Genomic DNA, 135,972 nt, shown 5'->3' with positions numbered 1-135,972 from the left:
GATGTTCAAATAGGTTTGGATCCTTATTTGTCTCCATTTTTCTAGAAATTAGCGATTTAATAGTGGTTGTTCCACCGATTTAGAGAGTATTATAAAGTTTTACAAAATTAATTGATTAAACAATTAAAACGATTCTCATATACCACAAAATAAAGTTTAATATACATTAATACAAATGTAGAATTTGGTTAGAAATTATAAAACAACACTAAAAAGTATAAGCTTCAGTATATAGAGCGTTTAACGTAAAACTCGATATTTTCGTAGGGATTAACACATAGATATTTAGAAAAGTTCAAAAAATATAAAAATATTGCTTTAATGCATAGTTGACTCATGTACTAATATATGATGATGGTCAAAGAGGTTTGGAACCTTTGTTGTCTTCATTTCTCTAGAGAATAGCGATTTTATAAGGGTTACTCCACTAATTTAGGGAGTATAAGAAGTTTTAGTAAATTATTTTCTAAAAAAATTGAACGATGCTCATGTACCATGAAATAGAGTTTAGCATACATTAATACAAATTAAGAATGTGATTAGAAATTTTAAAACAAGACTAAAGATTATTGGTTTCAGTATTGGTTTCTGTATATAAAGCATTTACTAAAAACTCAATATTTTTCGTAGGGGTTAACACATAATTTTTGAGAAAATTTCGAAAAATATGACTATATAGTTTTAATGCATAGTTGCATCCTGAACTAATATATGATGATGTTCAAATAGGTTTGGAGCCTTCTTTGTCTCCGTTTTTCAAGAAATTAGCGATTTAATAGTGGTTATTCCACCGATTTAGGGAGTATTATAAAGTTTTACTAAATTAATTGATTAAAAAATTAAAACGATTCCCATATACAACGAAAGAGAGTTTAACATACATTAATATAAATGTTGAATGTCGTTAGAAATTATAAAACAACACTAAAAATTATAAGCTTCAGTATATAAAGCGTTTATTGTAAAACTCAATATTTTCATAGGGGAGTTAACACATAGATTTTGAGAAAAATTCAAAAATATAACAATATTGCTTTAATGCATAGTTGCCTCTTGTACTAATATATTATGATGGTCAAAGAGGTTTGAAACCTTTGTTGTCTCAGTTTTTCTATATAATAGCGATTTTATAATGGTTAGTCCACTAATTTAGGGAGTATATGAAGCTTTACTAAATTTATTTATTAAAACAATTGGACGATGCTCATGTAACATGAAATAGAGTTTAGCATACATTAATACAAATGTAGAATGTGGTTAGAAATTTTTAAACAACACTAAACATTATTGGTTTCAGTATATAAAACATTTACCAAAAACTCAATATTTTTCGTAGGGGTTACACATAGATTTGGAGAAAATTTCGAAAAATATGACAATGTTGTTTTAATGCATAGTTGAATCCTGAACTAATATATGATGATGTTCAAATAGGTTTGGAACCTTCTTTGTCTCTGTTTTTCAAGAAATTAGCGATTTAATAGTGGTTATTCCATCGATTTAGGGAGTATTATAAAGTTTTACTAAATTAATTGATTAAGAAATTGAAACGATTCCCATATACAATGAAAGAGAGTTAAACATACATTAATACAAATGTAGAATGTCGTTAGAAATTATAAAACAACACTAAAAATTATAAGCTTCAGTATATAAAGCGTTTAACGTAAAACTCAATATTTTCGTAGGCATTAACACATAGATTTTGAGAAAAATTCAAAAAATATAACAATATTGTTTTAATGCATAGTTGCCACCTGTACTAATATATGATGATGGTCAAAGATGTTTGTAACCTTTGTTGTCTCCATTTCTCTAGAGAATAGCGATTTTATAATGGTTAGTCCACTAATTTAGGGAGTATAAGAAATTTTACTAAATTATTTTCTAAAAAAAATTGAACGATGCTCATGTACCGTGAAATAGAGTTTAGCATACATTAATACAAATGTAAAAAGTGGTTAGAAATTTTAAAACAACACTAAAAATTATTAGTTTCAGTATATAAAGTATTTACCAAAAACAACACTAAAGATTTTAGCATACATTAATACAAATGTAAAATAGGTTTGGAACCTCTTTGTCTCCATTTTTCAAGAAATTAGCGATTTAATAGTGGTTATTTCACTGATTTAGGGAGTATTATAAAGTTTTACTAAATCAATTGATAAAAAAAAATTATAACGATTCCCATATACCACGAAAGAGAGTTTATCATACATTAATACAAATGTAGAATGTGGTTAGAAATTATAAAACAACACTAAAAAGGTATAAGCTTCAGTGTATAGAGCGTTTAACGTAAAACTCAATATTTTCGTTGGGGTTAACACATAGATTTTGAGAAAAATTCTAAAAATATAACAATATTGCTTTAATGCATAGTTGCCCCATGTACTATTATATGATGATGGTCAAAGAGATTTGGAACCTTTGTTGTCTCTATTTCTCAAGAGAATAGCGATTTTATAATGGTTAGTCACCAATTTAGGGAGTATATGAAGTTTTACTAAATTAATTTCTAAAAAAGTTGAACGATGCTCATATACCATGAAATAGAGCTTAAGATACATTTACAAATGTAGAATGTGGGTAGAAATTTAAAAACAACACTAAAGATTATAGGTTTCAGTATATAAAGCATTTACCAAAAACTCAATATTTTTCGTAGGGGGTGGTAGTCGCATCTCTTCTTATCTGTTTTGAGAAAATTTCGAAAAATATGACAATATTTTTTTAATGTATAGTTGCTTCCTGCACTAACATATGATAATGTTCAAATAGGTTTGGAGCCTTCTTTGTCTCCGCTTTTCAAGAAATTAGCGATTTTATAGTGGTTATTCCACCTATTTAGAGAGTATTATAAAGTTTTACAAAATTAATTGATAAAAAAATTATAACTATTCCCATATACCACGAAATAGAGTTTAACATACATTAATACAAATTTAGAATGTGATTAAAAATTTTAAAATAACACTGAAAAGTATAAGCTTCAGTATATAGAGCGTTTAACGTAAAACTCAATATTTTCGTAGGGGCTAGTTGGCACATAGATTTTGAAAAAAAAAATATAACAATATTGCTTAAATGCATAGTTGCCTCATGTACTAAAATATTATGATGGTCAAAGATGTTTGGAACCTTTGTTGTCTCCATTTCTCTAGAGAATAGCGATTTTATAATGGTTAGTCCACTAATTTAAGGAATATTTGAAGTTTTACTAAATTAATTTCTCTAACAAATTGAACGATACTCATGTACCATGAAATAGAGTTTATCATACATTAATGCAAATGTGGAATGTGGTTAGAAATTTTAAAACAACACTAAAGATTATAGATTTCAGTATATAAAGCATTTACCAAAAACTCAATATTTTCCGTAGATTTTAGGAAAATTTCGAAAAATATGAAAATATTGTTTTACTGAATAGTTTCATCTTGTACTAACATATGATAATGTTCAAATAGGTTTGGAGCCTTCTTTGTCTCCGTTTTTCAAGAAATTAGTGATTTTATAGTGGTTATTATAAAGTTTTACTAAATTAATTGATAAAAAAATTATAACGATTCTCATATACCACGAAAGAGAGTTTAACATACATTAATACAAATTTAGAATTTGGTTTAAAATTATAAAACAATACGAAAAAGTATAAGCTTTAGTATATAGAGAGTTTAACGTAAAACTCAATATTTTTGTAGGGGTTAACACATAGATTTTGAGAAAATTTCGAAAAATATGATAATATTTTTTTAATGCATAGTTGCTTCATGTACTAACATATGATAATGTTTTAATAGGTTTGGAGCCTTCTTTGTCTCCGTTTTTCAAGAAATTAGCGATGTTTTATTGGTTATTCCACCGATTTAGGGAGTATTATAAAGCTTTACTAAATCAATTGATAAAACAAATTATAATGATTCCCATCTACCACGAAAGAGAGTTTAACATACATTAATACAAATGTAGAATGTGGTTAGAAATTATAAAACAACACTAAAAAGTATAAGTTTCCGTATATAGAGCGTTTAACGTAAAACTCAATATTTTCGTATTGTTTAACACATAGATTTTGAGAAAAATTCAAAAAATATAACAATATTGCTTTAATGCATAGTTTCCTCATGTACTATTATATGATGATGGTCAAAGAGGTTTGAAACCTTTGTTGTCTCCATTTCTCTAGAGAATAGCAATTTTATAAGGGTTAGTCCACTAATTTAGGGAGTATAAGAAGTTTTACTAAATTATTTTCTAAAAAAAATTGAACGATGCTCATGTAACATGAAATAGAGTTTAGCATACATTAATACAAATGTATAATGTGGTTAGAAATTTTTAAACAACACTAAAGATTATTGGTTTCAGTATATAAAACATTTACCAAAAACTCAATATTTTTCGTAGGGGTTACACATAGATTTGGAGAAAATTTCGAAAAATATGACAATGTTGTTTTAATGCATAGTTGAATCCTGAACTAATATATGATGATGTTCAAATAGGTTTGGAACCTTCTTTGTCTCTGTTTTTCAAGAAATTAGCGATTTAATAGTGGTTATTTCACCGATTTAGGGAGTATTATAAAGTTTTACTAAATTAATTGATAAAAAATTATAACGATTCCCATATACCACGAAAGAGAGTTTAACATACATTAATACAAATGTGGAATTGGTTAGAAATTTTAAAACAACACTAAAAAGTATAAGCTTCAGTATATAGAGCGTTTAACATAAAACTCAATATTTGTGTAGGGGTTAGTTAACACATAGATTTTGAAAAAAATTCAAAAAATATGACAATATTGTTTTCATGCATAGCTGCATCCTGCACTAACATATGATGATTTTCAAATAGGTTTGGAGCCTTCTTTGTCTCAGTTTTTCAAGAAAATTGCGATTTTATAGTGGTTATTCCACTGATTTAGGGAGTATTATAAAGTTTTCCTAAATTAATTGTTAAAAAAATTATAACGATTCCCATATATCACGAAATCGAGTTTAACATACATTAATACAAATATAGAATGTGGTTAGAAATTTTAAAACAACACTAAAAAGTATAAACATCAGTATATAGAGCGTTTAACGTAAAACTCAATATTTTCGTAGGGGTTAGTTAACACATAGATTTTGAGAAAAAAATATAATAATATTATTTTAATGCATAGTTGCCTCATGTACTAATATGTGATGATGGTCAAAGAGGTTTGAAACTTTTGTTGTCTCCATTTCTCTAGAGAATAGCGATTTTATAATGGTTAGTCCATTAATTTATGGAGTATTTGAAGTTTTTCTAAATTAATTTCTAAAAACAATTGAACGATGCTCATGTACCATGAAATAGAGTTTAGCATACATTAATACAAATGTAGAATGTGGTTAAAATTTTGAAAACAGCACTAAAAAGTATAGGCTTTATTATATAGTGCATTTAATGTAAAACTCAATATTTTCGTAGCAATTTATACATAGATTTGGAGAAAATTTCAAAAAATATGATAATATTTTTTAACGGATAGTTGCATCATGCACTAACATATGATGATGGTCAAAGATGCTTGGAACCTTTAATGTCTCTGTTTCTCAAGAGAATAGCGATTTTATAGTGGTTATTCCACTGATTTAGATATTATTATGAAGTTTTACTAAATAATTGATTAAAAAAATTAGAACGATTTCCATATACCATGAAAGAGAGTTTAAATAATACAAATTTAGAATGTCGTTAGAAAATTTAGAACAGCAATAAAAAGTATAAGGTTCAGTGTATAGAGCGTTTATTGTAAAACTCAATATTTTCATAGGGGAGTTAACACATAGATTTTGAGAAAAATTCAAAAATATAACAATATTGCTTTAATGCATAGTTGCCTCTTGTACTAATATATTATGATGGTCAAAGAGGTTTGAAACCTTTGTTGTCTCAGTTTTTCTATATAATAGCGATTTTATAATGGTTAGTCCACTAATTTAGGGAGTATATGAAGCTTTACTAAATTTATTTATTAAAACAATTGGACGATGCTCATGTACCATGAAAGAGAGTTTAGCATACATTAATACAAATGTAGAATATGGTTATAAATTTTAAAACAACACTAATGATTATAGGCTTCAATATATAAAGCATTTACCAAAAACTCAATATTTTCGTAGTTTTTTAGAAAATTTCGAAAAATATGAGAATATTGTCTTAATGCATAGTTGCATCCTGCACTAACAGATGATGATGTTCAAAGAGGTTTGGAGCCCTTGTTGTTTCTGTTTTTCAAGAAAATAGTGATTTTATAGTGGTTATTCCATCGATTTAGGGAGTATTATGAAGTTTTACTAAATTAATTGATAAAAAAATTATGATGATTCCCATATACCATGAAATAGAGTTTAACATACATTAATACAAATGTGGAATGTGGTTTGAAATTTGTAAAACAACACTAAAAAGTTTTGGCTTCAGTATATAGAGCGTTTAACGTAAAACTCAATATTTTCGTAGGGGTTAACACATAGATTTCAGAAAAATTCAAAAAATATAACAATATTTCTTTAATGCATAGTTTCATCCTAAACTAACATATGATGATGGTCAAAGATGCTTGTAACCTTTGTTGTCTACGTTTTTCTAGAAAATAGCGATTTTATAATGGTTAGTCCACTGATTTAGGGATTATATGAAGTTTTACTAAATTAATTGATAAAAAAAATTAGAAAAAATGCCTATGTACCATGAAAGGGAGTTTAAAATACATTGATACAAATGTAAATGTGGTTAAAAATTTTAAAACACCACTAAAGATTATAGGCTTGAATATATAGAGCATTTACCGAAAAACACATAGATATTTAGAAAATTAAAAAAAATGACAATATTGTTTTTATGCATAGTTGCATCTTGCACTAACATATTATGATGTTCAAGGAGGTTTAGAACCTTTGTTGTCTCCGTTTCTCTAGAAAAATAGCGATTTTATAGTGGTTAGTCCACCGCTTTAGGGAGTATTATGAAGTTTTATTAAATTAACAGATAAAAAATTAGAACGATTTCCATGCATCATGAAAGAGAGTTTAACATACATTAATACAAATGTAGAATGTGGTTAAAATTTTGAAAACAACACTAAAAAGTATAGGCTTTAGTATATAGTGCGTACGTAAAACTCAATATATTCGTAGCAATTTATACATAGATTTGGAGAAAAAATAAAAAAAATATGACAATATATTTTAATGGATATATTTTAATGGATAGTTGCATCCTCGCTAACATATAATGATGTTCAAAGAGGCTTGGAACTTTTGTTGTCTCTGTTTCTCAAGAGAATAGCGATTTTATAGTTGTTATTCCACTGATTTAGATAGTATTATGAAGTTTTACTAATTAATTGATAAAAACTAGAACGATTCACACATACCATGAAATAGAGTTTAACATACATTAATACAAATTTAGAATGTCGTTCGTAAATTTAGAACAAAAATAAAAAGTAGCCAGTATACAAAGCGTTTAACGTAAAAAGTTCAAAAATATTGAAAAAAGTTCAAAAAATATAACAATATTGCTTTAATGCCAACAAGCTAAGGGTTTCGGAATCCAGTCAAAGAACAAAAGAACACACATTTGTTTTCTTATTATTATATATTTTACAGAGAGAGATGGTTGTTGTTAGTAGAGCTTAATTCTTGTCTGGATGGGTGCACGACAAATAGGACACACCGTAAGGCCTGGTCCGCACTCACAACATGTCTGATGGCCGCAACCAAACGCCATGTTTTTGGGATTGCTCAGACATATCGGGCATAGCTGTTGTTGTTCACACAAAAACCAACTTTTTGAAAGTTTATATAAAGAAAACATTTCACACATTCGACGTTTCTACTATTTTACCTGATTATCGTCCACATCCTTGCCTTCCATCGGATAAGTAGGTACACTCGGTTCAAAACTAGGTGTTGGGGAAGCTTTTGATGGGTTGAAGAATGTTGATCCGCCCTGCACCGGAGGTGGAAGTGGGATTCTCTCTGGGATATTCCCATTTCTTCGCCTGGCAAAATGTGAAGAATAAAGTTGATAAAAACAACTTTCATAACAATACAGCCGTTTCAAAGCTTTTGTGGTTTTGGTTAATTAATTACCCTAAAAGGCCAAGCTCTATGGTGGCTTTGTACTGGGGAGGAATCTCCATGAGAGCAGAGAGTGCGAATTCTGTCTCCTTCCGAGACTGCTCTTTGTTCTTCGACATGATCTCCGTGAAGTTCACAAACTATAAACAGATAAAAGAGAGATGGGGCAAATGTAACAATCAATCTTTGATGTTACAAGATGTTACAAAAGAAGGAGGTTACTTGGAAGTTATCAAAAGCTCGGGAAGGTATGTTATCATCAAATTCCTGCATCATGTCCCATGGTCCATCCCCCACCCCAACTAACACTATTGACAAAGGAAGTGCACTGCAACACAAAATAAAATGAAGGAACTGATTACATAACACCTACAAACATAAATAAAATTGAAACATACTAGTAGTAGATATTCACACACCTTGCTTTCACAATTGCATCGACAGTCTTCTGTTCTTGGGGACTTAACTGTCCATGTTCCGTATCCACACTTCTTGTTACCTGAGATTGATTGATTCCAAATTGATATCCTTAGACACAGAGAGATCAGAGGGATCACACCACAACTTAGGCATCAAAAATATTAACCTGTCCATCGGCTATGATCACTAACACATGATATTGGCCACTACTCTGCTCAACCACTGTCATCGCCATTTCAATGATGGGTGCAAAAGATGTCGGTCCTGAAAAATACAATACACACCGCTCTAATTACTTAACGTTTGGGGATAGAGAAAGCTAGGGCAGGCGAGAAAAAAAAAAAAAAAAGAAACCTGCGAGCTTAAGGTGAGGTACAATATCTCTGTAGCGAGCCAAAACTTGTTCAAATCCATTACAGGATCTACCCTCTGGATAGAAACTAAACACGTCTTGATCATGAGTTGATGCTGCAAAAAGAGAGATCAGGAGGAGGGCAAAATGTTGATGATATATAAGCCATTAATTCTCTGAAATGAAATAACAAAGACCAAGTAAGCAGGTGGGTGATTTACCGTCACCAAAACCAAAACAAGGAATCAAGTTGTCCTCGTCAAAGGCGGCCAAGGTCCTTCCAATGATAGTGATAGCTTGCTCGTAAGGATTGAGAGTATTGCTGATATGATGCAAGCTTTTCTTACTGAAGGACTTGGCTCCTGCAGCACGCAAACCAAAATGATGATGATTAGCCTAGCTTAGCATGTCCTCTCCTTGACCTAGATGAAGAAAGAGAAACTCAAACCAAACCTGTCCACTCATTGCTTTTGGTGAAATCAATACCAAGGATTAGATTAGAAGATTCAAGACCTGCACGCCCTAGAGCCTCTGACACCTGGAATCAGACTCATAATTCACCAATTTTTTTAAGGCAAATCCAAAACTGTTTGTGTATCATTCATTCATTCATCACTTGTTAAAGAGAAAGAAGCTCTCACCTGATCTAAAGAAACGTAATTATCAGATATTTTGGAATACCTCCGATCAAACTTTTTTCTATCAGAAGGAGCAGCATGAGTCTGTGAAGGCTGTGGTTGTGGCTGTGGGGGAGGATAAGGATAAGCATAGCCCTGCTCTTCTTGACTATAAGAAGGCGGATGACCACCAAAGCTGGGAGCTGGAGAATAAGAGGGTGGAGGAGGATAGTTGTAGCTGCCTGGTCCAGACTGAGGATAACTTTGATGAGAAGCCCATGATGATGATGATGATGATGATGATGGCGGCTCTTGCCTCCAGTCTTCTTTAGAGTTCCCTCCTCCCATCAAAACTTTATTCAGATTCCAAACTTGAAGCTCAAGATCAGTACCTTGAATAAAAGAAAAAAGAAAGATTCAGAAATTTTGGAATCTTATCCTCTTTTCCAAAGAAAGAAAAAGAGAACTGATTCAACATGCAAATGTACCAATGGCTATCACAATAGAGAGAACTGCAAAAACTTTGTGGTATCAGAAGAGAATGATTATCAACATGCAGAAAATGTACGTATGTGGGCAACTATAGGTTGGCAGTAAGTTTCGTGAAGCGGTTTACAGGCAAAAGAGTAGGCGGCGCTGTTATCAATCATAACACGTTTAAGAAAGAAGATTAAGATTCAATCACGTTTCTTGCCATCCACCGACTCCTCCTGACTTACCGTACGTTACCAAAATTTATTATTATGCTCAAAGACAAACTCTTGACGGATCTACCCATCTTTCTATTATACTATTAGTTTTTCCCAGATTTAAATCTCCTTTTTTTCCAGCTATGAATTTCATTGATGAGACAGTAGATACAATAAGCACAAGAGACAAAGTTAAGCATAAAGAGATACAAAACACACATATATATACACTTTACTGTAAGATTGACCTTTTTTCATAAAAATCAAATAGATGGAGAACTACGATAGACAAATCCCACCTTTTATATTGTAACGACAAGGACTCCTGGAGATCTGTGGTTGTTCTTCTTCTTCTCAAGAGGTCAAGGGATCTTCTTTTAAATTTTAATCAATGGTGGATTGAATCCCAACCGGAATATAATTATTTATTTTGCTTTGTTCAAAAAGCAATCTAACCTTTTTTTTTTCTCTTCTTCTTTTTTGAAAAAAAAATGTCAATCATGAATCAACCCCATTAATGTTTGCTTCTAGTTTTGGATCAAATCATTATATTCATCCTTATCACCTTCCTTTCTAAACTATATACTACGTATCCTGGAGGAAATTTCTCAAAGAATCCATTGCTTATACAGTCTTCCAATCACTTGGCCCACCAACCTAACTTCATCAATTTAAATTATTTGCAAGTACAAAACAAATATCAAATATTTAAATAAAAATTATATAACAATGCTTGGTTTGTTAGTCGTTTTAATTAATGAGCAAATATATATTTTTAAATCATAGTAAGATAACTTGTTTTTTTTTTTTTTGAAACACAGCTTTCATTAATACTTAAACTTCCGGATTATACTTTGAAGAAGAGACAATCTTAGCACTAGAAGCAAAACAGTAAAACAATGCAACATAACTGATAGATGTTGAGAAACCTCTAGGATAAATCGACAGCGAATTCAGAGAACAGCTCGAATGCGTCAAGGTAAATTTCACGGCACCGCCGGAAAGTTGAAACATAGTCACATTAAATCGTGACGTTGATAACCAATCCACACCTCGGAATATCGTCGAAACGAAACCCGTTGCATCTTTAGGCCCCGTACAGACCGCTCCGCAAGATAACAAAACGGTTAGGGATTTTGGCAATTTCATCTGCTTTATTGCAGGAGAGGTGACACTTCTCATGAGAAAGGTCTTTGATGATGGTGCTGATGAACCCACCGGCAACTACGAGGATGAAAATCTCTTTAGAACAGACATATATGGCGTAATACGAACTCTAGATCGGACCAAAGCCTCGGTGAACCCACCAGAGATCATTGGTATAAATAAAACCAAGGCCGCAAAGCAATTTTTGGGTCTGGTCCTCTCAATAAAATTAATACTTTGAGAGATAGAAACTGGACTGATACCTCTTGAAAACAACATGGGCCTGGCCCATGTAGAAGAAAGGTTAGGGCTGACGTCTGCAGCCTCACTGGATTTGAGCTTGATGGAAAAGTTGTGTGCGGCGGAGCTTCTCCAGCTACGAAGCACTTCGTCGCCGGGATAACGGTCTGTGTCGCAGGGTGGAGGAGAGGAGATCGTGATGGTCTGGCGGATGGGGGTTGAGCAGCCGCCGAGCAAGGAAACTGCTCCGTTTACAAAGTGAAGATGATGGACTGCGGCGGCCTGAGACGCTCAACATGCCTGAGCTTTGAGCTTTCTTCAAAAGTAGTTCAGATCCGGAACATTCTATGGAGGTCCTCACAGATCTGGAGCTCAAGTGAAGTTCGAACTCAGAGAGGGGAAAGCGGTGAAACGATGCGCCACTTGCGCAAGTGGAGTTAGTTGCAAGGTGAAGCTCAGAGAGCCCTTCCTTCGGGTCGTGGCGTAGAGAGGTGGTTGTAGAGCTTTTCCGGGAACCCCCGGTATAGAATGCAGTTCTGGTGGTCTCAAGAACACGAGCATAGACCATGAAGGTATTTTTTTAATGTTGAGGACCACAGATCCAATAATGATTGAGAAAGCGAACAAGAAACATAATGGAAGCTTTGATTTGGAACGAGAAAAGACATGTGAAAGATGGAGTGGAGGCGACGCCGGTGAAATTTTGCTCCACCGGCGTCGGAAAACGTTTGTCTTGAAAGGCGCGTCAGAGCGAAAAGCTTTTTATGCTTTTTATACGTATAATTGGTTAGTAAGATAACTTGTTTATATTTCTATTTCTGTGAATATAAGTGTTACATTTATATAACTATTTTGAAGTTTTTTCTTAGATTTGACGGAAATTTAATAAAACAAGAAATATTTTTTTTATAAACAAATAAGCTATTTAGTTTGAATTCCAACGAATTATCAAATAATTATCAAATAATTATTAAGTAACTTTGAAGTAATTTACAAATAACAAATAATAAAATAAGATAAGTAATTGGCAAATTCACTAATTTTTAACAAATCAAGTATATATAAGTCCAAAATTTTAATACTCTTACAAATCAAATAAAATACCAAATATACCAAAAATGACAAGTATTCCACCCATACTTCAAAGTCCATTCCACTTCTCTAAAAGAAATTTCATCTAGTACTTGTTATTCAAATCAACACCCCCTCCCTATAATTAAATGGAAAATCTCTCTATTTGTAAACTAAATTAAATGTAAAATCTGTTGTCATTCTTTAGAAAAATAGAGCATTTTTACAACATACCATCAATCTAAAAGCAGTCTGATACTACACCGCTTTAATTTCGGTTTTGTGCTAACCGGTGGTAAACTGGTCTGGTTCTAATAAACAATATCAAGCTACATACTAATCCAACAACAGACAAACAACCCCAAAACAAGAACGTTGCAAAATAACACCTTCTTCCCACGCAAACAAGCGTGTCCGACACGACAGATGGCGTCGCGTGCTTGTCATAGACAGAACCAGCCATGTATCCGTAGAAGAGCGATCCAATGGGAATGTTTGTGATGAGTATGTTCTGGTTTACACCAACGCTATTTCGTCCAAAGAGGTCCGAAGTTACTGAAACCGCTGCCGCGAAAACAAACCCTGAACTTAACCCTATAAGTGCGGTGGCAACCTGTAGCAGCGCGGTCTTGGACGAATACGCGAGGATGAAGAAGGCCAAAGGTGTTGGAAGTAGCGAAATGGTGAACCAGCCTGTTCTTGTCATGTAGTCTAGTTTCTTGCGTGTGAAATCAGGTGCAGAGGAGAGCAACCTTCCCAAAAAGGAGAAGGCAGAGAAGAGTGTCACTAAAGATTTTGCGTTTGAGCTGCTCTGACCTAGAGACTGAGCGATCTGACCTAAGTTGTTGCTGTAGACAAGACCAATGGTCCCACCGCAGAAATAAGCTATGTAGTATAGCCAAAACTCCAGGCTACGAACCAGCATTCCAAGAGAATGTTCATCTCCTAAGCGTCCCACTTGATTACATTCATCATATGATTTAATCTCCTCATGATCCAAGCCACCCCCACTTTTCGGGGTCTTGGGCTCCTCTATGTTAACCACTGCATAGCCAGAGCTGTGACGGTGAAAACAGGAGTGGAGAGCACGGAGAATATAGTCGAGAAAGGGGACGCACAATGGGAAAAGGAGAAGGCAAATGGCGCCGAGGAAATGCCAAAGAGGTGATGAAGCCAAGTAGGTGTCTGAGGAAGGCAGGAGAAGGTAAAAGCATGTGATTAGGGCTAAGACATTGAAGATGATGAAGATTCGGGTCTCATCACGGGTCCGGTTACTAGCATGGGTTTCAGAGGAGTTAGGGTTTGTAAGGACAGGCCAGAGGGCTAAAAGAGAGACGAATAAAGGGATGAGAGAGTTAAGGAGAAGGTAAATGTCAGAGCTTGCTGATGATTTCCCACTGATGATTTCATGGCCAAGCGTGTACAAGGCAGCACTGATTCCATTGAAACTCACGACAAGAGACAAGGCGAGGGAATGGTTGGATTCAAAGTGCCGAACGCAGAGGACGAAGCAGACGGTGTTGAACCAGCAGATGCTTAATCCAGCTAACGAGCAGCATACCAGAACCAGAGAGTAGGGGAGATCGATGACGTCGGCGGCGATGGATAACCATTGGACGCCGTAGCCGACGAGACCCATAGCAGCGGCGGAGAATAGGACGGCTGAGACGGGGAAATAGGCAACTGCGAAACCAGAAGACCAGCCCAATGCTTTGCCTAAATCAGAAGCGACAGCCATGTAGTTAAGGCGCGACTGAGAAACGCCCATGGACGATTTCATGTCGGAGGAGTAAGCGGAGAAATCGAAGTTAGTGCCCGTGAAGGCTTGAATCCAGATGGCCGCCACCAACACCGTCCATCTACGCCACCATTGGAGCATAGAAGGTGGAGATTGCACATCCTCCTCCTTCGCCGTAGTTGTCCTCTTTGGTGGTTTCATTTGGCCCTAATGCTCACAATCTTTGCCTCCCTTTTTCAAAAAAAAAAAAAAAAGTAACGTCCGGTTTAAAATTCTTTTTACTATTTTTAAAATTCCAGAGATTACTCACAACAGCTAATTATCGATAGGTTAGTTTTTTTTTTTTTAAGAAAAAAGAAGATAATTACAGCTCCAAGCTAAAAAGCTCACCAAACGTCATTGTTTCTCTGGATCGATTTATAAGGAACATGATCATCTTCCTCCCACCAGATATCTCTCTCTCTCTTTTGGGTTGGATTCTTCTTCCTTTTCAACACAGAGAGATTTTGCTTTCTCTGACTGTAAGATAATAATCAATTATGTCTGATTGTAGTTCTAAGAAGAGAAATTATAATATCGCACAGGAGGGTTCTCGTGCAGGCAATGCCATGTCACGGCTTCTTGGAGGAGGACTTGATTTCAAAACATTTATATATCTATTCATTCTCCTCCCACTCTCCATCTTCTTTATCTATTTGCATGGTCAGAAGCTCACTTATTTCTTGAGACCTCTTTGGCAATCCCCTCCCAAACCATTTAACATCCTTCCCCATTACTACCACCCCAACGCTTCCATGGAGTTGCTCTGCACTCTTCACGGCTGGAATATCCGCCATTCTCCTAGAAGAGTCTTCGACGCTGTCTTGTTCAGCAACGAGGTCGATATGCTGACCATCCGTTGGAACGAGTTAAATCCTTACATTACGCAGTTTGTGCTTCTCGAATCCAACTCCACTTTCACCGGTCTCTCAAAACCCTTGGCTTTCGCAGAAAATCGCCACAAGATTTTCGAGTTCGTTGAGCCAACAAGGCTGTCTTATGGGCACGTAGGAGGAGGAGGAGGAAGATGGAAGAAAGGCGAGAACCCGTTTCTGGAAGAATCATTCCAAAGGCTCGCACTGGACCAGCTTATCAAACTTGCTGGTATAAAAGAAGATGATCTTTTGATCATGTCCGATGTTGACGAGATCCCGAGTGGCCACACCATCAATCTGCTTAGATGGTGCGACGGATACCCACCGGTTCTTCACCTTCAGCTCAGAAACTACCTCTACTCATATGAGTACTATCTCGACTACAAAAGCTGGAGAGCCTCTGTTCATCTCTACAAGCCTGGGAAAACAAGGTATGCTCATTTCCGGCAAAGCAACAATCTTTTGGCGGACTCAGGATGGCATTGCAGCTTCTGTTTCAGACACATCAGAGATTTTGTGTTCAAGATGAAAGCCTACAGCCATACTGACCGTGTTAGATTCTCACATTACCTCAACCCGAAAAGAATACAAGATGTGATCTGCAAAGGAACTGATCTTTTCGATATGTTTCCTGAAGAACACACTTTCAGAGAGATTATCGGAAAACTAGGTCCGATACCGAGGTCCTACTCAGCTGTTCATCTCCCTAGATATCTGATCCAGAATGCTGATAGTTACAAGTATTTGTTACCCGGGAACTGTGTAAGAGAAACTGCCTGATAGTGATTGGTAAGCGGCTTTATTGCTTTTGTTCTCTCCTCTGTATATACATATTTACCAGACGTCTCAAATGTCTCATTTCTATCTTATTATTATTGCATGTCTTAATTTGAAAAACCAGACTAGTGTTTATGTAAGAAATGACTTCTTCTTTTTTTTGTTACTATGATGATATGGGCCACAAAATTTATTACTCACAAACAAGACTTCTTTCTATGATGAAACAAACGAGACCTCAGTTCTATATATAGAAAAAAAGTGATCAAAGATATAAACAGATAGCCTGGCATTAATTTCAACTAAAGATGAACTTACAACTCACAAACAATTAGTATTATATATTGATTACCTTGTTAGAGCATAGAGATTAAACCGTAGATGAGGCGAGATCTAAAGCGGAGTGACCGAGTGAGACAAATAAACGGTGGGGTAGGACAAATAGCTGCGAAAAATATTATCCAATCCAGTATCTGCTTCTTCTGGTGATGTTCATGGTCATGTGAATTGTTAGTAGAGGAGGAAAGATCCATGACGATTTGCTGCTGCTTTTCCTATAAAACTACAGACTTTTATGAGTTTATCCATCAAAGAACCGAGGGAGACAAGGAACTGACTGAGGCTGAGTCCAACTTCCTTTTTTGAGCAAACATGGATTCCATTAGATAGAGTCTTACACTCCCGCAAGGGAGGGAATTACAACAGCATGAGACAATGCTAGCTTTGCCACCAAATCAGCCTCAGAGTTTTGTAAACGCGGAATAAAACGAAAAAGACAGGACATCAAAGTAAGAACTGAAATGATAAATATCAAACAAAATACCAAACAAGGCTGGTCTTGATTCCTTTCCTTTCAACAGCCTGATGAGGGATAGAGAATCCGACAGGATCATCAGGAATTTAATGTTTGAAAACGCAGCATTCATTACTGCCAAACGAACAGCGAGGGCCTCAGCCATTAACGCAGACGATACAAGGGTCCGAGACTCGGAGATTTGGGGAAGGCGAGAGGCCGGGTGTGAGCCAGAGAACAGACCTCTCAGACCGCAGGTTCCAGAGGTAGCATCCCATGCCGCATCAACATGACAAGTCGCATCAGTAGGAACTTGGGGAGTTGGGGCTTGCCGTAGGAGATGGTAGTAGTTAGGCCTGCTACCGGAACCAATTGCAGAGTTTCTTGCCACTCTCGGGCATCACAAATGGATTTAGTGACAATCTCTATTGCAGAGAAAGTGCGATCTTCAAAGCACAATTTATTCCTAGCCTTCCACAGATTCCAAAGAATCCAGAGCCAAAGCGGGACGAGGAGCTCCGAAGGGGGAAGGTTTCTAAGTGTCAAACAAGTGGAGAGGAGAAACTAGATTGAAGGACTCAAAGGAGAAGGTGTCTCCATCATCGGAGCTAGTTCCCACACTCTCGCCGCCACTGAGCATTGAAGGAAGAGGTGAAGATCATCATCCTCTATGCCTCCACAAAGCTTGCACGGGAATGAATGAAATTCATAGGCCTAATTTTGTATTTTATAAAATTCTAGAGCCCCAATTGATCTTTCCAGCAGCCCCTCTCTCTCTGTCTATCAAAGAAAAGCCTAATGGAAGATGTTAATTCATGTGTTACTAGAAATTGTACTTTTTCGTTTCACCATATTTCATACTCTCTCTGTATTTGAGTAATTGATATTTTGTATTTGAAAAATTAATGTTTTAGAGTATAATCAACATATTTACTTTCAAAATTAAATTATGGATTAAAATCTGAGTGATAAAATTTTGTTGGTAAAACCAAAAAAGACAAAGTATATTTAAAATTTTCAATAGGTGTGGAAATCCTAAAACATAATCTTTCATTTACAAATGGAGTATCTTACCTTCTTTTTTTTTTTTTTCCCCAAACTTGTTTTTACTTAGACTTTTTTTACTGTCTGCAATAATTAATTAGCACTTGCAATATTCATACACAATAATATTTGTGTTAGAATCACTCTGATATAAATAAATCTGAAATTATACAAGGGGCTCGAAAATAAAGTGGATTGGGTTCATCAAAGGTGATGTTTCATAATTCTAATATTGATTTCTTTTAGAAAGAAAAACCTTAGGAAAAAAAGAAGTTTGGTGCATCTATGGCTCAGTAGGAAAATGTGTGTCTTTGTGTGTTTTGTTGATAATACAATTGATGACAGCCTATTAATTTCCAATTAAACTCTAGTTTTTTTTTGTGGTTACCAATTGATTTTCCTTTTATAGCTAAACGAATCATGGACTCCTAAAATCTAAAATCATAGCTCACTACATGTTCACACATTGTTTATTTTCGACTACCAATATTTATCATTAGTTACTAGGAGATAACCTTTTTATCTTGAACAATCAATCATCAACCAAGAAAAAGCTACGAGTATTAATTATAATTATATAGAATGATAGTTCAAAGTTTCTATATGTAAATATACAGGAAAACTAATAAGTTATATTTTTCACTGTTATAAAATATTAGCAATCCAGTTTTATATTCTCTTACAATAAGTGAACTGAATCGTGAGCTGACACATCATTTGAATTTTCAACCACAAAACTTCACTTACTAAATTTGGCATATGAATTACACCAAACTGATTCCAATTAATTGGCCCATAAGCAAACGCTATCACAACTTCCAGTGTATTTTATTTTTCTCCACTTTCAGGATATTTTTATAAAATGTAAAATCTAAATCATGCACACAAAAACGTTTTTATCAAGTAAAATATACTAGTAGTATTTAAGAATGTGTAACCTACATGCATGATCCAAAAATTGGGTTAATCGAATTAAGTTTCACTGGTTTCGAATACTAATTAAATATTGGCTAATTAAATATAGTAGTGATGGAGAGAGGGTTAGGAAGTAGTCGTTATTCAACATAAGCTTTGTGTCATGTTTCTTCTTTCTCACTGTTTACGATTTGTGTGGACGTGAACTAATCCGCCAAGATTTTCATTTAACTATTTATTTATTATTGGTAAGCTTTGTACTTAAGTATTACATATGTTTCATATAGTATGTATCGTGCTATAACCAACTGAACCATAGTCGCAAGTCACAACAACCCTATAAAAGGAAACAGTCGTTTGATCAATCTTCCCGCCTCTGAGTAAACTGTATATATCTCTCTCTGTCTCTGTATCCTCGCATCTTCTCTGTTCTATCTTTATTTCACATACAAAAATACAAAACAAAATAACTAGAAAGAAGAAGATGGATAAGAAGAAGACAGGGATAAGGAAAGAGAGAATACCAGCACAGAAAGAAGAAGAAGGAACAGTGAGGAAAGGACCATGGACTATGGAAGAAGATTTGATCCTCTTTAATTACATCCTTAATCATGGTGAAGGTCTTTGGAACTCCGTCGCCAAAGCCTCTGGTAAATTAAAACATATTTCTTAGTCTTTTTTTTCTTCTTTTTGTATATATATGAATTAACTACTGTCTTTTATTTTATTTTCTCTATAAAAATGTATTTTATTTTTTCTTAAAATATCAATTGATTTATGTTTTTTGGGTGCAAATATCAATTGATTGATTTATGTTTTTTTAACATTCACGTACAATGATTCAAAATAGATCGGGATAGTTGTGAATATATAGCAATATTACCCACATGGTATCTTGTTGGTTATGTTTTTTTTTTTGCTTAAATTTGGATCTTGTTGGTTATGTTTCTGATAATAAATATTTATGATTCAATGTAATCAGGTCTAAAACGTACGGGGAAAAGTTGTCGGCTCAGGTGGCTGAACTATCTCCGGCCAGATGTGCGGCGAGGGAACATAACAGCAGAAGAACAGCTTTTGATCATTCAACTTCATGCTAAGCTTGGAAACAGGTGTCGTAGTTATATAATATTGTTTCATGACTGAATGATCATTCAACTTCATGACAAGTTCGATTTGATTAGAAAACTTACGTACGGTGTTAAAAAATATTAACAGGTGGTCGAAGATTGCGAAATATCTTCCAGGGAGAACGGACAACGAGATAAAGAATTTCTGGAGGACAAAGATTCAGAGACACGTGAAATTTTCTTCGTCGGTAAATACTATTAATACTCGTCATTGTTCGGGAAACTCGCAGAGCTCGGTGATAACAGCGACGGACCAAGGCAGCTCTAGCAAAGGCTTCGATATGGCTGAGAGCTTAATCTCGCCGGCGACGACAACGACATCGTTTCATATGATGGAACAGTCAAACGACAGTTACTGGAACGTTGAAGATCTATGGCCCCTGCAGTTGCTTAATGGTGACCACCAAGTGATTTAATTTTGGTCACAGTAGTTTAAATGACTATGCATTTGCTAGTCCTACATATGATGCCCGATCTGAATTTTTTTTGTTTGTATGGTACGTTCTTTGGTTTTTCCTATTGCTGAAATCTTGTTTCATTTACCAATCATTTCTAATGTTTCATGCAATCATATTAATCTTCAAATCATGTGAAGGCGGTGTGGTGTGTAAGTTACTTCTGTTCGTTTATAATTTTTTTAATATATCAGTCTTTTTGGTTCAGTTTCGAGCTTATTGGAGTTAGAACAACGTTGTGGTAATTGGTAAATGTGAGAAACGGTTTTAAGCTTTCGTTCGTTCAGATTCATTAATCTTCTGATCTACACCTTTTTTTAATCAATTTAGAAATGATTCAAAAAATTGAAAAGTGTAGTTGCATTATCACTGACAACAGAAACAGACTGATAACATGAAATTATGTGAAATATTATGTTGGATACAAACCAAAACGTACGTAGCAGACTGCACACAATATTATTAATCATGTAAAGGCAAAGATTTGGATATTTCACACACAAAAGAAATAAGATCAAAGAAGAGTTCATTTATCATTTTGGAAGGAAGGAACGTGTTTATAATGTAGTTGGTTTAGTCATCAGCAAGATCACTGGGAGTTTCATCGGCATTGCGTTTGATCGTGAGGACCGGACACTCAGCATGTTTCACACAGAACCCACTCACCGTCCCAACAAAGACCCTGCAATGCAAAGAGAGTAACCAGGAAAAAGACTCAAAAGTATGATAAAAAAAACAGAACAGACCAATGTTTCAAACAACAACACTAGCTAGTTAACTTAATTGAGTCTATGATATTCAAGCGCTCAATGCGTAGTCCAACATTACATTCTCTTGTTGGGCTCTGATCATGTCCAGTGATCAACTTAGTCTCTATTTAAACTCAAAAACTTGGGTCAAAGCGAAAATCCTATCCAACAAATCGCAGTTAAAAGTGTGATCTGATTGGCATTTCGATCTGATCACTCCGAGCCAGATAAGTCTAGCATGGCATATAATAAAGCAAATACAAGATGAAGGCGGCGAGTGAGAGTTTGAACATACTTTTGGAAGCGGCCAAGACCACGGCTTCCCAAAACAAGAAGATCTGGTCGGACCCGGCTGACTTCTTGGCAGATCACATCCTTGGGATCACCTTTCTTGATCCAAGCCTCGCAACTAACCTACACACAAGAAGCATTTAGTTTATTAAAACATCACACAAGTGCACAAGTTATTATGAAACTGACGAATTATGTAAGGGATCGGAAGATGAACAGTAGATGAGGATAACTTAAAGAGAGAGAGAGAGTGCTTTATTTACCCCAAACTCGTGACATTTGTTAACGAAAAACTCGAGAAGGTGAAGACCTTTAGACTTGTTAGACTCTCTCATGTCTTTGAAATCATCAGGAGACGCATATATGCTGTCTACCTCATCAAAACCGTCTTCGTCGACCACATGTACATGGAGCAAGAGAATCTTGAAATCGGATGCGTTGGATCGGACCATCTTCTCCAGAGTCCATTCGAAAGCTCTTTTGCTGCTTATCGAAGGGTGAGGCTTCCCTTTGATCGTCGATTCGTTCACAGCCACCATCACTCGTGTCGGCTCCCTCTCCATCTTTCACCAAATTCTTTTTCTTCTTCTTCTTTCTCGAATTCTTTGATACTTGAACAAGTACGGTTTTAGACAATGATCTGGTCAGAAGATGGACAACTAGACTCTGTCTACATCGTGCACTGTGTCTATAGAAGCGTATTTTACCAAACAATCGCATAGACTTGCTAGAGTGCGCTGCTTTTTCTGTTACGTGGGAGACCGACCGACTACAACTTTTATGTACCTAACTTTCTAATAGTGAGTGATTCACAGCAAGCCCTACAATGATGGCCCAAACGAATGGCCCATGTCTAGATAATATAATTTTACAAAAACTATAACTATCAACTTTTTTTTTAAACAGTTAAGTTTCAAGTTACAATAGGTTTCAAAGTGATTGTAGTATTTATGACTTTTTCTTGGATTCACCCCCTAGGATGAACCTTTAGGTTCACCAACCAATAGAAAGTTGTCATTTTAGATCTAGTATCTTTTAATTAAGGAAAGAAAATAACTTGCCAAATTATATTATGCTATTAAAATAAAAAATAAAAAAATTAAATAAATAAAAATAACAATAGTTCTAAAAAATATTATTTAAAAAAAATATTTATTTTTAAGATTTAGAGTTTAGTGTTTAAGATTTATAATTTAGAATTTATCCAAATGTTTAGTGTTTTTCCAAGGGTTTAGGGTTTACCTAAGGGTTTAGGGTTTACCCAAGGGTTTAGGGTTTACCCAAGGGTTTAAGGTTTTCCCAAGGGTTTAGGGTTTAGGATTAGAGTTTAGGGTTTAGTGTTTTGTTGACAACATGTTTAGTGTTTTTCCAAGGGTTTAGGGGTTTACCCAAGGATTTAGGGTTTAGGATTTGAGTTTAGGGTTTAGTATTAGAGTTTAGGGTTTAGTGTTTTGTTGACAACATTTTTTTTTTTGAATTCGTTTTTTATATATTATTTTTATTTATTTTTAAATTTTATTTTGAAAAAATAATATAATTTGCCAAGTTATTTGGTTTCCATAATTAAAAGATACTAGATTTAAAATGATAATTTTCTATTGGTTGGTGAACCTCCTAGGGGGTGAACCCAAGAATAACTCAGTATTTATTATGAGTGTAATCCTGGAGTTTTATTTATTTATTTGCTATACTAAAGAATTTTACAAGACATAAGTACTTACTATAGTCTTTTAGAAGTTACTAAAGATTTTATTTTTAAATTGTTTTTTACTGATGAATACCAGTGAAAGAGACTCTACCGAAGCCAAGATGTCCAATCTGATACAATTCCAACCAAACTCTCTCAGCTTCATCTCTCGCACTGATCCTCGCCTCACCCTCTCCCCTAAAACTCGCCGTTTTCTCCTCCTCCTCCTTCGTTAGACTTCCATCTCTCTCCACCACAAACCGGTGGTCATCCCACTCTCCATATCCTCCGCCGCAACATCCACCACTCACGCCTTTTACCGTCTCCGGCCTCTGGTTGTGATGAAAACGATCCTCACGCTCTATCTTTTTCTTCCTCTTCTTTCTCCGTCCGATGCATTTCCGCCCAATCATCCACGGGACCTTGACGAAGGCAAGTGTGAGGAGGTTCACGACGGCGCAGGGACAACAGCAAAGCGCCACACAGTCTGCTATCGCCGCCGCAGCCCACGAAGACCGGCACCTTTCACCGGAGCATTTGTCTCCTGGCGCTGCTTCTTCGTCGGCGCCATGACTCCGGTCTTTACGTGAAACTGATCGATGTGTTTTTTGGTTTTCCTCTTCCATTTATTAATTTTTTTATTCCTGCAAGCAAAAAAAAACGCTTAAATAGCTAGCTGGTATAAGCTTTATATTACCAAACGTTACACATATACGGATTTTGTTCCATATATGAGTGTGCATATAAGTTTAATTAGGCTGATACGTAAAGAGAAAATAGTAAAAAGTTTTAGTCAAAGATATCTCCCATGCACTTAAACTTATTGACTAGACAGTTTCAGGTGGATTGTTAACTAGTGCCTTTACTTTGCGCTGATTCCCAAAAGTAAAAATTATATTGGTCGGTAACATTTCGATGTTACGAGTAATCATGGGTGTTTAAGATCCTATATACGTGATACATCTACATATGCATTCATATATACACCAAACCAACCTTAATGAAGGAAGTATTGAGTCATGTTAAGATCCGGGCTTTGTTATGTAATTAAATATTAGTCTGGTTCCGTTCATCGACGACTAGTTTGGCTAGCTAGTGAATGAGAAGAGTTGAACGAGCGCGTCGGAGATGGATCTGAAGTTTTTTTTATTGGTTAGAGGAAATAATACTAGTATCTTTTTTTGTGCGGGTACTAGTATTTTAAAAAATTTATAGATTGGTCTTAACTGCACCCAAAAAATAGATGGTCTCAACGATATATGTATATTATGCCAGTCAGATAACATGGATTCCTATTGCAGTTTTCGAATGTAGATTTATTTTTATTGGTTATTCAATTTTGGTTTGGTATTTTTTTTGGTAATACTTTTTTGGTTTGGTTATTGAAGTCATCTCAAGTTTTACTAATAATTTTTTTTTATATATTATAAAATTGGATTGATATAGTAAAAATCTCAATCTCACATGGGCTGGGGTGTCGGGTCTGAGAGCATTTCCAATAGAAGTTTTACTCTCAAGTATCTAAACCTCTGTTCGGGAACGCGCTAGACGCTAGTCGGGCGGTCGGGTTGGGCCTAGCGACTAAAGAAAAAATTGGGGATTAATTGGAAATTATGCGGGGCAGAATTTTTAGACTGTTTACTAAGTTATAAAACATGTTAATCTTTAATTGTGTATAACATTAATATATTTTCATGTTTAATATTGTATAAAACACACAAATAGAATATATAAACTTAATATAGTGTAATTTTCATCAAAATTATGAATATAAATGATATTTATAAAATTTTAGATCAAATAAATAAAAAAATATTATTAAAAATAAAAAAAATAATAATAAAAAATATAGTTTAGGTGGCCGCCTAAGCGGCTAGGCGGTCATTTAGGCGGTCTAGGCGGTCATTTAGGCGGTCTAGGCGGAGAAAATCGGATATCCGATTTTTTTAACCGATTTATGTTAAATCGGGGCGGAAGAGTGACGCGTAGCGCCCAGGCGGGTAGGCGGCCGATTTTTAGAACATGGATCTAAACGTACATATAGATACTTTTGATTGAGTTTTTCATAGTCAATTAAATAGTAATATATATATATATGTATTTCAGATATTTGAGAGTAGAACTCTCCCGTCGAAATTACTCTAAGCATGTCCAGTTATACCGCCCGTTACAAAACTACAAGTACACAATATAATACTATTACTTGACATACAAAAATTGTTTTTTTAAGTAGAATTATATTTGTTTGTTTTAGTTATCGCCGTTTAAATATAATCCTTCTTACTATATTGATAGTTGTAAAATTATTTGTATTGTACATTTTATAAGTGAAATTTCATATAAAAAAGGAAATTTTCAAATGTAGTTTTGTAAAACTGCTAACTAGGTGATTTATCCAAGTTTTGACTTAAAAAGAAAAAGAAATTACTTCCTTGTTTGTCATGTGACAACATTTCTAGCCACTTTTCCATTTTAAAATGTCTTGATAAACGATTTCAATCGGTGAACACTATATGTAGAGTATATGGTTAAGAAAAAAAGTTAATGAAACAACATTCACTATTTTAGAAAAAAAAAGGAGAAGCAATAAGGTTAGCTAGTAGTGTGAAAAAGAATGGAGACTGATCAAATGATTACATACCTTTGGTTCTTTTCGAGTAGTTATCCTACTCAAGAGCCACTGATCCTTATTAAAACCCTTCCCTCAATGAAGACATCAATAACAACAAAAACTCAGTTTTGTTGTTTTGTTCTTATGAGCCTGGAAGAGATAGAGAAGAAGGCGAAGAAGAAAAAGAAAGATGTGATCCGATCTATAAATAAATACACACATATATCTTCGATTATAACTTCTCTTTTTTTTCTATGTTTATTTCTTAAAATAATCTCTCTCTCTCTCTCTCTCTCGCCTGATCACTTTTATTTTACTCATCTGTGTAAGGGTCTTGAATATTAAAATTTAAATTCATTTAGCAGATAATATATGTATATATAACTATCTTCTAAAATTCAAATTCTATTTTCTCACTTGACAAATGGTAATTGTACCTTTTAACTATTAAGTTGTAATTTTGTGAAACTTTTGAATTTTAAATTCGTATGAACGAATAAACTAATTTTGTATACTTAAATTTCGTAAGGTATAACATTTCCTTTAGATCTATGACAATTACTTTTGCATGTTAATTTCAAAGGAAAAGAATGTTAATGGACGCTTATCGTGAATGTATTACTTTTGCTGATGATATGTATAAATAGGGTCCTATTTATACATATATATTTGAACTAATGTCAGCAATACTCAGTTGGTTTCAAGTCTCAGTCGTCATATTCTTTTAGCAAAAGGTTTTAGTCTCAGTCACATTCGCTTATGGAAAAAGCGCAATCCGATATATTATTCAACGTAGCAAAGAGTTAGGTCCATTGTAGAAAGTAAATTTGTGTTGTTTATTTTAGCGTGAGGCGACGAGAATCTAGAGAAAACATCACGAGGGAGACTGAATTTAGGGTATAGTTGGTGTTGGAACCGGTTAGGTTTGGTCTAGTTGTAACGGATTTAGAGGAACTTTGTGTTGTCCTGAAGACAGAGAGAATCAAATTATGGGAACTCGGCCCCTCACGTGCATTCATATGCAACTCGTGTCTTTTATTGTTTATATTTCTTGATTAAAACGAACTACATTCTAAAATTTAGAACAGCTAATACAATTTACAGAAGAACCAAGTGGTCTTAGTCTAATGGTAAAAGGCTCACAGCTGTGAGTAACGTTCTGGATTTCCTTGGCACTCGGAACGTCTTAAGTAGTAAGAAAACGTGGATCTCGCAGGCTTCGTAGTGATTAGTTTTTAAGCCTAAAAAGCCTTTGAAATCACCCACTACAGGTATAAAAAAAAATACAATTTACAGAATCTATTCATGCATGATAGACCAAAATTTCGTATAGAATATAGTCTTCCACTTAAAAACATGGTACACAATCTTCTAGTTAAATACCTTTGATGCATTGTCTTCGATCCCTTTTTAAAAAGTATCTAAAAAATGCAGTCGAGCACTTCTATGTTTCTAGTATAATAGTACTAATTTTCATTTACCATATGTCAACGAAATTAATTGGAGTATATTTTTTTTTCTTAACATTTAATGGATTAAGTACTGTCATGTAATTGCGTAAAACTTTAGGTAGACTAAATTAATAGTAGTATTTTTATATATTTGTTCGTGGTTTTCAAGATCTAAGAGCATGATTATCCCCACCTCTTAGGAGGGTTCTTAAGAGGTGAAACCCACAAAAAAACTTAAGAGTTGTCTCATAAGAGCATAATTGTTGGGAGGTTTTTAGGGTGGGGTTCTTAGCGGAATATAAGAACCCGTCTCTTAACTTTTAACTAAAAAAGCTAAGAACCGGTTCTTAAATTAGAGTTTTAAGAGCCGGTTCTTAACTTTTTTAGTTAAAAGTTAAGAGACGGTTTCTTATATTCCGGTAAGAACCTCACTCTAAGAACTTCCCATTAATCATGTTCTAAGAGCATGATTATCGCGTGATACCGTTATGGAGTCCTTAAATTTTTTTTCTTTTTTTTATTTTTTTTTTGTCCTTAAAAAAAAATTGAACCAATCGCGGGCTGCCACGTGTTCGTGGGGTCCGCAAACAGTACAAAACTGGCTCAAGATCGATCCTTAAATCACGACTTTGGAGACATTTTTTTTAAAAAGTAGGGCCCACACGTTAAAATCCTGCAGAAACCCTGGCTGGAAACCGCGATAATCGTGGTCTAAACCCCTTCTCTAAGAACTTGGTTCTTGCACTGTTTACGGGTCCCACTGTCACGTGGCGATCCACGATTGGTTAGTTTTTAATTTTTTCTTTTTTTAAATCAGAAAAAAAAAAATTAAAAACCCAAAGATGCTTGATTCTTGGGGTTAAAGATGCTCTAATAAGCAGCGTCGCTGACGCCTTTTTCTCTTTGTATGCTGTCTATATAACCACAATGCTTAAGCCATGCACGTGCTATGCTGTGAATAATCACGTGCGTTGGGTTCTTAACCCGTCAAGGTCAGAAACTGAGATGCTCTTTTAATTCTTTATGTAAGAAAAATTTTCACCGGCCAACTGTCAGTCTTCAGTGCCACGCACACACCCAACGGTCTCCTTTCTTCTACTCTCACCGCTATTGCGACACGTTAGGTATAAGGAAAACAAAAAAAATCAAAGCAAACGTCACCTTAAATACTATTAACATCTTTAATGAAATCAACTCGTTGTAAGGAAATTAACGTAACTACGCTATAGCTCCTTCTGTGGTTGACAATAAAAAGTCTGCGACATGAGCTATATGTATTTGTTGTACATGGACCACGTATGAATATATGAATACTACTAGCATGCATAATAAGGTTACGGATAATAAAATGCGCAAGACTATTCGATGTTTGTCAAACTAGTGGCTTCATATGTGTGGGATAGATCAATATGTTCATATATTCTATGTTGACATAACAAATTAACGAGGAGGAACATGCCCATTTCGCTATTTCAGTCTCTGTTCGGGAACGTGCTAGGCGCTAGTCGGACAGTCGGGTTGGGCCTAGCGCCTAAAAATAAAATCGGAGATTAATCGGAAATTATGCGGAACGGAATTTTTAGACTGTTTACTATGTTATAAAACATGTTATTCTTTAATTGTGTATAACATTAATACATTTTCATGTTTAAAATTGTATAAAACACACAAATAAAATATATAAACTTAATATAGTGTAATTTTCATCAAAATTATGAATATAAATGATATTTATAAAATTTTAGATCACATAAATAAAAAAAATATTATTAAAAAAAAAAAAAATAGATTGGGCGGCCGCCGAGGCGGTTAGGCGGCCGCCTAAGCGGCTAGGCGGTCATTTAGGCGGTCTAGACGGAGAAAATCGGATATCCAATTTTTTTAACCGATTTGACATAAATCGGAGCAGAAAAGTGACGCGTAGCGCCCAGGCGACTAGGCGGCCGATTTTTAGAACAGGACTTCCAGTTTATTAGATCTTCCGTTCAAGTCCATATCGCTTACCTGAGTTACCTCAAATATGAAAGCATGTGTCGAGGGATCATAAATATCTAAAACTGGTACGAACAAGGTCTGCAGGAGACGAACCCTGGAGTTTGCTCGAATTTGGGCTTAAGGCTACAAATAATCATATATAGCAGTATGTTCCTGGAAACCCAATCGATATAATGAAAAGATTGTCCAATGGGCTAATAATGATCATTTTATTGATGGGAGGTGGAGCCGTGGAGGGTCTGATCGATCCTCTCAAAAGTCAATACTGAAAAAACCCATGTTCTAAAAATCGGTCTGTCTGGGCGCTACGCGTCATTCTTCCGTCCCGATTTATGTCAAATCGGTTAAAAAAATTGGATATCTGATTTTCTCCGCCTAGACCGCCTAAATGACCGCCTAGCCGCTTAGACAGCCGCCTAGCCGCTTAGGCGGCCGCCTAGCCGCTTAGACGGCCGCCTAGTCGCTTAGGCGGCCATCTAATCTATTTTTATTTTTTTATTTATTTTTAATAATATTTTTATTTATTTATTTGATCTAAAATTTTATAAATATCATTTATATTCATAATTTTGATGAAAATTACACTATATTAAATTTATATATTCTATTTGTGTGTTTTATACAATTTTAAACATGAAAATGTATTAATGTTATACACAATTAAAGATTAACATGTTTTATAACATAGTCTAAAAATTCCGCCCCGCATAATTTTTGATTAATACCCGATTTTCTCTTTAGGCGTTAGGCCCAACCCGACCGCCCGACCGCCCGACTAGCGCCTAGCGCGTTCCCGAACAGAGGAAAAAACACACATTTCTGAAAAAATACTTAATATTGGATCAAAAGTTTTTTTTTTTCCTGATTGGGTGGAAAGCGCAGGGACACTATATCATTATATACACAAAACAATGTAGCAACAATAATAGTAATACTAACACGTAAACTCCTTAGTTTACATATTGGTTATGAACTTATGGTCGAGGCTACCAACTCAATAACTCATTGCTCATGTATTTGAAAAGAGTAACATGGAGAACAATCTTTAGAGAATATTTCTTGTTAGATGAAAAGCAATATTTGAATATTTTAAGAAATATTAACAGACTATAATTCTAACAGCAATGTATAATTTATATTGCAGATCATGCCAAAATGGACTTCAATGTAATTCGTGAAGGAAATGGATACTAGCATCCGGTGCAAATATATATTTATATATTGCTTGTTTTGTTTTTATCCCAAATTTCAAATAAGAACTCTTGGCCTTGACATACACGAATATACATTGCGAAGTTGTTAGAGTCGGGTTTAAAAGAATTCATTTAGAATTCGCTAGACGTTGAGTATCTTTGATTCAATTATTATGTTTTAAAAGGTAGAGAATAATAATGATTGGGCTCCTAGTGAAATATATAAACTATGTGGTGTAGTTATCTTTGACTTGTCATTTGCTGAATATTTTAGTTCTGGTACATGGAAATACCATCAAGAACAAATTTGAACTTTGATTGGTGACCTGAGTTACACTTGATTAAGTTTGAGTTAAAATTGTAACTAAAAAATGTTACCAATTATGAACTAGATTTAATCTTCTGAGTTATCTTTTGAGTTATCTTTTGAGTTATAATGTGTTATTTTTCGGTTATCTCTTTAATAAAATTGATAAAACATCAAACATTTTTTCATGTATTAGGAATTGAGTTAATCATTTTTGGTGTTTCACTAGTAATCTCACTGTTACTTTTTCTCCTTTTTAACAATTTGAACTTTTTAATGTAACCACCATGTCCCACGTTTAGGTTTCTTAGTTAATGAAGCATTTAAAAGATAGCTGTTTAGTAGTTAGTCAAAATGTTTATGAACTATTGTTTCCCATTTGAATTATACTTAATAATGATACCAATAATTTTAATGTAATTCTATTTGGTAGCTAAATATTTTTACATACATAAAGTTATATGTAAATATATAGGTATCCTTTGTTAGAATATATACATAAGTATATTTATTTAATTTCAACTTAAATTATTTTAATTTAATATATATTTTTTTATACTTATTCTATTAAATTTATTAAAAAAAATCCTGGGCCTATATAAAAATTATGATTTGATATGAATATTTATAATAAATAATAGATACTGAAACTTATAAATCAAAAATGTTATCAGTCAATAATTGTAAGAATACATCTACTTATATTCTTAGAATTTACTACATAAATCTATAGTTTCTACACATAATTTTTACAACTTAGTTACATTGGATTATTATAATATTTATTGTGATCCAATTCTAATTCAACATGTTAGTTGTATAAATTTCAGAATGTGGCTTGTAATTTTCATTAGAATCGCGCGATATGATTCTCTCAAAATAGGGTTATTATAATAGTTAGTTGATAAAACGTAACCTAGGTTGCAGCTATAATCGTAAGCATTGACGTCTATAATTCAAATTTTCATTAAAGAAAGACCACGTTTATCGCCTACTCTTGACGAACAAGTAAAACTAAGCCACTCACATGTGTTATATAGTGAGACACATACACGATTTGTTAAACCAAGGCAAAAAAAAATGGAGGAGTTTTCCCCAACGGTATCGTGCAGCCCAAGCTTCAGCTTCTACGCTTCCAGCGAATGCGCCGATGCCGCCGCTAAAGTTTCCCGCGAAAACCAGAGTTACAATATAACAGATCAATATTCGGTTAAAGTTAACTCCGTCGATGACTTCCAGTTGGAAACATCATCACCCTTACATGAAGAGACCTTCGTCCACTTCCCGACGTTCAAACCAGTGTCCAGCGACACCGTTTCAATGATTAGAAAGAAAGACGTTGATGCTGGAATTGTCCCGGAGGAAGTAAGATGGAGCACTCCGCCTTCGCCTTTAAGGTCGGAATCTGAAGAATTGGATAAATTCTCCGGAAATTGTCTATGGAAATTGTCTACACTCGAAGGTTAGTAAACGGTGCCGTTTAACGAAGTTCCTAACGAGAAGCCACAGCGACGCAACCAAGACTTGCTTGCCGGACATGAAACGGAAGGACAAATCGGCGTCGAAAGGAGATAAGAGAAGAAAGTCTTATTTGCCTTACAGGCAAGATTTGATCGGAGTTTTTGCCGGGATGCCAAGATTACGTCATTAAATAATTTACTACAGTATCTATAAACTTTACAAATACAGCAATTAGGTCCTTGTTTATTTTTGTGTTTATGCATGTAGCTTTTTCTAGTGATATTGAAACCCTATTCAATTCGTTGACGATTGGGATTTATATGGTATGCAATGATAGATAGTATTGACAATTTGGTTTTAATTGGTCAAGAGCTTTTCTGTTTTATGGATTTACGTACTGCTATGCTGATTTTTTTTAAGGTGGAACTGAAAAAGCTCAAAACGGTGGGAGTTGATTCACTAAAAAAACAACAATACGCGACGGTGTTCTAGGTAAATTGGAAACTTATGAAAAATGAGTTAGTGAAATGGTGATCGTTGACAATATGGCAGATACTACTACAAGTACATAATCAACGGTGATGAAAGGATATGATCGAGGAACTACTAAGAATATAATAGGGGTTAGAGATGTTGCTAGCGTCAGGCCTACTATTCAACAACCAAGAAAGGATACTAATTAATTACTATGAAGTAGTCGCTTCTTGATACCAAGAATTATGAAAAACGTGAGATAAGTGTGTTCCACAATATGTCTTCCTAATTGGTTTAGACATTTATCTGAAGCAACTATTACGATGTTTTGTAGGATGTAAATATCAAAAAAAAAGTGATCGAGAGAGTGCTGACAGAGAGAAGGTTCAGGTTGGCAAAAGCAGCTAGGTGTCTTTCCATTCACAGTCTGTCCAATCAGACTCTGCCCAAAATAGATTTTTAATTTTTGTTTATTTAATGGCATAAGCTAATTATTACTAGCTAATTCAACAAACACCTCTCCTCTATCCAGTCCTCAAGGTATATTCTTCCTAATGTCTTTGTGAAATTCAGTGCTTTATACTCCAAATCAATAACCACGTTCGACACACTCTATGACAAGAGAATGTTGACATTATGTTGTGCGTGCTTGCATGAAAATGTCGACATAGTTTTGCCATTTCCCCAAATTCTACTTATAAAGTCTTCAAACCAGCCCTAATGCATTTCTCGTCTCTCTTCTTCAGTTTCCCTCCTTTTAAAAATGTGTAACAAAACAGAAGAAGCGCTTCCCTAATTTTGCTTGTATTATTTTCTGGCATGGAAAATTTAAGCGAATTGTCGAGAGAGAAAGAGAGCTTCTCTATATTTTATGGCATTCCTCTCTTGCTTGTTCTTTTTTTAATTCATATTCGTTGCATGTTCATGCTAAAGAGCAACTCCGTCGTCGGCTTGATACTATGAAAGTGTAACATAAAAAAAATAGTATCGTAAATGCATAATTTTTTTTTTATAAAAAAGGCTTTCATATTAAATGCATAAAAAAGGTACAAGTTTCACTCATAAGTTTTGGAAAATTTGGAACAAGAAGATAGTTATCACAACCCTGATGAATGATTCAGTTAAGAATCATAAACAGCAAGAAATTGAAAAAAAACATTCATCAGTGGTTTTGGTTTCCTCGGCCACGGCCACAGCGACCTTTACCTCTTCTACCGACCTTCGTCCATCCCATAATTTTGTTTGATTTTTTTTAATAGATGAAATGTTAGTTGAATGTGTTATCTCAGATTTCTAATGAGTTTTAAGAACTTTTCATCCTTTTTTTCTTGTTTTAATTGTTTTTCCATTTTCTTTTAATTACGAGAACTCCATCTAGAACCTATGGATAAAGTTGCTCTAAGAGTTTTCACTTGGGTCTCTTGCTTCATAAAATGGAATAGTCCATGCATGAGTCTCTCTCTGTAATTTTTTCTTTTTTTTGTGTGTGTGTGTGTGGGTCATGGAGCTCTTTTTACCTCATCATGATATGCATCTTCTGGATTTGAGAATACAAGATCACTCTGTGGCCCTTGGAGCGCTTAGAGAAGTTAAGGCTCTCTCATATATTATGGACCATAAACAATGGCCTAGGATCTTAAGTGGGTGGTGTTCATTTAAGATGAGAGCCTAAGAGGGTAAGTGAAAGAGGCTGATCCTTGTTTTTGTGATAAGGGATCTTATCCATTTCAACCTCTTGAGACCTTTCCTTTTCTATAATTTAAAATAATAATAATAATAAACAATGTGAAAGAACAAGAGCACGTAAAATCTTCAAACAGATGTCAAGCTAATATTCCTCATCCACAAAAAGAGAAGAAATTTTGTTATTCACCTCACCCATCGCTTTCATTATCCTCGTTCCACAACCTCACCATGCCCATGAGACACCCTTCTTTTATACGCTCAAAATCGTTCACCAAAATGCACTGAAGTAGCCTATATATTACATATACAAAGACTTATTACTATATTATAAAATACATCTCACTCTCACTACCTTCTCTTCACCCGCAAATGGCGACCGCTCCTCTCTCCGGCTTCTTCCTCACCTCTCTTTCTCCTTCTCAACCTTCTCTCCAAAAACAAACTCTTCGTTCTTCTCCCACCGTTGCTTGCCTTCCCTCATCCTCCTCCTCCTCCTCCTCCTCCTCCTCTCGTTCCGTTCCAACACTTATCCGTAATGAGCCCGTTTTTGCCGCTCCTGCTCCTATCATCACCCCTTACTGGGTATACATTTTACATTCATCTCTCTTTTCTAAACCTCTACATTTATTGTTACTTGCTTATATTTATAGGAATAATAGCTAGATAAATAGATATGAAACTAAATTATCCTTCCTCTGGATTCTCATTAATAATGATACGGAAACAGCCCTACAATTTCACAATTTTCTTGTTAATTAATGTTCACCATCTCATTTGACGACTTCCTTAGGTTTTTATTATTACGAAAAAACTATATGATTTATTCAGTCGAACCAAAATATAGTTAAAAAGGACTCCAGGACACTTAAAATACTAATGTTTTATTAGTTTAATTATTTATTTTTTACGAAAACATTGAATAACCAGTTGAGTTTGTTAAAAAAAAAATCAGTTGAGTGACAAATGTACATTGAGTTTCTCAAACTTTTTGAAAGTCTTCGATATAAGATATTTTACACTTCTCCCTTCTTTCCTAATTAATCTAATACGAAACTATATGAAATATCCATTGATGTGGGTGCTCTTATTAGTTAACCTATATCCCTTCAAAGTCATGTCTTTTTGGTACGCATAACTGTATAAATTAATTACCTTAAGAAACTTTCACAAATCCAGTAAACTCTCACGTGTGTTTCACATGTCCTTTTATTATTTTTACTATTAGAAGCAGTGTTTTATTTTGAACTTATAAAGTCGAGGCTAATATATAGTAGTTTAGTAAATCACAAGGGAATAGCTCATTTTCAGCGACTCAAACTTCATAAGCATCCTTGTGTAATTTATGAATTTAAGTATCATTATTTGTTTCGACATGTTTAAAACACGTACAATCTAAATCAAATATTAATTGAATGATGTAATGAGTAAAGCGATAATGACCTCCAAATTTTAAAGGCGTTATGACAACTCTACTCAAAATGGGACATTGTTAAATTGGAAGTTGGGACGTACGTAGGATCCACGTGATAAAAGAGAGAACTTACCAGTAGCCTTAACAAAGCGATTTATATGTAACCGAGACGTGTGTATGTGCATATACCATACGTGAGCGTGTGGAACATACTAGTGATGGAGTCGCCATCTACCATTTATTTATTCAACCCACCGATTTCTCTCCTAACCACACTGCCGAGCTTCTCACCCCAATAATAAAATCATACTACCAAGTACCACACAATCGTTTCTTTGTCGTATTATGTTGTTTTTTTTTAATAGGCTGATTTTGAACCCCCCCCCCCCCCCCCCAAAAAAAAAAAAGAGCATAGGTTGATTATAGTTTTCTTTTTTTGACGAAGGCATAGGTTGATTATAGTTTCAACTTTAACACGACTTCTGTGACATTTTAATTATACTCTTTCTTACAATTTATTTGGTCAACGAACTTGCAGAGCGAAGAGATGGGTAGCGAAGCATACGAAGAGGCCATTGAAGCTCTCAAGAAGCTTATTATGTAAATAAATATCGTCCTTATTCCCATACATTTATATATATATGTATAATCTGAATAGTTTTGGTGGATCAAAAACGGCTGTAAATCGGGTGTCATGTATTACAATCTTGTTTAATCAATCGTAAAAATATGTATAAATTAACATGCATGGGCAGCGAGAAGGAGGAGCTAAAGACTGTTGCGGCCGCTAAGGTGGAGCAGGCCACGGCAGCACTTCAGACAGGTACTTCCTCCGACAAGAAAGCTTTCGACCCCGTCGAAAACATTAAGCAAGGCTTCATCACTTTCAAGAAGGAGAAATACGAGTAATTATTTATATTTTGTATTGTCTTAATTTTAATAACACCATTAGATATAGCTAGATTTTAACTAGTTCATAATTATATTTTAATTTGCAGAACCAACCCTGCTTTGTACGGTGAGCTCGCCAAGGGTCAGAGTCCTAAGGTTAATATATAGAAAATGATAAGAAAAGTATAACAATAACAGTGTATAAATTAGAGATGGAAAAATAAGTAACATATATGTTCGAATGGTGCGGTGCAGTATATGGTGTTTGCTTGTTCCGACTCGCGTGTGTGTCCATCGCACGTTCTCAACTTTCAGCCAGGAGAGGCCTTCGTTGTCCGTAACATAGCCAACATGGTTCCTCCTTTTGACAAGGTTTCACAACTTCATTGCTTTTGTCTCTTCTAACTAAAACCTTATGAGGTGCTTGACTTTAGTCTTAAGGAGATGTAACGTTCACCGTATTTTTGTACTTTTTGCTAAAATTTACAGGTCAAATACGGTGGAGTTGGAGCAGCCATCGAATACGCTGTTTTGCACCTTAAGGTGAACCGCTTCCTCTATAACTACAGATTTTCCTGCATCATACCCATAAATAATAATTTTGATATAATACTATTTTATTTTAAATGAAATTTTCAGTTTATATTTTGATATTATTATTTTTATGTTTAACTCATCGGTTAAAAAATAAAATAGATATAATTATATGTAGCCTTTTTCTTTTAAGTTTGGTTTAACTGTATTAATTTAATTTAATTTAAACATCATTTGAAGAAAATTTACTAATATAAAATTTATTAGTCATTACCATATTTTAAAAAGCTTACCAAAATCAAAAAAAATTGTAAAAGAAATTATACAGTTCATAAATAAAATGATGTGATGTCATATTTTTAAAAGTTCATATTACTTTTTATAATGAATATGGTGATGACACATAAGAAAATCACTTATCTAATTATATGAGTTTACCTACCATATATACATACAATTAACACTACCGGAAAATTTTTTTACAGAATGCCATTATATTTGTAAAAGGAAATTAAATTAAATCATAGAAAATAGATAAAACTAGAAATGTTAACTTGCAAAACTAACTAGTGTTAATTTTGATAAAATTTAAGTAGATATAACAGAATTTTACTGATGTAGGTGGAGAACATTGTGGTGATAGGACACAGCGCTTGTGGTGGGATCAAGGGACTTATGTCTTTTCCTTTGGATGGAAACAACTCCACGTATTATCTCTTAATATCTTATATATTTGATTTAATATCATTTTTAAATTAATATCATTCCATGAGTTACATTACTTGCAGTGATTTCATAGAGGACTGGGTCAAAATCTGTTTACCAGCCAAGTCAAAAGTCATATCAGAACTTGGAGATTCAGCCTTTGAGGACCAGTGTGGCCGATGTGAAAGGGTATGTATATATAGATATGTTCATACCTATCTTTGTCTTCCCATGCACATAGATGAACGAAATTATATTAATATACTGTTTATACTAACGCAGGAGGCAGTGAATGTTTCACTAGCAAACTTGTTGACCTATCCATTCGTGAGAGAAGGACTTGTGAAAGGAACCCTTGCTTTGAAGGGAGGTTACTATGATTTTATAAAGGGTGCTTTTGAGCTTTGGGGACTTGAGTTTGGCCTCTCCGAAACTAGCTCAGTATGAACCAATCCACCATCATCATCATGAGCATCCATCATCATCATATATCTCTATTCCATATGTAATTTGTAATGTGCTGAGTTGTTTTCCTATCTTCATGGTATCCAACTTTCATATAAATAAAAAAGAAAATCCAGATGATATATAGTATCTTTTTCTTTGGGGGGGGGGGGGGGGGGGGGGGGGGGGGAATTGTGTTTATATCATGTGTATCGAGTCGGTTGTATCTACGGTTTGATTTTATTTTCTATGTTGTTTGATAGGTTAAAGATGTGGCTACCATACTACATTGGAAGCTGTAGGAACTCTTTCAAGCCTTTATCCCGTTCACATTTCAATTCAGCCACACCAACTTGTTGTTTCTATGTACCTCATCAGAAAACCCTTGGCATTCTATTTAATAATCAAACATGAAGAATGCATGCATATGGTCTTTTGATTTTATTAAAATAAGAAAGCTAAATCAAAAGAAGGAGCATCTCTGCTTGGAAAATTCTCGTAAATTTGGATTCTGGTCCAATTATTTTATTTTAACTAACATGTATCTTCTTACATATTGACCTTTTTTTGTACACCAGCATTAATATATCGGTCACATAAGCTCAAGCACCAAAGAGAAAAAGCACCTAAATTCATAAAAGACAACAAAATAATACGTCCAAAATAATATCTATTTATGCATGCAAATGGGATAAAATATATGCTTAAACCACCAACGTACTTAATCACTGAAACGAATCTATCCACACTATAATATTTTAGGGGTTTTAGTGATAAATCCTATCAACTATTTCCAAGAAATACACATTTTAATTAATTTTTAATATTTAAAATCTTTAAATTATTAACTTTTAACGCGTATCACCATCTATCTACATTTTTCTATTATAGGCAAAAAATAATTAAAACAAAATGCAATATGTTAGTTTAGAAACTATACCACTAAACTATGTGAATCTTACGTTTTTTATTTATTTATATCTTTTAACACAAAGCTTTTTGATTTATAAACCAATTTTTTTATTAACAAACTTTTAACATTTGAAGTTTTAATTAAATTTACAGTTATTGTTACCAAAATATTGTGGAGAATAACTATATAATGTTAAGCATTTACAGTTTAAAAATATGCCTTAGACAGTTCTATGTTTTCTAGTTTCATATATTTTTAAGATAATGGTGTGATTAGAAAAAATAAACTGTTAATTTTATTAATTTATGTAAAAATATAACAAATAAATTAGTGATTACTGATTTGTGTTTGATAAATAAGACCGGTATCTAAATTTCATAGTAGTCATACATTCTACTATTTCAAATTGAATCGTATCAAAAATAAATTAATTTGTTTATAATTTTTTTAAATAAATGTTTATTTTGTTTTTCATTTTTTATGTTTCCACATAAAAAAACAAAAATTAATTGTTTATTTTCAATAACACTGAGAAATATATGGAAATATGAGAACATATATAGGACTGTCGAAAACATATGTTTAAACTTTAATTTTTTAATATTATAAAATGATTCTTCATTATATTTTAGGTAAAAACGACTGTAAATTTTTATTAATAAAATTGAATTAAAATTTCAAATGTTAAAATTTTATTAATAAAGTGTAAGATTATAGAAGTGTAATATTTTAATATGTAAAAGTGTAAGATTTTCATAGTTTAGCGATAAAACTCTTCAACCAACATATTACATTTTATTTTAATTGTTTTCTATTTAAAATAGAAAGAATTATAGATAAAGATATCGTTAAGTATTTCTAAGTTGAGGATTTAAAACGTTGATAAGTTATTTGATGTATTTTCTTCCGATTAATAGGTGAAGGTTTTATCAATAAAACCCAATATCTTACTAAATAAAAATATCTTACAAATTTGAAGATGGCACAATTAAAAAAAAATTAAAAACACGAAAAAGGCAATAGTTCAACGGAAAGGTGGCAAAGTGACCATGAATCCCATGATAGTTCATGAACTATATGTATATGCTATATTTGATGTTAGATATTCTAAAATTAGATCAATTTCAAAAACGATAATTTATTGGTTGACTTAACATCTCAAGTTGGTTTTTTCATAAACTTTGGTCTAAACTGAAGGCGAAATATATTTTGTAATAGTAATAATAGCTACCCGACTTAGGGGGTGTTAGACTTTTCACAATGTATATTAACTGAAATAAGTTTTAACATTAGTTTGATGAGATTGGCCTGGATAAAAATAAGAGTGCGTTTATCCATTAAAAATAATTGTGAGAAGTGGAGCCGACACACGTCGAGCCTTATGGACATCCCATGTGGTCACGTGTAAACGTTTGTTTGTCTTAAAAGAAAGCTAAGTATGAAGTATTCATCACAGATAAGAAGAGAGCAAGAGAGAGTGATGAGTCTCTTCTTTAGTTGTTTGTTGCAATAAACACAAACACAACTTCCCCGTTTTTTACCTTTTTTTGGTTCAGCTCCTTAGCAGTCCAATCACAATTCACAACCCATGTATCCATGAAATACAATAAAATAATCTGAAGCAAACAAAAAAAAATTCCGAATTCTTGTAAATTAGGATTTGGTTTTGCCGGAAAAACAATGAAAGAAAAGGAGGAGAGTGGCGGAGGAGGATACCTGAGAGCGGATCAGATAGATTTAAAGAGTTTGGACGAGCAATTGCAGAGACACTTAAGCAGAGCATGGACGATGGAGAAGAGGAAGAGCTTGAGTGATGGTGAAGATAACGCTGATAATAAATATAACCAAAACAACTTTGGACATCGTCAGCTTGTGTTTCAGAGACCGCTTCTCGGTGGCAGTGGTGGATATAATAATAACTACAACAACAATCACAAGTTAACCACAGAGGTGGGGAGGTCGAGGAGAGAGTGGGAGATTGATCCTTCGAAGCTTATTGTCAAAAGTGTGATTGCTCGAGGTACTTTTGGTTCTGTTCACCGTGGTATCTATGATGGTCAAGATGTCGCCGGTACAATCTCTCTCTCTCTCACCTGATTTATAATTTTTGTTTATATTATATATATATATATATTTCTCTTTAGATTTATTAATCAAGCGATTAAGTAGATAAAACATGCACTAGTGTCAGTGTGTCACTGAAATTAAACTCTGTAGTTCTTTCCCTCATTTTTTCTCATCACACAATTAAAATAGAAAAACAAAGAAAGGAACTTATGTGTGAAATTAAATAGCGGTAACAAATACTAAAAATATTATTATTAAAAAAAAAACAGTGAAGCTACTAGACTGGGGAGAAGAGGGACACAGGTCAGACGCGGAGATAGCTTCGCTAAGAGCTGCTTTCACTCAAGAAGTTGCTGTTTGGCATAAGCTTGACCATCCTAATGTCACCAAGGTACCACTTAATTACGATATTAAGCCCTATATATGTCTGGTTACAATTAATGGTGGACGCTTGAACCAATAATGCAATATCAGATTGAAACTACTACTAAAACCGAAGCGTAATATTGAGTTGCTAATATATAGTCTTTCAATTTAACCGAACCGAAGTAAATATTCATTCCAAGCTACTACTCACATGCACATATAAATATAAAATAGGTATACGGTTTATGTCTCTGTTTAATACTACAAAGGTTACGTCAGCAATGAATTAAATTAAGATAGTAATAATTGGTTTTGTGTGTGAATGGAAATATTTAACAGTTCATAGGAGCGGCGATGGGGACATCGGAGCTGAGCATACAGACGGAAAACGGTCACATGGGAATGCCGAGTAACGTTTGCTGCGTCGTCGTTGAGTATTGCCCCGGCGGTGCTCTTAAGTCTTTCCTCATCAAAAGTCGCCGCCGCAAACTCGCCTTCAAAGTCGTTATCCAACTCTCCCTTGATCTAGCTCGAGGGTACATAGTATTGGTTTATGAAATTATTGCATAGTTAATATACAATTCTCTTAAATATTTATCTATTTATTTGATTATTATTAGGTTGAGTTACTTGCACTCGCAGAAGATAGTGCATAGAGACGTGAAAACGGAGAACATGCTTTTAGACAAGACTCGCACGTTAAAGATTGCAGACTTTGGGGTGGCGCGTCTGGAGGCCTCCAACCCTAATGACATGACCGGTGAGACCGGAACCTTGGGCTACATGGCTCCCGAGGTATATTATACGTACCCTAATTAATTATATCTTTATCATTTTTATGCATTTTATGATGATATATTAAAATATGATGATGAACTAACTGAAACAGGTGTTAAATGGGAGTCCTTACAACAGAAAGTGCGATGTGTATAGCTTCGGGATATGTCTTTGGGAGATTTACTGCTGCGACATGCCTTATCCCGACCTCAGTTTCTCCGAAGTTACCTCCGCCGTCGTCCGTCAGGTCCTTTCAAATTACGTTTCTGTCTTTTATTCTTTTTAATCATAGTATTATTATCTAAAATATATGGATCTTTTAGAATTTGAGACCGGAGATACCGAGATGTTGTCCGAGTGCGCTGGCGAACGTGATGAAAAGATGTTGGGATGCGAATCCGGATAAGCGGCCGGAGATGGAGGAAGCGGTGGCGATGTTGGAGGCTATCGATACTTCAAAGGGCGGAGGAATGATTCCTCCCGATCAGCAACAAGGCTGTTTCTGTTTCCGGCGACACCGAGGCCCATGATATGCTATGATATGATATTCAAACACACGTCTCATTAAGGGACTATTTAACTTTTCTTTATTTTGGAAGTAGAGAGTTAATTAAGGGATAATTATTTAGTTATATACTATGTGGAGCTAGAGCTAGCTGTGTGTGTTGTTTTATATCCCCATTTTGGAGGATGAATGTCGTACTTATATGAATCGATCATTTCACACGTTAAGACTCGCACAAAAAAACATGCACACAAAACGTAATTACTACGTTATCATACACACGTAAACTGTTGCTCTTCCTTTGTTTGAAATATAGTCATACATATCATCAACTCATACAATAATTCAAAGCTTAAAAAAAAAAAGAATAGACAAGTAAGTTACAATTGTTGATAAGTAAACAATAGTAACCTTTATAATTTTTCTCTCACAAAGATAAAAACTTGAACAGATAAAAAGGGAAACGATGAAGTTGTAAAGAACTATCCGGCGATTTTGTAACTGGGGTTGACGAGGTTGTCTAAACCGGAGACAACTTGGATGGACTCAATGACATCACCGACTTTAAGATCAGCAAGAAAGTCTTCATTCTGAGTAACGTAACCGAAGACAGCGTAACGACCGTCCAAGATGTTGGAATTGCTTGGCGTCAGCTCACTCTCTTTCAGCAGCCAAAACACTTGGCTCGATCCCGAGTCATTCTCAAACTCCTGTTTTGCATTACATATATAATTACAACATATATATATATATATTCAATTGTGAAGAAAGGAAAGAAGAGAAAGAACTCTCACTTCTCTAGCCATTGCCATAGTCCCAAATGCGTTGAATGGAAGCATCACCTGAGCCTTGTACAGACCCAATTCCTGTCCAACCAAATGAACAAATGTTAAATTATGATAATCAATTGAATATACTTACTTGTGAGAAGGGTTTTTTACTTCAAGGGTTGAGCCGTAAAAGGGAGTCTTCTTCCCTTCCACCATAATCTCAAGAGGAACAGTCCTCACTTTCTCTGTGCTTGGATCTATAAATCCTTCCGCAGGACCCTCTGGATCTCCCGTTTGTACCACAAACCCATCAGCTGCCAATCCATTGATCAACAAACATTGTCCCATAGATATATATAAATGGTAAGGCAAGTGTGATGTCTTACATCTCTGGATCTCCATGCCATCGTAGAAATGGCGCTCCACCAAGTCCACAAAGTTGCCGGCGGTGACAGGGGCGTTGTAGCCATCGAGGACAATGCGGAAAACACAATCCTCGAGGTTGGGGTTGTCCTTGATCTTGACCTTCATGTCGACAGTGGCTCTTCCCTTGAGAAGAGGCATGTTGCGGTACTCCTCAGGGACATCATAAGGGAAGCCATCAACCATGTCCTCTTCAATTCTGCAGAGAGAGCGCCACAGGACAGGAAGATCTCAGAGCTGCGCGCAAGTCAATCAACAAGAAGGGGGGGGGGGGGGGGGGTCTAAAATGAGCAAAAATATCTCACAGCTTCCTTACTAACCATTGATTTGGCTGTGTGTATAAACTCACCCGCCAACATATTGGAGAATCTCTTTCTGTTTAGGAGCAACCGCATCTCTTTTGCGATCTTCCACAATCTGTAGCATGTCTTGCATACCAGCTTCCAATTTCCCAATCAGTTCGTGACCATGATCCTTCTTCGACTCAGCAAAACCGGCAACAATCATGCTTTTCCCTTGCTGGAGTGATCTACTTGCTTGCCTAACATTCTACAAATAGGCAACAACAATCAAGTAAAACAGAGCAATCAATCAATCAATACCATAAAGCAGCTTACACGTTCAACAGAATCGAGAGCCTTAACGCCAGCGATCTTGAGGCTGTCAGTGATGTCCTCGAGAGGCTTCTGCACTTCTCTGATGGCTTTGTTGTCGATGGGCAATGCGTATCTCAACAAAGCTCCTGGGTCTTTGATGGGAGGGCCAGAGATCAACACTGAGACTTGTGGAATCGCTGGGTTCGCCGCGTAAGCAATCGAAGGTGCTCCTCCTCCAGCTATCAAACCCAACGATAAAGCTAATGTAATCGCACATTCTTTCAATGTCCCTCCTCCTCCTCCTCCTCTCTGCACCTGCTTATATTCGGGAATGTCGCCGCCGGAGCAACAACGAACAACTCCGACGCGTTTTTTGGAGCTGTAAGAATCGATTCTCCTTCTCGAGGTATTGACCAAACTCACTGTAGGGAGAGTGGCAAACGATGCCGCCATCATTTCAATTAGATTTTAAAAAATCCTAAAAAAAAGAGAGAGAGATAATGATTTTCAGTGACAGCCGAGATGAATCGACATTTCTTTTCTTTTTTTTGGAATAAGAGAAGGAGAAGGAGAAGAGGATAAGATGACTCTACCTTCTCCGGATAAGATTCCCCACTCTCTTTCTTTATTCTTTTTCTTTTCTTTGCTCGTGTGTATATGGGCCTCTCTACTTGGACCTTTTTATCTTATCCCTTATTTATATCGGCCTATGCATTTGCATTTTCTTAGTAACCACATCCATTTTATCATTTTTGCCTTCCATTTTTCTCACTTTTATAACCTAATAATATGTAGTATGTACCATAAACCCGAAATCATAAGATTTTTAGGAAAATTTATATTTTTACTTTTATTTGCAAATTTGTGCAACTATCTATTTGGACTTGGGGGACTCTCATGCACCTTATTATGTCCAATATTAATTAATGAATATCTTTCAATTAGGTCAGTCAACCCAAACAATATTAGTTTCATTCTCCTACTCTCCTACGTAATGGAACACGGTATTTTATGAGCTGATGATATTCTACTTTAAAGATGCATCCTCCCTTCTTCTTCCCACACATCAGATTTCTCGCAAATACAATAAAATAAAGTCCATGCGGTGTATACTGCTATATACCCTATGGTGTACATTTTAGTGTACGCTACAGTGTACATTTTTTTGTACACTACGGGGCGTACACTCTATTATACGCTACGGTGTACATCCTATAATATGCTACGGCATATATTCTAATGTACGCTATGGTGTACATTCCGAAGTACTATTATAGTGTATATCGTACACTCTAGTGTACACTATATTGTACACTTTGGTGTACACTAAGGTATAAAATGTGGAGTACGCCATGTGTATGCCCTTGTTGTACGCCTTGGTGTACACTCTAGTGTACGCTATGTTGTACACCCGTGTACGTTGTACGTTCTAGTGTACGCTTCCATGTATGCTTCAGTGTACATCATATTGTGCATCCTAGTTTACAATATGTTGTACATCCGTGTACGCTCTAGTGTACGCCCTAATGTACTTTCCGGTGTACGCCCGTGTGTACGCTGCAGTGTATGATATGTTGTACACCCTAGTGTACGCTATTCTGTACACCTATGTACACTCTAGTGTACGCTTCCATGTACGTTATAGTGTATACCGTACACTTTAGACAACAAAGGTTCCAAACCTATTTGACAATCATTATATGTTTGTGTAGGATGCAACTATGCATTAAAACAGCATTGTCATATTTTTGATTTTTTTCTCAAATTCTATGTGTTAACCCCCTACGAAAATATTGAGTTTTTCGGCAAATGCTGTATATACTAAAGCCTATAATATTTAGTGTTCTTTTAAAATTTCTAGCCACATTCTACATTTATGTTAATGTATGTTAAACTTTCTTTCATGATACATTGGCATCGTTCTTATTTTTTATCAATTAATTAAGTAAAACTGCATATGCTTTTTAAATCAATGGAATAACCACAGTAAAATCGTTATTATCTTGAGAAACGGAGACAACAAAGGTTTCAAACCTATTTGACCACCATTATATGTTTGTGTAGGATGCAACTATGGATTAAAACATGTATTGCCATATTTTTTTAATTTTTCTCAAAATCTATGTGTTTAACCTTACAAAAATATTGAAATTTTCGGTAAATACTATATATACTGAAGCCTATTATTTTTAATAATGTTTTAAATTTCTAGCCAAATTCTACATTTTTAATAATGTATGCTAAACTTCCTTTTATGGTACAAGGGCATCGTTCTAATTTTTAATCAATTAATTTAGTAAAACTGCATATACTATCTAAATTAGTTGACCAACCACTGTAAAATTGATATTCTCTTGAGAAACGGAGACAACAAAGGTTCCAAACATATTTGACCATCATTATATGTTTGTATAGGAAGCAACTATGCATTAAAACAGTATTGACATATTTTTTGAATTTTCTCAAATTCTATGTGTTAACTAACCCCTACGAAAATATTGAGTTTTTCGGTAAATGTTCTATATATTGAAGCCTATAATCTTTAGATTTGTTTTAAAATTTATAACCATATTATACATTTGTATTAATATATGCTAAACACATTTTCATCGTACATGGACATCGTTCTAATTTTTTATCAAAAATTTAGTAAAACTGCATATACTCCCTAAATCAGTGGACTAACCACTATAAAATTGATATTCCCTAGAGAAACGGAGACAACAAAGGTTCTAAACTTCTTTAAACATCATCATATGTTATTGAAAGATACAACTATGTATTAAAATAGTATTGTCATTTTTTTTTATTTTTTCTCAAATTCTATGTGTTAACCCCTATGAAAATATTGAGTCTTTTGGTAAATACTCTATATCATGAAGCCTATAATCTTTTAGTGTTGTTTTAAAATTTCAAACCACATTCTACAATTATTTTAATGTATGCTAAACTTTCTTTCATGGTACATGGGCATCGTTCTTATTTTTTATCAATTAATTTAGTAAAACTGCATATGCTTTTTAAATCAAAGGAATAACCATAGTAAAATCGTTATTATCTTGAAAAACGAAAACAACAAAGGTTCTAAATCTATTTGACCATATTATATGTTTGTGTAGGATGCAAATATGCATTAAAACATCATTGTCATATTTTTGATTTTTTTCTCAAATTCTATGTGTTCCCTACGAAAATATTGAGTTTTTTTTTGTAAATGCTCTATACACTGAAGACGATAATCTTTTAGTGTTGTTTTAAAATTTCTAACCACATTATACAATTATGTTAATGTATGCTAAAATTTATTTCATGGTACATGGGCATCGTTCTTATTTTTTATCAATTAATTTAGTAAAACTGCATATATACTTCTTAAATCAATGGAATAACCACAGTAAAATCGTTGTTTTCGTGAGAAACGGAGACAACAAAGGTTCCAAACCTATTTGACCTTCATTATATGTTTGTGTATTGTAATATTTTTTAATTTTTCTAAAAATCTATGTGTTTAACCCCTACGAAAATATTGAATTTTTCGGTAAATGCTATATATACTAAAGACTATTATTTTTAATATTGTTTTAAATTTCTAGCCAAATTCTACATTTTCAATAATGTATGCTAAACTTTCTTTTATGGTACATGGGAATCGTTCTAATTTTTAATCAATTAATTTAGTAAAACTGCATATACTATCTAAATTAGTTGACTAACCACTATAAAATCGCTATTCTCTTGAGAAACGGACACAGCAAAGGTTCCAAAAATATTTGACCATCATTATATGTTTGTATAGGATGCAACTATGCAATCAAAAAGTATTGACATATTTTTTTGAATTTTTCTCAAATTCTATGTGTTAACCCCTACGAAAATATTGAGTTTTTCGGTAAATGCTCTATATATTGAAGCCGATAATCTTTAGATTTTTTTAAAAATTTAAAACCATATTATAAATTTGTATTAATGTATGCTAAACACATTTTCATCGTACATGGACATCGTTCTAATTTTTTATCTAAAATTTAGTAAAACTGCATATACTCCCTAAATCAGTGGACTAACCACTATAAAATTGATATTCCCTACAGAAACGAAGACAACAAAGGTTCTAAACTTCTTTAAACATTATCATATGTTATTGAAGTATGAAAATATGTATTAAAACAGTATTGTCTTATTTTTTTAATTTTTCTCAAATTCTATTTGTCCCCTACGAAAATATTGAGTTTTTCGGTAAATGCTCTATATACCCCAAGCCTATAATCTTTTCGTGTTGTTTTAAAATTTCTAACCACATTATACAATTATGTTAATGTATGCTAAAGTCTTTTTCATGGTACATGGGCATCGTTCTTATTTTTTATCAATCAATTTAGTAAAACTGCATATACTCTTTAAATCAATACAATAACCATAATAAAATTGTTATTATCTTGAGAAACGAAGACAACAAAGATTTCAAACCTGTTTGACCATCATTATATGTTTGTGTAGGATGCAACTATGCTTAAAACAGTATTGTCATATTTTTGAATTTTTCTCAAAATTTATGTGTTAACTCCTACGAAAATATTGAATTTTTCAGTAAATGCTATATATACTGAAGCCTACTATTTTTAATGTTGTTTTAAAATTTCTAGTCATATTCTACATTTTTACTAATGTATGTTAAACTCCCTTTTATGGCACATGGGCATCGTTCTAATTTTTAATCAATTAATTTAGGAAAACTGCATATACTATCTAAATTTGTTGACTGGCAACTAATAAATTGATATTCTCTTGAGAAACAGAAACAAAAAAAGGTTTCAAACCTCTTTGACCATCATCATCTGTTATTGCATGATTCAACTATGTATTAAAAAAAATATTTTCATATTTTTGAATTTTTCACAAAATCTATGTTTAACCCCAACGAAAATATTGAGTTTTTCAGTAAATGCTCTATATATTGAAACCTATAATCTTTAGATTTGTTTTAAAATTTATAACAATATTATACATTTGCATTATTGTATTCTGAACTCATTTTCATGGTACATGGACATCGTTCTAATTTTGTATCAAAAATTTAGTAAAACTGCATAAACTCCCTAAATCAGTGGACTAACTACTATAAAATTAATATTTCGTAGAGAAACAGAGACAAAAAAATATTCAAAATTTCTTTAAACATTATTATATGTTTGTGTAGGATGCAATAATGCATTAAAACAGTATTGTCATATTTTTTTGAAATTTTCTCTAATTCTATGTGTCCCTACGAAAATATTGAGTTTTTCGGTAAATGTTCTATATATTGAAGCCGATAATCTTTAGATTTGTTTTAAAATTTATAACCATATTATAAATTTGTGTTAATGTATGTTAAACTCTCTTTCATGGTACATTGACATCGTTCTTATTTTTTTATCAATTAATTTAGTAAAATTGCATATACTTCTTAAATCAATGGAATAACCACAGTAAAATCGTTATTATCTTGAGAAACGGAGACAACTAAGGTTCTAAACCTATTTGAACATCATTATATGTTTGTGTAGGATGCAACTATGCATTAAAACATGTATTGTCATATTTTTAATTTTTCTCAAAATCTATGTGTTAACCTTTACAAAAATATTGAATTTTCGATAAATGCTATATATACTGAAGCCTATTATTTTTAGTAATGTGTTAAAATTTCTTGCCATATTCTTTGGTTTTACTAATGTATGCTAAACTCCATTTTATGGTACATGGGCATCGTTCTAATTTTTAATCAATTAATTTAGTAAAACTGCATATATTCCTTAAATCAATGAAATAACCACAGTAAAATCGTTATTATCTTGAGAAACGGAGACAAAAAAGGTTTCAAACCTTTTTGACCATCATTATATGTATGTGTAGGATGCAACTATGTATTAAAACAATATAGTCATATTTTAAAAAAATTTCTCAAAATCTATGTGTTAACCCCTACAAAAATAATGAGTTTTTTGGTAAATGCTCTATATATTGAAGCCTATAATCTTTAGATTTGTTTTAAAATTTATAACCACATTATACATTTGTATTAATATATGCTAAACTTCTTTTCATGGTACATGGACATCGTTCTAATTTTTATCAGTGGACTAAATTAGTAAAACTGCATATACTCCCTAAATAACTGGACTAACCACTATAAAATTGATATTCCCTAAAGAAACGAAGACAACAACGGTTCCAAACTTCTTTAAACATCATCATATGTTATTGAATGATGCAACTATGTATTAAAACAGTATTTTCATTTTTATTAATTTTTTCTCAAATTCTATGTGTTAACCCCTACGAAAATATTGAGTTTTTTCGGTAAATTCTTTATATACTGAAGCCTATAATATTTAGTGTTATTTTAAAATTTCTAACCACATTCTAAATTTGTGTTAATGTATGCTAAACTCTCTTTCATGGTACATTGGCATCGTTCTTATTTTTTATCAATTAATTTAGTAAAACTGCATATACTTCTTAAATCAATGGAATAACCGCAGTAAAATCGTTGTTATCTTGAGAAACAAAGACAACAAATGTTTCAAACCTATTTGACCATCATTATATGTTTGTGTATGATGCAACTATGCATTTAAACATGTATCTTCATATTCTTTAATTTTTCTCAAAATCTATGTGTTAACCCCTACGAAAATATTGAATTTTTTTGTTAATGCTATATATACTGAAGCCTATTATTTTTAGTACTGTTTTAAAATTTCTAGCTATATTATACATTTTTAATAATGTATGCTAAACTTCCTTTTATGGTACATGTGCATCGTTTTTATTTTTTTATCAATTAATTTAGTAAAACTGCATATACTATCTAAATTAGTTGACTAACCACTATAAAATCACTATTCTCTTGAGAAACGGAGACAAAAAAAGGTCGCAAACCTATTTGACCATCATTATATGTTTGTGTAGGATGCAACAATGCATTAAAACAGTATTGTCATATTTTTTGAATTTTTTTCAAATTCTATGTGTTAACTAACTCCTATGAAAATATTGAGTTTTTCGGTAGATGCTCTATATATTGAAGCCGATAATCTTTAGATTTGTTTTAAAATTTATAACCATATTATACATTTGTACTAATGTATGCTAAACTTGTTTTCATCGTACATGGACATCATTCTTATTTTCTATTAATTAATTTTGTAAAAATGCATATACTTCTTAAATCAACGGAATAACCACAGTAAAATCCCTATTATCTTGAGAAACGGAGACAAATAAGGTTTCAAACTTATTTGACCATCATTATATATTTGTGTATGATGCAACTATGCATTAAAACAATATTGTCATATTTTTTTAATTTTTCTCAAAATCTATGTGTTAACCCTACGAAAATATTGAATTTTTCGGTAAATGCTATATTTAATGAAACCTATTATTTTTAGTGTTGTTTTAAAATTTCTAGCCATATTCTTCATTTTTAATAATGTATGCTAAACTCTCTTTTATGGTACATGGACATCATTCTAATTTTTAATCAATTAATTTAGTAAAACTGCATATATTTTCTAAATTAGTTGACTAACCACTATAAAATCGTTATTCTCTCGAGAAACAGAGAAAACAGAGGTTCCAAACTTCTTTGACCATCATCATATCTTTTTGCATGATTCAACTATATATTAAAACAATATTGTCATATTTTTTGAATTTTTCTCAAAATCTATGTGTTTTTTGGTAAATGCTCTATATATTGAAGCTTATAATCTTTAGATTTGTTTTAAAATTTATAACTACATTATACATTTGTATTAATGTATACTAAACTCATTTTCATGGTATATGGACATCGTTCTAATTTTTTATCAATTAATTTAGTAAACTACATATACTTCCTAAATCAGCTGACTAACCACTATAAAATTGATATTCTTTAGAGAAACGGAGACAACAAAAGTTCCAAACTTATTTAAACATCATCATCATATGTTATTGAAAGATTCAACTATGTATTAAAACAGTATGGTCGTATTTTTGAATTTTAAAAAAAATCTATATATTAACCCCTACGAAAATATTAAGTTTTTCGATAAATGCTCTATATACTGAAACATATAATCTTTAGTGATGTTTTAAAATTCCTAATCACATTCTACAATTGTGTTAATACATGCTAAAACTCTCTTTTATTGTACATTGTACATAGATATCGTTCTAATTTTTTATCAATTAATTTAGTAAAACTGCATATACTCTATAAATCAGTGGACTAATCATTATAAAATTAATATTTCTTAGAGAAACAGAGATAACAAAGTTTCTAAACTTCTTTAAACATCGTCTTATCTTACGTTATTGAATGATGAAATTATGTACTAACACAGTATTGTCATGTACTGTTTATTTATAAACATTTCTCTTCTCTCTATTAATATGTGTATACGTGTGTGGCTGGAGATAAAAAGTTGAATATCACACTATTCGCATACAGCGAAATGTGAAAACCCATAACATAATCAATGGACCTTCTTAAACGAAAAGACTGAATATACTTTGTTTTATAAATTTAATATTATATCCTTTCTCTTTCTGAAGATGACATTTTCGCCCTGAAAGAGAAAGTTAATATGAATACCATGAGCGACAGATTGTAACGATTCCGATTAAAGTTTTTTTTTTCATATATCTTTAACTTTATTTGTTATTTGTTTTATAAATTTTAATAAGAAGAAAGAAACAGATAGTGGAGGAAACTATTAAAACTACGAATGGTGCTAAAACCTTTATAGATTGATCGTCTTTTCACAGAACCACACACACATGGCGACGATCGAAACTAATCCACTACAAATACTTATGACCTAAAGTCTCAGGTGTTTTGCTTCTTTTCTTTTTCTTTTCTTTCTCGACAAGATTATCTTTTCCAAATCTAAATGTGTTTAAACGTTAGTTTGACGCAGAAATAGAAAAATAAATAGTTTCAATTTTCATCGGATATTCTCGAAGAAGAATGTTAAAATAGATTAATCATAGACGATCCATTGCTACAAAATTGATGTATTGAGTATTCCTCCAATGTGTATTCTTGTTTTATGGTCTATATAATTTTATTTGGACTATTTATACCAATCATCTTTTCCGTAAAGCAAACAAAAGAGAGATAAAGAAAAAGTCCTCTATTTTTAGAAATATAGAAAGGAAAAACTTATAAGACACTATCCAACGAAAAAGATGCCACCATATTTATGGCCTCTTAACTTAGTTGTGAAGAAAAAAAAATATAAAGGAAAGTCGATCCTTATTTGTGTTCTTTCTTCTTCTTTTTTGAAAATTCATTATTTGTGCATGTATTAATGATTTCTGCATCAAATATACATTCCACATAAATTCCATTACAGTATATGTTAATTGTACTTTTCAAAGATTCTAGTAATAACTAAAAATCTTTGGGTAATATATAATATGTAAGGAGTCAACTTACTAGATAATACGTTATTATTAATTTTTAACTAAATAAGCACGCTGTTTTTTTAAGAACGTTATTTCTTTAAAATATGTACATTGTTTTGCACCTGATCACATAATATATATGTGCGTTTTACACATACACAAGATGGTATTAATACGCACAAAAACATGAATTATCTGTTATCGCTGAAGATGAATATATATCGTTATAAGAATGAAAGTGGTGCACGTGGTTTTTTTTTTTTTTTTGTACACATGTTAAAATTGTATTACCGTTTTCATTTTTTTACAGAAGTTACTGAAGAATACAAGTAGCGGAGAAGAACAACACAACAGTAGTACAAGCTACAATCACAACAACAAAAAACTGAAATGTAAAACGCGAACTGTTGTACCCGAAACTGAAATGTGCACGTAGTTTTCTTGTCATTTTTACAACCTTAGGAATAACAGGTTAGATTATGTGATAGATGGACCTATATAGACAAGCTCACATGCATGCACTATTTAAAATAAACAACCAAATCCGCAACATACTACTAAACTATCGAAACGATCGAATCTGTAGGATTTTTGAGATTATGAAAAAGAAACGTAATTATATTAAAGCATATATATATATATTATAAGAGTCTGAATAACTAACACTATACTGAATACGATTATGCCCATTATATAGCTTGTTTTGATGTGTTGTTGTAAGACTGTTATCTTTTGAGGAGAAGTGAGAAACCCAATTCTTCATAGATTGGCAAATTCGTTATCTTTTAAAGCTAAGGTTGTTCCCTTTTTGGGTGCGGGAAGATATTTCTTTATCGGTAATGTCCATTAATTGATATCCAACTGACTAACACATGGAACGAGATTATATAGTAACTAATCATATTAATTTTCCCATGTATCTTTTTTCATGGATCTGGGATACCCTGAAGATTTTTAAAAAAATGTAAATATAAATCCACATTGAAGGAGTCAATACCGGCTATATATGGAATTTCTAACCATAACAAGGGAAAGCAAATCGCATTTATAAGATATTACTAGGTTGCGCGGATTTTTGTTTTTATTTATTTTTATATAAATATGTTGTTTTCAATTCTAAATTGGTATATATTATAATATATATATGTCTATCAATTTTTAAAACATAATAAGTTTACTGTATATTTTTTTCATTGAATAGATTGTTTCAAACTTTCACATGTATGTGTATTTTCTTCTATATATATATTTTCGGATTATTATTTCATTATTAAAATCGTAACTATATATATAAAAATTAGTAAAATATTGTTTTATTGTCATATTCAAAGATATTGTAATATTTCACAAATTTAGAAAGTTTTTAAAAAATTAAACTTTTCATTTCATAGATTTATATTAACGAGTAAATAATTAAACATTTAGTTTTTGTTTAATTTTTAAAATAAACTATATAGTTTAAAATTTGTTTGAATTGGTTTAAAGTAGTAAAGATTAATCATTGTTAGATAATATGATTTTTGTTATTTAAAAAATATCTTTATAATTTTAAAAGTTAACATCGACAAATATTTAGATATTTAGCATATAGAGATATAGTATTATAACATTAAATTATATCTAATTAATTTATACTATCTATAAATCCAATGGATAATCTATTGTTTAAATTCAATTATTAATAGCCCAATAAGAATTTCTGGTAGACCCAAAATTTAAATGATAAGATTAAATATTAAATGTAACATGATTTTCTAGGAATAAGTTCATTAAGTCCATTTTAAAAAAAAATCACACATGAATCAAGATTGTGACTTATGTTTTAATATATGAGATGAATGTGTATTTTTAAAACCAGTGGCAAAAATTGTAAATATATAGATTAAGTGAGGGTTATTTCCCATTTGTACATCATTTTTAATAATATTTATATGTATATATATGAGTATATGTATGCAACCATGTATATATTAATAACGTCATACAAGCATATTCATACAGAGAGAGCATTTTGCATTTTGGGAAGGTGAAGAGTCAAGAAGAAATGAATGAAAATGAAGGAGGAATATTAAATTAATGTACATAAGTTTCAATATTAATCTAACAGATGACAAAAAAAAAAAAAAAGTTTAAGTGTCAAATATAAACCATCACGCATGGTACGTTACATCATTGGAAACAAGACCCCGGAATAGTTTTTTTTTTTTTAACGAGGAGAATCTTCGAAACAAACGAAAGAAATTATAGAAAACAAAAGAGGGACTCGTGTTATGTAATAAAAGAATTTCCTATGATATCACCTTTTAGTTTATTTTCATAAAAATAATTTTCAAAAAAAAAAAACTAAATTTTTTTATTAAAAAATAAACTAATATATACTTATATCCTAAGGTTAGTTGATATAGACTTATGGTTTATAGTTAAAAGATGAGGTTTTGAGGATAATGTTTGAAATTTTTTTAAAAACAAAAATTTTAAAATAAAAAAAACTATTTTGTCATTTTTAAAGAGTATTTTGGTGATAAAAATTTTAAAAATTGCCATTTGCGAAAATTCCCCTACGTAATAGGCTAAAATGTATTTGTTAGATAAAAGCGAGATCCTATATTTAGTTTAAAATAATGGCATGGTCCATTGCACCTAGCCTGTTTTTTTTCTTTTTCGTAAGGTGCCATGAAATCGAGAGTCGCCAAAATAGGGTGGGGACTTTACCCGATATCCGAAGCCGCATCCGAATCCGATTCGAAAAATCCGAACCGAAATCCGAATCGAAGTAGCAAAATATCCGAACGGATATTAAATTAGGAGAGATTGGATATCCGAACCCAAACAGATAATATCCGAACCCGAATGAATATCCGAAGATAACCGAACATATGTATAATTAACCATATATTTCTAGTTTACATCTCTCATTTTATATAAAATATTTATATTGATACTACACATACTTTAAGTTCATATGATATACATAGAATTACGGAGAAAATGATTTGTTACTCACTTAAAATGCATGTCAAACTTTTTATTTCAAGAATTAACAAAAAGTTACATCCAAAATTTAAAAACAATAACCAAATTAATGTCTTTTTAGTTTAAAAATGTTACGTCCAAATCTATTAACCATTCAATCTATTAAAAATAAAAAATTAGTTAAGTGAAAGTTATATTTTTAAATACAAGAAATTTGAAAAATAAAAATTTTTAATTTTTTTCTTCAAAATCTAAATATCCGAACCCGATCCAAAATAACCGAATCCGAACTAAAAATATCTGAACCCGATCTGAAGTACATAAATACCCGAACAGGTTCTATACCTCTATACCGAAATACCCGAAAATTCAAAATACCCGATCTGAATCCGAACTGGTATCCGAACGCCCACCTCTGCGCCAAAATATTGACTGTTGCCTACCTTTTCTTTTACGTCGTAACTTCATTTTGAACCTTAACATGACTTGACGCGGTATACAAAATTAACTGCAATGCTTATTGCTTAACCTTAACTGTAATATAAGTATGAATGAGTTAGCTAAATATTGAAAAGTAATACACAGAAAAGGTCAGAAAGATTAGAAACAAATTATAAATAAAAAAAACAGGAGTGACGTGAATACGATTAACTACTGAATTTTATAAGGGAGGGATGATACTGTGACAAGGCGGTGAATGAATAAAAAGCCACAGGAAGATGAGTACCGTTAGATGTACGCGGATGAAGCGCAGATACGACACTGACCCGACCGTGGAGCATGCACACACAGTCTGGCCGAACCACCAGAGGCCACAGCTGAATATAATAAAAGAAAAGTGTATAATTTATAAATAGCTACAAAGATGTATATTATTCAGATCCAAGGGTGAAGATGTATGTGTTGCGGAGTCCACTACGCTAAAGAAAGTGGACCCCATAAAAGCTAAGAAAGTCCACTTGAAAATGATAAAAGATCCAATGACACTGAACTTTACCATAAACGCCCCGCAGTGAATACATATATAGTGCTCTGGTTATCAAAGAGGGTAGTAGAGTAATTTAAGAAGGACGCATATTGTGGTATAAAAAGAGCGCGCTTCTTGAAGCTGTGAGATTTAGAGCAAAGCCAAAGGCTAAGGGGAAAATCGTAAAAAAAAAAAAAGAAAAGAAAAAAAGTCTTCGTCTTTTATTTTGTATAGATCGATCGTGGTTCTCTCTGGTTCAGGAGGGGGTATTGCGGTTGATGATGGGATTTTGCATGTGTCAGTTGAAGTCTCCGGCAAGACTACTGTGGAGTACAAGCTTCTTCCGCCATAAGATCATGATCTTCTAATCCGCCTTTTGTTTCCATCTCTCTCTCTCTCTCTCTCTCTTTCTTGCAACCCAATCCTCTCTCTCTCTGTTTCTTTAAGTTCCTTTTTTTTCTGCTGGTAAATCGAATCGATGGAATCCAATAAGTTTTTCTTCAATCCGTCTACTTCTCATGGCAACATGTTCTTCCTCGGTAATCTCAATCCCGTGGTCCAAGGTCACTTCTCTGTTTTCTGCAACTTTGACTTTTGGTTTTTATGTGAAGTTATATAACTTTTTGTCTCTGAGCAGGATCGATGATGAACATGGAGGAATCATCATCAAAGAGAAGACCCTTCTTTTGCTCCCCCGATGATCTCCTCTACGACGACGTCGACGTCGACTACTACGACGATCACACACCCGACAAAAAGCGTCGCCTTACTCATGAACAGGTGCATCTGCTGGAGAAGAGCTTCGAGAAGGAGAACAAGCTGGAGCCAGAGCGCAAGACTCAGCTTGCCAACAAGCTTGGTCTTCAGCCCAGGCAAGTCTCCGTCTGGTTTCAAAACCGCCGCGCTCGTTGGAAAACCAAGCAGCTCGAGAGAGACTTCAATCTCCTCAAGTCCTCTTACGACCAGCTCCTCTCTAACTACGACTCCATCCTCAAGGACAACCATCTCCTCAGATCCCAGGTCTTATTATAAGTTACCCTTTTAATTTCCAATTAAGTTTAGATTTACATATGATTGATTGGTGAATCTATATATGTCCTATGCCTTTATTGGTCCAAAGTAGAAAAGCATCAAGTGCAAAAGATATATATGCTTTTCCTCTTTCTTTCTTTTTTTTTTTTTATTTTCACATACAATCAGAAAGAGCATAATAATAGTATTAACTAAAAAAGACACAACATCTGGAATCAAATCAATCAACGAATTTAACTTTTAATATCTTCTTCTTCTTATGGGAGGGAGGTTGCTTGTGTTGACTATTGTGATTTTTTTTTTTTTAAGTTGTAAGAATCTTTTTCTTTCTTTACGTTTTCTCCACAGGTGACTTCCCTAGCCGGCAAGGTCCAAGCCAAAGCAGAGACAGCTCCTTATCAAGTACCCGAATCAAACCAGCTCGATCCGGTGAACATGAACCGGTTCGAACCGGCAATCAAAACAGAGGATCGGTTAAGTTCAGGGAGTGCGGTACTAGACGAAGACGCACCTCATCAACTAAGAGACAGCTGCGACTCTTACTTCCCAACCATTGTACCCATCCACCACTCGGCGGAGGAACATAACAACGGCAGTGGTAATGACACTGGCTGTTTCGCTGACGTCTTTGTGCAAGGTGAATCATTTGGATTCTGGGGCTGGACTTGAAAGTTATAAAGCAATCCGTATATTTTATAATGTTTGTGTCTATGTGCGTTTGTTTTTCAAGTACAGTCACTTAACCCTGCATAATTTGTGGAGTAATTCCGCAATTCCACGGTATTTTATCAGTTATATATATTATATATATATATATATATGTGTTTCCTATAAACTCAGGATCCAGTCTATTTTCTAAATTTATGAAAATAGTCGGATGATTCTATAAACTCACCGGCTTCTGTACCCTATTGGAACCACTACCAAGAGGAAGATTGAAGCCCTCTCACAATTTTATAATGTCTGAGAGAGATAGATTTTATAAAGAATCGAAATTTGCGTTCTACCATCAGTTAATCTCTAAGGAGCGGCTTTAATACTAAATTTATATTCCATCCACATTAGTTAGTCTTCTACATATGCGTACACAATTCTCTCCTACCTGTTAAACCACCTTCAGCTGCTGTTCCATTCCAAGAAATATCTAAACCGGACTTTTCTTTGACGTACCACCAAACCATTTCTCAACATCCAGGTGGGTAGTTACAGGTCCGCTTCCAGATGCCCACACTTCTTTTCATGTTCTTGCGCGCTGAAGCTTTTCTACTTGTGAAGTAAACTGTTATGATCCCTCTGGTTCTTTCCTCTTCTTACCAGATCTGTTTGCTCTGCTGCTCCTTTCTTGTGCAGCTTGTGACTTTTGCTCCGGTAAGGGATTTGTCTCATCCATCGGATCTGATTGAGTTACGCTTTTGTCGTACATAATAGCTGCATCCAGGGAGAAGAGACGGACGGATAACGCAGATAGAGTCGAGATTTTAGCAGCCGCTGAAAGAGAAGACCAGTACCACCATTCATTTTTTAAGTACTCTGTCTTAATCATGTCTTCTACCACAATTGCTGCCTGAACCAGCTGAAACAGAACATCAAAGGCTTTAGACATTAGAAATTCCAGCTTGTGCTGTATTAGATAGAGAGGTGAAAGAGGTATGTATATAAGAAATAAACCTCGAAAATGCTTTGTGCGGATTTAACAAATGCACGCCAAGCTCGTCTACGGTCTGGATGTGATTTCGATGGTCTTAAAGCTTCTTCAGGTAGTGCCACATCCATATCAAGCAATATGGTTTTAAGGAACCTGAAAACCGGCAAAGCTTTGCCGGTAATGCGTTTCAACGAAGCCTGTGGAACCACACAGTAGCCTTTTAACCTACTACCTGAAGCTTTCTCGTTCTTTTGCTCTGAGAGGCCAAAATCCACTCCACTCGGTTTATTCAGCGGACCGCCAATACCATTTATGACAAATCTATCGACACACATGCTAGATTCAGAATTCAAGTCTTCCCCATTGGCTTCAGAACCAGTAAAAATTACCTGACCCCCTGAATCACCACCATCTAGCTTGCTGGAAGTGGCAGATATGAGCATTGAGTCGTTAAGATGAGTAGATGGCAACGGAAGAAATGTTGGAATTCCATTTGAACCGATCAGACCAATCTCTTTAACCAAATCTCTGTTAGAATCCTTTGTCACAAACTTAGAACAGATCTCCTCAAAATGGTATGGGGAAATAGATTCTTCTCCCTGATATCTTATCAACCCACAATCAAGTTCAGAAACATTGGATGTTTCAGCTACTTCTTTGCCAGCGTTAGACTTTAAACTAAGATGATCAGGTTTCCGGCTCTCTTTTGCTTTCGAAGAATCATAAATTTCCTTGCCTTCTTCAGTTGCTAATGAATAAGGAATACACTTACTCTCGGCGTGCTCCTCAAATTCATCATCACTCGCAAATGTTTTGTGGCATATGAGGCAGTGAATCATAGATGGCAAAATGGATTCCAAGCATTCGCATCTACACAGTTTCTCTTGCTCTGAAACCTTTGTCTTCTTCCCCCGTTTTTTTATGGTTTCGGTCTCTAGTTTGATGCATGGACCATATCTCTTCTCCATTGACATGGCAGCCTTCGTCACAAGATTCCCAGCCAATTTTGGAGAGGACGAATTCTGAGCTTGTTTTATTTCCGTATGCTGATTCCCAAATCGTAACCTTTTCCAGCACAAAATAGACTCTCTCAGGTCTCTTTCTTTCAGGTCGTCGTCATGAAGCCATAGGACAAGCTCGCTGATCTCCGCTTCAGTTTGATAACAGGTCCAGGGTGAAACCATTAGTCTTCCATGGTCAATGTCACGGAGAAATGGGGAGGAAACTTTTGAACCTGTCTGATCAACTTGTACAGGTTTCTGCAAAGACATGCATCCATCAACCAAAATACGAGGATGTTCTTCTGGGAAGCTGCAACCCCAATATAAACGACCACTAGCATCACTTCCTAGAAAGTCTCTTCGTATAGATTGCCTTAGAAGTTGTGCTTCTATGCTTTTTATTGATTGCTGCAGATTCTCTATTTCATTGCTAGCGGCATTCAAATCCCGTTGACAACCCTGCAATTCTTGGGAAGCCACAGAAGATGCATCATTAGCTGTCTGCAATTCCACTGCATCGGGTTTTAGACACTGTGTTTCATCGTTCCTTCCAGCTGATGTGCGCAAGGTCTCTGTAATATCTTCTTTTTCACAAGACATATTATCCGTTACTTCTATCGGCAACTCGTGCCTCCCAGGGGAGGTAGCTTTTTCTCGGGTGGAAATATTGGTCTCACTGGAAGTGACAAGTGACACTCCGGTTTGAGCATCAGTCTCAAGCTGAGCTTTTCCGTGATTATTGTTAAGAAATGTAGCACGGGAAGTGTCATCATCATGAGTAACCCGGTCTACAACACCGTCTTGTGGTTGTTGACTACATCCAATGTGGTCTGCAAAGCTACTTGAATTTTGTGGTTCGCCCATTTCCTTTAGAATACTAGGTTCAACCTTTGCGAGTTTAGCCCTCAGAAATTCTTGCCGTATTTTCGTGTTTTTCCATTCTGAGGTAAGAGAGCGCAACTTCTGCTGCATTTCAATTATCGCTTCGGCACACTGCTCGAGATGTTGATGAACAAGGGAGGAGCTAAGCAGTTCATCGCATAGAAACTTAAGCAGCTGAATTCTCTGCACCAGAAACCCCCAAATAATTAAACCAGGTTACCAACAGCAACATGCATTATAGGCTTGTACTAATTTTAAGACACAGAGAGCTACAAAAATAATTTTTACGAACTACTCTTTATTCATTTGACTCAATCTAACCAGCACTCTGTACGGTAGAAAAATAAATATCTAAAGACTTTCTTCCTTTCAAAGATACCTTAATCCACATCATGTGCAAGTGTCAAATATAATCATTGGCACAACACACAAGCTAAAGATCACAACATGAAAATATAATCTTGGTCTTCATCTCCAAAATGAAAATGAAAAGGTGGCACTTCGAATGAATGAGCAAAAATGGGAGAAAAGGTTCAAAAATACCTCCTCAGCACTGAACTCCCAGTAGTCTTTTTCTTTCATCACATCTGCCAGGTGAGCCGTCTGTTCCATATAAGCTCGGGTAAGTTCCCCCTGATACTTTCTACCTTTCCGCTGTCTGACTAGTTTGTAAGATTCCAACGCATCTTGAGCCATGCGCTTGGCAATTACACATGAGGGACAATACCAATTTCCATCCGGAATTCTAATAAGAGGTGGATTCAAACAATATGTGTGATACCCCGCATCGCATGTATCACACAAGAGAACACTGTCATCATCTTTGTCAACACCACATATTTTACACACCCCCTCATCCCACGGGGCCTTTGGAAGCTTATTTATTGAAACAACTATGTCCTTAATTTCCTTTTTCATCTCTGCAGTGCATTCCAATTTTCTGTAGTCCATAAGTTTCTGAACAAGTGGTAGAACCTATACCATCAAACATTAAAGACTTAAAACTTGAGAAAATAATTGCACCCGACACTGCAACTATGTTCAAAGAAAAAAAAAAGAACATGCATACAACTCCTGAAAAATGAAAGACACAACAGGAGAAAACGTTCTAAAGCATCTAACTTTGATCTCATAGACCTATAAATTTAAAAAGGTAAGTCTTAACAAAATTTGTTTGATGGGACCGTCTCGACCATTTGACTTCAGGATGCTACTAACAAGTGAACATATCATGTGCAGAGCTTAGCAGAAAAGGGAGAAAAAGACAAACCTCAGCTTCGTATAATGACTTAAACTTTTCAGACAATGTTTCAACCAGTTCTAAACAATCAGGCTGATCTGCATACATAGCACGTATACAACTCCATAGCTGCAAATCAGAAAGTGAAAATTAGCATGTCATCCATAACAACAAAGAAGATAAAGCTGCATGCATAATCAAAACAATGTCTAGGAGTATACCATCACAATGAAAATTTAAAAATAAGCCTAGTGTACTGTCAGATCAACTGGATTGATTTCTAATCATAGCTAAAACGTTATCCAACAGCTGAGCAGCTAAATCTCTAGTGTTAAACAGCAAGTTAAACCCATATTGCTGTGACAGAAAAAGAAGGGAAAATGTTCCAAATATAAAGCTGGCTCTTTCAATCCTTTTACATTCGTGCATCTAAACAAATAGTGTGAAACTAAAAGCACGAAGATGCAATGCCCCAAAATGAATGTATAGCACTTTTAAAAGCAATTCTTAGATCGCACAAAAAGCAATCAAGCATCATTCGCACAGAACATCAGACAAAAGAGGGAGAATCCCACCTCAAGAACATCCTCAAGAAAAGCTTCAGTTGATCCGTCATATGCACCAGTAGCCAACCTCAAATCTATAGTTCTGAAGTCTAGGGAACGTGAAACCATTGCAGGTGATCCCAGGAGTCCGTCATCATCATTATCACTGGAATTCAGTAACTTTCGCCCCAGTAAAGTGCAAAATACTTTATCCTCGTCTGCAGCTGCAACACCACGCAATACAGCACGACATTTCTTCATAATGACATCAGATACACCAATGGACGTCCTCTTTCTGGTTCCTTTAACAGAACTCTGCACCAAATCTCCACCTCGAACATCCGCTAGCAATGAGAGGACAGCTTTCTGTATACAGTAAGAGCGAAATAAATTTTCTTCAAAAGATAGCATACATCACTAGATTGAGACTACATCACCGAAAGAACAAAAACCAGAAAAGGGAATTTGAGAAAACAAGAAATACTTAGTTTACGCGGTTCAAAATCAAGTATTTTAGGAGGAAAGCCAATTGGTTTCAGAGATCGGACCTTTGTTGGTCCGGATGCATTGCCTTTATATACTTCTTTACTGATGGAATGCTCCAATATCTTCTTTGCCCACTCTGGTGGATTTCTCTCTAAAGCCTCGTAGACACACTTTCTGATTCTAGTCCCAACATTTGTTGGAAGTTTTCTCACAGGTTCCAGTACCAGTGCCCACTCTGGAATATCACCATTGCAAGCGTTTGTCTCAGTAGCACCAAGGTCGTCAGAATCATCATCTTCCACATAAATAACATCATTTTCTCTTGTCAAAGAACCAAATATTTTTTTAGAAGCCTCTGCAAGTAACTGAAGATAAAGAGTTAATATCTACACGCAAATCCAATGATCATTCTCTTTCGGTGAGAGTGCTTTAGGAACTTAAGTATTCTAACACTTCTTCTATAGCAGTCAAAGATTTATTGCCCCAAAGATAATACTCATTAATAACACAGAATAATCGATTCTCCAGACTGTGTAATAAAAGAGGACCTTCACGATATTCAAGAGTAACAGAAAAAATGTCAAAAATATAGAGGTGAAGAGTAACTTAACTACTCTAGACTGCCCTACGAATGGAACATAGCTTTAATAAGCTTGAGAAAGATCAACCTGACTAAGTTCGTGGAAGGTAAATGATAAAACATTGGAAGGACAAGAATAACAGCACATAGGTGACCCGAAGAGAAACTAAACTTGTGATCCCGTCATTCAGTAATACAAGCAAGACAGTGTAACCCAGGAAATGAAAGGAAAATAACAAAAACATACCATCGAATCGGCTTCCATCCCAGCCACTCCAGTAAGTGAACCACAAAGCAAACCACCATCCCCTTGTAAGCAACGGAATACCTTACCACTTTCACGGGCAGCAATCTCTGCTGATTCGTGATTCCCATCCATTGATAAAAGAGACAAGATGTACCTACGGGCCAATTCAGGCCAAGTGAGCTCGTTAACAGGAAGCATATGCAGCTTATTTCTTTTATCAGAAAGTGTACTGTCATCCTTTTTCCGTCCTCGTCTGGATCGCGAGTCTCCAGAATCAAAGTTTGGATCAACAAATGTAGCTACCTTTGATTGCAGCTCACATATTAGCACTTGCAGAACCGAAATGTGAGTCCTTGTTAGAAGTGCACCCAAGCACGGCCAACGAGAGGAATACGAAATGTTTAACTCCGTATAATCTCCTACTTTTGTCTCCTTTAGTACAGAAGCAGAGGTATTTTCCGAAGAAAAGGGTTGACTATCATCGAACACAGAAAAAATTTCAGTAACTGTACAATCCTTATCACTAAGGTTCACCTCACTTCTGTTGGCTTCTTTCCCAGATTTGTCAAGAAGCAAACCATCGAACACTGGATTGACAAGCTCCTTTTCAAGCTTCTCAGGTAAGAAAGACTCTCCCAAACCCAAAATTTCACGGAAACGCCAGAAAACTTCAGATAGCTGATTAGGCAAGCATAAAAATGACTATTATATATGTGTGGTAGGACTTAGTGAATGGAGGAGTACGTTATAGATTACAATATAAGGAAAACACATGTCCGCACCTGAAGGAAGTCACCAGCACGCCCAGGAGGAAGCCTCAGACACATAGGCCTACCGGGAGGAGGGTGTGGATTTCTGAAACCATGACCACCATTTAGTTTAGGCCTCTTCGCTTTCCGAGGAATCTCACCAAAAACTTCTCCCATTATATTTTTTCCACCTTTTGGTTCGACAACTAGCGCACCTTCTGCTACAGTTACAGAAGAGATTCTACTCTTCAGAAAACTATAATTTGAACATGATTCGGCACCAGGCATACGTTCAATCAATTCTTGTACAAAATCAGCATCAAGTCCAAATCTACTTTGATCCAGCCACGTTGACAAAGCACTAACTAGAGTTGCAATCTCGCTATTATCCTTTTCACCGCATATAGCAATGCGAGGAGCCAAAGAACAGCAAAATCTTGACAAATATAAAACTACACTGTCTTTCTCATTTATCATATCCCAGTTGATTTCCCTTGTTTCTCTGTCGACATGCTTGCAACGGAAGTTCATGGTTCCCTTATGCTTCAGGACATTGGAACATGCATCAACAAGTTTTTGAGAAACCTTTTTCCATGCAACAGACAATGAATCTTCTTCCACAACTATATCGCCAATATCAACCTCACTCTCCTGATTATAGGATGAAGTTTTATGAAAGTCTACTTGAGAAGAACCAACTTCCGAGCGCAGGCACTTTAATGTCTTGGATAAGTTCTTCTCACGTAAACAAGACAATATATCATCTTCAAGAGGTGGGGACAGATCTGAAAGAAGGATCTCAACAGTGTCTTCGTCATGCTCTTGAGGACTATCTCTACGATTACTTCGGTTGTCAATGTTCTGTTCCACCATTTCATCAATCTTTGGGCAGGATAAGACAAGTGATCCAATTGGAATAAATGATTTAGAGCATGGTGACCGTGTAATCTTGAAGACAAGTCCAGAACTGCCATCAGACACCTCACATGTAAATAAAGACCCCGTGATCTTATCATGCCAGCAGGACTTATATCCTATTGGATAAATCATGTTGACGTTATGGTAAGACTGTCTTGTGTCAATTCGTCCAAGCGACAGCACAAAGAAATCTCCAAACTGCATCGGAAGTCCTTTCTGAAAGTCAAAATACACAAACATGAGGATAAAGTAAAAGAGTAACCAGTAGAGATTTGAAGTTAACACTTACATTAGCTTCTTCAGAACCGCATCCATTATTCTCAGAGCTAAGCGATTCACCAGCCTGAAAAAGAGTACCAGGTGAAACGTCGAAAGTGGTCCTCGTCTGACCACAGAATGGAAAACGCCTGCGCTGAGCAGTCCTTGAACTACCCTTTTGCTCGGGGAAACCATTGTTTGGCCATCTCGATGTCTTTCTTCTCTTGGACATATGCAATTTTTCTTGAAGAAGAGAAGTACCATTCCTGATTTCAGCATCCATACAGCTATAGTTATCATTAACTGCCAAGCCCAGATAACAAGCAACATCTTGTATTGAACTAAATGTGTTTCCATTCGGAGCACAATACACAGCACATAGATGATAGTCATTTAAAGGTTGTTTAAACTCGACATGCCAACCATCTTCTAATACTCCGTGCCTTTCAGATATGAAATGCCTGAGATTGTGCAGCAACAGCTCGCTTGGATCCACGGATGGAAATCTAATGGGAAAACTACTGTTGCTCAGGCTTAATGGAAAACCAAAACGTAAAGAAGGCGAATCCAATGCATCCACACTCATTTTGATATTGCGAGACATCATTCCTGAAGCTTCGAGAGTAGCATGTCCTCTACCAGGCTTAAAAGAGCTTGAATGCGTCATTGAATACTCAAGAGAGTTGTCCATGCAAGAACTGCTGGCCAGCATATGCTTTCTGGAGAAGAAGAAACAAAGAAGCACATGACCCAGCAGCAGTTTACAAGGTCTGCTATGTTCAAATAAAGCATAGTCTTTAGAATTTATCAAACACTATCATATGTATAGAAAGCATCTTCGTGCATATAAAAGAAGGGAAAATATAATATGCCTTCTACCAAAGTTCTGATGCATGTAACAAACAGCTTACTCAAGTTTGCTTCTAGCTTGTCGAACTCAGCCAATATTCAATTCCTAAATAAACCCTAACGCATAGTCCTCTCGGTAAACAAAACCAAACCACGGATACGTACCTCGAATCTGACGTATCCTCGCCTCCGTATCCCTCGGCATCACTCGGAGGCGAGGCGTTCATATCCAGGATGAGCTTGGACTTCACCCCCAACGGCCAAAGCTTGCTCCTCTCGCCGCCGGTAACACACTCTCTGCACATCCAATCGGCGGAAGGAGCAGCCTCCACTCCATCGTTAACACAACAGAGATGAAAGCCTCGCTCACAAGCGTCGCAGACAGCTACGAGCTCCACCGACTCGGGCCCTCCACAGGCGCCGCACGCGGCATCCCGATCGGGGCCAGGGACGTCGGCAGGGGCGCCGGGAGCTGGGTCGGGGTTATCGTGAATCGACCTAACGACTTCAACAGGCTCATAGTCTCCGTCGTCATGGTGAACAGAGGTGCAACCAGCGCCGGTAGGGATTTCGTTGAGATCGATGCCGAGAAAAGAGGGATGATGATCTTCTTCGTCGAGAGCGGCGGTTGTGGAAGCTCCGAGTTGGTGTTTGGAAGAATCAGTGAGTTCCATTATGCGATTAGGTTATTTGGAATCGAGCATTACTCACTCGCATTGATGAAGACCCGAAGAAATAAGATTTAGCGAGAAAGTGAGCGAAGAAGAGCTCTTTTCTTATTAGTTTTATTTTCTCTCCACTTTTCCCGAAGTTTTGTTTGGAGAGAGAGAGAGAGAGAGAGAGAGAGAGAGAAAACGTGAATTATCTTGGATTCTTTTTTTTTTTTGTTTTCTAATGATACACATATACTGCTAGAAACTTGTTACTTTTGTGTTGTTGTGTGGGAATTGGAAACGATAAAGATAAAGTAGAAAGCAGTGGTGAAGCTCTTGCTATCAGAGCTGCCCTCACTCACGCCATTCATCTTGGCTTCATCAAAATCTCGCTTATTTCATTAGGACTACTAGTCAGAACTCTTAATTCGATCTCAAAACCGAAGAATCTCTACTCGGATATCGGATTTCTATCATCAAGTTTCGATTTCTGTCGTTTTTCTTTCAATCCGTAGGGAACAAAATAGGCCCTACTGACTTTTTGGCAAATGCCTTTCTTTGTAACATGAACTCTCTTTAAGTCTTGGCCTAAGTTTTCTAATTTATAGAAGTTTTTCTCGTTTGTTAAAAAAAAAGAAAGAAAGTAGAAAGCAGTGGAGCTGAGTAGTCAAAAATATGTGACTTGTCAGAAGGAAGGTAAAGAATTAAAAACCATTGGCATCACAAACAAGGTAAGTAACTCAAGGAAACAATCTAAAGCGGTCATGAAGTTGTTGTTGTTGTATTCTTTTTGATATTTTTCACTCAACCTGAGCACTTGAATTAGTGAACGCAAGCAAAACATAAGACAAATAAATATTATGCAAATATTACATTTCATGACCAAATAAAGAGTTATGAACATGAATGATCTCTTCATTAGCAGCAAGTAAAACGGAGTTTAGAACCGAACTGAGCCTCTTCATGCCATTCTGATCATAACCTCTTGAAGAATTAACTTTGTATCTTTATAACACGCTTCTGTCTCAGCTAAGTTCTTCCTTTTAGCTGCATCTTCAAGCTGTGTCGAGAAAAAAAAGAGGAAGAACCTAAGGATTTGTTACAAACAGAAAAAGACACCTTCTTCGAGAGTTCGAGTACAGATACCTTTTCAAAGTTGTCGAACAATCTGTTGGCCAAATCAGTGAGAGGCTGCTTGTCTTGGGAGGCAGCAACAGAGATGAGATTGTCGAAATCGTAGAACAAGAAGGTGGATTTAAGCCTCAAGTACTTTTTAACATAGTTTAACGTGTCTGGTCCGATCAAGTCCTCCATAGCCAAGAGATCGAAAGCATACTTTTTAACTCTATACGTTCTTCCTTTGGTCCCGATGTCCGCTACATACACTCCTTTCTTCAAGAACGATCTCGTTCCTGTCTGCTCGTTCACGATATCTGAGGAAGAAGAAGAAAACCCGAAATGATGTAAACTGAGCTAACTAAACCGGGAAACTGAGTAAGTTTCAAGAACGAAGACAAACGAATCAAATTCTCAGCCGAGCATCAAAAAGTTTGATATATAGAAGATTGCTTACTGTTGTAAATAGGAGGAGTTGGAAGAGGACCATCGATCCAAAAGCCATTGTCTTTTGCCAAGGAAACATTACTTTCGCCGAGAGCTCCAGTTAGAGCTATGGAGACAGCAAATCCCAATGACATCCGTCTTGTGAGCTCCTGTACTGAACCCTGTTCCTGAACTTTGTCGGCTTTCCTGCAAACAAACACGCTGGATTTTCCCGTTTTACTTCTCTCGGGTAGTTTAGGGATCGACGGTAAAGTGGAGCTGGTGGCGAGAGTGTTAAGGTCAAGGAAGTGAGCCATTGTAGTTAACAGAGGAAGAAGTCTCAGTATCTCTTCTTTCTTTTTGTATTAACAGAGAAAAACGGCCATCACAAAGATTTTATCTAAAACAAGGGGGGTGTTTCGTAATTCTAACATTTTAACTACGCGCTGTTCTACGATTAATGAAGCAAAATACGCGCCGTTTAATTGCAAAACAATTAAACCTTCATTGAGAGAGAGTCTCGATCGTCTTCTCCGTAGCTGATCTTCATCCCGCCGTCTAATTCGCCCCGAGATTGATGGATGCGCAGACGCAGAACACATCGTTGCAGCGACTCCAGAATGTGGAGAGGGTGAGATTTCACGGAACAATAATCTCTCTACTTATAATATAAGATTTAAATGTCGGGGATAATTTGATGTGAATCTTCTGTTTATGGTGGGGGGGGGCAGAGAGTGGTAAGGGTGTTGGATATAGCGGGAGGAGTAATGGAAGAACTGACGAACCCTTCTGGGCCCAGGAGAGATTTGGTCAAGACTCTTTGCGGAGAGTTCATGCAATCCATCAAGGTCAGCTTAGCGTGTGTGTAATGATTGGATTCGACATCTTGTTATATTAGGGGTCGTTTACATACTCTGTAGATTAAAGTGAAGGGCTTTATTTTCGAGCAAGGTTAATGATCTCAATGCAAGGTTTCATCTTTGATTCATGTCTCACACTCTCTCTCTCCCTTTAATGCATTACTATTTTAAGATTTGGTCTCTAGTTGATCACAAAGTTTGAAGATTTCAGCTGACGTTATAACTTTGTCTCATTCATGAACTCGCTCATCTTTGAAGAATCTGTACATGTATGCTTTTCCATTTATTGCAGGATATACAAGTGACACTAAGGGAAGAGATCAAAAGCGCCTGCGAGTACCGCCCCTTTGAGAAATGCGACTCCAATTCAAGGATAGCTAATGAGATCTGCTTCCACAAGCTTCAATACGTTCTCTCTCAGCTTGATCATCTTCAAATAACTGTTGGCCGCTATCCTTCTTCGGATTGATCTCTTATGAAAGTAGTTTGTAGACTAGAGGTTTTAACTATATATCCTCTATGTTGGTGGTATTGATATTCTTTAAAAGGCTATGCAAAACCCATCACAGTGCCCTTCTACTTATTGTATTCATTTTGCTAACAAAAAGATTTGGTAGATTTGGTCAGAACATTCACATGCAATGAATCTCTGTTCCAAGTATATAGGTGCATCCGTTGGGGGTTGGCCATGTCCGCTAAAATAGCGACAGAGACGAGCAGCCGCTTCATAACTGAACATTTTCTTTCTCTCTTTCTTTCTGATCGCAGGCGGGGTTCACTTGTTCATAGAATACCGGTATTTGCTTTCCTCGTATGAGTTGCATAGGCAAAGAGAGAGACCCTGACTTGTTGGTCTTTGAAAGCCACGCACGTTTTTAGTAGAATAGTTGCCATGTCTTGAAATGAAAATACAAAGAAGAATATTTTCATTTTTGGTTCTAGATGACTTGTTCCAAACCACTTATTTTGACCCATAAACAGCCACATGATTTTGTAGCTTCCATTAAATTTAAACAAATCACACTTGGTATATAATATATATACTAGGTGATAACCCGCGCCCTGCGCAGAGTGAGTAGATTTAAAGAGATTATCACTTTTAGTTAATATATATTATAAAGGTAGAAATTATAGAAAGAAATATTGTATTTCTTTAAACTGAAGCACATAAAAATTTTGTGGTATTAAAAGAAAAAAAAAGTGGAAATTAGGTTTTGTTGTAAAAAAATTAAGAACGGTGAAGTTTAGAAAAAAATATTGTCTTTTTGTATTTAAATTGGTTTTGTTAATCATAGATCTTTTTTATTATATATTCACCAACTAATTGATAATTAAAAAAATTAAAATGGACCTTTCTAATTAGTAAAATAACACCAAAATTTTGTTTGGACCCATGGCAATTGCCAATGTGGCCATAGGTTAGAGCCCGAACTGTTAATAAGAGTAAGTAAATACTAACATAAATAAATTATGAAGTAGAGATAAAATGAAACATAAACAATAAAATAATAAAACTCTTAAGAAACAAAATATAAGAAAACAAAAATAAATTAAAAATTGATGGTTAAACAATGCCATGACTGTCGTGAATGCTAGAACGTAGTGGTAAAGATCGATGTTTTGAGAAGGAGAGAATGATGAGGATATGTATATATAAGGCCTAGTATTTATATATGCAAGGCGCCTAGGTCTAGAGTATACTCAATATCATTAATTGCTACAATCATATTTCGTATTCCAAATCGAAATCTGAATATATTACTTCCGTTGTTCCTTATCCTACACTATTTGATTGTTGTATTATAGGAAACTAATGTGGTGCTGGTCAATCAAATTAAATGTAAAAATCAATCAGTGACAATCACATTCCATTCTAAATTTGACGTGGTCGACAATTCAAAGTTGGTCTTTAACTTAAATTAACCAAATCAATACCACTAAATCTATATACGGCTATTCAATGTACGTAGATACCATAACTAAACCAAAAAAATATACATATATATCTATAAGATTTTGTGATTATGTAATAATTCTTGAACATTGCGATTGTGATTGGTATATTTATCTATTACGGAGAAGAGTTGCAGCAACATATATATAAGTAGATATGTAGATATGTAGATACATACGTACACAATGGATTTTATGTAGTCTAACTGTATAGAAAGACATTAATATTTAAGTCATGCTATATAAGAAATTGCTATATAAAGATGTGTAGCAAGTTGGCTTAAGTTAGACTATATAACGAATTACCATATTGAAATCAATCATTAGGAAGAATCTCAGGTTATAGCAATAAAATCTGTACGTATTTAAAGATGCAAGTGTTTCTAATTGAAGCGTAGCAAGCAGGACACGACTTAATTTTTTTTGTGAGGCAATAAGCGTAATATATTCCCAGTTTACCATGTCTTGAAATGAAAATACAAAAAAAAATATTTTCATTTTTGGTTCTAGATGACTTGTTCCAAACCACTTATTTTGATCCATAAACAGCCACATGATTTTGTAGCTTCCATTAAATTTAAACAAATCACACTTGGTACAATCCTCCAAAACCCCATCAATCCAAAACTGTATTGTCCAGGATCCAGATCCAGACCCCTCACTCACACGCATGTACACGGATGCAGCTTGGAATCTGGTGACTAAATGCGATGGTCTTGCTTGGATCATCGATGATGCGGTATCATCTTCCTCTCACTCAGCGACCAAAACTTCTGTAGTGTCGCCATTGATGGCAGAAACGTTGGCCTTGCGAAAGGCCATGACCTCTGCCCTACATAGTGGAACAACAGATCTCTTGATACTTTCAGATTCACAGACTCTCATCAAACTTGTGAACTCTAAAGGTAGACACCTGGAGATCGCGACTCTCCTCATCGACATTCAACTAATTTCTCTTTTGTTTAATTCTGTTAAGTTTAAATTTATTCCTAGACTGGATAACTGTAGGACAGACTCTGTTGCCAAACAGGCTCTGTCTATGTACCAAACATGATCTTTTTAAATAGATTCACAAAAAAAAAAAAAAATCACACTTGGTATATAATATATATATATATGAGCTACACTTAAATTCCTTTACCCAAATGTTTGACAATCCTCAACTCACAAACTATCGAAAAGCAGTTTAATATTTTTCTTCTGATTATTTCAATTAAAAAAAACATTAATATTTTTTTTAATTGATATATCACTTTCAACTTGATCTCGGTCTTTTACGGGGAAGATTTTCTACACAAAAGACCTGGATTTTCTTATTAGAATTTTACTACTAGCTAAGATAATGCAGCAGTACTCCACGTACGTGATGAAACTTGCGTCGTTTGAGTTCCTTCCCTAAAACTTGCCGACGGCTAGAATATATAGTACGCAACTTAGACCTAAGAATGTTGTAACATATAGTATATACATACAGATTCTTTGCGCCTTGCCATTATATAATATATATATATATCGGAACATTTTCGCCAGGAAAAAAGGACATGAAATTTTAGAGAAGCTTTATGTACACCAAAAAATTAGACGAAACAGAGAAATATATATTATATATATGATGTTGCATTTTAAATAAATTAAAAAATAATTGATTAATATATGATTAGTAAAATTTCATCAAAAATAAATTTCAAAATTATAAAAAATTTAAGAAAATATTATATACTTAAAATTGATATTAAATATATATCAATAATTTTATAGTTTAAATATTATTTTAAAATAAAAATATATCCGCAAGTACATGCAGATTCAAATCTAGTTTTCAATAGAAGGAACGTACTTTAATTTGTGAAGGATTCCGGAAAGTTTGATCATAATTTTTTTTTAAATAATTTGAGTTGTACATTCCATGAACTGAAAATTAAAAGAAAAAAATCTATAATCTAAAATCTACAAGCAACCTGAACATTTTTATGATACTACAAAAGTTAAATGCAATGATAAAACTTTATCTTTGCTATTTCAAAATTTAAACAAAAGTAAACATTTTTAATAAAAATTTAAATTAATTTAGCATTTGATATTTCTTGTAACGTTTTCTTTCACCTCATATATTTAAAAGCTATAAAATAAATTAATATAAAAATTGTAAAATCAGCTTCTTTTTGAGGTCATTCTAAAAATGGTAATTCAACAAAATATGCAGTGCAATATAAATCATAATGATACAAAACGAGTCGCATACGGGTGACATGCTGACATATAGGGGCGGCTCTAGATTAGATGGGTGACATGCTGACATATAGAGGCGGCTCTAGATCATATAGTGCTGCAAAAGTTTCAATATAATACGATAGGATGGACAAATAATACTATTTTGAAAAACTCTAATATTTATAAAATAAGGGTAGTGTACGTAAATTGTTAAAAAAAAAGTATTGTACGCATCTCTCTGAAATTTGAACAGTATTCTCTTTTTCTCATGGTTTTGCCTTATATAAATAGGCAGGACACACCAAGGATTTCTCACACCATTCACAATTATTCTCAAGCAAATTTCTGGTCTGTTTCCTTGCTGCTTAATAACAACGATTCTCGTGTCACATTTGATATTCCCACAAACGTTTGATATAAATATATATTAACCTCAGAAACTTAAGAAGATGAAAGTAATAAGTTCTTTAATCTCTTCTGTTTTTCTCAAATTCATCCCCAAAGACTTCCACGAGGTTTACTCAAGAATGCCCGTCTTGGATCGTATCATACTTCTTGTGAGTAATTAATTTTTTTTTTGTAAACTAAGTAATTAAATTTTAGTATTACTACACATATACATGCACATAGAAACACATTGTTACGAAAATAAAATCAAAAATTATTTCACAAAGGAAAATATTTCTTTCATAAACCGATTATGTTACCATTAACCGTGTCAGAAAACTCTACGCAAAATTCTTTGTAATAAATAATATTCTCTTTCCGGAGGTTTTATGTACCATATTTTCACCATTAAGCTTGGATGGTCTATAGTGTTTCTTTATATACACATTCATTCGAAAAATAGTTATGATGATTGGATATTACATGGTCATGCAGATCGTGCATGCAGTGGATAAGATGGTTCCGTGGCACAAGCTTCCGGTTTTCTTGGGTATGGCCTACCTAGGGTTGCGCAGACATCTTCACCAAGAATATAATCTCATCAATGTTGGTCAAACTCCTGTTGGGACCCGGTTTAATCCTGCTGACTATCCGTACCGGACTGCTGACGGAAAATTTAATGATCCGTTCAACGAAGGCGTCGGCAGCCAATATAGCTTCATCGGAAGAAATTGTCCTCCTGTTGATCAGAAGACCAAGGTAAGATTGCCTACATGCATATTTTTAGGTATAAAAAAGTCGTTAACACGGCTTCTGATTTGATCTTGGTTCGATTTTTGGGTATGAAGATTTATTTGTCAGTTTGTAAACGTATATAATAGAATAATTTGAATAACTTTTGGTCGATTTTTTTATATGGAGATCGATTGAAGAGACAAATAATTTCTTTTTTTTTTCTTCAGTTGAATCGAACTTCCGAATAAGGAATGACTTGCTAATATTTCTGATCTGAAACGGTATTATAAAAGTGACATCTTCTTGAGAATTTTCTATATTGTAGTATGTTTTCCAGTTTTCCAAGTCTTGAATATTACGTCTTCTTTTTTTAAGGTTTAGAATATTACTTGAAAAATATAAAGCGATGTGTTTTTTTTTTCAAGTTACTGAAGCCAGACCCCATGGTTGTGGCGACAAAACTATTAGCAAGAAGAAAGTTGATCGACACGGGAAAACAGTTTAATATGATTGCAGCTTCTTGGATACAATTCATGATTCATGATTGGGTTGATCATCTTGAAGAAACTAATCAGGTTCGTTAATTAATCTTCCATGTCCTACATTTATACGATGATAATATATTTATTATCAGTCACGGTGTAGGTGATGATTGTTTTCCTAATTTTTAGAATTTAGTTTTTGATTTTTAATTTTTTAGTTTTTGATTTTTTGATTTTAGTGTTTGATTTTTCAGCAGATTTTAGTTTTTGAACAAACATAAATGATTGTTTTAGATTTTGGTTTTTGGTTTTTAGTTTTCGGTTTTTTTTTAAAATTGATTAAATGAAATTTATTTTTAATAGTAAAATGTTTATCTGGAAATAATAAAAATAAAATATTGTCATCAAAACACATATAAATTTATTTAATAAAATTATTTTAAAACAAAAACCGTAAATACAAAATAAATTATTAATATCATACATTTGATGAAAAATATTTCTAAGATATTTTTTACACATATATTCTATGCTTATTTATTTTCTATATAAATAATTTATATAACAATGAATTAAAATAGTAACTTTTAAATAAAATTTCTTTTTGAAATATTTTTTGAACTTCTTTTAGTTTACAAGCACATATATAAATTTTCATTTTGTTAAATGCTGATTAAGGAAATAACAATATATACTTAACAAAAAATAAAAAAAAAATATTGAAAAATTAACGTGATGTTTGTGAAGAAGCTGCTTGACCAAAGTGGTGCTTGGCTTTTTTAGGAAGTTGCCGTTTATTTAAAAAAAAAACAGTTTTCCTAGATTATAATAAGGAATCTATTTTTCCAAAAACTTGATTGATTAAAAAGTGGTTTTTTGAAAAACAAAAACTAAAAACCACTGCAAAATATGGAAACAATCATCCTCTTAATCTTGTTATTAATGGGTAAACTTAGATTGAGCTCGTGGCTCCAAAAGAAGTAGCGAACGAGTGCCCCTTAAGCTCCTTCAGATTCTTCAAGACAAAGGAAGTTCCTACAGGTTTCTTCGAGATCAAGACCGGTTCGTTAAATTCCCGTACACCTTGGTGGTAAGTTATGCTATATTCTATAACTTGTAAAGTAAAACACCCTTATTGGTACTGGTAGTTAATTCTTAGCCTAGCTTGTATTGAGATCGGACATACTATAGCACCTTAATTGATTCTCAATCTAACATATACATTACATTGCCTATACTATACAAAATAAAGTACACCTTAGTGCTAATTAAGTAAGTCTAACATGTACATAGATCACAAGTGAATTATTGGGTCTAACTAAGCCACCAAAGAAAAAACAAATGTCAGAATAAACATGAATACGTGTGAGTATTATGAAATTAGGGATTCGAGCGCCATCTATGGAAGCAACTCGAAAGCAATGGACAGAGTGAGAACTTACAAAGACGGGAAACTAAAGTTATCGGAGGAGACGGGTCTCTTACTCCAAGACCAAGACGGTTTAGCCATTTCCGGCGACGTACGTAACAGTTGGGTCGGTGTCTCCGCCTTGCAAGCTCTCTTCGTCAAAGAGCACAATGCTGTATGCGACGCCCTCAAGGTCAATATATGTTTCCATTTTTTGTGTAAATTCGGACATTTTTCATACGCAAATAGAGTGAATGATTTGTATATAAACTAGTTCAATATTATACTTTTATGCATCATATAGAAGGAGTACGATGATTTGGAAGACGAGGATTTGTACCGCCATGCTAGGCTAGTGACGTCAGCAGTGATTGCCAAGATTCACACCATAGATTGGACCGTTGAGCTTCTTAAAACCGACACTTTACTTGCCGGGATGCGAACAAATTGGTGAGTAATTGTACATTTTTGACGATCTGTAATCACGTCACACAATTTTTTTTATTAATACACATTTAACATATGTGTATTGGTTATAAATGGTGTGTGTTTTTAGGTACGGAATTTTAGGAAAGAAGTTTAAAGATTCGTTCGGACATGTAGGGAGTTCCATCTTGGGAGGTCTCGTGGGTATGAAGAAACCGCAAAATCATGGAGTCCCATATTCTATAACCGAAGATTTCACCAGCGTCTATCGAATGCACTCGCTCTTACCTGATCAGCTCGAACTACGTGACATCGACGTTGTACCAGGAACTAATAAATCACTACCGTTGATTGAAGAGTATATAACTTACTCTAGAGCTCTCTAATTTTCCTTTATTTTTGAAACTTCCAAATCAAAGTTTTTTCTTTTTTTTTATTTATATAACTTGATTATATGGATTTTAGGGTTTCTTTCGGAAAATTGCTTGGTCCTAAGGGAGAACAAACCATGTCTCATATTGGATTTACTAAGCTAATGGTCTCAATGGGTCATCAAGCAAGTGGGGCTCTCGAACTGATGAATTATCCAGTGTGGCTTAGGGATCTTGTTCCCCACGACCCCAATGGTTACGATCGTCCGGACCACATCGACTTAGCTGCTTTAGAAAGTAAGTCAATCCGATCCAAGCCGTTTGTTTTGTGTTTGTATTTATATATGTACAGTATTGTGGTTTGACTTGATGAGTGATGTGCTCTTCGTCATTTGATATAGTCTACAGGGACAGGGAGAGGAATGTTGCACGATACAATGAATTTAGGAGGTCTATGTTTATGATTCCGATAAAGAAGTGGGAAGATCTAACGGACGATAAGGAAGCAATTGAAGCACTAGAAGACGTGTACGGTGGTAATGTGGAAGAGCTCGATCTTCTGGTGGGACTTATGGCCGAGAAGAAAATCAAAGGATTCGCTATTAGCGAGACTGCCTTTAACATTTTCGTCCTCATGGCTACAAGGTATGTATATTTACTATTTAGCATTTTGTTTGTATAATTTTATTTAAATTTCTCAGGATAAAAAAATGGACAGCTGAATTTAAATTTCATGGATGGACAATATTAATATGTTATATCAAATTAAATATATATTTTCAGGAGATTAGAAGCGGATAGATTCTTCACGAGTGATTTCAATGAAATGACTTATACAAAGAAAGGACTTGAATGGGTGAATACTACAGAGAGTCTCAAAGACGTTTTTGATCGCCATTATCCTGAGATGACCGACAGATGGATGAACTCTGAAAGTGCATTTTCAGTATGGGATTCACCACCGGTTGCCAAAAACCCAATCCCTCTCTATCTCCGAGTTCCATCATCTTAAATCAGATAGATTATATATGTCAGATGTGATGCACTTTGAGTGACTTGTATTTTATTTTATTGGTATTGTTGGTTACTGTGAGCTCTCGTCATTATTCATCTACTACAATTATGTGTAATATTTGAAATAATGCATGATATATATACATGTATCATTTGTTTGTTCAATAAGTCGTTTGTAATCAATCTTGTTTTGTCATCACTCATCACATAAATGATTATTGAGGAGTTTGATCATCTCTCGGTGGCGGGAATAAGCGAGGGAGAGATTGATTTTGTACCACAGCGAGTTTGTCCAAGCTTATTTACTTGCCACTTTAACTTAGAGAAGAAAACTAGAAGAAATGTTGAAATCGAGCTGACCTCAAACAACTCTGGTTATGTTGTCACATTGTAATTTGATTACATTCTTCTTTGACACACAATATATGAGTTCAAAAAAAAATTTGTTCATTATTTATTTTTACTAATTAAATAGATATTGGTTGATTAGGAAGATGAGGAACATTGATATGCTGTGATATCTCTCTTTCGCAATGATAATGAAATTTCAGTCACATTAATGAAGTTAGTATATTAATTTGTGAGGCCTTGTTCTTCCATACGTGGGCTCAATCTGAGAGTATAAGCCTCGGCCAATTAAAAAGTGGGCTTTTATTACAGTAAAACGTGGGCCCACTACTTTTGATTATTATATTGGATAGACGTTTGTGGGTGATCAGATCGGATTGATTTTGATTGTGTATCGCTTCTCTCTCCGCTGTCGGAACAAGCCAAAAGCAGAGGTATGTGCCTTGTCTACTTACTTGGGATGAGATTCAATCAATCGGAAGTGGAAAAATTAACACCGTGTTGTTGTTCTGTCTGTCTACTTGTGGTAAAGGGGATTAAACCTTTTAGATGTGTTAGGATCTTTGGTAGGATAAAGATGAGTTAGGTTAGATTCTACATATTTGACTTGGTGATACTCAATCCTCTTCTAGTCATGGATTGATAGATTTTAGCAAGATCTACTGCTCTTGGATCATGTGAAGGCGGCTTGTTGTTTGTTACTCATTAGCTTGTCTTGTTAAATGCTTTGATTTTAGGGAACTTGGGGTTTCTTGATTCACAAACCTGTGAGAGTGATAATTGAGACGTTTTAAGTCTTTTTTTTTTTTTTTTTTGTTTGTAGGATAAAAAAAAAAACAATGGAGTCCAGCAGAGGTCAAGGTGGGATCCAGCAGTTGCTTGCTGCTGAACAGGAAGCTCAACACATTGTCAATGCTGCCAGGACCGGTACCTTGTCTCAACCTTATACATAACGATTGTTATCTTATCCTGGCTAAATAATTAGTTGTTTCTAACTTGTAAAAATTTGGCCAACAACATACATACGTTTGGGGGGTACTTATTTAAAATTAAACTGTGTACATAGAGAGATTCATTATATTTATATATATGTGTGTGTGTGTGTGTGTTTGAAGTTGATTTGGTTATCTGTGGTTCTTGCAGCAAAGATGGCAAGGCTGAAGCAGGCCAAGGAGGAGGCTGAGAAGGAGATTGCTGAATACAAAGCTAAAACAGAGCAAGACTTCCAGAGGAAACTTGAGGAGGTAAGAGTAAACAGAGAGCAATTACTTTCTTGTCCTGTCAAATACAATACAAAAGCAGGTGTCTGTTTCCTCTTTCTAATAAAACTATGTTTGTTTGGCACACAAAAAATAAAACAGACAAGTGGAGACTCGGGTGCGAATGTGAAGAGGCTGGAGCAGGAGACTGATGCCAAAATCGAACAGCTGAAGAAGGAAGCTTCCAGGATCTCCAATGATGTTGTGGCGATGCTCCTCAAACATGTCACCACTGTCAAGAACTGAGAGAGATTCGATTCCATTCCTCTGTAATAATCAAAAGCCATTTATGAGTTTATTTCTTTCTTTATCTCATTTCAGAGACTCAAATCTCATATGAAATGTGTTTCTTGTAATTTATTCTCTACCTTCTTCTTCTTCTTCTTCTTGTTTGTTGTATTCATCATTTCCTTTTGAGGACTGTTGTAATAAAATTGAGAGCTGGATTATCCTTTTTTTTATTTCTCTGTTTCACACTCTTTTTTTTTTAATTAATAATAAAAAAAACATTGAAATCTAAGATTAGTTGCCATTATTAGAGGGTTGGGCTTTCTTTTAGTTATATCACAACAACTCTAACGAACGAGAGTGAACAGTGAAAAAGAAGATCGAGAGATTTAAGAAAAGTCTTTTCATTTTGGAGAAAAAGAAAAGGATGAGAAGCGACGGGATCTTGGGAGTCGGAAGAGGAGGAGGTTCGGATCAGAATCGAGCAACAGCATCCGCCGTCGTGGAGAGTAGAAGAAGATGGCTAAAGAGGAGAGAGACATGGCTGGTCCTTCTGGGGGTGGCACTTCACGCAGTATACATGCTCAGTATATTCGACATATACTTCAAAACGCCCATAGTCCACGGCATGGATCCAGTCCCTCCCAGATTCTCCCACCCTCCTGCCAACCGCCTCATTCTTCTCATCTGTACCTCTCCTTTTTCACTACTCTAACCTCTTCCTTCTTCTTCTTTTTGTTTTTCCTTCCTCATTGGTTTCTCATTTGACATTATCAGCGGATGGCTTACGAGCTGACAAGTTCTACGAGCCTGACGCTGACGGCAATTACAGAGCTCCCTTCTTGAGGAATGTCATCAATAATCAGGGCCGTTGGGGTGTCTCTCACGCTCGTCCTCCCACTGAGTCTCGACCTGGCCATGTCGCCATCATCGCTGGCTTCTATGAAGATCCCAGTGCCGTCACCAAAGGATGGAAAGCCAATCCTGTTGAATTTGATTCCGTCTTCAACAAGAGCAGACACACGTTTGCTTATGGCAGTCCAGATATCATTCCTATTTTCTGCAGTGCTTTACCTCACTCCACTTGGAACTCTTATCCTCACGAGTACGAAGACTTTGCTACAGGTTCCTTTCCTTGTTTGCGTATGCCATATTGAGATGCAACCACTATTTTTTTTTTTTGAATTATACACATAACTGGTCCAGACTAGTCATGTGTTACCCCGTGTCGAGTTTTTATCCTCAAGTTAATCACCACCAGGCCACAAGTCCTGGTTAACCACTGTTTTGTTATCACTGGAATGTAATGTGCATTCGTGTCTTTGGTGTAGATGCCTCCTTTTTGGACGAGTGGTCTTTTGATCAATTCGAGAGCCTTCTCAACAGGTCTCACCATGACCCCAAGCTGAAAGAGCTTCTCCACCAGGACAAACTTGTTTTCTTTCTCCACCTTCTTGGCTGCGATTCCAACGGTCATGCTCATCGCCCTTTCTCTTCCATCTACCTCAACAATGTCAAAGTTGTTGATAAGATCGCTGAAAGAGTCTACCATCTCTTGGAGGATTACTACCGAGACAACCGCACCTCCTACATCTTTACTGCTGATCATGGGATGAGCGACAAAGGGAGTCATGGAGATGGGCATCCTACCAATACTGATACTCCCTTAGTTGCTTGGGGAGCTGGGATTAAGTATCCCAGACCAGCAACTGGACACAGTCACTCTGATTCTGTTGCTAGCTTTGTTGACAAGCACGCTCATGATATGCCCACACCGTATGATTGGGGCCTTAATCGCGTTGAGAGAGTTGATGTCAACCAAGCTGACATTGCACCCCTCATGGTTGGTCTCTGTTCTTATTTGTTTTCTCCTCAAACAAACAACTTCGCTATGAATCTGTTTTTCGAATTCTTTAGTCACACTTTTTGTTACTATTTGTAGTCAACGCTCTTGGGTTTGCCATGCCCAGTGAACTCTGTTGGAAACCTACCACTTGGTTACATGAAGTTGAATGAGGTATGTTTATGTGAACTTTTCGCTAGTTGTGTCTTGTCAAAAAAGATTAGGTGTTTGGTTGTTGTGCATTTCTTAAAGTACCAATTCCTTATCGAATGTTCATGGCTGAGAGAGAGGTCGAAACTCACTAAGGAACTGGTTTATAATAGGAAAAGAAGTATATATAGTTTAAAGAAGTACATAGTTGGGAGGTTCAGACTTGTGGTGCTTTATTATTTTTTTGGTATATTCAGGCAGAAGAAGTTGAAGCTGTGCTAGCTAATACCAAACAAATCCTCAATCAGCTTCTTCGTAAATCACGTATCCTTTTGCTCACAATCTAATCATAGCTTTGACACCTGCGCTACAGTACGGTATTCTTATACTGGTGGAAATAAATATCGTTATTTAAACTCATAGTTCAAATGGTTTTCTTTCATTTGTTTCTTAGCATTGCTTATAATCTGCCATTTATGTATTGTGTATGGTCATCCTTGACAAAATCAGATATAAAAATGTCAAACTCCTTATTTTTCAAGCCATTCAAGCCGTTGGTCGACCATTCCTCATCGCTGAGTCAGATTGATGAGTTAATTTCTGCCAAGCGTTATGAAGCTGCAATGAAATTGGCTGTAGACCTCAGAAACTTGTCGCTAGAGGGCCTTCATTACTTTCAAACGTATGACTGGCTAATGCTGATGACTGTAATTACCCTTGGATACACTGGATGGATGATCGTACTCGCCCTGCATGTTCTGCAATGTTATAGTTCCCTATCAGGAGATTTGTCCAGGAAAGGGCATTTATCTGTGCAGAAAAGACACTCCAGAAAAGTAATGCAAATACTTCACTTTGACAAGCTTTATACTCTTACTTGTTTAGCTGCTATGTTTCTTGGTTATAGTTAAATTTCCACCTTTCTCATATAGATTGATCATTCTGATGCAGGTATATCTATCAGGCTGTCTGCTTATGGCGATCCTCACTGTGCTAAATTTGATGGAACACTCTCCCCCTCTTTACCATGCATACATTGGAATGACAGTATTTCTATGGACACAGATTTTAAGTGAATACCGATTAATAAGAGGACTGTGGATATATTTGAGGGAAAGGAAGGCTGGCTACTTCATCAAACTTTTATTTGCCGCAGCTGTGTCAATTGTCATTGTGGAATTATTGGTATGTGTGATGGGATTGTCCAGTACGTTTTTTTTCTGATGTGGAGATATATGTTGCCCTGATCATTTGTTCTTTTAACATTCTGCAGGTCCATAGCTTCACTGAGAGAAAGCTTTACACCTGGTTTTTCTTGATAGCAGGTTTTGTGTCTTCGGTTTTGCTGCACATTTCAATTCCTTGGAGATCTGGGATACCAGTTTTTGTATGTATTTCCTGTTGGTTCCTGTCTGTCTTCACTCTGATGCCAGCGGAAATTCCTGATAATAATAACCTCGTGTAAGTCCCTTTCTCTCCCTTGCCTGCCTGAGGTTTTCTCTGTTTTGTGGTATACATGGCATGGAAACAGAATTTATTACTTAGCAGATCTGGTAACCCTTGAGGCGAAACTCATCTAGAACAACGCTTCACTCCCTTTGGCTTTGAATATGATTATTCAGTAGAGTTTAAAGAATATAAATTACGTTGAACACATTGACAAAAAGAATGTAAAATTGTATTGAACACAATATTAGCATCTTTGCTCTCCAGTGTCAACTTTTAGCTGTGAAATGGTCACTGTTTCATGTTGGTACCATCTCTTGGTTGCAGAGTTATAAGTGGAGCTATCATAATAGTAATAAGCCTTGCTGCAAAGTGGCTAGACACACATGCAGAAGGGAACAAATTTTGGCAGAGTATCACTATTCATGAAAGCAGGAAGCCGATGTGGTCCAAGCTCTATTTCATACAGGTAGAGATAGTCCTTTTGCTACTTTTAAAACTTGAGATTTTGGTTCTACGTCTAGTAGTTCACTTTTTCCATGGTGCGAACGGGAAACAGATTATTTTGGTTGGAGTTTCGTCGGTGATGGTGTCTCTGTCAACAAAGCACCGAACACAGAATCAAGAACTACATTCGTCACACCAGTTCATAAACTGGCTAGTTGCCGGTAATATCTCAGACCTATGTTCGGTTTGCATAATGTGTTTAAGTTATCATTGGTTTTTGACAGTCTTCTGTCTTTGCAGGTTCTTCGATGGTTCTTCCGTTGTTTTCAGGAAATGGCATCCTTTCACGTTTAAGTTCAATATTTCTTGGTTTTGCGCCTCCATTCCTTCTTCTGTCTATTGGGTTTGTCTCTCTACAAGACTTGTCTATAGATGAGAGTTCACTGGTTATATGGATCATTGTTCTGTTCTCATGTCTTCGATATTTGGTTGCAGATATGAAGCTGTCTTTTACAGTGCTCTTGCCGTTGTACTAATGTCATGGATATTATTTGAGAACGCTTCTCATCATTCTAGCAAAGCAAAAGATTCATCTCTATCAGAACAAAACACAGAGGAACATGTCACTATTGGAAGTGAGGAGAGATACTTGCAGCTATCAGATGTGCGGATTCCTTTGATTTTTGTAAGCCACCGTCTCTCTTGCCCTTCGTCCTTCTGTTACATTGGGACAAATATAGCAGGTATATGAAGTTTTGGTATTTTTGGATTGTGTGTTTTGTAGATGGTTTTGTTCAATGTGGCTTTCTTTGGAACTGGGAATTTTGCAAGTATAGCAAGTTTTGAGATATCATCTGTCTACCGGTTCATCACAATCTTCAGCGTGAGTGTCTGCAACATCTAGAATATATAGAAAAGAATCTCATTGTTGCCTTTTCTTCTTTCAATATTTTTTTCTGATTCTATACGTTCTAATGTTAGTAATTGCATTTTTCTGGACAGCCCTTTCTGATGGCAGCACTTCTTATATTTAAGCTCTTCATACCGTTCATGCTTGTCATGTGAGTATAAACGCTGAACCAAACTCATTAACAATGACTATGCTATGAAAACTATACACTCTTGTTTTTAATTTTGTATCTACTAACTTTCTTGTTTCCCTTTGACTACTTGCTTGTAAACTGGCAGATGTGCGTTCAGTGCAATAACGAAATTAGTGAGAGTGCCAAGACTGGGATGTTACTTCCTTGTAATCTTATTTTCAGACATAATGACCATACATTTCTTCTTCCTGGTAACACACTTGTTATGATTTGTGATCTATGTCAAAAAGCATATATATATATGAGTTTGTGTGTTAAGAAAAGCTTCTTTACCTGACATTTGAATGCATTATTATAATGCGCAGGTGAAAAACACAGGAAGCTGGATGGAGATAGGGAATAGTATAAGCCACTTTGGGATAGTGAGTGCTCAAGTGGTCTTTGTGCTTTTACTCTTTGCGCTCACAAACCTCTACACCAGAACCATCCGAGTTAAGCCGCTCTCTACCTCCCCTTCTCTCAAAACGCTCTGAGAGATGGTAAACTTTCTATGGCAGAAGATTGTAGCAAATCAAATCTTAGTTCGATCAGGAGATTAGTTCTATGAATATGAAGTTTTGTTTCAATCCACTTCGAGTTTTAGGGGAACCTTATAGAATATTTTCGTGATACAGTTTTTAGAGTATTTTGATAAACTAACATTTGATAAATTTATTCAAATATTTTTTTCTTTTGTGATGGATGAATGATGACAAATATTTCCCTGACTGATTATATCATCTGGAATGATTTAGCTAAGAAAATAATCAATATTATAAAGTAAAGAGTGAGCTATATTAATCTATGAATAAATAGAATTAAAACGTTACTCCAATCCACACTCAAGTCTAATGGCTTCAATGAGGGCCGGAGATACAAAAGGAGGATCATTAACAAGGCTTCTCTGTGAAGATGTTGTTAGATTTATGGAGTTTTTGACATTGCTATTTGGGTAGAAGCTTTTCATTTCTTCTTCTGCTCCCCAACCTCTGTAAAGGATCACTTTACTTGGCTCCTGCGACACCAGAAGAGCTCCTGTTTCTTCCTGCACGATTTCATTCACCACCACCCCATTTTTTTAAGAACAGATCAAGAACTAATAATGATTGGTTTGTGCATATATGAATCAGACCTTGAGCTTTGCGATGACTTCTTGCACAGATGTTCCCTTGGCTCTCCCTTTGACATTTACGATTGCTAGAGGGTTCCTCTGAAAATGCGTCTTCAGTGTTTTAGCTAAACCGGTTACAACGTTGCTTCTTCCTACAATATTGGAATATTTTGAAGTGTCAATTCTGATTAATCGTAACTGTAAGGTTCCAAGTAAGCAACTCTACCTACAAGTTATCAACTACAGGTGTTGACGTTATGTAATGAGCTTTATCCAAAAAAGGAAAAATGACTTAACTTAGAAGTACTGGATTTAAGTACGAATCAGGTGGTTTCCTAGCATTGAAGAGTAATGAAGATAGTGAAACTCACCTACTGCAAAGGGTGGGCGCTTCTTCATCTTGAGAGCTTGTTTTCTCAGGATGAGTCTTTCTCTATTGGACAGATCTGCGACCAACTCATGATTTTCTCTTTTGCTCTCTGTCAGAGCTGAGCCACTTCTCGTTGATGATCCCAGTTCTTGTCCAGTTGGTACCTTTCGCTCAGCATTCAGGAAGCTGTTGCGCGGCTAAAATCCGCAGAAAAAGGGGTAAAAGAATTAGATATCGCTACACACATAGGGGCCAAAGAGGAAAGATAAAAGAGTTCTAGACATTACCATGTATCTATCATGAAATGACGAAGCCTCGGCAAAACCGGTTTCTGTAAGTATAGATATATTTGCAGTTGAATCACCGTCATGTCTCCGAGAAGAGCCAGGCCCAGTTTCATCCTTTTTATATGCATGACTGCTCGTAGTAGATTGGTCGACTTCATCTTCGCTGTCATCCTTAGAATTTATACACCAACACTGTTAGAATCAGATTTTGGTAATCAGAGAATATATTAATATATTCAGATTTACTTGATGCTAGATGCCAAGTTACCAGTCGTATAAAAATATATGCACTGGAGCCATATGCAAGAAACTTCGAGTAGGAGCTGAGAATCTTACCTCCCAGTTCTCTTCGCCAGAGGAAGGAATTGTTGAGTCAGAAGAATAGCTGAGTTCAGTTTCTCCTCTTGATTTCTCAGGTTCAACATTCTGATTTTCTGTTTCTTCTTGGACCTACAACGATATGGAGAAATGATAAAAGCACAGAAGCATTAATGTAGCATCAAGCGCTGACCTGAGTCTACCAAACTGTAAATAATTTACCACTCTGCTACTTGGTTCCCCATCTGAACACGTTTCGTTGGTCGCACTGTCCTCAACCTGCCCTCGACCAGCATTTCAAACGTTAGGACCATCTTCCAGGATTGTTTAAGCAAATCAAGCTGAGCAAAACACATATGACTTACCAACTGACGGTTCAATTCATCAATGTTGTTGGAAAGTTTCAGCACATGCAGTTTTAATGACTGCGTTAGTTTTGAGCAGAAAACGAATTAGAAATTCCCGTGAGGAATTCACAAAGTCAATTTGAAGTTTCTTAACGAAAAAATTCTATCAGGTCAAGGATTTCTTATGAATTTTTTCTTACCTTTCGACGTTGTGCTTCCACAGATCGCTTCAGAGCCTCTCTCTTACTAAGAAGTGTTTGAGGTCGTAGACATGAAGGCCTCTCATAATTCTTGCCACGATACACAATAATTGCATAGCCCTTACTTACCATCTCCACAGCAACTAGTATGCCACCACTTTCTGCTTCCAAAATTTCTGCTACTTCGTGTGCAGCTTCCATGCTATGTTCATGACAAATAATCTTCACAAGTTCCCTATACTTCCAGTGAAGATGCATGTTCTCTATTGTTCCATCAAAAACGCCTCGTCTACCTTGAGAGCACAACAAGATATGTCAGAGCGGGATAGTTTAACATATGACATTTCAAAGAGATGAGTCCATGAAAGTTATTCTTTTACCACATATATTTACACGACATTCAGGAACAAGATGCTTTCAAATGGCAAAGGATGAAAACAATGACCTACCCAGTAAAAGGAAAGGCTTCATTTTCAGGCCAATTTTCCGTAGCATGTACTTTTCGTCTTCAGTAATACCCTCCTTATCGATATCAGACTGTTGAGGGCTCTCTCTACTCTCCAGCTCCGCCAGAATTCTTTCTGCGTTTGCTTTCTTTTCTAACGCCTAAAAGAGAAAACTAATGATTGACAACTAGAAAAAGAGCAGCAATCCTCCACCCCCTCCCCTCCCCCCCCCCAATGAATTCAATAGAGAAAGCTGTTAGGGCATACCATGGACAACTTGATACTAGTTCTTTCAAGGATCGCCTCAGGAGATTTCCGCTGTCTTGGTTTCATTTGATGATCCTTTGTAACAGCCTGAAGTTTTATTTCCTCTTCGTTTTCAGTCAGGATATTACCATGCACACTTGATTTATCCATGATCATTGTTTGCCTCCTCCTTTCTTCTATTGCAGAAGACACTGCGGATGGTAGGAAATCTTTTCCTCTGTACAAGACAATGAAATCCTTATCCCGAGAAATCAGAGTCCCTCCAGTCAACCACTGCAACAGACATATCTCATCAGTAGATATCTTCAGTCATAGGGGCTCCAAATTGCACAAATTTCCTAAGCTAACAAAGCCACACTTAGTTTAATACTTTAATCTATTTAAAGTAAACCAGCAACCTTTAACTCTTCGGCCATCAGCTCGCTATTAGTGTTCTGCACTCCTCTCTTCACTGCTATCTTAGCAACCTCACATTTCTCCCAGAGCTTGACAATTGCAACAGCTAGTCCCTGCAAATTTCTATTTCTACCTGGAAGTCGCAGAAAGGTAATAAGTCAACAATCTTCAGTGTCTGAAAGAAGATATAATCAGGTAAGGGCTTACCTAAAGCAAAATGACAAGGGAGTGGTCTACCAAGTCTCCTTAAAATGGTCATTTCGTCATCGGTTAGTTTTGGACTCACTCCATACGGGAGAAGACGAAAAGGTCTCCTGTACTCAGGGACTATGGCCGGGAGAAGATCACCATCTACTGGAAGGGGATCATACGCCCACCAGTCAGTGAATCTTGGACCCAATCCCTCCAGCAAGCGGTCTGCTTCTTCTACTAGCTGTACTTCCCCAGGTAGTTGAAACCGAACCTTATCCGGAGAACCAACGCCTTGTATTAACAAGGGCTTATTAACCATTTTATTAGTAACACTAGCTGGAGAAGATTCTGCAGTAGTCTGTTTCTCTCTACTGTCACCCACATATGATGCCTCTGAAGCAGTTTCCAGAGAAGAAGCATGTGGAAGATTCCCATCAGACACGAAATAAGGGTAGTGATAGTTGACCCCTCTATACAACAAAATCTTGCTTCCAGATCTCCAAATGACCAATCCTCCAGTTTTCGTCTGCCAATAGAGATATGATGAACACTATCATCAGTCTAACATAATCCTCCAAATATTAAACACTAGAGCAAGCCATAAGCTTCCACGAAAACAATAAGTAAACACCATTACGAACCTCCAAAACGTCATGGGTGCGTTTCATGTTCATTCCGGAGATATCCTCGCAGAAAATCTTGACAACCTCCGTTGTCCTCCATCTCTCGTGTATCCCATTCACTATCCCTTCCGTTATCCCTGCCTTTCCTATCTTTATCTTCTTCGTCAGCCTTATCCCTTCCGACCTCAACCTCCTCAGCTCCCCGGGCGGCAATGTCAGCTCCGCCAGCGACGGGACCTTCTCCTCGTTCTTCCTCTCACTCTGCTTTTCCTTCTTCCACACTCTCTTCAACTCATGGTACCTGGATATAGCAGTACCCGACCCGGGCTTCGGAACCGGGTAGCTGGGCGTGCTCCAGCTCGTGTCAATCGTGTGCCCGACCCGGTGTATCGGAAGCTGGTTCGGCAGCGGAACGAATATCTCTCCGGGGGAGTTTTGACCAGACGTAGTCGGAGAACCATGATTAGTCTCTTCCGCGAACCCAAGGCTACGGAGCTTATCAGCGATTCGCTGGATGGCGGATTGGGGAAGAGTCTTTCGGTCGGAGGAAGAGCTACAGACGACGAAGCTCGCTCTTAGGGTTCTGGGAATCAGAAATGGCGGGAAAACTCGATCGGGTAAGGCTTTGGGAGGTAACAATGGTTGCTGCTGGTGACACACAGGAAGCAACATTTCTCCCACACCACCGAAGCAGCACAGAGCAGAAATGATGAGGAAGCATATCCATCCACGGGGCACGTGATTGTCACGTGTGTTTTATATTTATTGGGTCTCCACAAACATCTCTATTATATACGACACGTGACAATGAAGACCCAATGGGCTCATATTGAGTTATTGGGCCACTAGTTTACACCAGTTTTGGTTATTCGGGTCGGGTCATTCCGGTGTCCCCGAATCCGATCGAGGTTGAAGTTTGTTCTGCTAAGCGTCAATGGCGGAAACTTGCAAATTTCATTGAAGGAAGTAAAGCCTGGTTCGCAGAGATCAAGAGATACTGTGAAACTCGGAGAGTTGAATTCATGGGTATATTGAGTTACGCCGTCGCCGGCGGAGGATTTGCGGTAATCGGCGCGTGGGAGTCACTGGACTCATCGAACCTTGATCCGAATCCATCTACCGGTACTGCTCCGTCTTCCCCTATGACGGCTCAGATCACTCCGTCTCCGCCCAAATCTGTTGGATCGTCTTCCGTCCCCGTAGCTTTGCTTTCGTCTCTGTTCATAGCCAACTCGATTTACTCTTTCTTCAGCTCAATCGGATCCAGCGACCGGGTCGGATCGATGCTCCAGTTACAGATGCTGGCGGTCGCAGCTTTATTCCTAGTGTACGCCGTCGTAACCCATCTGGTCAACTCCAAAAACGGAGGCTTTGCAGCTCTTCCGTCTTCGATCACGAGCCTGTTGCTTCTCTTCGGCTTCATCGAGGAGTTTCTCATGTTCTACCTCCAGAAGAAGGACACTTCTGGAATCGAGAATCGCTACTACGATCTCATGCTCGTCCCCATCGCCGTCTGCGTCTTCTCCACGGTCTTCGAGCTCAAATCGGACGCAACCACGCATCGATTCGCGAAGCTAGGGCGCGGGATCGGTTTGATTCTGCAAGGGACGTGGTTTCTGCAGATGGGTATATCGTTTTTCACGGGGTTGATCACTAACAACTGCTCGTGTCACGAGAAGAGCAGAGGCAATTTCACCATCAAGTGCAAAGGACACGGTGATTATCACAGGGCCAAAGCTATCGCTACGCTTCAGTTTAACTGCCATTTGGCTCTCATGGTGGTTTTAGCTACCGCGTTGTTCTCCGTCGTCGCGAACAAGAAAGGTTATCTCCGTGAAGATCATTCAAAGTATCGACCTCTCGGAGCTGAGATGGAAAATTTAAGTAACTTCACTCTCGATTCTGATGAAGAAGATAGTAACGTAGCTAAGGAAACTGCTCTTAATGGAATCATCACCTCACACGCTTAAAGGTATCAAAGTTTCAGACTTTTTTTTCTGTTTGTTGGGAGGATTGATGAAATGATATGTAATGTAACCAAACACACGAAATAAAAAAGTTGGAAATCTTTTGCGTTTGTAACAGAGAAAAGTGTCTTCTTAAGCTATTACAGTTAGATCACTCATGTGGCAAACGGTTAGTTTTTAAGTCAAAGAAATCGAAACTCTTATTTAGGAGCTTTTTCTTCTTCTTTATCACTGCCTTGATCACTACTACTCTTGAAATACTTGCATAGAACTATGTAGACCGCAAAGCTAATAGTACTTGTAAGAGCAAGCAGCCAGTAGTATTTGTCTAGCCTAGCTTCCGACATATCATCTGCAAACCAGTTTTGCCCTTCACCTGTTGAGGTCGAGTAAGCCTCCACGACTGAGATCAGCCCTGCGCTCACAAAGCTTCCAACGCCAAAGACACTTGTGTAGAGAGCAAACCCCATTGTTCTCATTCTAACCGGAACCTCGCTGTAGAAGAACTCTTGCATCCCAACCACTGTGAATATATCCGAGATCCCCAGGAGTATGTACTGAGGTAACAGCCAGAAGATGCTGAGCGGGACGGTTTCTGGATCGTAGTCAGGCAAAGTCTTCACCTTTTGGCTTATGTCTAGTCTTTTCCTTTCGACTAGCGCCGCAATAACAATGGCTATGATAGATAGGAACATTCCAACTCCCATTCTCTCCATCACGGAGATGCCTTGGCCGTTGTTCTTGATTCTTTTGGTGACAGGGATCAAGATCTTCTCGTACAGCGGCATGAGAAGGATTATGGATAGAGTAATGGTGCTTTGCAGGGTCGCAGGGGGGATTTTGAAGCTGGAACCGATGTTTCGCTTCATAGTCATGCCTTGTTTGGTGAAAAAGGTCGCTGGTAGCTGGAAGATGACCGCAAACATGAGAAGCATCGTCCATATGGGCAAAAGGCGAAGCACTAACTTGATTGTATCAACTCCAGAGAAACCCGTTTTCGAACTTTCATCATCCATTTTCTGTGGGGTTGTTGAAGCTTTTTCAATGTCTTCAGGCTCAGCGTCATCATCGCATTCACAAAGAGGCCTCTCTTGTAACCTACACAGACAAGAAACAGGGAGCAAGAATCAGTCATTATGGTAAGTCACACTTGAAAAAAACTTTTTGAGTTAGTGAAAAGAACTCACTCTAGCTCCATAGCATCCAAATCTTCCTCATCTGCAAGTGTATATGTGCTTCTCTGCTTCTTCTTCTTCTTCACTACTCTCCCTTTGATGAACTTAAGGATCTTCTCAAAAGGTGTAGGAGTTGTTTTCGTCTTCAAACCCGTACCAGTACCAGCACCATAAACATAGATCCCGCAACCCGACAAGAACAACAAGATCAACAGGAACATTGCTATTCCGGGTATTGCAAAACCGAGGACCCAACCAAAAGTGTCTTGGATATAAGCCATGACTGTGACACCCATAAGGCTTCCAGCGCAGACGCCAAAGTACCACCATTGAAAAAACTGAGTTTTTCGAGTAGCTTTGGCGTCTTTTTGATCACCGGAGAGAAGCTCAAACTCCTTATCAAGGTCGTGGTCAAGCTGGTCCGCACCAAAGGCTTGAAGAGAAGGGTTTAAGACACCTAACCCGATTGAGACCAGACATAGTGATGAGTAGAGAAAATAGGTGGAGATTGTCTTTGTAGCTGAGCGTGACCCAGCAAATGCCGTCCATGTCAGTCCCACTAGCCCCTTTACAATAATAAAGATTATTAATATTCAAATTTGTATCAAAAGGGAAAGAAAAAAAAAAACGAATTTCCCACTAAGCTAGCTTTTTGCCAATGAGATCCGATAAGACCCATTATGAGCACTATCATCATTTATAATCGAAATTCCATTATCAAGCAAATTAGTATAAACACCATTAGTGGTTAAAGAAAATTATAATCTGATGGTGACCCATTACCATTTAAGATAGCCTAAACCATTTTTTTCAAACACTACTTAGCACATATAATCACTTTCTAATTTTTAAGTTAGACCGTCTAAAACCATTCGGTCTAATACTACCCCGTGCATATCATCACTTGGTCACTGCATGACCGATTAAGCATATCCATACAGGAATATAAGACCAAATATTATCAGCATACATCAGTTTATTAACAAACCCGTTTCAATAATACGCGAATATTAAAAATAAAAAACGATAATGGATCATAAGATGGCCAAGTAGCTAAATCTCTCATTGCATAAACAGCATATTCTACGGTGGAAAGAGAGTTTCAACATGTATATACATCATGAGTATTTCAAGTTTTCAACATATACTGATACAAATATGTACATAGATATAGTTTAATGTAAAAGATTCGTACCACAAAGTAGACAGAAGAAGAAGCAAGGATAGTGAAGAATCTATCCCAATACGCATCAGCCAAAGGAGCAGAGAAGAGAGGCAACATAGAAGTGAAACCCGCCCAAGTGTTAACTGTCTTGGCTGCTCTTGAGTTACTCATCTTCACTACATCTGTTAGATATGTCACTAAGTTTGATGCAACTCCTTTAAACGCATATCTCTCCATTCCCGCAATCACTATACACAAAAAACATCATTAATTTCACAGAAGTTTTGAATCTATGAAAGAAACAAAATATGGCAGCGATGAATTATTAACCTATGAGAAGAGCACATGACTTGCCAAGTCCTCTTGCCTTCTGTTCCATATCCATTAGAGGCTGTCTTTATGTGTTTATTGTCTGTGTGGAGAAAGAGAGAGAAAGAGAGGTTGATTATTTGTATGTAGAAGAGTGGAGAAAAGGTTGATGATTAGTGAGATGTAATTCCCTATTTATAAGTTTTTAAATCAGTCTTTCCGGTGTTTGAAAATTTCCGCTAATGGCAGAGATTAATTTCCATTTGTGGAAACTTAATATATTGTGCCTTCCATCTACATGTATGTATATATACGTATATGGGTGAAAGTGTACATAATTGCATAGAATGTTTAAATACTTATTCTATTAACTTGAAACGATATGGAAAAATGAAAATCCAACGACGGAGGGTAAGAATTACAAAAAAAATACTAAAAAGATGGAGTTTTTTTTGTAGAATTTGAGTCTAAGATGTCGACATTGTCGAGAAAAAGAAACTGATTTAATAGAAATACGTGAAACCGGCAACTTGGTTGAAGTAGATTAGGAAACTCAATATGTACTCTAGATTCATATATTCATAACCGTTACACTAACTCTTTTTTGTCAACACGAGAACTTTTATTCTGCTAACAAAACTGAAATTTAGCAGCATAAGCACAATATGTGTGTGTGTGTGTGACATAGAAAATACACCATAATAAATACAAAACGTTAGCAAACTAAAATTCCACATTCTGAGAATTACGGGAACAATATTTAGAAAACAGACATGTAAGTGGTCTCTATAAATCTTTGCCAAAAGAAAGTCTCTAAAAATACTATAAAAACATAACATTTATGATTTTGTTGGAACGTCGTAACTATATATATACATAAAGGACTAAAGGAGTTCGCTAAATAAACATCTAATATATTATGAAAATGTAGGCCATAATCTTCATTTAAGTCGAGGACCTTGATAATACCACGGTCTAAAAAACAATTTTAACATAATTGTGATAGATTAACTTTAATTATTTGTTTATTTATAACTAAACACTAATAAGTCTACTAAGGTCTTATCCCTTTGTTCTTTTTTTCTTTTTTATCGACGACACCCTTTTAGTTATATACTAGGGTCAGTCCGCCCTACGGACGGGATATTAGTTAATTTGATATTCACTAAATGTTCGAGTTGAAATTTGTTTTAAGATTCAAAATTTTGGTTATCTGTTATGTGTTACTTATTAGTATGCGGTGGTATAGTTGTTTTTCGATTATTCTTACTTTGGTATTGTATCAAATTAACTAATTGTCCAACTCATAATTATAGATGTACAAATGTGGATTTGTGATAAAGTTTGATGACAATACTGTTTTTTCTTTTTAATTCTTATTCATAGTGGAGTGTGCATGTGTCAGAAAGAGGCATATAACAACTTTTATGTTTTTGCGTATGGGTTTTAAATATATATTATTTTGTATAATGCATACTTGCTCTACAACATTTGCTTGTAAACTAAAAAAACTGTTTTCTATATTTTTAAAAGAGAAAATATTGAGTCTATAATATAACATGGACATATGTATTGACTATATATAGAAATTGAGTTTTATTTTAAAATGACATATGTATAGAGGTTTTTCAACCATTACTTCACTGGCACAAAACATTTATAACTGTAAATATCTTCTTTTAAAATCAAAACTAATAAAAACGTGTACAACAAATGTATTTTGATATATATTATATGCATCAAGTTATAAAAGTTGGAAACATTGCAAAACTGTTTGGAGCAAAGTTTTTAACTTCACGATCTTCATCTTGACGTCAGTTCAGTGTCGGCCCTGGCCACAAGCAGAAGAAGCATGAGCTTCCAGCCGACACGATAATAAGTATTTTCGCGGCCACATATTTATGAAAAGTGACTTAAGCTTAGTGGTTCTAAGAGAAATTACCAGTGCTAGAGGTACTGGGTTCGATTACCCCTGACTGCATTTATTTATTTTGGCTCTAAATATAAAATGGAACACGTATCACTCCCATAATGCACGACTTGATGACGTGGCTTTACGGGAGAGAGACGAACATTTCTTTATATATATAGATAGATAGATAGGTATAGAGTGAATCACGTAAATACCAAAAGGAAATGTGAATGATTCTTTTTTTTTCTGGCCATGAGGATGCTATACATCAATATGTCAAAATTATGCAACACCATGCGGTATGTAATCACTATAAATGGATCTATCATCTACTTTTTACTATATTTCATCCTTTTACGTATATACTGATTCGAAAAAGAAACAACAAAGTTATTTTCCTTTCATTTTTATTAGGCCTATCGGTTCCATATGTAGATTTTACGTCTTTTTATGTTTTACTTTGTATTTCTTTTATTAAAACTTGTTTCTATACATTTCATTTTCCAATATATCGCAGTTTTCTTTTCTTTTGAAACACTTTTTTTTTTCTTTTGAAACACTCGCAGTTTTCTTTTCTATTTATGCATTTTTGTGTATTTTTACACCAAATGCTTACATTAATTTGAAAGTTTTAATGGATGTAGACAAATATAACCAGTAATAAACGAAGAAAATTTTAATGGATGTAGACAAAGAAAAAAAAAGATCCGTTCAAAAGTTTAGTTAAAATTCTAAAGTTTGTGCTCCGAAAAAAAAATATATATATATATAAGGTTCATCTTTTGTGTGCTAATGTTTCCTTTTTCAACTTGATATTTTATTTATGTGTTTCTAATTTATATAATTTTCATTTCACGTATTGTTAGTTTTATCAAAAACATCTGGAACGGAAGGTTTGTATGTGAAATTTCATTTTCGTGATTAGTATTTGCTTAGTCTAGTGTTTGAGCTAATTTATTGCGGAGCGACGCATATTAAATTTATTTTAGATAAAAAGCCCCAGACAAACTTTGATTTTTCTAACTAAGGTATCACTAAGAATATACTACATACAATAAGTGTGTCGTTAGGTAGGTCTCATGTGGCACGTATAATGAATAGCGAATACATGAACGAAACACGTGTTCTCTCAACATGCCAAGTGTCATGTATTACAGCGGATGCATCTATACACTTGTGGCTTCTTAATCCAAGGAATGTTATAAATAAGATAAAGAGTACGTTGTATAATTGTGAAGTTGATTGTAGTATGACGTTGGTATCACTTGCGATGTCTTACATGTCTAAATTACGTCAAAAAGTGAGATAAATTAAAAGCGATCGTGGAAAAAAAAAACAAAGATTAAAAGTGTTCTATACTTTTGTCCATTTTTTACACAACTTTTTAGCTTCATTGACTGACTTTGTGGGAATTATATATATGTATTTGTCTTTTGAGATTAAATCTAATCTACAAACATTTGCAGAGATGCAACGTTGATGGTGATTGGTCATCTGCCAATCGCCATTAGATTGGAGTTCTTCGTTGCCAGAGCTAGATGAGGGATTAGATATAACAAATGGTCTAAAGAAAACGCATTATACCGATCGAGACTTGTTTCAACGCTCGATGATACAGAGGCACAGTGAACTATGATTCGCAATTGATGGAAACAAGCTTTATTGGTTATAAGATCAAAACTCTAATATGGTACGCATGGTTTTTAGAGCCATATGTCCGGAATGTTTGGAGACTTTACACTACATATATAAGATAAAATTTCAGTTAAGTACGAAGTTACTTACTACAGATTTTTGGCTATGATAAGTGTTATTTTCGATGATAAATTTCTATTAGATATCAATAATGCGATAATGGTTGAAAAAGCAAAAGCTTTTCTTGAGAAAAAGAATGATAGAATCAACTTTAGGGTTTGCCTTTGGAGAAAGGTGGTGTCCTGAGTGCCACAGTATGGCGACTCGCACCAAATTGTTAAAGAGCAGCTTCCGTGCATCAATCTTCTCTCTTCTCTGATGTGTATATTGCCACGTGGATCATGTCTTTGTCGACGTGGATTTATCTACGTCACTTCCCGATATTCCACTGGATCCTTTTCTTTTTCATCTTTTTTTTTCACAAACAAATCATTGATTATTCTATAAGGTTATTGAAAAATATTGTTTGTACGTAAATGTTTTTCATTAACATGGCCCAATAATGCTGAAGACACAGAAAGTGAAGATGATTCATCGTCCAATAGTTTTATTTTTATAAATTATAATATTACAAAATACCACTGAAGAGTGCAGTCAGGCTCAATTTGGGGTTTTATATATAAGTTATCTATACTTGTTAAATACATAGATTATTCAATATGATTATCTTCGTTAACATTTATGATTACATGTATTAGCTTTTTACAAAACAAAACTAGAACAAGTAAACAAAAACTAGCTTTGTTTCTGTGTTAAGTGGTTTATGCAGATCATATCATTTAGATTGAAAACTCTTACAATATACAAAATATCCCCTATATATTATTTGTGAAACATTACAACTTCTTTTTGTAACCACATGTCATCACTAGGATGATTCTTAGAATTACTAGAGAAATATGTTGGTCCATCTAATTATATAATAAATTTTTTATTAAACTAACCATAAATTCATTATTAATGTCAATTATTATTTCCTTAAATAAAGATTACGGAATTGCCTAATGTGAGTAAAGTATATATGACAATTAATGATTTTGAATAAAAAAGATCTGATAAAAAAATGTATCTTATCAAATTTGTTTAATTTAAAACTATTAAAATAACTTTAAAAAAACAAAATAACCATATTATAAAAATTTAGATTTTTCTGTATATTTTATATTTTGAATTTTAAAAAATGACTATAAATTACTAAAATTGTTAAAAGTCTCACATTCAAATTTTGCGATCCATGGTTTAAAATTTTTGTTATGACAAAATACAAATGATTACAAAATCATATAAGTAAAAGTCTAATTTAATTAATCATTAAGATTTAAAATATATATGTATATATATATCATTCTAAATTAAACTATAAACCATATTGAATAAATAAATATTTTAGTTTCAAAATTTACTTTGAATAATTTTTTTGATAAAAGTTTTGAACTAACATTGATAATTTTTTTAAATTATCAATTACTAAAATTATTAGTCTCACAATGAAAATTTTGTTATCAGTAATTTAAAGTTTTTGCTATTAAAGATACACATGATCAAAAAAAACATATGAGTAGAAAACACCATTAAAAAAAAATAGACATTAATATTAAAAATATACTATGTATGTTAATATCATTTAAATTTAATTACATATCCTATCAAATTTGTAAAAAAAATTGATTGTATTAATAAAATTGATTTATACGTTCGCACCAATTTTATTATATATGTAATAGTTACTGACTTTTAATTATTTAATATATATTTATTATTTCATAATATTTAAGAACATATAATACATAAAATAATTTTTATATATAATTTTTATCCCGCGCAAGGTGCGGATCTTAATCTAGTTACCATGATATACTAGCATATGTTCGTGTAGATTGAATGTCGTATTAATTAAATAAAGCGCTTTTTATATAACTAAAAACTTAGACCATAATTAACTCGGAGTTCTGAGTAGGGTTCTTAGAGTGGAACCCTGTCCTAAGAACCCCGGGTTAATCATGTTATATCAAAAGTATAATGGAAACTATGTATAGGCTCCATTGTTGAGAACCTGGGAGAAACACGTGCTTACGATTCGTTGAGCACGTGACTTGCGAAAGCTATTGAGATGTAAATGTACGTTCGTGTTTGTAAGTTAATGAACGATTTAAAATAAATAAATAGTTGCAACAAAGTTAAGACTGTTGATGAGAAAACATATATCACTAGTTTGTAGACAACATGACTGCTTAACAACCAGAAAACTCACTATGAAGTTATGATGTAGATACTGACAAATATATTGAATTTGTGAGTTTTAGAAAATTATTCTAGACACCGTAACTGTTTATTTTAATAAGTTCGTATTAACTTAAAAGATTATTTATTAGATGATAAATAGATCATCTGACTATACATTCAGCTTTCGATATCATATTCTTTGTTACCTTCTGGATTGTAAGTTCTTGCTCTTTTGTCTTTGTTCCTTCTCTTCTTATTGTAACAAGTGACTTGCCACAATTCAAAAAAAACTGAAAAACTTGGTCTAAATCTTAACATTTACACCAAAAAAGAATAAATAATTTCAAACAACAGTGATATAAAATATATCTGAAAGTTGTAAATCATACTATGTATAAATAAAACTCTAATCGAAATTTAAAGTATATTTTCAGTAAATAACGTAACCACTGATTACAAGAATATGAATCGCAGTATATGGTGTATAGCGTACCCCACCTATGGTGGTTTAGTGAGATGGATATCATTTTGGACTACACAGGAGAAAGGGGAACATATAGCACTGTATCTACATGGGAAAACATCAATTCATGAATAGAAGCTTTACTTCATAAGCGGAGTTTTTTTTGGGTGCAATTCATAAGCGGAGCTAAAGACGATAGAATAAAAACAAATATTCTCAACTGCAGTCCGAAAGCGATCAAAACCAGCTGCAAACAAATAATAATAAAAAATAACTAAACCTCAAGAAGTTGCTGTTTAAAATTATAAACGTAATCTTTGCGCGCGTTCCTAATCCTTACCTACATGCTACGTAAACTCGCACTTAACGAGCCCATGTTTCTTTCACGAGAAGCACCATTAACCCTTGGGTGCTTAATTTTTTTTTTTAGTCTTTTCTCTGATTTAAAAAAAAAAATTAAAACGAACCAATCGCGAGTCGCCACGTGTCAGCGAGACCCACAAAACAGCTGACGCCAAATCTGGCGTCTTTGGCATAGCTTCTTCTCCTTTTGTAGTGGAACCCACCCCTAAACCCTCTTCTTAGCTCATGCATTAATCCTGCTCTAAGGTGACTACACCTGCACTTACAAATTTGTATTTTTATATATCAATGTGATATAACAGTTATAAGGTTCTATTGGATTGGTGCTACCAAATTAATTATCACTGGCATATATAATATATAGTTTAATGCTTGTGTTATTCACTAACATTTAAAGATATATAATATAGTATTCTTATGGTGCCTGTCTACACAACATTATAGTCTCCAAGTAAGTATTTAAATATGACTAAAACAATACTTTGTTAAACCGTTATACTTTTTTTTTTTCTTTTTTTTAACCATATCAAATGGACTCTTGATTATACTACGTATTATCATATATGTGAATGTTTGGTTTCGTCAGACGTTTTCTGCTAAATTGCTATACGATGCCTGTCTCAAGATAAAAAGTTTTGAAGAATACATTAAAAGACCTTGGTAGTGTAAGACCAACTTTCTTAGTTTTTAACCATATAATTTGGACTTATATATGTCTCTATCTCAAATGCACTAATGTCGACATACGCATATACTAGGTTTCTTTCTTCTATATCTAATTCTAATAAAATAAAATAAAATGGGGTGGATCATCTCCAATCAATAATGAGATAGCTAGCTAGGAAATCTTTGGGAATTAAGTTTGATCCATTCTGCACACCATATCACAATTTTTAACGAATATTAGAATATGACCATAATAACTTTATTTATTAACCTATTTACTTTCAAAATTTTGTTTTGTTTATTATTGCAGGGTAAATAAAGTAGCAGGTAATAATAGTATTGGCTTTCGAGGATTCAAATAAGATGGGCAGTCGAATGTATTGATTTGACGCTATTGTCTCCCAAGTCGCAACACTGACGCCTAAACCCCAATGGTGTCATTCAGATACTCCAACCAAGATAACTAATAACTAGCTCTTGATCAGCAGATGGAATCGAAAACAGTGTCATATTTTGGGATTCGAGATAACCGGGAAGAGACCGGTGCTGGTACGACCGATCGAAACGAAAGATCGTGTGACGAGAGCAGCAGTTCCGTAAATACAAGTAAGATGTGGTGGTAGTATTGTCATTTCAACAAGCAGGGGTAGAATCGGTAATAAGGGAAACAGTAGTAGGCTCTACGATTTACTTTCCGCTTCATTCTCTCCCATCTCGCTCGCTCGCTCTCCTTTGGCAGATCTGAGAGTTTTGGACAAAGAATAAAAACTTGGTAACGAGGTTCGTATCTCTCTTCCTTTGATTCACTCATCCCTTGTATCTGTGCTCGTTTCAGCTTGAGCTTCCGATGATTATCCTTAGGATTCGCTAGATTTAGATCCACAGCTTGTCTCATGAATGAATTTTTACAACATCGACTTCTCTTTGCTGATTTTGTTACCAATTTTCTGGAACTTTATTGTATGATTCAGTCATTGAGATGTTGAATGGTCTATTATGGTGATTGTGTTGGTAGATCGATTCATGCTTTAAGCCCTGTCTATGACTTATTGATGAAACATGCCTCGGTTGTGCTTAGTAAGGTGTGTGTGTTTGTATCATATCTGATCGGAGTGGCTTGTGTTCCCTATTTGATTTCAATTTCATAGTTGTATTTCTATCATATGAAATTTTAAGATGTTTAGTCTGATTTTTATGTTATTTTGTTGAAAATTTTCTTAATTAATCCACATTTTAGCAGGGAAACATGCCTCCCCAGAAGATCGAGACGGGTCACAGCGACATTGTCCACGATGTCGTCATGGATTACTATGGAAAGCGAATAGCAACTGCCTCATCAGACGGCACCATCAAGATAACCGGAGTGAGCAACAGCGGCGGGTCTCAGCAGCTAGCTACCTTAACCGGCCACCGAGGTCCCGTCTGGCAAGTCGCCTGGGCCCACCCGAAGTACGATTCGCTCCTCGCTTCGTGCTCATACGATGGGCAAATCATAATATGGAAAGAAGGAAACCAAAACCAATGGACGCAGTCTCACGTCTTCACAGACCACAAAGTATCAGTCAACTCCATCGCTTGGGCTCCTCACGAGCTCGGTCTCTCCTTAGCTTGCGGCGCATCCGACGGAAACATCTCCGTCTTCTCGGCTAGAGCCGATGGAGGTTGGGACACGACGAAGATAGACCAAGCTCACCCGGTCGGAGTCACTTCGGTCTCGTGGGCACCAGCGACGGAGCCAGGGGCGCTCGTTAGCTCCGGTATGCACGAGCCGGTATACAAGTTAGCGTCGGGAGGGTGTGATAGTACGGTGAAGGTGTGGAAATTTGCAAACGGGTCGTGGAAGATGGACTGTTTCCCGGCGCTTCACAAGCACAAGGACTGGGTGCGTGACGTGGCGTGGGCACCGAACTTGGGTCTGCCGAAGTCGACGATAGCGAGCGGGTCGGAAGATGGGAGTGTGATCATATGGACGGTGGGGAAAGAAGGAGAGCAGTGGGAAGGGAAGGTATTGAAAGATTTCAAGACGCCGGTGTGGAGGGTGACGTGGTCGTTGACGGGTAACTTGCTGGCGGTGTCGGATGGGAACAATAACGTAACGGTGTGGAAAGAGGCTGTGGATGGAGAGTGGGAACAAGTGACCGTCGTTGAGACTTAGATTCTTGTTCCTGTTTGTTTGATTGTCATTTATTTTGTTGTAGTAAGTATCAAATGTGGTTGCTTTATACATTTTTTGTTTCTTACCATTCTCTAGATACTTGCTTTCTCTCTTTGCGTTTCTCGTAAAAACATGTGTTATGTAGTATTTTATTATCAGACACCAAAATGATTGTGTTTTCATAAATTTTTTTCAGATTTTTTTGTTTGTTTGTAAGCATTCACAATAATTGAAAGAAATTAATTTGATTTTGGCGGTGGCGCTGAATGTCTGCGGCCATTTACAATGTTAGGTAGTTAGTACTATTCAGCATTGATGTGTGTTTCTAGAAGAGTTAAAAAGGAGGAGGAGGAGGGAAGGGGGGTGTTTTGGTCATTCAACAGATGGCATAAGAAGCGCTAGATTACATAATTCGAAAACTCCTTTCCCCCGCCTCCTCCTGCTGCTTTGGGTAAAAAAGTCACGCCAAAAGCTCTGAGAAAGAGATCTAAAATCTCCAGATGGAGAAAATGCCATGGATAGTGTCGTCTCAAGATGTGGATGCTCTCGCTCTCCAATCGTATAGCCGCAAGGAGAAATCTCTAGGCGTTCTCGTCTCCAAGTATTTTTACATCTCTCCCTCTCTCGATAATTTGTTTCCACCAGATTGGGTTTCTTTGTAACTTTTATTGTATAATAATCAATCCAGTTTCGTGAGGATATATAATCGAGACGATGTTGATTTGTTTGGCATCGATGAGGCGGCTGCCAAATTAGGTGAGAGATTCAGAAATTCTTTGAGATCTTAAAAGCCTTTTTTATTTATTGGGTGGGATTCCATAAGAACAATTGTTTTTGTGGCAGGAGTTGAACGACGGCGTATCTATGATGTGGTCAATATACTGGAGAGCATTGAGGTACACTCTCACTCACTCACTCACTTTCTTCTTCACAAAAAGAGTTAGCTCATTTCACTCTCTGTGTCTGAGGAGCTGAGATTCCCTATGTCTCTCACTCAGGTTGTGTCTAGAAAAGGCAAGAATCTTTACTCTTGGAATGGTTTTCTACACATTCCTCGTTCTCTTCATCAGCTCAAGGTACACTTCACATAGCTCTTCTCATTGCTGTCTGTTTTCAGAGAGAATGTTTTTTTCATCTTTGCTTTTGATTACAGGAAGAAGGTTTGAGAGAGGGTTTTGGTACCTCAAGTATCTGCAGCAACTCAGACAAGGTATACAAAGCATCACATTTTGCAGATTCTACATTGTTGATTCTTTTAGTAGATTCTCTAAGTGGTTGTTGATTATCTTTGAGTGGTCATTAACAAGGGTTCCATGCCCCCCCTTTAGTTTTGATCTAACACAATTCTCTGTGATAGGTTTCACTTGATGATGAAAGTGAAGAGTCTTTATGTTTAACTCCTGATGATCAAGACAACTCCTCACTCTCTAAATTGGGTATCTCTTCTCTTTCTACTCCTTTTTTCCTTTTTTATGTTGTTGGAATCAATAAATACATCTTCTTTCCTAGCTGATAAAAACCAACATGTCTTGTTATTGCTCTTCACTATTGGCATTTGATAAAATTTTCCGAGGATAAGATCTGTGTTAAAAGAGCTCACTTTATTATTATCTTCTTTTCAGAACACAAGAAGGAGAGTTCTCTCTGGCTACTCTCCCAGAACTTTGTTAAGATGTTTCTTTGCTCTCATGTGAGTTATTTATTCCACTACCCACCTCTCTTCTTTCACACACTTTGTGAAATTGTCTTATAACCCTCTCTGCTGCTTTCACTTTAGGATGATCTCATCACACTGGATAGTGCTGCCAAAGCCTTGCTGAGCGACTCTCAAGATCCAATGCATATGAGAAGTAAACTCTCTCTTTCCTTATCTTTTCTCAGCTCTGGTTATTGCATAAATAGTTCATACTACCATGAACCAACCACCAATATCTGAACATGATCAAACAGCTAAAGTTAGGCGGCTTTACGACATTGCAAATGTGTTATCCTCCATGGAGTTAATCGAGAAGGTAAAGTGTTTTGCTCTTTGACCAAATACATTTTACCCTGCAATTTCTAATTTCCAGTGTTTCATCTTTGACTCTCTCTCTCTTTTGTTGCTTTGACCACAGACTCATATACCAGGAACTAGGAAACCAGCTTATAAGTGGTTGGGGTCCAAAAGCTTAACCGAAAAAGGATCAATCTTGTTTAACTCCCCCAATGAATCGAAGAAGCGGGTCTTTGGAACAGAGATCACCAACTTCAGTACAAAGAGAAACAAAACAGATTGTTCATCAAACTACGTACAAAACGGATATAAGAAACATGACGAGGAGGAAAAGAAACCAGCTGCAAAGAGCTATGTGTTTGGCCCATTCTCACCAACAGCTGCATCTAAGAACAACAACAACAACAATGCTGGAACCAGTAATAGCGGAAGGCTGCAAGATCTCGAGGCCCTTTCTTCTACATACAAACCTCAGTATTGCAATCAAGGTAACAACCACAGTTAGAGAAGCATGTTAAAAAAATAATAATCCTGCATTCTTGATTCCGTTATATTTAATTGTTGTGGTTAAAACAGATGTAACTGGTCTTCTTGGGCATTACACGGAGGCATGGAACAAATGGTTTGCAGAGCTTGATCGCAAATAAAACATTACTGTGCGCCCCCAAAGGTAGATTGTTTTCACTGGGTACATGATGAGAGCACATAAACTCACAGAACATCATAGGTTTCTAGTCTTTCCTTAATCAAGAATCAACGTATTGTTGTTATTTGTTAATAAAAGTCACCCAACAAAAAATAATCCATGTAATTTTTTTTGCCCCAGTGACTTTGTCTAGTGGACTAGTAGCTCCGTCCATCGATCTAGATTCGAATTCGTACTCTCCTGAACTTATTATAAATGTTTATTCCTATATTTGGTTTGGCATCATTAGATTTTTTCAGGTTCTACAAAGCATTTATTTATGTTTTTCTTTGACTTTGCACCTTCTGTCGCAAGTAAACTATGCAAAAAGGATCGTCTAATGATAGCACATTTGATTGTGAATCTCTTAATATTCAAATGTTTCATAGGTCAAAACTTTCATGACTCATTCAGATGTTTCGATGCGTTAGATTGCTCGGATACTGATCTAAGCTCAAGCTTCAAGATGCCCCCCATTAAGAAAACAAATATTTGTTCAATTTATAGTTTCTTCGAAGCTGAAGATAATGTCTCCACATTAATATTGTTTCTGTTTTATTAAAACGCGAGTGTACTAACATACAAAAGTGAACCTCGAATTTCCTAGACGATTAACAGTAGTATATAGTAGGCATTATTAACTTATGAGAAATATATGAATTGTATTATTGATACGATGAGAGTTACATAGCTTTATATAGTATAGCTATATATGAATCAAATAATAAATGAGAGGATCATACAATTACTAAGGATAAAATATGATGGAGTGATTATTGTGATTGAGTAAATCATTAGTTATGACTGATACTCTTTCTTTGATAGGCATTATATAAGGATGATTTTTTTTTTCTTTTGAAGAATGCTTTTCTTTTGAATAAAAATGGAGAATATATTTTTTTTTGAAACATGATATCTACTTTATTCATTTCTACTTTTTTTTTTTTGAAACATGATATCTACATAGAATGATTTTTTTTATTTCATTTCTACTTAGAATGATATCTAATTATCTACATAGAATGATATTCATTTCTACTTTCTTCCTACACTATGATATCTACATAGAATGATTTTTTCTGAAACATGACATGATATCTACTTTATTCATTTCTTAAGTTGGTTGAATTTTATTTCTTCAAAGATGGGATAATATATTATAATATTTGGTCAAACAAAAGTTTTTCAAACTTTCCAAAAGGGTCAAACTTTCTTCACCACGCAACACTCTAATACAAATTATTTTTACTATTTATTCACCGTAACGAAGATCTCAACTCCACACACAATCCAACCCTTTCAAACAATTTTTTGTTTTTGTTTTCTGAAGAATCTTTTTTTTTAAATGATGAAACTAAAGCAAGTTACGTTGGTTTGCAGCAAACCAACGTAATGTTTATGGTGTTAGCCCTAGTCTCGGCATTGGTTTTCCTACAATCACAAGCTGGTAATTATTGTCCGCTGGAAAATATAAATAGCATACCAGGATGTTTCGATGCGTTGAAATTAGCAACAGGCAAAGATATCAGTAAGCTAACAAGAGCTTGTTGCAGAGCAGTCTTTTCAGTAAGCTCTGATACTTGCTACTTGCTTCTCTTTCCTGGCAAAGCTTACCCTATTAAGATATTCAGAGACATTTGTCTTAATGTTAATTATGTTTCTGCTGCTTCACCTTTCTAATGTTTTATGTATCTATTAATGATAATAATATAATTAAAATGAATCGAACTTTCCTTTTCTATTTTCTCATTCATATTTTATATCACTAATTGATACACAAATACATACTAATATACTATCCTTGATAGTATCCACATAACTGATACACAAATCAATTTTTTTAGTCACGAACCTTCTTCGCACATCTCTGTAAGTCATATTCTTTATATACTAAATCACAAGTCATTTTGCGGAAAAATATTTCAATGTTTTTTAAAAGAAAATCAGTTAAGCAAGATAAGTGACAACTCATAACAATTTTTCAAACACAATCTACAACCCACGATCCTTTTCTTTTTCCACTATCTTTTGCTTTTCTATATTTTTCTATATTTTTAAATTGGATAAACAAATAAAGAAATTAATAATCAAGTCTCCTTGGCCTTTCTATCAAGTATTAACCAAAAGCATCTTCAAGTCTCCTCAAGGAAACACTTGATCTGCCCCTGACTTGTTTGTATCATCACTACTATATAAAATGGACTATTTTAAGAGTTTCTAAAAGGTGCTACATGAACATAAATATTCCCCACCAATCATTTTGCCATGTCACTACGGGCTGGATCTCAAACCAATTTGAAGTTCTGGCCCAACCTTGTCCCGTTCCGGCCCAACCTTAATTCTCCTACTACCTCATTCCCGTAACCCTAATCCTCTACTCTACCAAAAGGCCATTGCTTTCCCAAGAAGGATGTATCGATCGTAAGACATGGAAGCGGCTCCGACTCCCTCAGTTTTTCACCCTATATAAACTCCTACTCATATTCTTGACTCAACGCAAAATCACATAAACCCATAAAAGCACATCCGGTGCTGGCTATCAAAGCAGTCAATCTCTTCATCTTCTTCTTTACTTTCTCTTCAAAGATATACACTGTATATCAAAAGGAATAACTTTGGACACGCTTCCATGCAAGCGTATATTATACACAACTTTGCTATGTAATCTTTAAAAATTCTTATATCCAAATTAATAAAATATATTTTTTATACATGGATAATAACTTGATCATAAAATAAGAAAACATGATGTACAACAAAAAAATAAGCAAACATAGAAAAAATATAACAGTAACAAACTTTTATATTGTGTATCTAATTAAAGATGTTTACTCTATTACGTTGAGTCATTTATTTATTCTTTCACAATATCTAAATCAAGAAAAGAAGTATAATAAAAAAAAAATCAAAGTACCAATTTATTCAAAAGTAAATGTATAAGAGTACAAAAATCAATTATGATTTGTGTAAATTAAAAGTATATACATGACCGTTTGCAGTTTTGGTGTGTATAATTATTTGATTGATGATATATTATTTGATTGTTTTGGGCTGAAATATAAACCTAACATATTGTTATGTTCAATTTAGTTATGTAACTATATATGATTTACTATGTGGAAACAGAAAATGAGATATTTGATTAGATAGGAATTATATACTTTCATTCAATACTTCCGCCGCTGAAAAGATTAATTGATTTTTTTAATTTACAGATTATTAATGGTTACTCTACATTTAATTTATTTGGTTAAATTACGTTTGGTTCACTCTAACTCATTCGAAACAAATTATTTTCTATAATAGGGTATGAAACTAAAGCAAAATTCTACTAGAAATATAATATTTTATTAATTTATAACACTATTTATAAAAAGTATTTTCAAATAGCATGAACAACATTTCCAATAAATAATTAATTATAAAAAAATTCAACAAATGCCAAAATAATTTACAAAACATAATTAGTAAAACACTAAAAATTAAAGAAAATTTCATTTTAAATCGAATATCTTATATAAAGGGAAAACATACATTACAAAACATCATTTGTTGTTACAAAATATATACTAATTATTATTGATGATATTATTGAAACTTTACTTTAAAATATAATTATTTATAATTTTATCACATTACATCTGATTTTCAATTGATTTAGCTTGAAGATGAGTGTTTTATTATCGTAAAAAAATAGTTATTGTAATAATATAAAAATCTGATATTCTTAGAAATAAAAAATACTAGTTATTCTTACTTTAGATTTTCTTCAACTATATCAAATAGCAATAGAAATAAAATAGAAAAAATAAAAGTCATTATGTTTTTCTTAGTTTTTCATTTAATAATTTTGTATCTAACAAACAAAATTGAGCGGTCTTTTCAAGTCAAACCAACCAAATTTAATAAAATTTTCAGTTTTCGAATAAAAACATATTGTATTTATTATAAACTAAACTTTAAATATTTTATAAAATTAAAATATACTTTAGTAGAAAATAGTTTTAGTGTATTTTAGTGTAAAATAATTATAGTGTAAATTTACCCGCCCGTAGGACGGGCCAAACCCTAGTTGATATAATGAGAGTTACATAGCTCTATATAGTAGAGCTATATGAAGCAAATAATAAATAAGAGCATCATACAAATATTAAGGAGAATATACGATGGAGTGATTATTGTAATTGAGTAAATCAAGTATATATGAGTTATGACTGATATTCTTTCTTTGATAGGCATTATATAGTCGTTCAAAAAAAAAGGCATTATATAAGAATGATTTTGTTTTTTAAAGATTGGCTTTGTTTTGAATAAAAATGGAGATATGATATCTAATTTATTCATTTCTTAAGTTGGATGATTTTTATTTCTTCAAAGATGGGATAATACTCCATATTTTTCATAATAAGTGTCATTATAAATTTTTTTTCTTGTTACAAAAAAATGTCACTTTACAATTCCAATGCAAATTATACTTATTTTCACCTGAAAATTAATTTGAAATCTCCATTGATTTTATAAATAATGTTATTTATCTCAAATATTGTTGGTCAGTGATGTATAATTAATAAAAACTTATATATATTTCTGCCATTTTGTTAATCTATGTGAAAAATGTCAAAGTAACACTTATTTAGAAACGGAATGAATGAGTATATTATAATATTTGGTCAAAAAAACTGTCAAACTTTCTTCACCACACAACACTCTAATACAAATTATTTTTCCTATTTATTCACCGAACGAAGATCTCAACTCCACAAACAATCCAACCCTTTCAAACAATTTTTTGTTTTTGTTTCTGAAGAATCTTTTTTGTTTTTGTTTTAAATGATGAAACTAAAGCAAACCAACGTGATATTTATGGTGTTAGCCCTATAGTCTCGGCATTGGTTTTCCTACAATCAGAAGCTGGTAATTATTGTCCGACAGAAAATATAAATAGCATACCAGGATGTTTCGATGCGTTGAAATTAGCATCAGGCAAAGATTACAGAAGGCTAACAAGAGATTGTTGCAGAGCAGTCTTTTCAGTAATCCCTGATACTTGCTTCTTGCTTCTCTTTCCTGGCAAAGCTTACCCTATTAAGATGTTCAGAAACATTCGTCTTAATGTTAATTATGTTTCTGCTGCTTCACCTTTTTAATGTTTTGTGTATCTATTTATTAATGATAATAATATATTTATAATGAATCAAACTTTCTTTTTAATATTCTCGTTCATATTTTATTTCACTAATTGATACACAAATACATACTATCCTTGATAGTTTCCACATAACTGATACACAAATCAATTTCTTTAGTCACAAACCTTCTTCACACATCTCTGTAAGTCATATATATAAGAAAATCAAGTGCACTACGCACACAGCTAATTCTAATCAATACATACTAACGGCGCTAGATTAAGTGGCGAGGATGTTTTGATGCGGTGAGATTAGTGGCGGATAAAGATATCTGATGAGCTACCAAGAGACTGTTACAGAGCAGTGAAAACACTTGCCTCTTGATTTGTTTATCCTGATAAAAGGCTTACACTACTATTATCTTCAAAAACATTTGTGTTAGTTATATATCTTTGGCGTACCCTAATGATATAATTAATCAAAATGGTATCTGTGTGTTTCAATGTATTGTGGTGCTTCGCTGTTGCTTAAAGTCCCATGTCCATCTTGTTTCTCTGGTCTTAAATGGCTATCATGTTTCATGGGCAGACAATGAATCAGGAAACCATATTATACGATTTTTTTTTGAAACCATATTATCCGATTCAGTTCGGGTATTTTGTATCCAAACTATCCAAATATACCAAGAAATAATCAAAAATATTCATTAGATACAGTTTTGTTTGAGTATTTCTATTAAAACTATCTTATTTTATCTGAAAATACACAAAGTATTGAAAATAACTAATATATTTAATTTATCATTTTAATTTAAATTATTATAAATATAATTATAACTAATATTTTAGATATATATTTACCTTTCGAATAGTTTTAGATGCTAATTCGATTTTCGGTCCGAGTTGAGTTCGGTATCGATTCTTCATATATAGCAATTTAGGACCCATTTGATTATTTATTTCGGGTCCAATCGGGTTCGGAATCCTGATTTCGGGGTCGGTTCTTCCAATCCGGATTTTTTTCCCCAGCCACATTAAGCCTCCTAAACAACAGTTATATCCCTTAATAGGCCTTTTACTAAAGAAAACCCGTTTTAACATAAAGTTGAGTAGGTTTCTTTTTACATGCATGGTTACTAGAATTGGGCCTTCTGAAAGACCATATAGGACCCCAGTAATCGCTAGGGCTTCCTCGTTAAAACGGACGTCGCCGCTTGCAAGAGACCTTTAAATACGAACCATCCCTCCTCTGTTTCATCAAGTACTACTCAATAACGGGTTCTCCGTTCAGTTTCGTCTTCAGTATGTTTAGTGTTTACTTCGGTTCTTGGTTTGAATTCTCTCTTTTTTGTATAAATTGAAAAACAGATCAGATGATGAGCTAATACTGCAACAATATGATCTTCATGATTCTTAGTATTTAAGTCTCTGATGATCTATCAACATTTTTTTCTCTCTTCCTTTTGCCAATTATTTGTCTTCTTTGATCTTGTCAGATTGTGTATCTTCTCAATTTGATATTCCTTGTTTTATGCATAAGAGAAAGAAAAGAGATATGATGAGCAACTAAATTGGTCCGTGTTTCAGATTAACCGTGACCGAAAACTTTCTTAACCAAACTCTGATCACTCAAAATCTTTCTTGCGAAATTTACTTTATTTTAATATTTTCTTTTCTTTTTATTTATCTTGTATTCTGCGGTGATGATTTTATGAAAAATTCACATGTCAGACTTCAGAGATTCTTAACGAATCAGTGAGAATGAATTCATATTTTCTGAGCAGAAGACGAGTGTTTTTGCTCCATAAGAGCGATTACAAATGTTGAATTATTTGACCAAAGAAGCTTGAGAATAACCAAGTATTAATGAATTGAACATAATTTAAAGTAAAATGATTATCTGGAGAATAACTAAGTACTAAAGAATAGAACATAATTCAAGTTAAAAATACAAATAATGATCAGTCGTGCCCGAAAGCTGGATCCGTCGTTAAAATGATGTATTTTTGCCGTTCATTAAAAATTTGTTGACAGAATAATTATTAATGTCGAATCCAGTGAACCGTAATTCATATTTTACACTGGTAATAAGGAAGCTTACCAAAGGACAATGATCTGATGCAAAGCTGTAATAAAGATATGTAATTCTCTGTCTAAGCGAGTTCTGAAAAGTACAGCTTCGTGTTGTTAGTAAGCGCCAAAGAAACCGTCGTCAAGGAAAAATGATGTTCGAGTATATTTGCCAACGTGGCGAAACATCAACCAAAGTTTTTTTGTTTAGATCCCCATTTTGTCTCATAATAAGTTTCTCCTTTTCGTGAAATGGATTGGAGGATGGAGATATTTCGAAAGGCAGCGATTGTGCGGCTCCATAGCCACAACGGAAAGTACCTAACCGCCGACGAAGATCAAGAATCCGTTCATCAAAACCGTCGCGGCACTGCTAAAAACACCCGATGGACCGTTGAGATTGTTCCTGGGTCTAATGTCATTCGTCTTCAAAGCTGTTACGGCAAATACCTAACCGCCTCTAATAATCATTTCCTCCTCGGAGCCACCGGTAAAAAGGTATTATTACCAAGGGGGGGTTTTCTTGTTTCCCCCGCAATAAATTACCTAAAATGTAATTAGGTCTTTTTAAAAGATATCTTGAATGACAAGGCATCCCAATAATTTACCTCAAGTTGCAAAACACAATGGAATGTTTATGTTTTGCTGTAATGCAAAACAAAAAGCGCAATGGAAATTTATCCTTTAAATCATTATTAGGTTTTTTGCGTGTGATTTGATAATAACTTGTGAAACAAGGTACTTCAAACCTTACGGGCAAAGTTGGATTCGTCGGCGGAGTGGGAACCAATATCGGACAATGGCAAACACGTACGGTTCAAGAGTCGGTATGGCCAATATCTAAGAGCTAACAAAGGTTTACCGCCTTGGAGAAACTCTATTACACACGATATCCCTAGCCGTACAGTCACACAAGATTGGGTCCTGTGGAGTGTTGATGTTCTCCAAGTTCGAGTTATCAACGATGATGCTGAATCTACCCATAGTTCTTCCGCATTTTCACGGGTGGAGGTACTAATACATAGATACCAACTCTAGTAGTACATTTTCAGATGGTTATATTGTTGATGTTATATAATACTTGATCACCAGTCAGGTGATTCATTTACTGTGAGCTTACCACCAAAATCCGAAGGAAGACTGATATATTACGAGATCAGAGATGATTGTGGGAACATAAATAACGACGAAGTGGGAGAAAAATCATTGATATTCCATGGAAGCGAGTTGACAGAATTGAAGAAGAAACTAGAGGAAGAAACAGGGATCCAAGATCTTATTGTTTGCTCTAGAAACCCTTTGCATGATGCGAAGCTTTGTCCTCTTCAGTTGCATCTCCCTCCCAATAACGCAACAATGCACGTCATCATCGTTCCTCCTTCACTCGGTACTATACTTCTCCTTTGATTACTCTAAGCTTTTCTAATATGTTTTTTTTTTGAACAAATCAAATATATTTTTAAGACTTATATATATATTTAATTAGATCTTAGCTAGCTAGCTAATATTTTAAGTTTTATTTTGCCATATGAGAACAATATTTATAAGAAAGTATATGATACATTTGAGACATGAATGGGCAGAGTTCTTGTTTTCCAAATTTTTGTTTCGAATCTAAAAATGAAAGTTTACTACACGGCATACTTTTTCCTTAAAAGTCTCGTTACGTCTCGTAACATGACAAATCTGCATCACCCTAGTTTAATTAGTTTCTTTATATCTAATTTTGTCATCGATTTTTGTTTTTTGTTTTCCTTTTTGTCTTGCAGATGTTGACAAACGATAAGAGTAATATATGTGAAACAACCAACTTGGAGGAGAATAAACTAAAAGAGTTATTATTGCATGTTGTTTCTTTACTAATAAACAATGTGAAATAAGAGCTTCAGAAATCCAAAACCTTTTGTTAATCCAAAAACAAAACCTCAATACGTATTCCTTCATATGTATTCATTTGTATTACTGTATTAGATACATAGAATAGAAGTATATACTTTCTCTTCCGTTCGACTAAATTTTGTTAATGATTTTGTTATTATTGTACAGGTTTCAGCTTTCTTTTTCTCCCAAAGGTCCCTATTAAATAAACTTAAAGTGTAGCTATTTCGATTCTCCAAGATGATTGTAAATTCTTATTTTTGGGTATATGTATTTGTGAAAGTGACTCTAGCAGATGAGTAGTTTGCATGAAACATAAACGAGTCACCCGTGACGTACTCTAGAACTTGATAACATTCTCTCCTTTGTGATTGTTAAATGTGAATAATCATTAACAATATTTACGCAGTTGTGAGTTTTTATTAGGTCAACAATGTTTTATAGTCTATGACTTGTTAGTTGTTAGAGTAGTTGGAAATAAAATACTAATTATTGGCCGATCAGAGAATAAAAAGTTTATCATTTAAGAGTAAAGCTAAATTTATACGTAATGTACTAGTGTTAAATCAAATCTCATTTTTTTCCTTTGTTTCTCACTGGCCACTGGGTTAGCTTCACTTAAATCGAAAAAGTGAAAATGAAAAGCAATATGATTTATTAGGAGCTTCTTTTTCCTTCCAAAGAAGCACAGAACATCCAAATAATATATAGACATCTCTCTTAGATGTCTACAGATTTTTCTTCTTTTTTTTTGTTGGCAAAATGTCAAGAGATTAGACTATTAAATGGATTGACCAAAAAAGAAGTGTGAATCCGAATACAAAATTTGAATAGGTCAAGTAAGTGGATAGTTTAATTGTAAATTGTTGAATGACTTATTCAAGAATAATAAAAATATTAGTTATCACAATACAAAAAAAAAACTTCTGGTTTGATTATAAAATTATGAAGTGAAGGAGTTTTGATTATAGTAATTGTCCTTGAATAGTTTTTTAAATAAAAAATAAAAATATAACGGGAGGGGGGATACGAAAAAAGCGTTTTGTAACTGTTGAGGAGTTAGCAAACAAACACATGCCAAATCGCTCATTCTCTCTATCTCTCTTGCCCGCATTGCCCGTTCTCTCTCTCTCTCTCTCTCTCTCTGCTTTTTAATCCATTTTTCAAAGTGATTCTCTGATTCTGCTTCTTCTCTCTTCACCAAAAAAATCTCTCCTTTCTTCTTCCTCCTCAGCTCGGAACTCTCTAATCTCATTTGGATTTTGAAAGGGTTTTTCTTTTCTTTTGTTTCCTCTCTCTCTCTCTCTCTCTCTCGTGCTCTGGTCAAGTTCTTTTCTTTTTCCTGCGGATGAGTTTAGATTCCGTCAAAGTAATGGAGAAATCGAACAAATCCAACGAGAGCGAGAAGAGGAAGAAGCAGAAGAAGAACAATGTCAGGAACAGCGAAGGCGAAGAAGCAAATGGGTGCTGGGTCAAATTTAGGGTTATGGTTTGTTGCCTACCTTCAACAACAGACGTTGATAGCTCATCTCCCACTCTCTCTACCACCACTCGTATGCCTTTGAGCTAATAAAAAACTTTCCTTTTTCTGATGAAATCTTCTTTATTTTTTTCTGAATTTTCTAAAAAAAAGACTTCATATGTGTCAATGTAGTTGGTTTACCTAACTTTGAGAATCAATTTGCGCTTAACTACTTTCATCCTAATCCATATTATTAATATAATCTAACTATCATCATGTCCTTAGTTAGATCCATTATAGTATACAAGAAAAAGTTTTATCCTTTCTTACCAGTTAGTTAGTTAGTTAGTTAGTAGTGAAATGGGTTTTGTTTTTTTTTTTTTTTGGTTTTAACAGTGGGGAGTAAGTCGGTAGCAACTGTGAAATCAAACGAGCAACCAGCTGGCCCTGTTTCTTCTTCTACAACCGCAACTAGCAATGCAGAAAGCTCTTTGTCCACTCCTATGATCAGTGAGGAGCTTAAGATCTATTCCCACCTCAAGCAGTTTTCTTTCCTTGATCTCAAGCTAGCTACTAGAAATTTCAGACCCGAGAGTCTTCTCGGTGAAGGCGGGTTTGGTTGTGTCTTCAAAGGATGGGTCGAGGAGAACGGAACTGCTCCTGTTAAGCCTGGCACTGGCCTTACTGTGGCAGTTAAAACCTTAAATCTTGATGGTCTTCAGGGTCATAAAGAGTGGCTTGTAAGATATCCTTTCTTTTTTCAACTGCGGAAAGCTTAAAACACACAACTACTAAAGGTTTAAGTTTCTGTTTTTGCAGGCTGAGATTAACTATCTTGGTAATCTTCTGCATCCGAATCTTGTTAAACTGGTGGGCTATTGTATCGAAGATGACCAAAGGCTGCTGGTTTATGAGTTTATGCCTCGAGGAAGTTTGGAGAATCACCTCTTCAGAAGTAAGTGTTAAATCAATTACAACCTTGGTATTTGTACAGTAAAGCTTTAAATCTTTCTCCTACTTGTTGTGTTGGAACTTGGAAGGGTCGTTGCCTCTTCCATGGTCGATTCGGATGAGGATTGCATTAGGTGCTGCCAAGGGTCTCAGTTTCCTTCACGAAGAGGCTCTTAAGCCTGTCATATATCGCGATTTCAAAACCTCCAACATTTTACTAGATTCAGTATGTTTCCTTTTTTTCAGCATCTATGTCCTTGCTTGCTTCTAAACGTGTTACCAATATATTCTCAGGACTACAATGCCAAACTATCAGATTTTGGGCTTGCTAAAGATGCTCCTGATGAAGGCAAAACGCATGTCTCTACTCGAGTCATGGGCACTTATGGTTACGCTGCTCCTGAGTATGTTATGACTGGTTAGTCTTTCATTCACCCTCTCCTCTCATTATATATCCTTTCTCTATTAGCAGCATTGATATGATTGTATACTACTACTGCTTATAGGTCACTTGACATCGATGAGCGATGTGTATAGTTTCGGTGTGGTTCTACTCGAAATGCTGACTGGTAGAAGATCCATGGACAAAAACCGACCAAGCGGTGAGCAAAACCTCGTTGAATGGGCTAGACCGCATCTCCTCGACAGAAGAAGATTCTACCGGCTACTTGATCCGAGGCTGGAGGGCCATTTCTCCATCAAAGGAGCTCAGAAAGTGACTCAGCTTGCGGCCCAATGCCTTAGCCGTGACTCCAAGATCAGACCCAAAATGAGTGAAGTGGTTGAAGTCCTTAAGCCACTCCCGCTTCTCAAAGACATGGCTAGCTCTTCCTACTACTTCCAGACAATGCAAGCCGAGCGGTTGAAAGCTGGGTCTGGGTCTGGTCGTGGGTTGGGGTCGAGAAACGGACAACCTGTGCTTAGGACACTGTCTAGTCCTCATGGCCAAGCTGGTTCTTCACCTTATCGTCATCAGATTCCGTCTCCTATGCCCAAAGGTGCAACTACTTAGCTATATCTCATTTCCTTTAGAGGCTCTTTCTTGTGACGCAAGGAAACTGTCTGTTTTTAACCAATATTCTTAACCGATTTAGAGAAAGGCAAATTATGGTGTATAAGACTGATCTGAAAGAAGATCCAACGTTGTTGATTTACCCTTTGTAACCGCCTGTTTCTTCTTATATTGTACTCTTCGACTTGTCTTAGTGTTTATCTGTTAGTCGCATAATATTGTCTCATTCATTCACTACTAGTCGTTTTCGCAATTTCTCAGTTGCTTGACCGAGCCAGTACGCAACCAAACCTAACCTAACCTTTGATATAAATGTGGATGCCGTTTTAGCTTATAATATGTTTGAATATTTTCCTCTTTTTTTTTGATATTTGGACTTATCCACTTGCTGCTTTTAACATGTCACAATGACTGCATCATCTCTTTCAAAATTTCATCGTCACCCCACCTATATAACTGCATTTGAGAGCTATTAGGGGAAATGTTATCAATGGCCCCCGTAAGTTCTTTTCACACTTCACTGTCGCTTCACCAGCACTCAACCATATAAAACTATCAACAAAGGGGGGTACTGGAAAGTGTTGGGGTTGAAATTTCGCTTTTACTAGAGTTTTGAATCTTTTCCTCTTTTGAATTTGGTACTCATCCGCCGCTTGTTGCTTTATATAAGATTAATCGAATAGTTATCTGACTAAAAAGTAATAATATGGCACAGGATGACACCATTTCTTACGTGAAGTTATTGTTTATTCAAATGTGCTCAAATGCAAGTTATCCATCTTAGTACTTGTTAAACATGCATGCCGCAAGGACCAACGACTTAAACTCAGAAAACTAACTTTAATTTGATTACTTTTTTTGCTGTAATTTGATTTATCTTTATTGAAACTTGATCAATGTTTATAATAAAAATACATAATTTAATGACTAAATCCAAAATTACGAAACATTCAACTATTCAAAAACAATGGACCGTTCCAAACTCCCAAGTTTCAAAAATCCGGAAATCCCCTCCCACCTTTTTCCAGCAAACAAAAACAAATATTTAAAAACACATCCATCTTGTTATATTTTACTTTGGAAACCCTACACATAACAGCTGCAGATTATTAATATAAATAGAGTCCGGTCAACGTTTTATGTATTGAAACATATAAAATGAATGTAGTTCTTGGTTATAGTCGTCATCCGACAAGGCTATCCGTGTACGTGTATATTCTTCTATACTTGTTAAACAAATATCCAAGATAAAGAACTAGTAAAATGAATGGTTCACGCGTAAGCAAGACAAGGTTTATCTGGTGGCTAAACCACTTATCGAAGTTTTGTCAAATATAAAAAAATGAATCGAAAAAGCATATGTCTTCGTCCAGAAGTGACAAATATTAACAAGTTTGATCATTTATTTGTATCTCCAAAAACCAAGATATGCCATTCTATTTAGACTTTTCAAAAAGAAATGTCACTTCCGAATAAAATAAAGTACGAAATTTCCGAGAACATCATGGCACGATCGTCATCTTCTTCCTCTTATCTATATAACTCCTCATGCGGCTTTCCTCTCCTCCACTAACTATTTTACAGAGCAATACAGAGGGAAAAGACAGAGACATATATATATATACAATTCATTCTTGTTCCAATCCCAACAAGACTAGGAGGTAATGGGGAACCTTTTGTGCTGCGTGCTGGTGAAGCAATCAGATGTTGCGATCAAGGAGAGATTTGGCAAATTTCAAAAAGTTCTTAATCCAGGTCTCCAGTTTGTGCCCTGGGTCATAGGTGATTATGTCGCCGGTCATCTCACCCTCCGTCTCCAGCAACTCGATGTTCAATGCGAAACCAAAACCAAGGTAAGCAGCATTGAACACATATATGCATACATATACACATATATCTCCTTCCTTCTTCTGCTAACATATCATTTCTGTATCAGGACAATGTGTTTGTGACAGTGGTTGCATCCATTCAATACAGAGTCTTGGTTGACAAGGCAAGTGATGCTTTCTACAGACTTAGCAATCCTACTTCCCAAATCAAAGCCTATGTCTTCGACGGTAACTACTAAACTGCATCACCATCTTCTTATTTTTATTCCAATCAAATTTTCTGAGAATATTGGTTATGTTTCTCTCAGTGATCAGAGCATGTGTACCAAAGCTGAACTTGGACGATGTCTTCGAGCAGAAGAATGAGATCGCAAAATCAGTGGAAGAAGAGCTAGACAAAGCCATGACTGCTTATGGTTATGAGATCCTTCAAACCCTTATCATCGACATCGAGCCTGACCAACAGGTTAAACGCGCCATGAACGAAATCAACGCCGGTAATTCATAATCTTTTCAATTTTTAGAACCACAAAATAAAAGTTATGTCTCTGATCTTGAAATAAATCATTACAGCGGCGAGGATGAGAGTGGCGGCGAACGAGAAAGCAGAGGCGGAGAAAATCATTCAGATAAAGAGAGCAGAAGGAGAAGCTGAGTCCAAGTACCTATCTGGTCTCGGTATCGCTCGTCAGAGACAAGCTATCGTTGACGGTCTCAGAGACAGTGTTCTCGGCTTCGCGGGAAACGTGCCTGGGACGTCAGCGAAGGATGTGTTGGACATGGTGATGATGACTCAGTACTTTGACACTATGAGAGATATCGGAGCTTCTTCCAAATCTTCGTCGGTGTTTATCCCTCACGGTCCCGGCGCCGTCGCAGACGTGGCGGCACAAATTCGAAATGGATTATTGCAGGCCCACCAGACCAATGCCTAAATGCCTCAGTCAAGAGTCAACTGTCTGAAAGCCGTCTCCACCCTGTTTTTTGGTGATTTTTTTTAATATATATATATTTTAAAAGATATAAAATGATATGTTGATTGTTGTTTTATATTTTTCTTTTTCCATGTGATCATTTTTTTCTTGTGTGGTTTATCTTTTTTTATCTGCCCTTGTTATTTTGTATTTATTTCTGTTAATTCAGTTTGAATGTGAAAATTAAAAGTATAACTATCTCTTTTCTTTTGTGCACCAAATTATAACTACTATCTCTAAATACATTAATATAAATGTAGAATGTGGTTAGTTATTTTAAAACACCACTAAAGATTATAGGTTTGAATATATAGAGCATTTACAGAAATATTCAATATTTTCGTAGGGAGGTTAACACATAGATTGTGAGAAAATTCAAAAAATATGACAATATTGTTTTTATGCATAGTTGCATCCTGCACTAACATATTATGATGTTCAACGAGGTTTGGAACCTTTGTTGTCTCTGTTTCTCTAGAAAAATAACGATTTTTTAGTGGCTAGTTCACCGACTTAGGGAGTATTATGAAGTTTTACTAAATTAAGTGATAAAAAATTAGAACGATTTTCATGCATCATGAAAGAGAGTTTAACATACATTATTACAAATGTAGAATGTGGTTAAATTTTTTAAAACAACACTAAAACGTATAAGCTTTATTATATAGTGCGTTTAACGTAAAACTCAATATATTCGTAGCAAATTATACATAGATTCGGAGAAAAATTCAAAAAATATGACAATAATTTTTAATAGATAGTTCCATCCTTCACTAACATATGATGATGTTCAAAGAGGCTTGGAACCTTTGTTGTCTCTGTTTCTCAAGAGAATAGCGATTTTATAGTGGTTATTTCACTGATTTAGATAGTATTATGAAGTTTTACTAATTAATTGATAAATAATTAGAACGATTCCCATTTACCCTAAAAGAAAATTTAACATACATTAATACAAATTTAGAATATCTTTATAAAATTTAGATCAACAATAAAAAGTATAAGCTTCAGTATATAGGTGTTTAACGTAAAACGTAGGGGTTCACATAGATTTTGAGAAAAATTCAAAAAAATATAGTAATATTGCTTTAATGCATAGTTGTCTTCTGTACCAATATATAATGATGGTCAAAGAGGTTTGGAACCCTTGTTGTCTCCATTTCTCTATCGAATAGCGATTTTATAATGATTAGTCCACTAATTTAGGGAGTATATGAACTTTTACTATTTTTTTTTAAAATTGAACGATACTCATGTACCATGAAAGAGAGTTTAGCATATATTAATACAAATGTAGAATGTGGCTAGAAATTTTAAAACAACACTAAAGATTATAGATTTCAGTATATAAAGCATTTACCAAAAACTAAATATTTTTCCGTAGAGGTTAACACATAGATTTTGAGAAAATTTCGAAAAATATGAAAATATTGTTTTAATTCATAGCTGCATCCTGCACTAACATATGATAATGTTCAAATAGGTTTGGAGCCTTCTTTGTCTCTGTTTTCAAGAAATTATAGATTTTATAGTGGTTATTCTATCGATTTATGGAGTATTTTAAAGTTTTACTAAATTAATTGATAAAAAAATTATAACGATTCTCATATGCCACGAAAGAGAGTTGAAAATACATTAATACAAATTTAGAATGTGATTAAAAATTTTAAAACAACAGTAAAAAGTATAAGTTTCAGTATATAGAGCGTTTAACGTAAAACTCAATATTTTCGTAGGGGTTAACACATAGATTTTGAGAAAAATTCAAAAAATATAACAATATTGCTTTAATGCATAGTTGTCTCATGTACTAATATATGATGATGGTCAAAGAGGTTTTGAACCTTTGTTGTCTCCATTTCTCTAGAGAATAGCGATTTTATACTGGTTAGTCCACTAATATAGGGAGTAGAGGAAGTTATAATAAATTAATTGATAAAAAAATCATAACGATTCTCATATACCACGAAAGAGAGTTTAACATACATTAATACAAATGTAGAATGTGGTTAGAAATTTTAAAACAACAGTAAGAAGTATAACCTTCAGTATATAGAGCGTTTAACATAAAACTCAATATTTTCGTAGGGGTTAACACATAGATTTTGAGAAAAATTCAAAAAATATAAAAATATTGCTTTAATGCATATTTGCCTCCTGTAATAATATATGATGATGATCAAAGAGGTTTGAAACCTTTGTTGTCTCCATTTCTCTAGAGAATAACGATTTTATAATGGTTAATCCACTAATATAGGGAGTATAAGAAGTATTACTAACTTAATTGATAAAAAAATTATAACGATTCCCATATACAACGAAAGAGAGTTTAAAATACATTAATACAAATGTAGAATATGGTTAGAAATTTTAAAACAACAGTAACAAGTATAACCTTCAGTATATAGAGCGTTTAACATAAAACTCAATATTTTCGTAGGGGGTTAACACATAGATTTTGAGAAAAATTCAAAAAATATAACAATATTGCTTTAATGCATAGTTGCCTCTTGTACTAATATATGATGATGTTCAAAGAGGTTTTGAATCTTTGTTGTCTCCATTTCTAAAGAGAATAGCGATTTTATAATGGTTAGTCCACTAATATAAGGAGTATAAGAAGTTTAACTAAATTAAAAGATAAAAAATTATAACGATTCCCATCTACCACGAAAGAGAGTTTAACATACATTAATACAAATGTAGAATGTGGTTAGAAATTTTAAAACAACAGTAAGAAGTATAAGCTTCAGTATATAGAGCGTTTAAAGTAAAACTCAATATTTTAGTAGGGGTTAACACATATATTTTGAAAAGAATTCAAAAAATATAAAAATATTGCTTTAATGCATAGTTTCCTCATTAACTAATATATGATGATGGTCAAAGAGGTTTGGAACCTTTGTTGTCTCCATTTCTCTAAAGAATAGCGATTTCATAATGGTTAGTCCACTAATTTAGGGAGTATAATAAGTTTTACTAAATTAATTTCTTAAAAAAATAGAACGATGCTCATGTACTATGAAATAGAGTTTAAAATAAATTAATACAAATATAGAATGTGGTTAGAAATTTTAAAACAACACTAAAGATTATAGGTTTCAGTATATAAAGCATTTACCAAAAACTCAATATTTTTCGTCGGGGTTAACACAAATTTTTTGAGAAAATTTCAAAAAATATGAAAATATTGTTTTAATGCATAGCTGCATCCTGCACTAACATATGATAATGTTCAAATAGGTTTGGACACTTCTTTGTCTCCGTTTTTCAAGAAATTAGCGATATTGGTTATTCTATCGATTTAGGGAGTATTATAAAGTTTTACTAAATTAATTGATAAAAAAAAATATAACGATTCTCATATGCCACGAAAGAGAGTTGAAAATACATTAATACAAATGTAGAATATGATTAGAAATTTTAGAACAACAGTAAAAAGTATAAGTTTCAGTATATAGAGCGTTTAACGTAAAACTCAGTATTTTCGTAGAGGTTAACACATAGATTTTGAAAAAAATTCAAAAAATATAAAAATATTGCCTTAATGCATAGTTTCCTCATTTACTAATATATGATGATGGTGAAAGAGGTTTTGAACCTTTGTTGTCTCCATTTCTCTAGAGAATAAAGATTTTATAATGGTTAGTCCACTAATATAGGGAGTATAAGAAGTTTTACTAAATTAATTGATAAAAAAATTATAACGATTCCCATATACAACGAAAGAGAGTTTAAAATACATTAATACAAATGTAGAATATGGTTAGAAATTTTAAAACAACAGTAACAAGTATAACCTTCGGTATATAGAGCGTTTAACATAAAACTCAATATTTTCGTAGGGGTTTTTACATAGATTTTGAGAAAAATTCAAAAAATATAACAATATTGCTTTAATGCATAGTTGCCTCTTGTACTAATATATGATGATGGTCAAATAGGTTTTGAACCTTTGTTGTCTCCATTTCTCAAGAGAATAGCGATTTTATAATGGTTAGTCCACTAATATAGGGAGTATAAGAAGTTTTACAAAATTAATTGATAAAAAATTATAACGATTCCCATATACCACGAAAGAGAGTTTAACATACATTAATACAAATGTAGAATGTTGTTAGAAATTTTAAAACAACAGTAAGAAGTATAAGCTTCAGTATATAGAGCGTTTAAAGTAAAACTCAATATTTTAGTAAGGGTTAACACATAGATTTTGAAAAAAATTCAAAAATTATAAAAATATTGCTTTAATGCATATTTGTCTCCTGTACTAATATATGATGATGGTCAAAGAGGTTTGGAACCTTTGTTGTCTCCATTTCTCTAGAGAATAGCGATTTCATAATGGTTAGTCCACTAATTTAGGGAGTATAATAAGTTTTACTAAATTAATTTCTAAAAAAAATTGAACGATGCTCATGTACCATGAAATAGAGTTTAAAAATAAATTGATACAAATATAGAATGTGGTTATAAATTTTAAAACAACACTAAAGATTATAGGTTTCAGTATATAAAGCATTTACCAAAAACTCAATATTTTTCGTAGGGGTTAACACAAAATTTTTGAGAAAATTTCAAAATATGAAAATATTGTTTTAATGCATAGCTGCATCCTGCACTAACATATGATAATGTTCAAATAGGTTTGGACACTTCTTTGTCTCCGTTTTTCAAGAAATTAGCGATAGTGGTTATTCTATCGATTTAGGGAGTATTATAAAGTTTTACTAAATTAATTGATAAAAAAAAATATAACGATTCTCATATGCCACGAAAGAGAGTTGAAAATACATTAATACAAATGTAGAATGTGGTTAGAAATTTTAGAACAACAGTAAAAAGTATAAGTTTCAGTATATAGAGCGTTTAACGTAAAACTCAGTATTTTCGTAGAGGTTAATACATAGATTTTGAAAAAAATTCAAAAAATATAAAAATATTGCCTTAATGCATAGTTTCCTCATTTACTAATATATGATGATGGTGAAAGAGGTTTTGAACCTTTGTTGTCTCCATTTCTCTAGAGAATAGAGATTTTATAATGGTTAGTCCACTAATATAGGGAGTATAAGAAGTTTTACTAAATTAATTGATAAAAAAATTATAACGATTCCCATATACAACGAAAGAGAGTTTAAAATACATTAATACAAATGTAGAATATGGTTAGAAATTTTAAAACAACAGTAACAAGTATAACCTTCAGTATATAGAGCGTTTAACATAAAACTCAATATTTTCATAGGGGTTAACACATAGATTTTGAGAAAAATTCAAAAAATACAACAATATTGCTTTAATGCATATTTGCCTCTTGTACTAATATATGATGATGGTCTAAGAGGTTTTGAACCTTTGTTGTCTCCATTTCTCAAGAGAATAGCGATTTTATAATGGTTAGTCCACTAATATAGGGAGTATAAGAAGTTTTACAAAATTAATTGATAAAAAAATTATAACGATTCTCATATACCACGAAAGAGGGTTTAACATACATTAATACAAATGTAGAATGTTGTTAGAAATTTTAAAACAACAGTAAGAAGTATAAGCTTCAGTATATAGAGCGTTTAAAGTAAAACTCAATATTTTAGTAGAGGTTAACACATAGATTTTGAAAAAAATTCAAAAAATATAAAAATATTGCTTTAATGCATAGTTTCCTCTTTTACTAATATATGATGATGGTCAAAGAGGTTTGAAACCTTTGTTGTCTCCATTTCTCTAGAGAATAGCAATTTCATAATGGTTAGTCCACGAATTTAGGGAGTTTAAAAGTTTTACTAACTTAATTTCTAAAAAAAATTGAACGATGCTCATGTACCATGAAATAGAGTTTAACATACATTAATACAAATATAGAATGTGGTTAGAAATTTTAAAACAACATTAAAGATTATAGGTTTCAGTATATAAAGCATTTACCAAAAACTCTATATTTTTCGTGGGGGTTAACACATAAATTTTGAGAAAATTTCAAAAAATATGAAAATATTGTTTTAATGCATAGCTGCATCATGCACTAACATATGATAATGTTCAAGTAGGTTTGGACACTTTTTTGTCGCCATTTTTCAAGAAATTAGCGATAGTGGTTATTCTATCGATTTAAGGAGTATTATAAAGTTTTACTAAATTAATTGATAAAAAAATTATAACGATTCCCATATATCACAAAAGAGAGTTTAACATACATTAATACAAATGTAGAATGTGGTTAGAAATTTTAAAACAACAGTAAAAAGTGTAAGTTTCGGTATATAGAGCGTTTAACATAAAACTCAATATTTTCGTAGGGGTTAACACATAGATTTTGAGAAAAATTCAAAAACTATAACAATATTGCTTTAATGCATAGTTGTCTCATTTACTAATATATGATGATGTTCAAAGAGGTTTAGAACCTTTGTTGTCTCTATTTCTCTAGAGAATAGCGATTTTATAATGGTTAGTCCACTAATTTAGGGAGTATAAGAAGGTTTACCAAATTAATTTCTAAACAAAATTGAACGATGCTCATGTACCATGATATAGAGTTTAACATATATTAATACAAATGTAGAATGTGGTTAGAAATTTTAAAACAGCACTAAAGATTATAGGTTTCAGTATATAAAACATTTACGAAAAACACAATATTTTTCGTAGGGGTTCAACATATAAATTTTAAGATAAATTTGAAAATATGAAAATATTGTTTTAATGCATAGCTGCATCCTGCACTAACATATTATAATGTTCAAATAGGTTTGGATACTTCTTTGTCTCCGTTTTTCAAGAAATTAGCGATAGTGGTTATTCTATCGATTTAGGGAGTATTATAAAGTTTTACTAAATTAATTGATAAAAAAATTATAACGATTCCCATATACCACGAAAGAGAGTTTAACATACATTAATACAAATGTAGAATGTGGTTAGAAATTTTAAAACAACAGTAAAAAGTATAAGTTTCAGTATATAGAGCGTTTAACGTAAAACTCAATATTTTCGTAGGGGTTAACACATAGATTTTGAAAAAAATTCAAAAAATATAACAATATTGCTTTAATGCATAGTTGCCTCCTGTACTAATATATGATGATGGTCAAAGAGGTTTTGAACCTTTGTTGTCTCCATTTCTCTAGAGAATAGTGATTTCATAATGGTTAGTCCACTAATATAGGGAGTATAAGAAGTTTTACTAAATTAATTGATAAAAAAATTATAACGATTCCATATACCACGAAAGAGAGTTTAAAATACATTAATTCAAATGTAGAATATGGTTAGAAATTTTAAAACAACAGGAAGAATTATAACCTTCAGTATATAGAGCGTTTAACATAAAACTCAATATTTTCGTAGGGGTTAACACATAGATTTTTTGAAAAATTCAAAAAATATAACAATATTAATTTATTGCATATTTGCCTCCTGTACTAATTTATGATGATGGTCAAAGAGGTTTGGAACCTTTGTTGTCTCCATTTCTCTAGAGAATAACGATTTTATAATGGTTAGTCCACTAATATAGGGAGTATAAGATGTTTTACTAAATTAATTGATAAAAAAATTATAACGATTCCTATACACCACGAAAGAGAGTTTAACATACATTAATAAAAATGTAGAATGTGGTTAGAAATTTTAAAACAACAGGAAGACGTATAACCTTCAGTATATAGAGCGTTTAACATAAAACTCAATATTTTCGTAGGGGTTAACACATAGATTTTGTGAAAAATTCAAAAAATATAACAATATTGATTTAATGCATATTCGCCTCCTGTACTAATTTATGATGATGGTCAAAGAGGTTTGGAACCTTTGTTGTCTCCATTTCTCTAGAGAATAACGATTTTATAACGGTTAGTCCACTAATATGGGGAGTATAAGAAGTTTTACTAAATTAATTGATAAAAAAATTATACCGATTCCTATACACCACGAAAGAGAGTTTAACATACATTAATAAAAATGTAGAATGTGGTTAGAAATTTTAAAACAACAGTAAGAAGTATAAGCTTCAGTATATAGAGCGTTTAACATAAAACTCAATATTTTCGTAGGGGTTAACACATAGATTTTGAAAAAAATTCAAAAAATATAAAAATATTGCTTTAATGCATAGTTTCCTCATTTACTAATATATGATGATGGTCAAAGAGGTTTGGAACCTTTGTTGTCTCCATTTCTCTAGAGAATAGCGATTTTATAATGGTTAGTCCACTAATATAGGGAGAATAAGAAGTTTTACTAAATTAATTGATAAAAAAATTATAACGATTCCCATATACCACGAAAGAGAGTTTAAAATACATTAATACAAATTTAGAATATGGTTAGAAATTTTAAAACAACAGTAAGAAGTATAACCTTCAGTATATAGAGCGATTAACATAAAACTCAATATTTTCGTAGGGGTTAACACATAGATTTTGAGAAAAATTAAAAAAATATAACAATATTGCTTTAATGCATATTTTCCTCCTTTACTAATATATGATGATGATCAAAGAGGTTTGGAACCTTTGTTATCTCCATTTCTCTAGAGAATAACGATTTTAAAATGGTTAGTCCACTAATATAGGGAGTATAAGATGTTTTACTAAATTAATTGATAAAAAAATTATAACGATTCCTATATACCACGAAAGAGAGTTTAACATACATTAATAAAAATGTAGAATGTGGTTAGAAATTTTAAAACAACAGTAAGAAGTATAAGCTTCAGTATATAGAGCGTTTAACATAAAACTCAATATTTTCGTAGGGGTTAACACATAGATTTTGAAAAAAATTCAAAAAATATAAAAATATTGCTTTAATGCATAGTTTCCTCATTTACTAATATATGATGATGGTCAAAGAGGTTTGGAACCTTTGTTGTCTCCATTTCTCTAGAGAATAGCGATTTCATAATGGTTAGTCCACTAATATAGGGAGAATAAGAAGTTTTACTAAATTAATTGATAAAAAAATTATAACGATTCCCATATACCACGAAAGAGAGTTTAAAATACATTAATACAAATTTAGAATATGGTTAGAAATTTTAAAACAACAGTAAGAAGTATAACCTTCAGTATATAGAGCGATTAACATAAAACTCAATATTTTCGTAGGGGTTAACACATAGATTTTGAGAAAAATTCAAAAAATATAACAATATTGCTTTAATGCATATTTCCTCCTGTACTAATATATGATGATGATCAAAGAGGTTTGGAACCTTTGTTATCTCCATTTCTCTAGAGAATAACGATTTTAAAATGGTTAGTCCACTAATATAGGGAGTATAAGATGTTTTACTAAATTAATTGATAAAAAAATTATAACGATTCCCATATACCACGAAAGAGAGTTTAACATACATTAATACAAATGTAAAATGTGGTTAGCAATTTTAAAACAACAGTAAGAAGTATAAGCTTCAGTATATAGAGCGTTTAACGTAAAACTCAATATTTTCGTAGGGGTTAACACATAGATTTTGAGAAAAATTCAAAAAATATAAAAATATTGTTTTAATGCATAGTTGCCTCTTGTACTAATATATGATGATGGTCAAAGAGGTTTTGAACCTTTGTTGTCTCCATTTCTCTAGAGAATAACGATTTTATAATGGTTAGTCCACTAATATAGGGAGTATAAGAAGTTTTACTAAATTAATTGATAAAAAAATTATAACGATTCCATATACCACGAAAGAGAGTTTAAAATACATTAATTCAAATGTAGAATATGGTTAGAAATTTTAAAAAACAGTAAGAAGTAAAACCTTCAGTATATAGAGCGTTTAACATAAAACTCAATATTTTCGTAGGGGTTAACACATAGATTTTGTGAAAAATTCAAAAAATATAACAATATTGATTTAATGCATATTTGCCTCCTGTACTAATATATGATGATGGTCAAAGAGGTTTGGAACCTTTGTTGTCTCCATTTCTCTAGAGAATAACGATTTATAATGGTTAGTCCACTAATATAGGGAGTATAAGAAGTTTTACTAAATTAATTGATAAAAAAATTATAACGATTCCATATACCACGAAAGAGAGTTTAAATACATTAATAAAATGTAGAATATGGTTAGAAATTTTAAAACAACAGGAAGAAGTATAACCTTCAGTATATAGAGCGTTTAACATAAAACTCAATATTTTTCGTAGGGGTTAACACATAGATTTTGAGAAAAATTAAAAAAATATAAAAATATTGTTTTAATGCATATTTGCCTCATTTACTAATATATGATGATGGTCAAAGAGGTTTGGAACCTTTGTTGTCTCCATTTCTCTAGAGAATAACGATTTTATAATGGTTAGTCCACTAATATAGGGAGTATAAGAAGTTTTACTAAATTAATTGATAAAAAAATTATAACGATTCCCATATACCACGAAAGAGAGTTTAAAATACATTAATACAAATTTAGAATATGGTTAGAAATTTTAAAACAACAGTAAGAAGTATAACCTTCAGTATATAGAGCGTTTAACATAAAACTCAATATTTTCGTAGGGGTTAACACATAGATTTTGAGAAAAATTCAAAAAATATAACAATATTGCTTTAATGCATATTTTCCTCCTGTACTAATATATGATGATGATCAAAGAGGTTTGGAACCTTTGTTGTCTCCATTTCTCTAGAGAATAACGATTTTAAATGGTTAGTCCACTAATATAGGGAGTATAAGATGTTTTACTAAATTAATTGATAAAAAAATTATAACGATTCCCATATACCACGAAAGAGAGTTTAACATACATTAATACAAATGTAAAATGTGGTTAGAAATTTTAAAACACAGTAAGAAGTATAACCTTCAGTATATAGAGCGTTTAACGTAAAACTCAATATTTTCGTAGGGGTTAACACATAGATTTTGAGAAAAATTCAAAAATATAAAAATATTGCTTTAATGCATAGTTGCCTCTTGTACTAATATATGATGATGGTCAAAGAGGTTTTGAACCTTTGTTGTCCCATTTCTCTAGAGAATACGATTTTATAATGGTTAGTCCACTAATATAGGGAGTATAAGAAGTTTACTAAATTAATTGATAAAAAAATTATAACGATTCCATATACCACGAAAGAGAGTTTAAAATACATTAATACAAATGTAGAATGTGGTTAGAAATTTTAAAACAACAGTAAGAAGTATAACCTTCAGTATATAGAGCGTTTAACATAAAACTCAATATTTTCGTAGGGGTTAACACATAGATTTTGAGAAAAATTCAAAAAATATAACAATATTGCTTTAATGCATATTTGCCTCCTGTACTAATATATGATGATGGTCAAAGAGGTTTGGAACCTTTGTTGTCTCCATTTCTCTAGAGAATAACGATTTTATAATGGTTAGTCCACTAATATAGGGAGTATAAGAAGTTTTACTAAATTAATTGATAAAAAAATTATAACGATTCCCATATACCACGAAAGAGAGTTTAAAATACATTAATACAAATGTAGAATATGGTTAGAAATTTTAAAACAACAGTAAGAAGTATAACCTTCAGTATATAGAGCGTTTAACATAAAACTCAATATTTTCGTAGGGGTTAACACATAGATTTTGAGAAAAATTCAAAAATATAAACAATATTGCTTTAATGCATATTTCCTCCTGTACTAATTATGATGATGATCAAGAGGTTTGGACCTTTGTTATCTCCATTTCTCTAGAGAATAACGATTTTAATAATGGTTAGTCCACTAATATAGGGAGTATAAGATGTTTACTAAATTAATTGATAAAAAATTATAACGATTCCCATATACCACGAAAGAGAGTTTAACATACATTAATTACAAATGTAGAATGTGGTTAGAAATTTTAAAACAGTAAGAAGTATAAGCTTCAGTATATAGAGCGTTTAACATAAAACTCAATATTTTCGGGGGGTTAACACATAGATTTTGAGACAAAAATTCATAAA

At 34.4% G+C, this 135,972-nt stretch overlaps 25 protein-coding genes, 1 non-coding gene and 1 pseudogene across 37 annotated transcripts; 18 read left to right on the top strand and 9 right to left on the bottom strand.

The window, feature by feature from the left end:
* Positions 1–7,463: 7,463 nt before the first annotated feature.
* LOC125587741 (E3 ubiquitin-protein ligase RGLG1-like) lies at positions 7,464–10,764 on the bottom strand. 3 transcript variants are annotated; one of them, XM_048758785.1, is made up of 11 exons: positions 10,510–10,764; positions 9,546–9,913; positions 9,358–9,442; positions 9,126–9,266; positions 8,907–9,020; positions 8,719–8,816; positions 8,552–8,631; positions 8,355–8,460; positions 8,145–8,272; positions 7,897–8,053; positions 7,464–7,812 (listed from the first exon to the last, which is right to left on the bottom strand). In XM_048758785.1, the coding sequence occupies exons 2-11, from the start codon at positions 9,867–9,869 to the stop codon at positions 7,675–7,677; spliced, it is 1,371 nt and encodes a 456-aa protein (XP_048614742.1). In that variant the 5' UTR covers positions 9,870–9,913; positions 10,510–10,764; the 3' UTR covers positions 7,464–7,674. The 3 variants fall into 3 exon arrangements, with proteins under 3 accessions (XP_048614742.1, XP_048614743.1, XP_048614744.1); XM_048758786.1 differs by lacking the exon at positions 10,510–10,764 and adding an exon at positions 10,010–10,351; XM_048758787.1 differs by lacking the exon at positions 10,510–10,764 and adding an exon at positions 10,246–10,314 and having other exon boundaries at positions 9,546–9,914.
* Positions 10,765–12,057: 1,293 nt separating this feature from the next.
* On the bottom strand, positions 12,058–14,648 carry LOC125587740 (protein NUCLEAR FUSION DEFECTIVE 4-like). The gene has a single exon (XM_048758784.1). The coding sequence runs from the start codon at positions 14,604–14,606 to the stop codon at positions 12,936–12,938; it is 1,671 nt and encodes a 556-aa protein (XP_048614741.1). The 5' UTR covers positions 14,607–14,648; the 3' UTR covers positions 12,058–12,935.
* Positions 14,649–14,944: 296 nt separating this feature from the next.
* Positions 14,945–17,453, top strand: LOC125587613. Its single transcript, XM_048758399.1, has one exon. It carries the CDS (start codon positions 14,945–14,947, stop codon positions 16,097–16,099), a length of 1,155 nt encoding a protein of 384 aa, XP_048614356.1. The 3' UTR covers positions 16,100–17,453.
* A 1,676-nt stretch (positions 17,454–19,129) lies between these two features.
* On the top strand, positions 19,130–20,699 carry LOC125587611 (transcription factor MYB57-like). The gene is made up of 3 exons (XM_048758397.1): positions 19,130–19,498; positions 19,831–19,960; positions 20,067–20,699. Exons 1-3 carry the CDS (start codon positions 19,333–19,335, stop codon positions 20,392–20,394), a joined length of 624 nt encoding a protein of 207 aa, XP_048614354.1. The 5' UTR covers positions 19,130–19,332; the 3' UTR covers positions 20,395–20,699.
* A 118-nt stretch (positions 20,700–20,817) lies between these two features.
* LOC125587612 (universal stress protein A-like protein) lies at positions 20,818–22,216 on the bottom strand. The gene is made up of 3 exons (XM_048758398.1): positions 21,737–22,216; positions 21,478–21,596; positions 20,818–21,115 (listed from the first exon to the last, which is right to left on the bottom strand). The coding sequence occupies exons 1-3, from the start codon at positions 22,034–22,036 to the stop codon at positions 21,007–21,009; spliced, it is 528 nt and encodes a 175-aa protein (XP_048614355.1). The 5' UTR covers positions 22,037–22,216; the 3' UTR covers positions 20,818–21,006.
* A 995-nt stretch (positions 22,217–23,211) lies between these two features.
* On the bottom strand, positions 23,212–24,493 carry LOC125587610. Its single transcript, XM_048758396.1, has one exon. The coding sequence runs from the start codon at positions 23,784–23,786 to the stop codon at positions 23,241–23,243; it is 546 nt and encodes a 181-aa protein (XP_048614353.1). The 5' UTR covers positions 23,787–24,493; the 3' UTR covers positions 23,212–23,240.
* Positions 24,494–31,733: 7,240 nt separating this feature from the next.
* On the top strand, positions 31,734–32,368 carry LOC125587372. The gene is made up of 2 exons (XM_048757637.1): positions 31,734–32,183; positions 32,227–32,368. The coding sequence occupies exons 1-2, from the start codon at positions 31,798–31,800 to the stop codon at positions 32,366–32,368; spliced, it is 528 nt and encodes a 175-aa protein (XP_048613594.1). The 5' UTR covers positions 31,734–31,797.
* Positions 32,369–34,405: 2,037 nt separating this feature from the next.
* LOC125587609 (beta carbonic anhydrase 1, chloroplastic-like) lies at positions 34,406–38,749 on the top strand. Its single transcript, XM_048758395.1, has 10 exons — positions 34,406–34,920; positions 36,288–36,349; positions 36,505–36,654; positions 36,748–36,796; positions 36,896–37,012; positions 37,130–37,183; positions 37,796–37,881; positions 37,963–38,068; positions 38,162–38,320; positions 38,587–38,749. The coding sequence occupies exons 1-10, from the start codon at positions 34,708–34,710 to the stop codon at positions 38,623–38,625; spliced, it is 1,035 nt and encodes a 344-aa protein (XP_048614352.1). The 5' UTR covers positions 34,406–34,707; the 3' UTR covers positions 38,626–38,749.
* Positions 38,750–40,655: 1,906 nt separating this feature from the next.
* Positions 40,656–43,172, top strand: LOC125587608 (serine/threonine-protein kinase STY13-like). Its single transcript, XM_048758394.1, has 6 exons — positions 40,656–41,307; positions 41,573–41,694; positions 42,009–42,205; positions 42,290–42,464; positions 42,559–42,693; positions 42,770–43,172. Exons 1-6 carry the CDS (start codon positions 40,917–40,919, stop codon positions 42,974–42,976), a joined length of 1,227 nt encoding a protein of 408 aa, XP_048614351.1. The 5' UTR covers positions 40,656–40,916; the 3' UTR covers positions 42,977–43,172.
* Positions 43,173–43,226: 54 nt separating this feature from the next.
* Positions 43,227–45,397, bottom strand: LOC125587607 (peptidyl-prolyl cis-trans isomerase CYP38, chloroplastic-like). The gene is made up of 6 exons (XM_048758392.1): positions 44,762–45,397; positions 44,494–44,693; positions 44,108–44,343; positions 43,893–44,035; positions 43,746–43,817; positions 43,227–43,661 (listed from the first exon to the last, which is right to left on the bottom strand). Exons 1-6 carry the CDS (start codon positions 45,194–45,196, stop codon positions 43,434–43,436), a joined length of 1,314 nt encoding a protein of 437 aa, XP_048614349.1. The 5' UTR covers positions 45,197–45,397; the 3' UTR covers positions 43,227–43,433.
* A 12,812-nt stretch (positions 45,398–58,209) lies between these two features.
* Positions 58,210–59,988, top strand: LOC125587606 (homeobox-leucine zipper protein HAT5-like). 3 transcript variants are annotated; one of them, XM_048758389.1, is made up of 3 exons: positions 58,210–58,684; positions 58,759–59,141; positions 59,502–59,988. In XM_048758389.1, the coding sequence occupies exons 1-3, from the start codon at positions 58,600–58,602 to the stop codon at positions 59,820–59,822; spliced, it is 789 nt and encodes a 262-aa protein (XP_048614346.1). In that variant the 5' UTR covers positions 58,210–58,599; the 3' UTR covers positions 59,823–59,988. The 3 variants fall into 3 exon arrangements, with proteins under 3 accessions (XP_048614346.1, XP_048614348.1, XP_048614347.1); XM_048758391.1 differs by having other exon boundaries at positions 58,268–58,642; XM_048758390.1 differs by having other exon boundaries at positions 58,268–58,660.
* A 100-nt stretch (positions 59,989–60,088) lies between these two features.
* Positions 60,089–69,425, bottom strand: LOC125574898 (methyl-CpG-binding domain-containing protein 9-like). 3 transcript variants are annotated; one of them, XM_048758386.1, is made up of 10 exons: positions 68,719–69,425; positions 67,736–68,474; positions 66,562–67,662; positions 65,780–66,457; positions 65,015–65,317; positions 64,497–64,832; positions 63,952–64,050; positions 63,225–63,656; positions 60,822–62,864; positions 60,089–60,717 (listed from the first exon to the last, which is right to left on the bottom strand). In XM_048758386.1, exons 1-10 carry the CDS (start codon positions 69,225–69,227, stop codon positions 60,436–60,438), a joined length of 6,522 nt encoding a protein of 2,173 aa, XP_048614343.1. In that variant the 5' UTR covers positions 69,228–69,425; the 3' UTR covers positions 60,089–60,435. The 3 variants fall into 3 exon arrangements, with proteins under 3 accessions (XP_048614343.1, XP_048614342.1, XP_048614344.1); XM_048758385.1 differs by having other exon boundaries at positions 60,089–60,726; positions 68,719–69,424; XM_048758387.1 differs by having other exon boundaries at positions 60,089–60,726; positions 67,736–68,423; positions 68,719–69,423.
* A 603-nt stretch (positions 69,426–70,028) lies between these two features.
* Positions 70,029–71,137, bottom strand: LOC125587604 (photosynthetic NDH subunit of lumenal location 3, chloroplastic-like). The gene is made up of 3 exons (XM_048758383.1): positions 70,780–71,137; positions 70,353–70,639; positions 70,029–70,266 (listed from the first exon to the last, which is right to left on the bottom strand). The coding sequence occupies exons 1-3, from the start codon at positions 71,063–71,065 to the stop codon at positions 70,168–70,170; spliced, it is 672 nt and encodes a 223-aa protein (XP_048614340.1). The 5' UTR covers positions 71,066–71,137; the 3' UTR covers positions 70,029–70,167.
* Positions 71,138–71,199: 62 nt separating this feature from the next.
* LOC125587605 (mediator of RNA polymerase II transcription subunit 11-like) lies at positions 71,200–72,191 on the top strand. Its single transcript, XM_048758384.1, has 3 exons — positions 71,200–71,379; positions 71,480–71,596; positions 71,901–72,191. The coding sequence occupies exons 1-3, from the start codon at positions 71,326–71,328 to the stop codon at positions 72,075–72,077; spliced, it is 348 nt and encodes a 115-aa protein (XP_048614341.1). The 5' UTR covers positions 71,200–71,325; the 3' UTR covers positions 72,078–72,191.
* Positions 72,192–76,086: 3,895 nt separating this feature from the next.
* Positions 76,087–80,829, top strand: LOC106399154 (alpha-dioxygenase 1). Its single transcript, XM_048758382.1, has 10 exons — positions 76,087–76,329; positions 76,655–76,918; positions 77,320–77,469; positions 78,333–78,466; positions 78,761–78,977; positions 79,089–79,234; positions 79,341–79,568; positions 79,676–79,878; positions 79,983–80,226; positions 80,365–80,829. The coding sequence occupies exons 1-10, from the start codon at positions 76,222–76,224 to the stop codon at positions 80,591–80,593; spliced, it is 1,923 nt and encodes a 640-aa protein (XP_048614339.1). The 5' UTR covers positions 76,087–76,221; the 3' UTR covers positions 80,594–80,829.
* Positions 80,830–81,300: 471 nt separating this feature from the next.
* LOC125587603 (V-type proton ATPase subunit G1-like) lies at positions 81,301–82,663 on the top strand. 2 transcript variants are annotated; one of them, XM_048758380.1, is made up of 4 exons: positions 81,301–81,377; positions 81,767–81,870; positions 82,087–82,187; positions 82,305–82,663. In XM_048758380.1, exons 2-4 carry the CDS (start codon positions 81,783–81,785, stop codon positions 82,446–82,448), a joined length of 333 nt encoding a protein of 110 aa, XP_048614337.1. In that variant the 5' UTR covers positions 81,301–81,377; positions 81,767–81,782; the 3' UTR covers positions 82,449–82,663. The 2 variants fall into 2 exon arrangements, with proteins under 2 accessions (XP_048614337.1, XP_048614338.1); XM_048758381.1 differs by lacking the exon at positions 81,301–81,377 and adding an exon at positions 81,402–81,469.
* A 114-nt stretch (positions 82,664–82,777) lies between these two features.
* On the top strand, positions 82,778–88,130 carry LOC106345425 (GPI ethanolamine phosphate transferase 1). Its single transcript, XM_048758377.1, has 16 exons — positions 82,778–83,119; positions 83,208–83,555; positions 83,762–84,273; positions 84,373–84,447; positions 84,681–84,747; positions 84,934–85,259; positions 85,375–85,608; positions 85,697–85,884; positions 86,197–86,338; positions 86,429–86,537; positions 86,617–86,719; positions 86,812–87,001; positions 87,101–87,199; positions 87,319–87,377; positions 87,505–87,610; positions 87,725–88,130. Exons 1-16 carry the CDS (start codon positions 82,858–82,860, stop codon positions 87,890–87,892), a joined length of 2,988 nt encoding a protein of 995 aa, XP_048614334.1. The 5' UTR covers positions 82,778–82,857; the 3' UTR covers positions 87,893–88,130.
* Positions 88,131–88,148: 18 nt separating this feature from the next.
* LOC125587600 (CRM-domain containing factor CFM2, chloroplastic-like) lies at positions 88,149–92,681 on the bottom strand. Of its 2 annotated transcripts, none has more exons than XM_048758376.1 (13): positions 91,974–92,681; positions 91,348–91,858; positions 91,143–91,273; positions 90,745–91,017; positions 90,481–90,637; positions 90,032–90,324; positions 89,850–89,909; positions 89,707–89,763; positions 89,503–89,616; positions 89,167–89,337; positions 88,881–89,076; positions 88,531–88,661; positions 88,149–88,443 (listed from the first exon to the last, which is right to left on the bottom strand). In XM_048758376.1, exons 1-13 carry the CDS (start codon positions 92,625–92,627, stop codon positions 88,225–88,227), a joined length of 2,967 nt encoding a protein of 988 aa, XP_048614333.1. In that variant the 5' UTR covers positions 92,628–92,681; the 3' UTR covers positions 88,149–88,224. The 2 variants fall into 2 exon arrangements, with proteins under 2 accessions (XP_048614333.1, XP_048614332.1); XM_048758375.1 differs by having other exon boundaries at positions 89,167–89,358; positions 91,974–92,673.
* A 296-nt stretch (positions 92,682–92,977) lies between these two features.
* LOC125587602 lies at positions 92,978–94,023 on the top strand. Its single transcript, XM_048758379.1, has one exon. The coding sequence runs from the start codon at positions 92,978–92,980 to the stop codon at positions 93,923–93,925; it is 948 nt and encodes a 315-aa protein (XP_048614336.1). The 3' UTR covers positions 93,926–94,023.
* LOC125587601 (protein NRT1/ PTR FAMILY 5.9-like) lies at positions 94,007–97,058 on the bottom strand. Its single transcript, XM_048758378.1, has 4 exons — positions 96,593–97,058; positions 96,293–96,510; positions 95,110–95,663; positions 94,007–95,020 (listed from the first exon to the last, which is right to left on the bottom strand). The coding sequence occupies exons 1-4, from the start codon at positions 96,645–96,647 to the stop codon at positions 94,123–94,125; spliced, it is 1,725 nt and encodes a 574-aa protein (XP_048614335.1). The 5' UTR covers positions 96,648–97,058; the 3' UTR covers positions 94,007–94,122.
* Positions 97,059–104,505: 7,447 nt separating this feature from the next.
* On the top strand, positions 104,506–106,247 carry LOC125575567 (protein transport protein SEC13 homolog A). 4 transcript variants are annotated; one of them, XM_048758371.1, is made up of 2 exons: positions 104,506–104,673; positions 105,134–106,247. In XM_048758371.1, exon 2 carries the CDS (start codon positions 105,140–105,142, stop codon positions 106,046–106,048), a length of 909 nt encoding a protein of 302 aa, XP_048614328.1. In that variant the 5' UTR covers positions 104,506–104,673; positions 105,134–105,139; the 3' UTR covers positions 106,049–106,247. The 4 variants fall into 4 exon arrangements, with proteins under 4 accessions (XP_048614328.1, XP_048614330.1, XP_048614329.1 ...); XM_048758373.1 differs by having other exon boundaries at positions 104,535–104,673; positions 105,131–106,247; XM_048758372.1 differs by having other exon boundaries at positions 104,556–104,665.
* A 221-nt stretch (positions 106,248–106,468) lies between these two features.
* Positions 106,469–108,969, top strand: LOC106379295 (E2F transcription factor-like E2FF). Its single transcript, XM_013819295.3, has 11 exons — positions 106,469–106,649; positions 106,737–106,804; positions 106,892–106,944; positions 107,047–107,124; positions 107,202–107,258; positions 107,406–107,484; positions 107,671–107,738; positions 107,826–107,898; positions 107,999–108,060; positions 108,163–108,529; positions 108,618–108,969. The coding sequence occupies exons 1-11, from the start codon at positions 106,549–106,551 to the stop codon at positions 108,686–108,688; spliced, it is 1,077 nt and encodes a 358-aa protein (XP_013674749.2). The 5' UTR covers positions 106,469–106,548; the 3' UTR covers positions 108,689–108,969.
* A 6,252-nt stretch (positions 108,970–115,221) lies between these two features.
* Positions 115,222–115,291, top strand: LOC125588187 (annotated as a pseudogene).
* Positions 115,292–115,546: 255 nt separating this feature from the next.
* On the top strand, positions 115,547–115,641 carry LOC125588192. Its single transcript, XR_007324585.1, has one exon. It is a non-coding gene; the product is annotated as a small nucleolar RNA R64/Z200 family (small nucleolar RNA).
* Positions 115,642–116,188: 547 nt separating this feature from the next.
* On the top strand, positions 116,189–117,377 carry LOC125587599. Its single transcript, XM_048758370.1, has 3 exons — positions 116,189–116,422; positions 116,663–116,935; positions 117,017–117,377. The coding sequence occupies exons 1-3, from the start codon at positions 116,189–116,191 to the stop codon at positions 117,329–117,331; spliced, it is 822 nt and encodes a 273-aa protein (XP_048614327.1). The 3' UTR covers positions 117,332–117,377.
* Positions 117,378–118,857: 1,480 nt separating this feature from the next.
* On the top strand, positions 118,858–121,420 carry LOC125587598 (serine/threonine-protein kinase PBL35-like). Its single transcript, XM_048758369.1, has 6 exons — positions 118,858–119,355; positions 119,661–120,004; positions 120,084–120,219; positions 120,305–120,441; positions 120,510–120,633; positions 120,722–121,420. The coding sequence occupies exons 1-6, from the start codon at positions 119,151–119,153 to the stop codon at positions 121,225–121,227; spliced, it is 1,452 nt and encodes a 483-aa protein (XP_048614326.1). The 5' UTR covers positions 118,858–119,150; the 3' UTR covers positions 121,228–121,420.
* A 1,245-nt stretch (positions 121,421–122,665) lies between these two features.
* On the top strand, positions 122,666–124,232 carry LOC125587597 (hypersensitive-induced response protein 3). Its single transcript, XM_048758368.1, has 4 exons — positions 122,666–123,080; positions 123,164–123,284; positions 123,365–123,553; positions 123,630–124,232. Exons 1-4 carry the CDS (start codon positions 122,892–122,894, stop codon positions 123,989–123,991), a joined length of 861 nt encoding a protein of 286 aa, XP_048614325.1. The 5' UTR covers positions 122,666–122,891; the 3' UTR covers positions 123,992–124,232.
* The last annotated feature ends 11,740 nt before the right edge of the window (positions 124,233–135,972 follow it).

The sequence above is a fragment of the Brassica napus genome, chromosome C5 (assembly GCF_020379485.1).
Source record: "Brassica napus cultivar Da-Ae chromosome C5, Da-Ae, whole genome shotgun sequence".
NCBI lineage: Eukaryota > Viridiplantae > Streptophyta > Magnoliopsida > Brassicales > Brassicaceae > Brassica > Brassica napus.
This window is presented reverse-complemented; position numbering and strand designations above follow the sequence as displayed.

Coding starts and splice junctions, on each gene's coding strand:
- LOC125587741 (XM_048758787.1), bottom strand. CDS start 10,299: ATGGGTAGATCCGTCAAGAGTTTGTCTTTGAGCATAATAATAAATTTT. Junction 9,021..9,125: donor TTGTTTTGGTTTTGGTGACG/GTAAATCACCCA, acceptor CTCTTTTTGCAG/CATCAACTCATGATCAAGAC. Junction 8,273..8,354: donor GAGCTTTTGATAACTTCCAA/GTAACCTCCTTC, acceptor ATCTGTTTATAG/TTTGTGAACTTCACGGAGAT.
- LOC125587740 (XM_048758784.1), bottom strand. CDS start 14,606: ATGAAACCACCAAAGAGGACAACTACGGCGAAGGAGGAGGATGTGCAA.
- LOC125587613 (XM_048758399.1), top strand. CDS start 14,945: ATGTCTGATTGTAGTTCTAAGAAGAGAAATTATAATATCGCACAGGAG.
- LOC125587611 (XM_048758397.1), top strand. CDS start 19,333: ATGGATAAGAAGAAGACAGGGATAAGGAAAGAGAGAATACCAGCACAG. Junction 19,499..19,830: donor CTCCGTCGCCAAAGCCTCTG/GTAAATTAAAAC, acceptor CAATGTAATCAG/GTCTAAAACGTACGGGGAAA. Junction 19,961..20,066: donor CATGCTAAGCTTGGAAACAG/GTGTCGTAGTTA, acceptor AAATATTAACAG/GTGGTCGAAGATTGCGAAAT.
- LOC125587612 (XM_048758398.1), bottom strand. CDS start 22,036: ATGGAGAGGGAGCCGACACGAGTGATGGTGGCTGTGAACGAATCGACG. Junction 21,597..21,736: donor ACAAATGTCACGAGTTTGGG/GTAAATAAAGCA, acceptor TCTTGTGTGTAG/GTTAGTTGCGAGGCTTGGAT. Junction 21,116..21,477: donor GGTCTTGGCCGCTTCCAAAA/GTATGTTCAAAC, acceptor TTTGCATTGCAG/GGTCTTTGTTGGGACGGTGA.
- LOC125587610 (XM_048758396.1), bottom strand. CDS start 23,786: ATGGAAGAGGAAAACCAAAAAACACATCGATCAGTTTCACGTAAAGAC.
- LOC125587372 (XM_048757637.1), top strand. CDS start 31,798: ATGGAGGAGTTTTCCCCAACGGTATCGTGCAGCCCAAGCTTCAGCTTC. Junction 32,184..32,226: donor TTGTCTACACTCGAAGGTTA/GTAAACGGTGCC, acceptor GAGAAGCCACAG/CGACGCAACCAAGACTTGCT.
- LOC125587609 (XM_048758395.1), top strand. CDS start 34,708: ATGGCGACCGCTCCTCTCTCCGGCTTCTTCCTCACCTCTCTTTCTCCT. Junction 36,350..36,504: donor GCTCTCAAGAAGCTTATTAT/GTAAATAAATAT, acceptor ATGCATGGGCAG/CGAGAAGGAGGAGCTAAAGA. Junction 38,321..38,586: donor GCCTCTCCGAAACTAGCTCA/GTATGAACCAAT, acceptor GTTGTTTGATAG/GTTAAAGATGTGGCTACCAT.
- LOC125587608 (XM_048758394.1), top strand. CDS start 40,917: ATGAAAGAAAAGGAGGAGAGTGGCGGAGGAGGATACCTGAGAGCGGAT. Junction 41,308..41,572: donor TGATGGTCAAGATGTCGCCG/GTACAATCTCTC, acceptor AAAAAAAAACAG/TGAAGCTACTAGACTGGGGA. Junction 42,694..42,769: donor CCTCCGCCGTCGTCCGTCAG/GTCCTTTCAAAT, acceptor TGGATCTTTTAG/AATTTGAGACCGGAGATACC.
- LOC125587607 (XM_048758392.1), bottom strand. CDS start 45,196: ATGATGGCGGCATCGTTTGCCACTCTCCCTACAGTGAGTTTGGTCAAT. Junction 44,694..44,761: donor CTCTCGATTCTGTTGAACGT/GTAAGCTGCTTT, acceptor GCCTATTTGTAG/AATGTTAGGCAAGCAAGTAG. Junction 44,344..44,493: donor ATTCTCCAATATGTTGGCGG/GTGAGTTTATAC, acceptor CTCTCTCTGCAG/AATTGAAGAGGACATGGTTG.
- LOC125587606 (XM_048758389.1), top strand. CDS start 58,600: ATGGAATCCAATAAGTTTTTCTTCAATCCGTCTACTTCTCATGGCAAC. Junction 58,685..58,758: donor TCTCAATCCCGTGGTCCAAG/GTCACTTCTCTG, acceptor GTCTCTGAGCAG/GATCGATGATGAACATGGAG. Junction 59,142..59,501: donor ACCATCTCCTCAGATCCCAG/GTCTTATTATAA, acceptor TTTTCTCCACAG/GTGACTTCCCTAGCCGGCAA.
- LOC125574898 (XM_048758385.1), bottom strand. CDS start 69,227: ATGGAACTCACTGATTCTTCCAAACACCAACTCGGAGCTTCCACAACC. Junction 66,458..66,561: donor GTGCTGGTGACTTCCTTCAG/GTGCGGACATGT, acceptor TTGCCTAATCAG/CTATCTGAAGTTTTCTGGCG. Junction 63,657..63,951: donor AGTCATTATACGAAGCTGAG/GTTTGTCTTTTT, acceptor TTGATGGTATAG/GTTCTACCACTTGTTCAGAA.
- LOC125587604 (XM_048758383.1), bottom strand. CDS start 71,065: ATGGCTCACTTCCTTGACCTTAACACTCTCGCCACCAGCTCCACTTTA. Junction 70,640..70,779: donor AACTCCTCCTATTTACAACA/GTAAGCAATCTT, acceptor CTTCTTCCTCAG/ATATCGTGAACGAGCAGACA. Junction 70,267..70,352: donor TGTTCGACAACTTTGAAAAG/GTATCTGTACTC, acceptor TTCTCGACACAG/CTTGAAGATGCAGCTAAAAG.
- LOC125587605 (XM_048758384.1), top strand. CDS start 71,326: ATGGATGCGCAGACGCAGAACACATCGTTGCAGCGACTCCAGAATGTG. Junction 71,380..71,479: donor GACTCCAGAATGTGGAGAGG/GTGAGATTTCAC, acceptor GGGGGGGGGCAG/AGAGTGGTAAGGGTGTTGGA. Junction 71,597..71,900: donor AGTTCATGCAATCCATCAAG/GTCAGCTTAGCG, acceptor CATTTATTGCAG/GATATACAAGTGACACTAAG.
- LOC106399154 (XM_048758382.1), top strand. CDS start 76,222: ATGAAAGTAATAAGTTCTTTAATCTCTTCTGTTTTTCTCAAATTCATC. Junction 78,978..79,088: donor CTGTATGCGACGCCCTCAAG/GTCAATATATGT, acceptor TGCATCATATAG/AAGGAGTACGATGATTTGGA. Junction 80,227..80,364: donor TTCGTCCTCATGGCTACAAG/GTATGTATATTT, acceptor ATATATTTTCAG/GAGATTAGAAGCGGATAGAT.
- LOC125587603 (XM_048758380.1), top strand. CDS start 81,783: ATGGAGTCCAGCAGAGGTCAAGGTGGGATCCAGCAGTTGCTTGCTGCT. Junction 81,871..82,086: donor TGTCAATGCTGCCAGGACCG/GTACCTTGTCTC, acceptor TGGTTCTTGCAG/CAAAGATGGCAAGGCTGAAG. Junction 82,188..82,304: donor TCCAGAGGAAACTTGAGGAG/GTAAGAGTAAAC, acceptor AAAATAAAACAG/ACAAGTGGAGACTCGGGTGC.
- LOC106345425 (XM_048758377.1), top strand. CDS start 82,858: ATGAGAAGCGACGGGATCTTGGGAGTCGGAAGAGGAGGAGGTTCGGAT. Junction 84,748..84,933: donor TCAGCTTCTTCGTAAATCAC/GTATCCTTTTGC, acceptor TGACAAAATCAG/ATATAAAAATGTCAAACTCC. Junction 85,609..85,696: donor TTGTCATTGTGGAATTATTG/GTATGTGTGATG, acceptor AACATTCTGCAG/GTCCATAGCTTCACTGAGAG.
- LOC125587600 (XM_048758375.1), bottom strand. CDS start 92,627: ATGTTGCTTCCTGTGTGTCACCAGCAGCAACCATTGTTACCTCCCAAA. Junction 90,638..90,744: donor CTAGTATCAAGTTGTCCATG/GTATGCCCTAAC, acceptor TTTCTCTTTTAG/GCGTTAGAAAAGAAAGCAAA. Junction 89,359..89,502: donor CTGGCGAAGAGAACTGGGAG/GTAAGATTCTCA, acceptor TGATTCTAACAG/TGTTGGTGTATAAATTCTAA.
- LOC125587602 (XM_048758379.1), top strand. CDS start 92,978: ATGGGTATATTGAGTTACGCCGTCGCCGGCGGAGGATTTGCGGTAATC.
- LOC125587601 (XM_048758378.1), bottom strand. CDS start 96,647: ATGGATATGGAACAGAAGGCAAGAGGACTTGGCAAGTCATGTGCTCTT. Junction 96,511..96,592: donor GTCATGTGCTCTTCTCATAG/GTTAATAATTCA, acceptor TTTTGTGTATAG/TGATTGCGGGAATGGAGAGA. Junction 95,021..95,109: donor TTGGATGCTATGGAGCTAGA/GTGAGTTCTTTT, acceptor TTGTCTGTGTAG/GTTACAAGAGAGGCCTCTTT.
- LOC125575567 (XM_048758371.1), top strand. CDS start 105,140: ATGCCTCCCCAGAAGATCGAGACGGGTCACAGCGACATTGTCCACGAT.
- LOC106379295 (XM_013819295.3), top strand. CDS start 106,549: ATGGAGAAAATGCCATGGATAGTGTCGTCTCAAGATGTGGATGCTCTC. Junction 107,485..107,670: donor CTCCTCACTCTCTAAATTGG/GTATCTCTTCTC, acceptor TCTTCTTTTCAG/AACACAAGAAGGAGAGTTCT. Junction 108,061..108,162: donor CCATGGAGTTAATCGAGAAG/GTAAAGTGTTTT, acceptor CTTTGACCACAG/ACTCATATACCAGGAACTAG.
- LOC125587599 (XM_048758370.1), top strand. CDS start 116,189: ATGGAGATATTTCGAAAGGCAGCGATTGTGCGGCTCCATAGCCACAAC. Junction 116,423..116,662: donor TCGGAGCCACCGGTAAAAAG/GTATTATTACCA, acceptor TTGTGAAACAAG/GTACTTCAAACCTTACGGGC. Junction 116,936..117,016: donor CCGCATTTTCACGGGTGGAG/GTACTAATACAT, acceptor CTTGATCACCAG/TCAGGTGATTCATTTACTGT.
- LOC125587598 (XM_048758369.1), top strand. CDS start 119,151: ATGAGTTTAGATTCCGTCAAAGTAATGGAGAAATCGAACAAATCCAAC. Junction 120,005..120,083: donor AGGGTCATAAAGAGTGGCTT/GTAAGATATCCT, acceptor CTGTTTTTGCAG/GCTGAGATTAACTATCTTGG. Junction 120,634..120,721: donor TCCTGAGTATGTTATGACTG/GTTAGTCTTTCA, acceptor TACTGCTTATAG/GTCACTTGACATCGATGAGC.
- LOC125587597 (XM_048758368.1), top strand. CDS start 122,892: ATGGGGAACCTTTTGTGCTGCGTGCTGGTGAAGCAATCAGATGTTGCG. Junction 123,285..123,364: donor CAAAGCCTATGTCTTCGACG/GTAACTACTAAA, acceptor TGTTTCTCTCAG/TGATCAGAGCATGTGTACCA. Junction 123,554..123,629: donor CATGAACGAAATCAACGCCG/GTAATTCATAAT, acceptor AAATCATTACAG/CGGCGAGGATGAGAGTGGCG.